The following is a 144179-nucleotide window of genomic DNA, read 5'->3' as shown; positions in this document are numbered from 1 at the left end:
AAACTTATATTTAAACCTCTGGCAGTTTACCTTTTCACCATTTTAGGTCATTCATTGCATTTGAGCCGATTAAATCTGAAGAAAAACTGAGGTGTTCTAAATTGTTTGACTGGTAGTGAATGTCACAGAAAGCCAGAAAATATCCTAACACTATTGTGTACAATGCAGTGACCAACACTAAGCAAATCCTCAAAAGAACAAACTGACACAATGCTACTATATGGTGACCAAATTATGCAGAAGCATAAAGACAATGTGTTGTGGTGGCTAAAACACTGGAGTTTAAGCCTCAAGGCCCACCATCAACTTACTTTATGACTGTTACCAAGTCATTTAAGGGCCATGTCAGATTTAACTACTTTTCTGGCCAATTTCAATTGCAATCTTCTTTTATATAATCTTACGAGTTGGAGGAAGTCTGCGGTGTGCTCCTGTAAAGGCCAGTCATCCAGTCTGACATACCCAGCATCTCACTCCAACAGGTCCGCAGCATACCCTGACTTTTTAGTAGTAGGGGTGGGCTCAATGTGCATTAGAGCTGGCAACCAACACATGCTCACCTGGAAGTACAATGATAGAATGTAGCAACAAGAAAAAATGGGACATAGGTGCTATGGAGTTAATACCTAGAAAAGACACTTTGCTGTGGTTTACATATGTGAACACAAATGAAAGAAGGAAACAAGTAAAAAGAGGGCTGAAAATGTTGGTAAACTCCAAGGATGCCATTGGCTTTTGGACTTGAGAGAAAAACACAAGGCTGCTCCCAGAAAGAAACAGCAACGCAACTGATAAATTTAACATGCCCCTCGTCGTACGATCACTGAACTCCCACTAACCTGATCCACCTGCCCTCTGTACTGTATGCATCTGCTGGATTATGTGTGATTGTAATGTATGTCACCTTTTTCTTGCACCTATCTAATTTAATGTATTTATTTATAGATCATCACAACCATGGCACAAGAATGTCATTATACTCTTGTGATAATAAAGCTCTCTAATCTCTTTAATTTTTAGTCATATAAGTCAACATGGTTTGCCAACGAGATCGGCAATTAAAGCCAGCAGATCTGACAAACCCCATGACTAGAAGTCATGTAACGTGACATTGGCTTAACCTGTCTGTGCTCCAACCACCAAAAAAAAAACAATACTGTAGTCTGCCCTTGGATATTCTTGTCAGCCAAATACAAAGTAACACTACTGTGCAGTAGTGAAGAAGTCAAAACTAATCCAACCAAGCACTATAATAAAAAGACTTACTTGTTCAGGATTATTATAAAGATACAGAAAGATACAACTAGCAAGAGGATACCAGACGTGACGTTTAAATTTCAATGTTTTTATAAATAGTGTCCTGTCACAAAGCACTTGTTATAACAAGCATAAAGTGTCTCTCTTTTTTTTTTTTTGTACAATAAAATGCAAAGTCTGCGACCATCACTAGTTTACACCAATTTTACAGAATCCCCACACATCAAGGAGAGCAAGTCAGGTTGTTTATCAACTCCGAATTAGATCTGCAAGTGTGAATGTGTGAAGTTGCACTGCCACAGACACGATGACCTGGGTGCTTCCTGCCTTGACACTAATGATGTCAGGATAACCTCTGGCTTCTTGTGACACAGTACACAACTTGGAGATGTCTAAACTGCTGGGGTTATACCTTATGTGAAATAAGATCAGTACTTCTTATATCAAAGTTTTCAATTGTAATCCTAAAGCCTGAAACAGAATGACAGCTTTTACAGTAAATCCGATTCAAATTATTTGGTTTTATTGCTATGTCAATTTAGTTTATGTTACAATGCCGTAATACTCTGAGAATGTACTGTATGCGCATATCTATTTGATATCCTACAAATACACTCACAGCGTACCCTACAATGCTTATCAATCACAGACACATTGTCATGACATGAAGCAAGACAACTGAATGCTTTTATACATTTAGTTAGAAATTAAAGAGACTTATTGAAAAGAGTTGGCTTAGATTTCATTAGTATTTAACGGATTCCAAATGACAGCAAAAGGCTGCACTACGACAATACACAAACAGTGCTTCGAAGTGATTACCTTCCGGGACTACACAGTCATTGTGTGATAGTCCAGAATCATGACATCCCAGATTAAATACCTGCAAACACAGTCATTGTGTGATAACAACATCCCAGATTAAATACCTGCAAACTCAAAACAAGAAAAGGAGATTTTAAAAGAATTGTTCTTTCCAAAAATGTCCATTTCTTTCTGTGGATGTTGCTTCCTTTTCTCACAGATTCATTTTACTCTGCACACCCAATTTACTACAGCAGTATGAACCCAAAGGTCAGGCAGATTTGGATTCACAGTAATCCCCAACTCTCTAGCCGCTCTCTGTATGAGTGAACACCCTACAGAGCCTCACTGGTTAATGAAGCATGTACTGTGTATTCGTATCCGACATACTGGTAGCATGCTGCCTTTTGCCTTATCGCATTTAACTAAGCCACCTACCATTATACAGTGGGAAATGAAAATCCTACTTTGCTTAAAACAAAAAAAACTAACTATGAAGAGCTACCTAAAATGATTTTAAAAATTGTCAGATATATTTCTTGTCCTTATTTAAACATGATGAACACCAGCTGACCATTGGGATACCTCAGTATACTATAGTGTTCACCATCGTTCAGTATAATAATTGCCACCAGTGTGCATTATAAATACAGCTTAGTGTCATCGGATTTTCAATGAAATTTATCACAGATGCAAGTCTGGTAGTTATGCAGATATGGAAGTGCATATAAAACCCCATTACTGTTCTTTTCGACTAAATTTCAACTTAATTTTAATCTAGTGACTTGTGTTGTTTAAAATATGAAAGAAGTCATTTTGAGGAGGATTAACAGGCTGTAGACATCACCAACACCTTCACACTACAGACTCTCTTACCATTTTCAATCATTTTGTGCTTTCATGCACACGTGTCCCCAAACGTTGTAGCAAGCACAGCAGGCAGAGTCACAGGCAAAGCTGAAATCACATTTTGCAGCTTCTAGTGGTTGGTCATATTAAATGTGTTGATTGCTGTTGCAGATCTTGTCACTGAACCATGTCAATTTGCAAAAATGAAAATGTTACATTTAGCAACTGCATAACGACCTTCACTCCCCTTTTTCTGACAGCCAATAATGTGCTGCCTGATGGAGCCTGTTCTGTATCACGGTTGAAGAAGCTCACAATAATTTAGAAATATGAAACTGTGTCTTACGACCATTCAACTTGTGACCATTACTGCGTCTAACAGGCAAACGACAGTTTTAGCCATGCTAGCTCCATGTGTCATGACTTATTCATCTCAATCTCAGTTTATTACCTGCAGCAGTTTCAACTACATTCTATTTGTCTTATAATTACAAGAAAAAGGGCAATTGAGGTCGACACAAAAATGAAGGCGATCAAGTAGTATAAGGGAGGAAAAAAAAAGCGAATTCAATTGCAAGTGACTAAGTTATCTCATTGTAACTGGTATTTACCGCACACTCTGTACTACTGCACTCTGGCTTTGAGGCTCTGAACCCAGTTAACCTGTGAAGCTTCTGGGTTGTGATTCATGATGCGTTGTGTAAACCGCCATGAGGGGGGTAATTAAACCACACTGAACTCCTTTATCTGTTAATGTTTATTATTAACAGGCTTAAGTGTTAAAACAGAAAACATATTGGTGCTTAAACTCTGCCAGTACAATTCCTCCTCTCACAGTTAACACTGGGAGAGGCTCACACTGACGACGTAACACAACACTGACAAAGAAAGGACTTGTGAAGCTGTTAAAAGTTTAACGAAACAAAATAATAAAGTAAAAAAAAAATTACAAAAAATTGGTTAAGAATGGGTGGCACGGTGGTGCAGTGGTAGCGCTGCTGCCTCGCAGTTAGGAGACCTGGGTTCGCTTCCTGGGTCCTCCCTGCGTGGAGTTTGCATGGGTTTTCCTCCCATAGTCCAAAGACATGCAGGTTAGGTGGATTGGCCATTCTAAATTGGCCTTGGTGTGTGTGTCCTGCGGTGGGTTGGCACACTGCCCAGGATTGGTTCCTGCCTTGTGCCCTGTGTTGGCTGGGATTGGCTCCAGCAGACCCCCGTGACCCTGTGTTCGGATTCAGCGGGTTGGAAAATGGATGGATGGATGGTTAAGAATGATGGATAAAAAAGACTGAAAATAAATAACATAACTTAAGGCACTTATTATACAGTACTATACACAGGTCAGGTTTGAGCACACATACCAAGCCATCTTAGGTCAAATAAAGACCGGTCTGTCAGGACCAAATGCAGTCATAAGACGATGACTAACTGTTATGCGGTCACACAATCGGATATCCCCAGAGATTTCAAGATGTGTAAATGGACATACTCAGGCAATGACAACAACTGTAGTCATCAAATTTGACATCCCCTACGACTAATAGATGTGTGATGAGATATCAGCTTAAGGTATAGCACTATATGTCAGACTGACATAATTATATACAGAAGTACATTCTCATACGACTTTTAATTAGCTTTCTGTTGGAAAAAAAAAATAAATGAATAACAAAAAGACCAAGACAAACTGTTCAAAGCCTTTCCTTTAAGAAACGTCTGGTGAAGAAATGACATTCACACTTTTTTTTCCATCCTGCCACAGCACCACAAAAACGGATGAAAACACACTATGCTTCCACTCCAGCTCTGGCCAGCCTTACCTGTCATTTCTTAATTATACTGCGCAGTTATACCTCTGCTTCCTCCTGTTAGGATATGCTTGGGCATAACACGAGACAATTTAGGGCAGGAACATTTTGGTGGTGAGTCACAAAAGATGATATCAACTCCGGAAGAACTCTCAAGTTGAGGTCTTGGGTGTGCGTTTAAACCGAGAATGAATTTTGAAACTTCTGAGACAAATTAAGTGTATCAACTGTTAGAATCTTAACAGTGTTGTACGTGCGAGCACCGATTCTTGCGGCTAGGGCTCAGCAACTGAGCACGGCGGCACCGAGTTCGTTCCCAGGTGGTACACAAACCGAGAATATGGGATGACTGAATGAGAATGTGCGCATGCACTAAATCATGGGTGGACGCTAAAGTTTTAAAGAAAGAAAAGCGGTCGGCGTTGAAACGGACAAATAAGAATGGCAGTCGAATTTTTAGGAGTAGCACAAGGCTGCTCATTCGATATTTACTTGGAAAGACGTTTAAGCATCAGTAGATAATTAGTATCATTCTCACTATATTATAATCGGCCCTGCCATTAAAAGTAAGATTGTCATAATAATTGAATAGAACTGATCACTCACACTGGATGATATTGGAGAAGTTCAAACAGTCTAATTTAATTAATGGAGATCTGCATCCAGTTGCTTAATGTTTAAAAATTAAGGCGCGTTCTGATGGCAATGAGAGCTTTCGGATACGCCCTACCTGAGATGCTGCCTGCTCGATCTGTACACGTTAACTACATAATTTGTTCACCCTTTTGTGAAAAAGACAAGAAGCGCTTCCTGTTGCGCGGCTTCATTTCGGCGCTCGGCCTCTGAGGCACCACGCTACATGTAATAGCAGGCCCGCAGACCCCTTCCGGCCTCACCTCGGAAAGCGCTCTCCAGCAGCTCCCACTCAGAAACCAGCAGCGACGAATCCCAGTAACTCCTGGGCGCTTCTCCCAGTTCCGAAAGTACTGGCTGGTTACTGAAGCCCGGTTGCCAGGGCTGCAATCCCAGCGTGTCCTCCATTCCGCTCACACCGAAGAGCGGCTCGGCGACTCTCAAGGGCGGCCGCGTGTACATTCCCGTTTCGTACGAGGCTGCGTCCAGCTGCATCTTCAAACTTTTGTCCATTTTTCCTTCAGCAGACATTCCTCGCTTGGCTTTAAAATGGCAGATCGAGCACTGACATATGTGACACTCGACATTCCGCGCTGGAAATGAACAAAATCTCGTGAGCGCCTGACGCGAGACCCGGCGCCACCGCCGACTGCAACCACGAACCCTGACTCATAGCCCCGCCCCTTCGTCGACGGTGAGCTGGCGTGTGACACGAGCGCGTCACGTCACTCGTGATCACAACTAAGTGGAAGGCAGCAAACCCGGGCAGAGGGGCAAATGTGCTTTTGTAAGGTGATATTTGTTTCATGCTTTCAAGCTTTTGTGTTTTAGCTGCATATATGATCATTTATAAAAGAGCCTGATTTTATGATACACGAAAGGAGCAATTTATTAGTTAATAAAGGGAGAAAACGAGAGATGTTAGGAGTCGTAAAGTTACAAAGTTTAACATACAATTTAGAAATATAAAGGAACTCTGTGTGAGAGAGAGAAATTGAGAGAAGCGGGCCTATAATTTTAGATTCTTTTTCTTCCGGTTGTTCCTGTTAGGGGTTGCCACAGCGGATCATTTTTTGCCAGTCAACCAAATGACATGATTCTGATATGTGGGGGGAAATCTGTATTTCCCACAGAGGGTCCGTACACTTATAAAAAGCATAGGCAAAGAGATATGGAAAAGTCCTTCCCACATCTAAAACATTTACAACCACGCGTGCAGGCGTTGGCTCAGCTGGAATTCCAACCCTTCACATCGGAGCTGGGAGATGTCAGTATGAACGTCTTTGCATGTATGATACCCTCTATCTTCAAAGATTTATTTGGGTGCACTTTAATTATTGGTAACTCTAAATTATATCTTCCGTTTAAGATTACAGAACTGGACTAAACATTCTTCAGTGTTAATTTAGATTAGATAAACTTTATTAATCTCAAGGGGGAATTCACATGCAAACAGCAACAGAAACATAAAAAAAAATAGGATACAGACTCACAGGACAGATAATACAGACAATCAACCAATCGTGATAAGTAAGTAAATAAAAAGTCTACATATGGAATAATAGTTCCATATTTACACTTTGAATGTGTGTTACTGAAATACTACAAATTTGGCTCTGATGTGTAAATGTTGCTCTAGTCTCAGCCTCCTGAATGAAAACACCAATTGCAGAGAAAAGTATTCTTATGAAATGCATTTATTTTTATTAACTTACTTGACACTTTACTTATCTTATATTAACTCCTAGGAGTTTATATAATACTAGCAGTTTTTCTCTTCATATATGTGGGTCTGTTAAAATGAAAGAAATACCACGTATCAAATTTCAGCATCAGCTTCATTACAAATAAAAATTCCACTTACTGATTGTGCCTATAACTCAAATCAAATTAAATTTTATTTGTCACATTCAATTATACACAGTACAATATGTAGTGATATGCTTAGTTGCTGAACTTCAAGACTTTGCATTAGAATAGTACAAAAAATACTCTGAAAATATCAATAAATATCACAATGCAATATTGCACAACTATATTTAAGACAGTTGGCAATAGGGCATCATGTATGTGCAGATGATGCCCATATTTAGGATGTGGATAGATTGTGAACAGAAGTTCCTTTCCCAATCTCTGTGCACTGGTCTTCAGGTAGCGGTACTGTTTCCCAGAATGCAACACAGAGAACAGGCCATTGTTGGCATGGCTGGTGGCATTGATAATTTTTTAGTCCTGTTTGACATGGCTTGTTGTTGATGTCTGGAAGCTCGAGACTGCACACACAGTGATGTATTCAGCCAGCCGCACCACCCTCGGCAGAGCCTTACAGTCCTGCTGTGTGATTCATAGCTTTAGTCAGTCCCCATGATTCAAAGTTGTGTCACATCAGTAACGGACGCACATTTGCAAAAATCATGCCATTCGTTTCATCCAAAAACTGTTTTTTTTTTTTTCCAATTTAGATCTTACACACATTGAACTCCTTGACCATGTTTTTAACAGGTATTATGTAAATGTACTTTCACCAAGTAGGTCTGGAAGTCAAATAATCATAAACTTTCTGTAAGCAGGGTAAACAGTTTTCAAATGGGGCGCTCTCCTACCGCAGAAACTTTTTTCCTGAACCAGAGAGTTTTTAGAAACAATAGGAACTTGGGCCATTTATAGTTCCTGGTACTTTTTTTTAGTTTCTTATCCCACGGTATGTACTTTTTGTTCAACCATGAACTGTTGTGGGTGGAAATCAGCTGATGAATTGCTCTGTTTGGTTGACCACAAGCACTGAAGGCATCTTACAAATCTGTTAAGATGTTTGAATTTTGGAGATTTACCAGTGAAGATGGAGCACCACACCCTCCACTGATCAGTCCCTAGAGTTGCCTCCACCATGCACTGCATCAAAGCAATAATTTCCCGGGTTAAGTCACTTTGGTGAAAGTGAATTCCCGCAAGAGAAAATTTCAAGCCCAGCGAGACAAGACTTTATGCAAAGAGATTTGGAAAAGTCCTTCCCACGTCTAAAACATTTACAACCACACACACTGTTCAATCATTTCTCATTTGTGTGAATGCTATTGTCAGACACATTTTGTGTAGAGAGAAACGATATTCACTCACACACTCAGTTATACTTTGCATTGTCACGTTGTAATTCCAATACGGAATCAAAATTCAATCAATCAATATTGATGAAAAGGTAAAAGCGAAAAAGAGAATATATGGACATACAGTGGTGTGAAAAACTATTTGCCCCCTTCCTGATTTCTTATTCTTTTGCATGTTTGTCACACAAAATGTTTCTGATCATCAAACACATTTAACCATTAGTCAAATATAACACAAGTAAACACAAAATGCAGTTTTTAAATGATGGTTTTTATTATTTAGGGAGAAAAAAAATCCAAACCTACATGGCCCTGTGTGAAAAGTAATTGCCCCTTGTTAAAAATCACCTAACTGTGGTGTATCACACCTGAGTTCAATTTCCGTAGCCACCCCAGGCCTGATTACTGCCACACCTGTTTCAATCAAGAAACCACTTAAATAGGAGCTGCCTGACACAGAGAAGTAGACCAAAAGCACCTCAAAAGCTAGACATCATGCCAAGATCCAAAGAAATTCAGGAACAAATGAGAACAGAAGTAATTGAGATCTATCAGTCTGGTAAAGGTTATAAAGCCATTTCTAAAGCTTTGGGACTCCAGCAAACCACAGTGAGAGCCATTATCCACAAATGGCAAAAACATGGAACAGTGGTGAACCTTCCCAGGAGTGGCCGGCTGACCAAAATTACCCCAAGAGCACAGAGACGACTCATCCGAGAGGTCACAAAAGACCCCAGGACAACGTCTAAAGAACTGCAGGCCTCACTTGCCTCAATTAAGGTCAGTGTTCACGACTCCACCATAAGAAAGAGACTGGGCAAAACGGCCTGCATGGCAGATTTCCAAGACGCAAACCACTGTTAAGCAAAAGAACATTAGGGCTCATCTCAATTTTGCTAAGAAACATCTCAATGATTGCCAAGACTTTTGGGAAAATACCTTGTGGACTGATGAGACAAAAGTTGAACTTTTTGGAAGGCAAATGTCCCGTTACATCTGGCATAAAAGGAACACAGCATTTCAGAAAAAGAACATCATACCAACAGTAAAATATGGTGGTGGTAGTGTGATGGTCTGGGGTTGTTTTGCTGCTTCAGGACCTGGAAGGCTTGCTGTGATAGATGGAACCATGAATTCTACTGTCTACCAAAAATCCTGAAGGAGAATGTCCCGCCATCTGTTCGTCAACTCAAGCTGAAGCGATCTTGGGTGCTGCAACAGGACAATGACCCAAAACACACCAGCAAATCCACCTCTGAATGGCTGAAGAAAAACAAAATGAAGACTTTGGAGTGGCCTAGTCAAAGTCCTGACCTGAATCCAATTGAGATGCTATGGCATGACCTTATAAAGGCGGTTCATGCTAGAAAACCCTCAAATAAAGCTGAATTACAACAATTCTGCAAAGATGAGCGGGCCAAAATTCCTCCAGAGCGCTGTAAGAGACTCATTGCAAGTTATCGCAAACGCTTGATTGCAGTTATTGCTGCTAAGGGTGGCCCAACCAGTTATTAGGTTCAGGGGGCAATTACTTTTTCACACAGGGCCATGTAGGTTTGGATTTTTTTTCTCCCTAAATAATACAAACCATCATTTAAAAACTGCATTTTTTGTTTACTTGTGTTATATTTGACTAATGGTTAAATGTGTTTGATGATCAGAAACATTTTGTGTGACAAACATGCAAAAGAATAAGAAATCAGGAAGGGGGAAAATAGTTTTTCACACCACTGTAGGTGATATGACAGAAGTATATAGATATTGTTTGGCTTTAAACTTTAAGTCTTAAACTTGTAGATCATCTAATTTGTGTTGCCATTAGGGAAAAGAAGTTTTTTTTTTTTGTTGTTTGGTGAAAGTGAAATCCACATACGCGAGTGGAAGAGACACGAAGTTGCTGGTGCATAGCGCAGGCAGCGGGATTGGCAAGCGAAGCGAGCAGGGGGCAAAGCCCCCTAGTATATAATATGTAAAGGAGACTATGGTCATGGCCTTAACTGTAATGTCTCAGTTAGCATCTTGGACAAAAGGCTGACTTCAGCAAGGATGACAATTAAGCCATGATGAAAGAATTCTCAGCATGAATTGCTCCAGCAGATGATGCTGGAAGGTGTTTGAGAAAATAACCCTTAAGCATCAGGGACTCTTAGAAACACAAGGTTGTTCCAAGTGTGTTAAATAAGCAAGTATTATTCTGAGAAATGCAGCCGAGTTCAGTATATTCTTGAAAGGATGCCATAAGGTTACCAATATAACAAAGGTGCTTCATACTGACGTTTGTCTACCTGGTTAAAGTATGCAAATGCTTCTGTAGGAAGCAGCCACTGACCTTGAGTCCCAACAACAGGAATATCTATTTCTCCGCTAGTACAGTGAAACACCCGTTTAGCAAAGCAGGCTTAATGGTACAACGGTAAGTTTGTGTGTTTTGATCGCATTGTGCATTTTTATGAATCTCTGTTCACAAAATATCCCTTACATCCCATTTTCTTTGTACATTCTAGTCCACAGGTGTCAAACTCCAGGCCTGGAGGGCCGCAGTGGCTACAGGTTTTCTTTCTAACCCTTTTCCTAATCAGTGTCCAGTTTTCACTGCTAATTCTTCTTCTCCCTCTATTTTAATAGCCCTGTTTTTAAGGATTAAGTCCTCTGAATTGATTTGTTTCTTCATTAAATGACAGCCAAAAAGAAATGAGACATGAAACGAGCCAAGAGATGACCAGCTACATTGGGGCTTCAAACTCCAACCAGTTTTTTTAACGAGAAGCTGATTCTTGCTGTTAATTAAACCCGTTATTCAATTCCATGGCTTGTTGCTGCTCTCTTTTTGCCACAGCAGACCTTTCCAAAACTGTTGAGATTCTGTTTTTTTCTAAGAACTCCTAAAATGTTTTGGTAACCTGAGGGATCAACCTTACTGAGACCTTCATCTTTATTTTCATATTTTGTTTGATGGGTACAGGTGAGCTGGTCATGTCCTGCTTGTTTTATGTCTCATTACTGTCAGCTAAGGGGCCTGAGTCAAGCTAATTAAAGCTAAGGCTAAAGAAGTTAATTAGCATCAAAAACTGGTTACTAATTAAGAAGATGGTTAGAATGAAAACCTGCAGCCATTGTGGCCCTCCAGGACTGGAGTTCGACACCCCTGTAAATCTAGTCCATCGATCCCCCTTTCTTTGTGCATCTTGTTGCCTTTATTCATGATGCCTGGAGGCTTGGACATACACCTCACAGTTTTAATATTTATGTCGGCCACTTGCCTTTGCTCATCAGACATTTGAGGACACAACAGGTTTCCATTGCAACCCAATTACTTAATTAGAAACTAATCCTTACCAATCCTCAGACCTTATTTAATTTTATGGTTTGTTAGTCTGCAACGTTAGGTTCTTATATTGTAGATTGTATTTTCCTTTCCAAGGATATCATCCAAATGATTTGAAGCCTAAACCAGATAATATTCAGGCTGTCATATTTTTTTATTAAACCAAAGAGTTCATGATGAATGCACAAAGGTGTAATTGGAAACAAGTTAGATCGAGAACTGCTGGCTCCTCTGTCATTTGCATCTTATTACTAATAATAAACAATTAAAAACAGTTGAATTTGGCTGTTTAATACTGAAATAAGCAATTAAGGGTGGAGAACCTTAACAAGTGAGACCACTAAAATGAAGCATCAAAATGTCACTTGAACAATAAGTGCATCAACAGCAATAATTGAATTCTCTTCAAGAAACTGGGTTGGAACAAAAACCTGCAGCCACTACGGACCTCCAGGATAGATGTTGCCCACCCCTGTTCTGAGGTCGGCAGTATGGAGCCCGTCTCTCATTGTTCTGTCACTGGTGCAGACGTTGGTTCTGCTGACAGTTTCAGGAGCAGGACAGCTGGCCCATTTGGACCAGTCTGATGTGTCAGTTCTGCTCTGGTGTGGTCAATTGAGAGGGAGAAGACCTTGGACAGTCATCTGTCCTGCATGTCTACCGAAACCCTGCCTGCAGTCAGCACACAGTGGATCAACTTAATTTGCAGGGACATGACATGCCTAAATTCATCGTGCCAATGTCCAAGAATAATTCTTTGCTTCTGGTGCCATTCGAGGCATTATGGAACACACAGAAAAAGCCTGGCTTTTGCCTTGCATTGAAATTAGCTTTGAATTAAGGCCTAGTTAAAGGTGATCTGTTCAGCAGTCATGAGTGAAATGATTCACACACAACTGAACACAAACGTGAAACTTTGATTTTTTTTTTATCCTTTGGAAAGATTATTCGCAAAACAAATGTTTTGAAACTAGGAAAATTTGCTCCATTACCTCACAAAGTTTCATGTCATCTGCAAACTTTTTCTCAGAATGCAGAAGCATAAAGGAAATTTATTTTGGAATGGGAACACAGATAGAGATCACGTACCTATAAGCACTTAATCATTGCTGAAGTTCATTAACCTGGGTGTGGGGTCACTGATGAGTCTCCTGAATAATCCTGTCTTGGATCGGCTTAGACATCTCAGAGAAACTGAGTGCCAATAGTTCTACCTACCAGGTGAAATGTGCAGTTCAAAGTGAATGGCAAAGCAGATCAGAGCATGTTGAGCTTCATGGAAGGAGCCGTTAAATATCAGGGTGGCAGCAGCAGCAGCCAAGGAAGTAAACGGCGGTTTTGATTGCAGAATAACCTTAAGGATGCAATATTCCTTGCTTTCCACCTCAAACATCTTAACACATCCCACAAAACGTCTTCTGAATGACTTTCATATTTCACAATTGCAAAACTGAAAGTAAAACAAATTTTAAGGGCATTCTGCCATAAGGAACTCAAGTGTTTTAGCATGATGCCAATGATGTGACCATAATGGAGGAGATGGTGGCTCAACCTCAACCCCTCCACTCACTTTTTAAAGCTGCACAAGGATGGACACCCTTCCATGGCTTACCTGATTGCCGCTACCACCCTCCACCGCTCTCGTCTTTTCTGCTGATTGTTATATGTGGAGAAAAAATGAATTTGTATTTTTGCTTGTGTTAAATGTGATCATTGCTCATCAAAACTCCACTGCTGAATCTTGAGGATAATGAAGTAGCTTTTCTAATTAACTTATGAAAAAATGTCTGCATTTCAGAAGCTCATTTGATTTTTTTATTTTCAGAAATACATAATCATATTATGCTTAACTTAAATTCAATACATTAAACACAACTTTTGTTGTTATCAAAAAATATATGCAATGACAAATTTTGTATTTTGTCAATTACTGGTTTTTATTTATTATTCCTAAAATGCCCAATTTTCTTAGTATTAAATTCAGGCCTTCGTTAAAATAAGTTTTTAAAAAAATAAATAAAGACAATTTTGTGTTATCCTTTAAAAAAAATAGTGTAATAGCACTAGCAGCAGATATGATATCATTAATAAATGCAAGTTTGAAAACGAGCACCTCTATCAAGTTGCAGCAAAAGTACCAAACGTTGAAAAACATGGCTGGTGCCGAGCTGTTCCTCAAATATACTCATGATACACTACAGGACCTTAGAGTAATGAAGATTAAAAACCACTGCCATATGGGAATCACTGTTGATTCTCAAAAGAACCATCCATGTAGAAGTTCCAGAAAGAATACTTATTTAGATCTGTAACAGGTTTCACAAAAATCAATAAATAAATGTTTACAAACACACATACATGAAGGTTGAATTGAATTTAGTCTTATTAACTTTGACTTGATCGTATGGGAAAAAAATAAGGACGGGCAGCTCCCTGAACTGAATAAAGTAACTTTGATGGTGTAATGTTATATTACAGAATGTCCACTTATTTGTACTTAAAGTTATGGAACCAAAGTAATTATTTTGGAAATTAAAATATTGCATGCTATAACAAATAAAGTAACATTTGGTGATAGATTTGTAAAATATTAGTGGGTTCATGGTTTGAAACAGTACTGGCAAAGTTCAATCTATCAGTATCCTGGGCATGATATTACATATATTGTAAAGATTTATATTTTTTTCACATATTACGAACCTGATCAAAACCCAAATAATCAACTGAATGTAAAAATCACCCTTCACATAATTAAATGGCTCTTTGTCAAGCAATCAGTCCACCAGGAACCAGACAACCCAGTAAGGAACTATGTAAGGAGTATTATTTTTAGAGCCTGGATACAGGATGTGGTGGTTAGGGCTCTGAAGATTGTACTACAAAAATTGAAGTTGTGGGTTCAGATCTTGTTACTGACACGGTGTTAGCATACAGCCACTTCCCCTGTCTGTGCTCCAGCTGAAAAAAGAAAAGTAAAAGTCGCCTTGAATAAAGACATCAGGCAAGTATTAAGTAATGTCTGTTGAACTTGTGTTACTATATGGACTGCAGCCCACCTCACTTCTGAATTTATTAAAGCAAAATGTTATGTTTTATATATAACACACACATATATATACATATATATATATATATATATATATATATATATATATACTATATATATACACACACACACACACACACACACATATATATATATATATATATACACACACACACATATATATATATATACACACACACACACACATATATATATATATATATACACACACACACACATATATATACACACACACACACATATATATATATATCCCTCCTCTTGTGTTAGGGTCTGCACCGACCCGTTTTAAATTTTAAATGCATACAAGAATCACATAAATTTGTTTATTGCATCAAGGCTTTTTGACTTTGTCAGGAACCTCTATTTCAACAAAATAAAGCAAAAAAAAATATTTTTACTAAATTATAAAATGCTCTTTGTGTTGTTAGGGTCGTTTTCGACCCAGTTATGATAATACGATGATAAAGCAATAATTAGAGCCAAAACTGAAATCCTAAATGCACTGTCAGCTGACACACTGACAAGCAGCTCCTCTCCTAATCATGTTCTCATTTTGCGTGGCTTTCCAGTTTACCTGCACAAAAACAAAACAAACAAAGACGGCCATATCCAGACATGTGAGGTGAATTCACTCATTTGAGTGGCCAATTGACTTGCAGAGTGCACTTTTACAATTTGCAGCATGCAAAAATGAGAAGAAGATTTCCAGTGAGCCAAGTTCTGGATCATATTTTTGGTGAAAATGAAGGAGAGGACACAGAGCAGCATAGCGATTCAGATGAGCAGGTTTCTGAGGAGGAAGACAATGTGGAGTATCATCCAGAAGACACAGACACATCTGATGAGTCGGATGAGGAGGTCACTGGTGCTGAAGCTGCTCCTGCTGAAAGATTAAAGTCCAAAAATGGTAAGATCTTTTGGAGCTCAGTACCTCATGATGTACATGGCAGGGCAGCTGCTGCAAATGTCATCAAAATGACCCCTGGAATCACAAGGTTTGCTCTGACCAGAGTCATTGACATCAAGACATGTTTTGAGCTATTTATGCCATTGTCACTAAAAAGAATCATCATTACTATGACGAACCTTGAAGGAAAAAGTCCATGGCGACATGTGGAAAGACATTGATGAGGAATACCTGGATGCTTTCATTGGTGTTCTTCTTCTTGCTGGAGTGTACAGATCCTGCAATGAGGCCACTGATAGTCTATGGGACGCATCAACAGGCAGAAATATTTTCCGGGCAACAATGTCACTTCAGACATTTCAAATGATATCAAGAGTCCTCAGAAAGAGGTGTCAGGTCTGCCCAAGCAGTAAGGACAGAAAGACAAATGTATTGTATTTCAACTGCAAGAAATATCTCTGCAAAGAACACACAAAAAGTGTCACTTTTTGCCACACATGCCTCTAAACACACACATACACAAGCATGTTCTTGCACACAGAGGTTTTTACTCTGATTTAGCTTTGTAATAGTTTTGGAACTTGTAATTGATTTCTATTTGTTTGATTTTATTGATTGGTTTTTGTTTATTTGATCATGCAAATATATATTTTGTGTCATGACCTGTTCTGCTTTTCATTTTTTTCAGTTTATATTAAAGTTCTATTGTTAAAAAAATATTTTTTTGCCTTTTCTTGATGTAAATATCTATGGGTCGAAATTGACCCGTAACACCATAGATGTCACTTTAGTTATTAATATTAAAATGAAAAAATAAATAAAACAAATTTATTTAAGAGATGTGTTCTATACCCCTCAGTATTAGTCAGGTAACACAACAACCTTTTATTTATTAATATGATTCTCTTCAGGTTCATTTTACCATTTCTTAAAATTGAAATCAAGGGGTATACTGACAAAAAAAGGCCCAGAGGCCTACACCAAAAGTATTAAAACCAACCTTTTCATGGATAAGGAAGCCTAACAAGGTAACCAAGAGATGAGAAACAAATTGGATGATAGCTTATTGTTTTTAGTGTATTTTATAGCTGATTTAATACATGGGTCAAAACCGACCCATTAACATAAGAGATGATAACAGAAAGCTAAGGCATGTATATATATATATATATATATATATATATATATATATATATATATACACACACATAAAACAGCATATCTACAAATATATGGAACACACAAATACATATATTTGTAGATATGTTGTTTTATGTGTGTTTCTTAATATGACACTGGCCCACAGGCGGTGAACATCATCCCATTGAGTTCAACAATGCCCTTTTTGTATTGTTTAAATGACACACTGAGGGTCATGCAGTAGGTTGAATGTAACAATTGATGGCTAATGCAAAATATGTATTATCTTGATTGATGTAATTGGGATTGGAAAATTCATAACTGTAGGGTAATCGTAATTTTAAAGAGTTACCTTAAAGCCGTTACATTAATGGAAAGACAGAAAAGCACCTGGTTATGAAGAAACCAAATAATAAAACATCTTACCCGAGTCTGGACAGAAACGGGCACTTATTCATGCGGGTGGCATTCTTAACGTTCCGTCCTGATATTCCGTTATTTGAGGTCACCATCGGAGAAAACCGAAACGGCCATACTTTGCAGCAGCTTTAAAAAGACCAAATTGTGCTATTAATTATAAAAAATAAAAAAAAAACTGGACAATCTATTCGTTTTTTAAGAAACTGCGGCAAAGCTGAACTGTTTTTTTCTTATTGTTTAATTTAAAGGCGGCGTAATTTCCTACTCGTAATTATAGTTTTAGCGTATACTATCCGCGTTTGTAGATTTAACTAAAAATACCAAACCTGAAGGATCAGCATCCCCTTCCTCGTCACCTTTCATTTCACCTAATTCACTCATAACCTGCAAAGAAAACAGCACATTTGGTTAAAAAATATAAACCTTGCACTCTAGTACCATCAGTCATGTACACCTCAAACCCCCTTTCTGGATGTGTGCACAATTAATAAAGACGCCGTTAATTCATCAAACAATTTTATTCCACTTAGCAAGTAACGTGCTTTGAGGGGTGTGGGAGGAAAACCAGAACACTCCACAAAAAAAACATGGAGGCGGTTTTGAATTCATAAGCTGCGCTAACCACTGTGCCATCCTACATTGGTGTTTTCACTATTGCAAAACACCATTTCCTGCATAAGCAGCGAGTCGAAGTCAGTACCTCTGCAGCTTTTTGTCCCGGGATAAGCTGCAGTAGTCTATTCCTGTCCATTTTCCAAGCCTGGGTAAGAGTCAGTATATCGCGGTCGTGCTCCTCTTTCATTTTTTTTATTTTCTCCGTTGTTTCCACCTGAAAGCTGTCCAATCTCGTGGACAGCTCTTTAACTTTCTGCATCTCCTGTTCCAAAGCATCTTGAACCTCCTTTAGTTTGTGGTTATCGATTTTAGGCTTCGAACTGTTCCCAGCTTTACTGATAAAACTACCCATTTGGCCATTAAACAAAACGTAGCGGTACTATCGGATCATCCAACCTGCTAATAGTCCTTCCTTGTTTGTATCCAGGACGAGACTGGTGTGGAATGCACGGGGCTCTGCGATAAATCAGATAGGTCTAAAGGATGGGTGACGTCATAGCATACTGCTTCAGCAATTGGCTTGTATTACTTTGGGCTGCGTTTGTGAGGCGGCTTATTTAAAACCTCTCACTCGGTTACAACAACAACGACAAAGCCTACGCGGAATCCTACATGCAACGTTTTAAAATTGTACTCAGTGTTAAGAAATTAATTTAGTGCACACTAGCGCCTTTCTTCTCTAAACTCGTTCTTGTTTATCTAAATTGACTGGCATTAAGTAGGTTTGAAAATGCAGTATGTATGCGTTTAGCCTATTAAATGCACTGTATGTGTGCTGCAGGTACGTGAAGTGAGTTAAGACTTGGCGATTAACAGCCATGTTCTGTAGTTGTGTTGGACTGAACGCTTTAAAAGCGTAACTCCGGTTTCTTTCAAAACTACAAAAAAAAAATAGATTTCAGAAAGTTAACCACACTGATACAATTCATAAATACATTAAATACTACTTGCCAAACATTTCTAAAAAATATTTTTTCTGTAATTTTAGCAAAAGAAAAGTTGTCTTATTTCAGCCTTTTTTCTCTGGCAGACTTGCTTAATGAATTTTATGTGAAAGAGTAAGTACACCTTTTTTAAATAACATATGTGGGCATATCAATTTAAACAGTATCTATAGATAAAGGCGGTATAATACAACAAGTCTTCGTCTCAGGTCACTGGACAGCGTCCATGTCTTGCAACCATATAGCAAGAAAGGAAACACCAGGACTCTACAGACTTGGACCTTTGTCCTTTTGCTTAGATATCAGGAGCGCCACACACCCCTTTCCAGCGACCTCATGACCCCCCCATGCTCTCCCAATCCATCTACTGACTTCATAGGATGAGTCACCAGAGACATGAATGTCACTGTCGAGGTAAGTAAACCTCTCGACGAGGTCGACACTCTTTCCTCAGACAAACACACTGCTGATGGCCGTACCCAAAAGGTTGTTAAAGGCCTGGCTGTTGGTTTTTATCAGGACATTCGCAAGCCCAGACACTCAGACTCCTCACTCAGTGTCTCGAGCGCCCCGATCAGAGCCTCAATTGACTCCGTGAAGATCACAGCATCGTCAGCAAAGTCAACATCCGTGAATCTTTCTTCACCAACAGATGGCCCACAGCCACTGGACCCCACGACCTTGCCCAACACCCAGACCATACAGAGTAGGAGCAGAAAACACCCCTGACGAACCCCAGAATCAACTTGGAAAAACACAGAGGTTCTACCACCACTCTGCACAGCACTCACAGTACCAGCGTACAGGCTGGTCATGATATCCAGCAACCTCGAAGGGATCCTGCGAACCCTCAGGATGTCCCACAGGGCAGCTCGATCAACTGAGTCAAACACTTTGCGAAAAAAGACAAAGGCTACAAGGAAACTCTGCTGATATTCACATTTGCACTCCATGAGAACCCTCAGTGCCAGGATGTGGTCGATGGTAGACTTCTTAGGCGTAAAACCAGACTGTTTCAGTCACTGGTAAGTGAGAAAGTGATCACGGATCCTATTAAAGGATGACCCTAGCAAGGATCTTACCTGGCACCGAGAGCAGTGTTATCCCCTTGTAGTTGCTGTTATGTTATAGCCTGAGTTTATTCCCTGGCTTGTGTTTATTATCCTTTTTAGGCATTATTTGTTTATTATAATTATTTTTTAAATATATTCATTGTAATTATGCATTTTTTTTTTGTAATATTGTTTTATTTATTATTATTTAGTATCTATGGAGAATTCAGAAAGTATTTGGACCTCTTCACTTTCTGCACACTTTGTATTGTAAATTTAATTTTAAAAGAATTAATTTGCCATTTTTGCCTATTAATCTCCATTCAACCCATAATGACAAAGTGAAAGTGTGTTTTCAGAAAGGTTTGCACATTTATTAAAAATCAAAAACTGAAATCTCTCATTCATATAAGTATTCAGACCCTTAATTCAGTACTTTGTAGAAGTTCCTTTTGCAACAATTCCACCTCTGAATTGTGTAAATTATGCATCCCTGAGTTTCAGCAGTTTATCCCAGTCTTCCTAGCAGATCCTCTACAGCTTCATCAGATAAGACGGGAAGCATCTGTATACTGCCACCTTCAGGTCTCTCCTCAGATGTCCTATGAGGTTTAAGTTCTGGGCTTTGGCTGAGCTGTTTAACGACAGTCAGAGACTTGTCACAAAGCCACTCCACCATTGTCATGGTTGTATGTGTTTGGGTCACTGTCATGCTGAAAGATAAAACTGTTCCCTCAGTCTAAAGTTGAGTGCAGTTTGGATCAGGTTTTCTTCAAGGGCCTCTCTGTATTTGGCTGCATTCATCCTTCTCTCAGTTCTGACCAGTCTTCCAGTCTCTGATCCTGAGTAGCACCACTGTAGCATGATTCTGGCCCCACCATGCTTCACTGTAGGTATGGTACTAGGCAGCTGATAAGTAGTATGTGGTATTCACCAGCTGTAGTGCTTGGTGTTCTCCCCAAAGAGTTCAATTTTTGTCTAATCAGACCAGAGAATCTTTTTGCCCATGCTCCCAGTGTCCAAGCAGGGTGTCATATGTCTTTTATTCAAGAGTCACTTCCATTTTGCTACTGTCTAAAACAAACACCTGATAGACAGATAGAGTTCTGCTGAGATTGTTGTCCATCCGGCAGGTTCTGGCATCTCAGCAGAAGACTTTGGAAGCTCTTTTAGAGTGACCATTGTGTTCTTAGTCACCTCCCAGACTAAGGCCCTTCTTACCCATTATTCTGTTTAGCTGGATGGCTAACTCTAGGAAGAGTCCTGGTGGTTTCAAACTTCTTCCATTTCACAGGAAGCCCCTCCTGGGAACACTCATTATCTCCTTGCCCTGATCTTCACCTTAGAACAACTTGATCACAGAAGTCCACAAAGGGTTTGTTGGACATCATGGCTTGGTTTTTGCATTGACAAGTAGTGTGAATTTTTGCTCTGTATATCACAGGTACACATTTGCCTTTTAAAACAATGTCCATTCAATTCAGTTTGTCACAGATGAACTCCAACTGAGTTCTAGAAACTTCTAGAGGAAATTTAAAGCAAACAGGATGCACCTCGGTATAATTTGGAGTGACACAACAAAAGATCGGAATACTTAGGATTTTTAATAAATTTGCAAACCTTTCTGAAGACATATTTTCACTTTGTCATAATGGGTTACTGAGTGTAGGCTGATATACATAAATGGCCTAATTTATCCTTTTAAAATCAAATCTACAACAAAATAAAGTGTGCCGAAAGTGAAGGGGTGGGAATACATTCTGTATACTGTGTGTTTTATGTTATACTTTCTTGTGTTCCTTGTGTTATGTGGTTGGAACACCTCAAGAGGCGGGGTTATCCTGATGTCACCACTGAAGGACCACCCCCATCCCTTTATATTTTGAAGCTCAGAGATCCTTCAGTGGTTCATTGATTGTTGTTGGAGTGTTTACCGTCTATACTTGCATATAAGTCAGGTCTTGAAACCCAAAAAATCGATCATAAAATCAGACCCCGACTTACACACGCATTCAAAAATGCAACACTTAATTGTTTTTTTTACATCTTCTTGCCTCCTCCAATTTCGCATCAATTTCTCAGATGCATCGAATTTTGTCGCAGCTGAACAGTTATCAATTTCTGTTGCCACTTCAATGACTTTTAATTTAAAACCAGCTTCATATTTTCTTCTGATTGACCGCTCCATTGTAGATAAGAGATGCTCTTACAATGAATGTGTATGAGGGTGTGAGATACAGAAAACAGTGCAAACGTCACTTCGGAATAGTTCATTTATTACCGTGTAGTCACATAGGCATAATACATAGAAAAGAAAAAGGCTGTGGGCTCCGTGGTTACTCTCTCAGGTGGGCATTAGCATATTGTAATCTTTTGGACCAATAGCGTGAGTTTTCCGCATTCAACTTATATGACCGACATTATAAAATACCGAACTTATCCATGAGTATATACGGTAAGTATTGGTTTTCTTTGGTAATTTTGGTTTCTGTATTTCTAGCTGTTTTTAAGTGGATTGCAGATTTGGACTTGTTTTCTTTTGATTTGGTACTTTTGTCAGTCAGTCAGTCATTATCCAATCCACTATATCCTAACACAGGGTCATGGGGGTCTGCTAGAGCCAATCCCAGCCAGCACAGGGTGCAAGGCAGGAACAAATCCCAGGCAGGGCGACAGCCCACCGCAGGGTACTTTAATGATTTGTCAAATAAATACTTCTTTGTATTTAAATATTCGGTTTTGGTTTTGTCCTCCCCTGCCAGAGTTTTGTTTCTACAGTTCTTCTCCCTTGAAGGGCATTTTTTTCTAACCCTAATCCTAACCATAAACCTAACCCTAACCTGTTGTCTATTTTTAGGGCCTGGGGAGGTTTTAAACAATCAAAAAGTGAAAAATCAGGATAAATAATAATACAGGTCAAAAGAACTCACCCAAAACGCTGATTACCTCTACAAAAATAAAATTAATTGAAAGTGAATATTACTGTTACCCCAATTGCTAAAGCAAGCACTTTTTCTTGACTACTCCAAATGCTTTGCAGCTCAGAACATGCCAAAAAATCTGAAACAGTTTAAATATGGTGATTTTTTATGGCCAGCCTTTTCCATCGTGTCAGTCCTCACATAAGTCTCCCTGGAAAAACTAATCTCAGAAGACGTGGAGATGTCCACCATACGCCACTCTCTAATCAGATGAACTTACTCATTTCTTCACTTCATGTTCATGCACATGTGCATTCAGTCACACAACCGCATGTTGCTTTTTCATTCCTATAAGTAGTAATTGAATCAAAATAATGTCCTCATCTAGATGCAAGGGCATCGGAGGAGAACCTTCTGGGCTCATTAGGTGCATGCCATACCATCCTGGGATGAAAGGGGGTACGGTCGCTAACTGTGTAATCTGCCTTTTCCTTCACCCTCTGAAGGGAATTGACTCGTCCATCTTCTGGTCAGAGTGCTGTAAAGCCCAGGGTCCCCAAAAGAAGGTGCCTACTACTGTTCGACTGAGCTGAACGCAGGACAGAGCTCCCTCTTGACCAAGACAAAAAGTACTACTAGGCTGACCTTTGGCTATTGGGGCTGTTTTCTGTTGATATTCCCGACTCAATGACAACACATACGGTATGACAGAAACTCAACTAAATACTCTATTTCTTTCTTTTTTAGCAGTTTAAAATTGGTACATTTGAACCTCCAACTATTGACTCCATTAACAGAAATTAAGTAACATGGCTTGTAACGTGTATACTTTAATGGGACTTGGTATTCAGAGGAAAGGATCAGAACTGAGCTAAAGCAATCTTTCACACAGACCATCTTAAGTATTTCATGTCATTTGAAAAAGTGTCCATTCTGCATGGTGCTGGTCAGAAGTACAAGATGATGTGCCTTTTTGCTTTTACAGAGATTTTTGTCTTGGTAGAGTATTATTAAAACCCCTTAACGCGCACACGTACCGGTCCCGGGACATAACAGCGTTTTAAAAACGTTACAGTAATGTGTGCATGCCCATCTGCCATGCATCTCGACATACTACCCATCAAATGAAACTTCAAAGTCTCGTCTTACCGATGATATAAACCATTTTGACACACAACAACCACAGCACTGACACTAAAGCCTTTTTTACAGAGAAGTACATACTTTTAAGAGTTGACTTTCCCTACCTTTGAAGACCCCCTAAAAGTCAAACATCAATATTTCCGAGCAGTATTGATCCCATTCTGTCCGTAAGGCTCCAGCGAATATAATCCAGTAAAACGATTAGGTCCAAAACATACGATATATCCTCAAAGGGACAAAAATTCCAGAAAACGTTTCATAACTTGAGACTACCTACGTAATTTTTTTTCATTTCTATTGATCATATCAGTCGTAATTTGTTTCTGTCGGCGATAACCATGCTACCGCATGTAACACGGAAGTGTTAGCTTCTGATCGACACCTAAGTTGGCCAATTACGACGGGTCTGGGGTTGACTGGCACCTTGTATAGCCAATGAGTGTCACAGACAGCTGAACGATGACGTACAACTCCAAACCCTGGTAGAATCTACCAATTTGATTGGACACTGTGAGTGACACTCAAAACTTACAGCCAATGAGCAGCCGAGCATTTTGATATGTAACTTGCCATACTAACGTGTAAATAAACGATCGGAGCTGCGTGAAGGTGGCATTTGTGCCAGTCTGCAGAGTTGGTGCATGGTTGTTTATTGTGATTTCGCCAAGTTTTTTCGCATTTTAAATATGAATAAAAGTACCGATAAACGTAAATACACTCTCGATTAAATAATAGATGCATGTACGGCGTGAAAGTAATCAATCGCCCAGGAGACGTCTAATGGCAGAGAGCGACATGTGCCACGCCTTGTGCTTTCTGCTTGCTAGTGATTGCTGCCATCAAGTGGCACATGGAAAAACGCTGAGCTGTGTTGTAACAGTTTGTAAAAGAAATGTATATAGTTTGTGTGCATTTTATAAAAAAAGTAAAAAATAAAAATTATAAATATATTTTTGGCCCATAAGACTTGTATTGACTATTTTTACATAGAAATGTGTATTTTTTATTGTTTTTATTATTTTTATAACTAATAGAGTGACACTGTGTGTAGATATAGATTCCTTTAGGTGTAAGCTTTCAGTAGAGCCCTCATTGATATCTGTGGGTTGAAGCATTCAAAAGTTATTACACTTTTTCCATATGTTCCAAAATGTGGATAATGGTCCCTCTAAAAAGCCCCTGGGCATGCCCACATAAAAACTGGTGTAAAAATGTCATTTTTACAGGTATTCTTTTCAAATTTGAAATGTGAGTAGTCAACAAGTTATTCTGTTGGTACATAGTGTGTTTCTGTCCTCACCTACCTACTGCAGCTTTATTTTCCTTTATTTTCATAAAAAACTTAGGCGAGAACAAAAAATTCATTTTTTTTGTGAGTTCTAATGTGCATAACTTTTGATCAGTCACACCTACAGTGATTCTGACTACTAAGGGTGAAACTAGAGAATGTTACCTTTACAAAGAGACCAAACATGTGTTTATACTCCAGATAGTTCAATAACAGCAATGATTCTAATTTGGAGAGGTCGAATTACCTGCGATTTAGCAAAAATGACCCCGCTTGATAAGGGGTTGTGTAGCCTTTGTCAGAATGCCTCAAAACTCAGACTTACCACTGTTTATAAGGTATTGTACCATATAACTTCTTCCCACCGTCCCTTCTATATTTATAACCTCAGGTAATTAGGTGTAGTAAAAGACAAGCAGGAGTTAAGTTACAATTTAAATAATGTATTATTGATGATATTCATAAATAGCAATAACCAAAGTACATTTGAATATTGGCAACCATACAACCTGATAAATGGTGATATCTAATTTTAGGCGGTTAGTTACTTAAAATTTTGTCTTTAGTTAAGGCATCATTCTTAGTCAGCTTTCTTCTCAATATGGCTGCCGAACAGTGCTCTTCATCGTGTTTTCCTTTTCAGTTCATGGTTTCTGAGATCATCTTTCATCAGTTTGGTAAGGGGGATTAAAGCAAGCAAATTTATACATTGTCTGTCTGTTGTGGTACTTAAAGGCTTCTGATACAAGCCAATTCCAAACAGCCGTACTTCAGACCATTGGGGCACATAATACCTTCACAGCTGCCCCCAAAACTATTTGTGGAGCTGATGTTTACTAGCTAGGGCAGTCTGGCTTTCCTGTGGGGGTTGACTGAGAGAGTCCTGCAGAGAATCACTTGCCAAACTGGTTTTAGGCATTTCCCCCAACCCTGTCATAAAATTACAAAGAGACTCAGTCCTAAAAAGGGAGCGGGGTACTTAACCATACAAATAAAGACATGCAAAATATTTATCAACTTACATGCAAAATTTCACACCACAACACAGAGTGTGTATCTGTGTCTTGTATGATCCAGGTACTTGACGCAGGCGTATTCTAAGTACTAGTATTCTCCAAAGCTAATTTATTGTAGTAATATTCCATAGTACCAGAGTAAGATTTCAGTGCTCAGCTAACACTAAAACAATAATGGGACCTCAAATTATCATGGGATATTTCGCACACTGGTTTAGTGCTGATAATTTCATTTGGATACACAATTTTGAAATGTGCTAAGAATAGCAGAGTGACTAATGAAATCATGCAGACTCCACATGGAAAATTAACGAGCCAAGGTTCAAATGCAGTATTTCCAAGACGTAATCCTAAACACTTGGGTAAATAAGAAATAAAATGTAATTTTTTAACCGAAAACTTCTCCTTGTACTAGAAAGAAGGGGAGGGGCAAATAATTTTTGCCCCTAATGGTTACTATGCTTGAGTTTTTATTTTTCATCTAGCACAACACAGCAAAAAACTCATTAGGCACAGGACTGGTTTAAGTTTTCTTGCCTGGTGGTGCAGCCACAAATACTGAAGGGCTTCTCCCCCATTTTGTTTATGACCACACTGGTTGATATATCAGGGATAAAAGTGACTGGGGGATTCCCCTTGGAGTTTTGAGCACAAAATGAGACATATTAACAAAAGGTCCATCTTGGTGTTTCAAACATACAGATAGACGTATCAGAAATCGAGCGGTGGGTTGTCCCCTTTTGAGTTTCATGCCTCATGATATACATACAAATCACAGACCAATGTGAGTGGGGGGCACAAAAGAATTTTGAATTGGGGGGGGGGTGTGGCAGACCTGGCCTTGATTAGGCTCTCTGCTTGGCAGATTGGGACCTGAGTGTAGCCATGCAGCAAGTGACACCTCAGCACCACACTAGTTCAGTTGGAATGTGAGGTTTTTTATGGTGGTTGGAGTGCCAATTCTGCCACCAACCCCAAGGTTTTTCTGTGCAGGTTGGAGGGCCTATTTGCAAGGCTGGATGCAAATTAACGTCATACCCAGGATGGAGCAATTGCAGGTTAAGGGCACAACAGAGTAGAGTCACAGTAATGCAGTGCTGCGTAACCGGTGTGCCTTGAGCCGATACAGGTGTGACGCGGTCAAATAAGACAATTTTCTAACTAAATAATATTTCAACGGTCCTCCTTAGAAACACAATAACGAGAATACATGCAATGAAATATTCGCATAAATAGCCTTTTAAAGGTTTCATAATTTTATGTGTCATTTCTCTGAAATAATAAATCCCATCGCCTGGTGCCTGTCGCCTACGACGTAGACCCTACGTAGTCCAAAGACAACTGCGTAGTATGCTTTGATAGGCAGAGCACTCCGTGCCTTCACCTAGATTCAATTCAAGCCGTAAGTCGTGCTACGTTGCATTCACTTGTCTTGCGACAGTAGTTATCATTCATTACTATTAGTTGTGTTGCTGAATTGTGTATGGTTAACGTTCTTCGTGTGATTCATATTTAGTTTAAATATGGATACATTTTTACGTGGAAAAGATTCGTCTTCGCATACAGATGATGAAGAACCCAGCACAAGTGTTGCAAAAAAAAACACAAAGAAGATTGTGAAAAGGAAGTACAATGAAGACTACATTCGATATGGACTCTCGTGGTGTGGTGACGAAACGGCTCCAAAGCCACAATGCATCATTTGCGGTGATCAGCTATCAAACGAGGCAATGGCACCCAGTAAAGTATATCGCCATTTAAATTCAAACCATCCCAGTTACGCCAAAAAAGACAAACAATATTTTCAGAGGCGCTTAGAACAAAATCAAAAACAGAAGCAATTTATGAAATCGGCCGTTGCGGTTTCTGAAAAGGCCTTAGAAGCTAGCTACCATGTTGCAAAATTAATTGCACGTCAGAAAAGACCACATACTATCGGCGAAACACTTATTAAACCAGCATGCATGGAAATTGTTCGACTTATGCTTGGGCCCAATGAAGTTAAGGAAGTGAATAAAGTTTCGTTGTCTGCCGATACTGTTAAAAGACGTATTCACGACATGTCAAGCGATATTTTAGGAACACTGATTAGAAAACTGATATTGGCTGAAAAATTTGCGCTTCAAATTGACGAATCAACCGAAATTAAAAATAAAGCACAACTGATAGCTATTGTACGTTTCGTTGACGAGGACTTTATTAAAGAACATTATTTATTTTGTAAGGAGGTTCCAGAGCGAACTACCGGTGAACCGATGATTTCTTCAAAATATATAATATTCAATGGTAGTAAAAAAAGGTTTTGTCTCTTGTGTAAAACAAAAAAATCCGATAATACAAATTACACACTGCTGCATACATCAAGAAGCATTGATGGTCAAGAATTTGCCAGAGGAACTTTTGAACACGATGAATGAATGCATTAAAATCATAAACATAATTAGATCGAGAGCCCTAAATTCGCGAATCTTTGGAATACTCTGTGCAGAAATGGGAGCCGAATATGAATCCTTATTGTTTCATACTGAAGTTCGTTGGCTATCCTGAGGCAAAGTTTTGGATAGATTGTTTGAGCTTCGCTACGAGGTGTGTGACTTTTAGATCAAAATATGCCCGAACAATACCAGCGCCTCAATGATGATTACTGGATAGCCAAACTTGCATACATGGCTGATATATTCGAGCATCTGAATGAACTTAATAAAAAAATGCAAGGACGGAATGAGAATATATTGACGTGCTCCGATAAATTACAGTGGTTCAAAGAAAAAAAACTTGAACTTTGGCAGAAAGAGTTGCAAAAAGAATGTTTAGAAATGTACCAAAGGACCAACCATAGTACGATTGAAAAAAAACAATTGTGGATTTGGCCCAACATTTAAGTATGCTTCAGCAGAAATTTGATCACTATTTTTGTTCTATTAATACTGAACAATACGATTGGATTCGAAATCCTTTTGCAACCAATGCAATAAATTCTACGGAAGCACTGTCACTGCAAATTTGAGAGGAATTTATAGAATTAAGTAATGACGGGACGTTAAAACTTCATTTCGCCGAAGTTCCATTAGGTGTTTTCTGGATTTCCGTTAAGAAAGAATATCCTCGCATTTCTGACAAGGCCATCCTAACACTACTTCCATTTTCGACGACATATTCATATGAGCAAAGTTTTGCAACTCTTGTGTTAATTAAAAATGATAAGCGGTCATGCTTAAAAGATCTTGACCAAGAACTTTGGGTTGCGCTGTCAAATATTGAGACGAATATAAAACTTTTGTGTTAATTGAAACAAGGTATTACATTAACCAGTAATTATGTTATAATAATTATTAAGATTGCATAAAAGTAAATATAGTATAGTTTTTATGTATTGTCACACATGTGCGATTAGGAGGCAGTCAAAGAGCCTAAAGGTGAGAGAAACATCTCGAGATAGAGGGTTGTCACGTGGTACTTACCTGAATCTCTTTTGCCCAACAGAAAACTGGAAGAAAAATAACTCCTCCACTTCCGGATTCCAAAATGGCCGCGACGACGTCACTTCCGGTCCACCATGATGACGTCACTTCCGGCTCCATCAATTCACCTCACTTCCGTCCCATCCTGATGACGTTGTTTCCGGTTCCTGTTTTCAACGTCACTTACTGCCAACCATTTCCTATCCCATAATCCTTCCCTCTATAAAGTCGCCATTTTGACTCAGGAAAATGGTTCATTGTTTTATTTTGAGACTTTGAATCGTGCTTTTCTTTGATTGTCTGGACGACAACATATGGGGACAGTCCCCAAAACTTTATTTTGTTTGTGTAGAATTCTTTTAAAGAAGAATCCTCATCACAGTATGTATACTTATAATAAATGTATACTTATAATAAAAAATGAAAATTTATTGTAAAATATGTGTATTAAATTAATATCTATATCAGTGGCGTAGCTGGAGATCATGTTGCCCGGGGCGGTGAAAAATTTGACGCCCTAAAGCTGAAAAATAAATTGGAGTTCATGTTGTCCGGGGCGGAGAAAAATTTGACGCCCCAAAGCGCCTCCTCAAAGAACAAAAAAAAAAAAGAAACTACCGTAGTTTGGACGCCCCAAAATATCTGGCGCTCGGAGCGGACCGCCCAACCCAACCCCCCGCCCTAGCTACGCCACTGCTATATATTTTAGCTTTTGACGTGCCGCAGAATTCTAGGAAGAACTTTGGTGTGTCATAGGTGAGAAAAGGTTGCAGAGCACAGCAGTAATGGAAACTGTTGACTTTTTTAACATAGTTGAACAGGCAAATGTGAGATCTTTGTGCAGAACTGTATAGCTGCCATGATGGATGGGGACGACACTACCTAATCTGCAATACGTGTGCACAAAACTATGTGTAAATAATTTACAACATATACACACATGCATGATATCACTACCTGATCAGTACTCCAGTCAGGTTTGCTCCTCACATGCATTTGGGTATATTACCTGACCATAATTAGAATATTTTGTATAGATCCATACATTGTGTCTCCACTGCTGGATTAAGCATGTTATGCTCCCTTCTATGTAGCACAGATCAGGTAGTGAAAGGCACGGGCCTCACCCCAAGGACTGTACATAACAGTAATTTCTTACATCACTGGCTCTGTGGATATTAGCCAGTCAAAGTGATGGGAGGTCAGGTGACAAAGTGACACTTAATGGGACTCAAAGAGTATAAAGAGTGGCCTTGTGGTTAGCCACACTAATCGATCCATCACTGAAGAGACCATTGCACCATTAGAATGCACTCAAAGTTAAATTTTGTCTTTCCCCATTGACTTCAATGCATTTTGCTGACAGAGTACTGTATTTCAGTGTTTTCATCAAAGTTCAGGAGAAGCAAATTCAGCAGGGTTCGCTCATCATTAGTGACAAAGTGTGACCAGCAAAAAAAATAAATAAAATGAAATAAATAAGCAATAAAAACTACAAAACACACTTGGAATGTGAACTTTTTGATCTTTTATTGCAAATACTTTAGCATATTACAGTGTACCTTTTTGTGTAACTCATCTTAAAGTTTAAATGTTTAAAACTTGAGAATATTACCTAAATTGCATTTTTTTTTTTTGTTTTGCTTATAAGACTACAGTTCTAATTCTTCCTCGATGAGTGTGTTTACGAAGTGTCACAGAAATAACTAATGGTATTGTGACTGAATTTCCCATTTTCCTATGAAATATAATCCAAGGGAGTAAAACTAACAATAATTAAAAGCAGCTTGTAAAGTAAATGTTACATTTTACAAGACATCTATACTGTCATTCCATTCATTACCATTGAATTTAAGGAACTGATCATCTTGGCTTCAAACATCCATCCACCATTCCATCCATTGTCACTCACCTAATCCAAAAAGACTCCAGGCTGCCTCCAGATTTTTCCTATGACATTGCTATCCTCTCTCTAGACATCAACCCAATGGATGAATTTACACAAATGGCAGATGTTATAAGTTTGTCTTTTTTGGTGTCATTCATTTCACTTTCAATGCTGCTTCCTTTGAACCAAAGCTTTCAATGCATTAAAATGAAGGTTACTCTTAATCGCAATTAAGGTTAAGGAGTCCACCTCAGGTGATAGGGGTAAGCGGATACACAATAAGGCCAGTTTTCAATGGTTTTTTTTATTGCTTTCTATTTCTAAACTCTCTTGCATTTTTTCTCTACTGCTCCCACGTGTCTAACTAAGACTCCAGGACAATGGTGTGTGGTAAAGATACATGAAAAAGTATGTTTAGAAAATGAATGCATCATAAAAGCTCAAAAATGCAAAACTGATCATAACAACATTAATACCAGTGATGCTAAGGCGTACCACCTATTGCTAAGGCGTTCCACCTATTACCCAATCAGTGAAAAAAAAAAAATGCAACCCCTTATCTTATTTAAATGTTTGCCTCCATTCTCCTTCAGTTTATTTCTCCATTGTCCAGAATTCTGGTTTAACATAAGTAGATGAAATTCAGATAAACAAACCTTTTTGCAAATTCTGGGCAATTAGCGTGGATGAAAAATTAGACATAGGGGTCACATAGTCGTATAGGGCTAATATAGTTAATGCACTTAAAGTGTTTTGATATGCCTTCCATATTAAAAACATAGCATCCATCTTAGAAATATAAAAGGGTGTCGACTATGGCCAGCCATTCATCCTGGCCTATACCCCCAGGCCGCCAGAGGGAGCCCTCCCTGCGACATGGAGATGCCCCGAATTCTAGCAGGGCATCATGGACTATGTAGTTTTAGTACACAGCCCTGCTGGATAACATTGGGGCTGCCAGGGGACGCTGCAGGGAGGCTCAGAGATATTTATTTTCCTTATAGCCCGGAAGTACTTCCCAGCCGAGGGGACAGAGGAAATGACGTACTTCTGGGCTGAAAAAAAAGGAGTTTTCACCCAACTGGAAGTGTTACAAAGTCACATGGACTGAGGGACAGAAACACTTCTGGGTCAAGGACTTTAAAAAGGACTGTGGGAGATCCCAGGGTTGAGCAGAGTTGGGAGGAAGGGAACAACGTGTCTGGGAGAGGAGGATTATTGATTATTGTATTGTGATTTATATGAGTATTGTGGAGTGGAGGGTGCTTTGTGCACTTGATTATTATAATAAAGTCAATTATTGGACTTTTATCTGGTGTCTGGCATCTGGTCTGAGGGTTTAAGGGGACGACTGCGCCCCCTATCTGTCACAAGGGTTAAGAAATGTCAGAAACCTGTTTAAGCATATCAGGAAACCAGATAAAGGTCCAGTGAACAACACACATAAGAATGTATCAGGATAGGGCTGATGTGATACACCAAATGTGTGATTAAAAGATCAGCAGATGTCCCTCTTTGTATATTCACGTATTCTGTCAAATACACTATGAATGTGTGTGTGTGTACACACTACTAACTCACACTTTCACTTGCACATCATTGTTGGCTCATCTCCTTTATAATTGTACTATTCTGCAAACTTGTATGAAGTTTTTCATTTTAACTTATGCTATTTATATTATTTATACGTGATGCTGTGTTGTGTTGATAAGCAGCTCCAAATCTACCAAGTCAAATTCCTGTACACTAAGTACTGAAAAAATAAAATTGATTCTGATTCTGTAAACAACAAGACTGGAGAATTGTTATTATATACACAGAGATTTTAAAAGTGATAGTTGAATAATATTGATATGAGAAGACCAAGAGTGCGTAATAACAAACTTTTATTTCAATAAGTCATTTAGGTGTAAAGCAACGGACTAATCAGAGTAAATGTATGCATTAATCAGCACCGTTATGCAAATTCAGTTATTATTTTAACCGTTCTGATCATTCTGTAACAGACTGCTGTGATGAATGCTCCCTCTTCAAACATTTGTTGAAGAGAGAATAATTGGCTCAGTCAACGACTTTTCTCCTGCTTGATTACTAACTGAAAGAAGTTTTATCCGACTTGTCCTAGTAGAGGATATGTTTCTTTCTTAATTCATTTGTTTAATTTCTACCACGTTAGATGCAATGCTATAAATAAACACCACTTATGAAACCACTACCAAGACTTAAATTTATAAACAAATATGAAAAATAAAGACTGTTCATGATTGCTTGAGCTAATAAAAATGAACACATTATAAACAAATCACAGGAAGTTTCCAATAAACAATCAAAATATAATTTTTCTTATGTATCTGAAGGTGTTGAGTCAGGCAGGGTGCCAGTATAAGGCCTGGATAGACTTTTTAGCTTTATTCATTTATTTATTTTAGCAAAAGAAAATTAACTTATACTGGATACATACATTTTAATATACATCCCCCTTGGTTGAAATATTAATCCACTTTAATAAAAATGTCTGTGTATCTCTCTGGTTGCAATGCCTCTGCCATTCTAGATGGTGCATCACAAACATTTGTGGTAAATAATTTTATTATTACAAATGTTTGTGGGGTGCCATCTGTTGGACAAATGCAATGTGCTGGTCTCTGTTATGTTCTATTTGTCATGGAATTTGTGAAAGTAACGTTAATGTTTGTGATGCATCATTTTTTGGAATGACAGGGACAAAGCAACTGGCTGGACACACAGACACTTATCGTTTGTACGATACGGACCATCTACTGAAATGAGAAACGTTAACACTAAGGTCTACATTGATAACTTAAATTTCAACCCATCTTAGATGGGTAACAGCTAGTTAATTACCAGCGTTCAGAGCAATGTCACTAGTGTTAGTTATCAGTACAAGAGCTAACAAGTATTTGGAAAGCATGTATATGAGAAGCATTTCTCAACATGTTTTCATAAGTTTTAATTGTGCCCCCCCTAACAATTATTTTTAAAGGAGCCCACTAATACCAATTTGTTCGTTTTTAATTAATGATATATCATAGATGCATATTTTATTATACTTACGTAACTTTTATCGACATTTATCTAACTATTTTTCTAGTATCACAATGTAGTTTAAGTTAATTTGTTTTGGTTTCAATAAATGTATTTTTCATATTTTTGATTCCTGTTTTCTTTTTTTCACATATTCGGGCCCCCTTTTTGTTACTTCATGCCCCCCTAGGGGGGCCCACCCCACAGTTTGAGAACCACTGTATATAAATATGCAGATTTACTGCATAAATCTAGCTAACAAGTTTCAGAAAATAGGATTCACTTTACATTTTACCAATCACAACCAATCACGAACATCTCATATTACCTGGAGTCTTATCAACTAGTAAATCTAGTGACTTTACTAGTTGTGTAGGCATGCCTTGTTGAAGGGAAACATGAACAGAGCACGATAAGTGTGGACGGTGTCTCGCTAATCAACCCTTTTATCATTTATTAGAAAAAGGAAATGAATAGCACTGCTAAACATTCCTGATTTTAGCACTGAAAATCACAGGGATGACCCAATCACAGGTAAGAAAACCTGCCACTAGCTGTGCTAACTTTAGTGGTAGGATTTCACCAACGCTGCTGTTGTGTGTGCTGGAAAATCTACGACCACTCTGTCACCAAATGTTGAAGGATCAGCTACGTTCACAGATTTGTCCGATATTCACAAACTGCAAACTCAATCTGTATCTGCTTCCAACTTTTGTTACAGCCGATAAGGCGCACAGTTTTGTGGTTCATTGGTACAACAGCTATAATACATGGCTCTAATGTGGGACATATGTTGTTTTTTCTGGAGAAATATGCAGACATTTTAGTGATAACGTAATCAAGGACAGATTCACTCATACATTCAGAGCCTGGAAACACACGCATCATGCATGTTCATTGAACAAGAGTCTAATCCTAGCAACATGATACATACAAAATCCAGTCGCTAATGGGATTTCAGTCCTTTACACTCAACAACACATAATACTTTCATAAACAGAATTAACCTCAATGTGCTTTACAAGATGTCAATGAAATAGTTGCAAGAAAAGAGAAACCTTAGGCAAACACACAGCCATGTACACACTTAGCACCAGGGTAGTTTAGACTTGCAAATCCATCTGACTTCATTCCTGGTATAGTACAAAATCCCACGGGAATACAGAAGAGGGGTAATCCAGGGAATGGATTAATCTGAAGCACAAGTGATTTGAAGCAATGAAGAGGCAGGAATTAATTGTTGTACACATGTCAGATAGAGAGACAGAAATTTTAGCATAGTTGGCAGGATCATATAGATAGATAGATAGATAGATAGATAGATAGATAGATAGATAGATAGATAGATAGATAGATAGATAGATAGATAGATAGATAGATAGATAGATAGATAGATAGATAGATAGAGTGTCATGCGTGTACGGCTTGATCGAGGTATGTGATAACCCCCTGGGGTGGTAGGGGGCACTGTCATTAGCATTCTCATCCCCTCTCCCAGCACCACTGAGTAACCACCCAGTGAGGACACTTAGTCCCACCCCTTCCAGTTTGTGATTTAGAAGAAGCCCGAAAGGAGGCGTCATTTGCGTTATGAGCAACCCGCCAGACAGGACTTCAGTGAATGATCCTTATTTGACGGCCAAGAACCAGATATTGTGCTGTTGTGCCCAAGAGACTATTTACTGTATCGCCAAAACGTTGCGATTTTGTTTTGTACTTTAGTCATTAAACAGGACAAACCGGCAGGTGTCCCAACTTTTCCTTTGTGCTGCAATCAGTTATTCCTGCACTCAGCCACAATAGAAAGTTAGAACAGATACGATACTAGATCCATACATACATGTACACACAGCAGGTATCATTTTGTCACATGAATTAAAATTTTTTGTAGATCCTTAAATGGAGGATTGAAGTCAAGACAAATCAACAAAATTTCATCCATCCATCTTCCAACCCGTTGAATCCGAACACAGGGGTCTGCTGGAGCCAATCCCAGGGCACAAGGCAGGAACCAATCCTGGGCAGGGTGCCAACCCACCGCAGGACACACACAAACCAAGCATACACTAGGGCCAATTTAGAATCACCAATCCACCTAACCTGCATGTTTTTGGATTGTGGGAGGAAACCGAAGCGCCCGGAGGAAACCCACGCAGACACGGGGAGAACATGCAAACTCAGGGAGGACCTGGGAAGTGAACCCAGGTCTCCTAACTGTGAGGCAGCAGCGCTACCACTGCGCCACCATGCCGCCCCAACAAAAGTTCAATGTCTATAAATAAAGTATTCACCCCCTTAAAGTTGTTACATTTTATTGTTATTCAATATTGAATCACAGTGGATTTAGTTTGGCTTTTTTGACATTGGTCAACAGAAAAATACTCTTTAATATCAGAGTGAAAAGGTGTTTCTTCGAATTGGGCTAAATTGATTCCAAATGTAAAACACAACATAAATGATCCCATAAGAAGTCACCACTTCAAGTCAGCATTTATTAGGCCTGTATTCAGAGGTCCCTCTTTCTTTATCATCTTTGCTCGTATGACATTTTCTCCTTCCCATTCTTCTTATTTGCCAGGCTGTTTGTTTAAGCTGTGTCTGGTGTCATAGTGATCATACTGTACGTGAACAGCCTTTTTCAACTTCAGCCACAAGTTCTCAATTGGATTGAGATCTGGACTCAGACGTGGCCAATCCAGGATATTGAAATTGCTGTTTCAAAGCCATTTCGGTGGAGCTTTGGCTTTATGCTTCATGTGGTCATCTTGCTGGAGAATAAATCCTCTACCGAGGTAAAGGTTTCTGGCAGACTTCATTCAGTTTTCCCCCCGAATTTCCATCTGGTTTACCCTCTATGAACAAAAGCCTTCTTGTCTTGATCTCTACGTCAACCTCCTTTTCATGAAGTTCCATATTCTTTGGTCTTCATTGTGTAGGTTAGGCAACCATGTTGGCCGTTCCACACTGAGGCTCTTTTTATACTACAATCAATTGAAATCCCAGACAAGTGATCTCTATTTAACCAAGTTTGCGACCCCCTATAACCAGTTGCCTGCACGAGTAATTGTTCAAGTGTGTCATTTTATAGGGGTGAATACTTATGCCTTCAATTATATTGTGTTTTACATTTTAATTAATGTAGACCACTTTGCAGAGATCTGTTTCCACTTTTGCATTAAAGGGTATTTTTCTGTTGATTAAGGTTCAAAAAACTAAATGACATCCACTGTAATTCAATGATGTAGACAAATAAAATGTGAGAACTTCCTAGGAGGGTAAATACTTTTTATGGGTGCAGCATCAAACTCCTTGCTTTTTTCCCTTTTCAAATTCCCATCTGATCTATTCGGAAAAACCAATTACAAAATGCTTACACTTTATCGGTCTCATCTGGGTTGCCAAATCAAGGAGAAGTATCAAATATTTTCCATTTCCGACTGCTAATATCTTCACTGGATCTTGGGCTGAGAACTGAAAGGCAAATTGATTAATGTTTAGTTGAGTCTTGCTAACCTTCTCTTTATTACCTCTGCTTTCCACAGCATCAGCATGATCATCTGCTAAGTAGTCATCCAGGAATGCTTGAGAATGTCCTCTAGTGAAGGTCTATCACTGGGTGAGAGGGAGAGGAGGCACAGAATCAGATCCCGGCATTCTGACATACAAAGAGAAAAGAGGAGTCAACCCAACTCATTTTCTTGATGTTTTCATTGGAGTTTGGTCCTGCATCTTGGCTATCTTACCTATGGAGATATTACGAGAGAATGACACTTTCCCATTTATGGTCTCCTGTCTGTTATGAAAAGGCAAAGCAGCACAGACCAGACCATACAGCACAATGCCAAGAGACCAGGCTGTGGCAGGCACAGCTTGGTAGCGCTTCTTCGTGAACCACTCTGGAGGTGCGTATTTGCTCGTACCTATGAAAGCAAAAAGAAACAAACTCAGAAGCAATAAGGACACACGATGTTAAAAATGGTGAGAAACCTACTGAATCACTAAATTTGACTTGTGGCTTATTCCCCATCAAGGAAGAGCAGGATCTTGGTTTGCTTGAGTTTATGTGACAGCTATAGTACTAGGGTGTTGTACCGTGTTAGCCTTTATGAATGTAGAGAAGAGCCAAGCAAAATGACACCTTTTATTGGCTAACTAAAAAGATTACAATATGCAAGCTTTCGAGGCAACTCAGGCCCCTTCTTCAGGCAAGATGTGACAGCTATATAATCAAAGCATAATCATGGCGATGCCCAAAGCACCTCCTGTACAGGACTAATAAGGTCAAAATGCTCTAATATTTACACCATTCATTAGACTTACCCCTAAAACTAGAATAATCTCCTCCATGCACCTGAGCCCCACAGTCAAAATCAATTAGTTTTATTTGATGATTTGGAATCTGAATCAAAATATTGTTCATCTTCACGTCTCTGTGAAAGACCCCCCTGGAATGGCAATGCTGCACAGCTTCCACAATTTGTTGAAAGATATCCCGAGCAAGTGGCTCCTCCAGGTATTCCTCACGTTCAATGACAAAGTAATGTAACTCCATGCATGGCTCAGGCCGTTCGAGAATGAGGAGCACATCATAGGGGTCTGTGCACCAGTCCAGGAGCTGGATGACACCGGGGAAATTTGGGGGACTGCATACCATCTTCATCAGGGCAATTTCCAAGGGGATGGCCTGCCGTTCACCAGGCTGAGGTACAGTGATGGAAGGAAATAAACTGTTACTATTATTAGCTAGTGTGTTAATATGATATTACTAAGTGTTAATTAATATTACTTATTCTGAATATTACTTTTATTACGAGGGTCGTTCAAAAATTTTCTGCACTGGAAATGGTGAAGGTGGGAAGAGTAGTAATTGGTTGTGTCTGAGAGTGTCATGTGACAAGTTCTGTCTGGCATGCCGGCTGCCCTTGCAGTTTAAGAGTTGTCACTATGTGGTGAATATAAAACTGATAAACTTCAGCAAAGAGGAACAGCGTTCCGTCATATGCTTTTTGTGTGCAGAAGGTGTGCCGGGAGCACAAATTTATCTCCGCATGTGTGCTCAGTATGGGGATAAAGTTCAATCTCATAGAGTCGTCTATGAGTGGATTGAAATGCTCGAAAATAGCCGTACTAGTGTGACGGATGCAGAGCTCTCCAAACGTCCAGTTATAGCCATGTGATGATGATGTGAAAGCAGCGGTGCAGCAATGGCTACGCGCTCAACCAAAAACATTTTTTGCTGATGGCATTATAAAGTTGGTACGACACTGGGAAAATTGCATCGCAAAGAAAGGGAACTATGTAGAAAAGGGATGTCATTTGTTTTTGAAATTCTTAATAAGAGTAAAAAAAAAGTGTTGAAAATTTCTGAACATCTCTCGTATAATGTTACTTTTGTTGTTGTTAGTGATGAGCGAAACATCAGAATTTCATTTGGAAAACAGGTTTGTAAAACTGCCCTTAAAAAAATTTCTATGTGACGCAAAACTCACAAAAATTAGATTTTTGTGAAGGTTTTTAAAGGTTTTTGGGGTGGAAAGCAAGCAAAGCAAAGAATGTAGAGGTTATTGCATAGCTGAAACCGCAAACTCTTTCCTCAGCTTTCTCCAGCGCTACTCCTGTCTCTTACTGCTTTCTTCCATGCAGCTGCACACACCCTCATCTCCCTTCACACTGCCTACCTAGAGATTCATTCCGCCGATTTAGCCACACGAGACTCATTTGGGGTTGAAGGTAACGACATATCTGCACTCACTTTTCCTAAATCTTTCAGCCAATCCAAGTCAGGATCCTTCCAAAAGCATGCTGGTAACAATTTAGCCAGGCCAATGAATTTTAACAGTCGAGAAGCATGTCCAAAGTGTTTGGAGGTTACGTATTTTTCATCATTGAGAAAGCGGAGTGCGAGTGGGAGTTCAGTACATGTCTTAATGGCGCAAATTTTGTTTTGTGATGACAATTTGTTTTGCAAAATTTGCAAAATGCAACTAATTCTCACGCGAATCATTTCACTCATCACTAAGTATTACTTAAAACTTATTTTTATCAAAATCATTAATATTACATTTCTGTACAAAGGATATAAGATACTCTGATGCTTACATATTGAATCCACTCCATGACCGAGTCCCTACTCATGATTTTAATGGCTACCTAGAGTTTAAAAAAGCAAAGAACAAAATGTTAGTGTACCGGAGACATACTTTTGCCTTCTTCATTGCTTTTATCTGTTTTTCAAAATCAAGAAATCCAGTTCAGGATTGCAGAACCTAAAGCTTATCCTGAGAATTTTACAACATAGACCAGGAATCAAACCTGGGCAGGTCACGCTAGTTCACACACACTTTTGGCCCATGGAAGGAAAACCAAAATACCATGAAGAAGACCCAAGGAGAGAGTGGGAGAACATGCAAACTCACCAGTTACAGGGCTGGAATTCAAACCAAGGAGCTATGAGATAGCAGTGATAACTATAGTACCACCAAATCACTCTGAAAAGAGTCCTATGCAAATCTTATTGGGTGTTGTTGCATGCTGGGTACGTACCTAACCATCTGTGAATGCACAGTGGGACTTAAGGTACAACAAAATAAGTGGCCACAATGGAACCAGATGGGCACTTTATTGTTACTCCTGGTCTGTTACATTATCCCTAGTCTTTAACTCTTTCAGGGCTGATGTTGACTTATATAAAAGGAGGAGTTGGTGGGAAACCGATGTGTTATATTATTTGAAATTGGAAAAAATCAAATACTCAGTTAGAGGATCCGTACAGACTTTTTTCAAAACATGGCAGGATCTAATCAGTAATATTTTAAAATAAGTTCATGAAGCACAGAGAACTTATTAATTTAGGTATGTTTACAAGCCTTAAATTTTACGCCGTTTGGCTTGCTCTCTCTCTCAGGGGTGGGGATTGATCTGTTCTTAACTCAATTCTTCTTTTTGTAAAAACTTGATTGCTTTGTATGGATTGTAATAAAATTAATAAAAAAAAAAAAAAAAGGAGGAGTTGATAATAGTAATCAACTGTCAACTGTGACAAAACCAACCGTTATGTCTTAGTTGGAGTCTTGTTGCTAGAAAGTTAGCTTCGTTGGTTTTGACTGAGATTTCCTACACTCCCATGAGTAGCAAGGCACACAAACAATGGCAAAAATGGTCCTGACACCTGCCGAGAGATCCAAGTGGATGTGTAAAGCAGAACGCTCCGGAGATGACGTTTTGCCTGTTCTCTCTGAACTGGACTATGACTTGTCAGACTCCGATTTTGATACAAGCGATCAAAGATGATTGTGAGGTTCTGGCTTCAGCTGATTGGTCCCCAGCTATTTATGGTGCTGAACATGTTCAAGTAGCTGACACACCTATGGCACCGTTCGTCTGGGAGGACTGCCACTTAACAATGACAAGAGGTAGAAACCAGATTGCAATGCACTGCGACAGTGACCACTGCTGCTTCCCCAGTCACGTGAAAACAGCCTGGCAGCAAGCCTGCCGCACATTCTTGGCAAACTGGCAGCCACAGCATGCAAAAACAGATGTTTTATGTTGATGTTTGTGTGACGCCCCTACTTTTCAGAAACCTGTGTTTTTTGGAAAAAATATTCAGCCCTCAAAGAGTTAACTCAAAGCCTGAGATATTCCTTCATCTCTATACCCAACTTAATTTGACCGGGTTCACTGTTCCTCACAACTGGGTTTGTTTCTAGTTTAGGCCTCAGAAAAGACTTACCGGTAAATCGTCACATTTTCGCCGAGCTGCATATACTTCTACATGTCCGCCTTGAGACAGCAATGACTCCACAATGTAGCCATCTAGGAAGTGAGTCCAGTCTGAAAAGACAAGCACATGCAGTGAGCAATTTAGAAAAGAAGGTGAGATATGGAGAGAAACTCGGGAGTAGCAATGACACAGGAGAGGATTCTGCACCTTGAACTTCCTCGGGGTCGCAGAGCGATTGACTGTGATTGTTATATTCATCAGACTTGCCATCAGGGTGTCGATCTTCAGTTTGCTCCGTAGCTGTGTTAACTCCATCTGTAGAGGACAATTAGTTATGAGGCAATAACACTTTAATTGAGGTGTCTGTACATTTACAGTATTTCCTCTGGTAGCTTGTAATTTCAAGAGGTTTAGATCAATCTTCATAAAATATCAATGCAATTCATTCAGGTCCATTAATACTCAATGGTTATTGTGTCATAAAACTTCAAACACATCAGATCTGGTGCTAATTCTCCATTACACATGTTGTACGGCTTTCTATTATCTGTCCCTCAAAAATCTCTTTTCATTGTGGGGTTCAAATTAGGCCAGAGGCTGTCATGGTTTCAAATGAGAAGGGGAAACCCAACCAAGCAGAAGACACGACAATATCACACTATTCATAGTCAACAGTTTGACACTTTGAAATGGACTACTTGGTATTTCACTTACAGCTAAGCATGTTGGGGTCTGGCAAAACTTGGATGGGAGACCAACCAGGAAAGCCTAGGTTGCTGCTGAAAGCTAAGGGTACTAACTAGCTAAAGTCAAGCCTTTTGCTTTCTACGGATGATTTTCAAAAATGAATTCATGCTTTTGTCTCTTCTCAGCTTGACTACTGCGACTCATTATACACCGGAGTTAATCGGTCATCCCTTGCTCGTCTTCGAGTAGTCTCCAGAACGTTCCTAACAGGCACACGAAAGCTGAATCACATTAAACCAATTTTAGCTTCTCTTCACTGGATTAGTTTGTTTAAAAGTTTATGGTTTGTTTTTAAGTCTCTGAATTATTTAGCCCCCTCTTATCTTACGGACCTCTTACACGTGTACTCTCCCTCACAATCACTTACTGTAGGTCCTCTGACCAGAAGTTATTGGATGTGATGAGGTCTCGACTTCAGCTCACAGGGGGCCGTGCATTTGCAGTGGCTGCCCCTTTTCATGTTAGGTCAACACCAACTTCCGGCACTTTTAAAGCCAGTCAGAAAAACTTTTTAAACTTGGTTCACACTACTGTTTTTAATTTATTTGTATATGTTAGCGTATTTATTTACTGTATCTATGTATTTATTGGGGTATTCATTGGTGTATTTGTGAAACTGTACAGCTCTTTGGTCAGCTTTTGTTCTTTTAAACGTGCTCTATAAATCAAATTGACTTGACTTGATAGAGGATGTTTGTTGAGGTCAGCAGGTGGTGCTAACCCTGGGATCCACACACAAGACCACAATCTCCCATTGCAGTGATGGAAACATTGCGCTGAAATAAAATGGTGCTGCCCTTCAGATGAGCTGTAAAACTGAGGGCCCGAGTCTCATTGGTCATAAAAGATCCTTTTGAAAAGCAGTTGGGTGTACCCCAATGTTCTGGCAAATTGCCCTCTATGGCCTGGTCATTCTGGACCCCTCGTAATCTCCTGTCCTTAACTCATTCACTCCCTCTCTCACCCCATCACCACCTGCCGTTCCAGCACATGCCACATTGACAGGGCTTCCCACTGTCCATGTAAAGCACTTTGTGTTGTTTAGAAAGGTTCTATATAAATGTTATTAATTAATGAATTAATTCATTCTTATTATTAAACAAAAATCACATGCAAATTTGACACAATCAATGACCAAGAGGGGTATGGAACCCAAGTCCTTGAATCTATAAGTGTTTGCCACTATACTGTAATTGTGCCACTTTGCTTGCATTGATATACACTTTTATGTCAATGTAGGCAATATTTGAAGTGTCTAAAATTTGCTGTTTAGGCAACAACTCACCCAACGTAATATCCCAATTTATCCATCAATCTTTCAAACCTGCTAATCCAGAGCAGGGCAGGCCATTACAGATTTAACACACAAACACGCACACACATTAGGAGCAAGTTTAGCATTTTTGGAGGGGACCCGTGCCAATATAGGGAAAGCATGCAAACTCGTGATGATGGGTAATCTGAGTCTCCTTACTGCAAGGCAGCAGCAGCAGCAGCCTCGGCACCACAGCGCCACACGTTTTTTATTATTTAAATTTTTTTTTCTTCTGGGAAATTACAGAAAAGTAGTAGAATTAAAGTACAGCTGTTTTAACTATAAAACACATTCAGGTTTAATTAGTAAACTGGACTAATGCTGTACTTGGCTTTTTGGTGATTTATATTACAAAAGTAATAGAGAGAAATAAGTGAAAATTTTATCATCATCTTAACTAGTATAAATGTATTTAGCCTAAACTAACAAACTGTACCTTTGGCAGGTTTGGGATTACATGTCTTAGAATCTTCTTGAAATACTGGTGTATCTATTCTTCTCAGCTTCTCTGTCCGATGATTCTGAAAAAGTCAAATGTATTCATTATAATTTTGTGCTGAATTAGTTCCGCTTTCCTCACACATTTAAAGGGATTACTGGTATTTTAGTCTGTAATGCCGTGTTGGCCCAGTGTGATTGAGGCAATAGGCCTGCCAGGCCTCCCATCATGACCAAGTTTGAGTTGAGCTTCCAGGTTTATGATGGGATACACTTCTGGTCCCCCAAACAATTGAGAAAATATACATTTATATAGTGTAGCAAAATATAAAATTCTTACATTTAATCCATGTTGGTTGAGGGAGGAAACTGTAAATGAATATGCCAATAGCAAAGTGTTAAAAATAGCACAGAGTCCATTAAGTAAATAGAAGTAATTACTGCAGTTATTTCTACATTTTATCTACAGAAACACCAAGATTTATTGTTACAGAATTATCAGTCCATACATCAATAACACAGAGCAGTGGTTCTCAATCTGTGGGGCGGGCCTCCCTAGGGGGCACAAAACAAAAAGGGAAAAAAAAGAAAACAAGAATTGAAAATATGAAAAATACATCTATTGAAACCAAAACAAATTGACTTAAACTACATTCTGATACTAAAAAAATAAATATAGAGTTAGATAAATGTCGATAAAAGCTAAGCATGTATAATAAAATATGCATCTATGATATATCATTAATTAAAAAAGAACTAATTGGTATTAGTGGACTCCTATAAAAAAAAACTTAGGGGGGGTGCCATTAAAAATGTTATGAAAACTCAGGTCGCAAATACTTAAAGGTTGAGAAACGCTGACATAGAGCTTGTGAAATTCATTCTGTAGTTTTGAATCTAGTACCTCTATGTTCTTCCATCTGCGAAACAGCAGAAACAGCTCATCTCTCTCCCTGGACCAAGCCTGCTGCACTTTCTGGAGCTCGAGACTATGTTCTTCCCTCATCTTCTTCATTTGATCCACAGTTTCCTGGCGAAGCTGCTGCATCTGCATTTCAAGGAGACTCTTCATTTTCTGAATTTCCTCTTTCATTGCGACTTTCAAACGCCTTAGTTTCGGATATCGGCGAAGTGGTTTGTTCTTTTTGAAATTTCTAATTCCGTTCATGTAAGCGTTTATTTCCAAATCCAAATACTGAACGACTTTTTATAAATACATATAACCGAATTGCCGATACTAAAGTCCACTATCGATCCTTCCTTAATGGAAGCCCTGCCAAGACTGGCTCGAGTTTTATGATCCTCAAACATAAGTACCGCTAACTCCTGAGCCGTGACGTCACCTTCGAGACCAATGAGAGCTTAGAGACGGGATGTTTGTGCGGCTGTGCGCGCGCGCGTGCGTGTGCTGGGGTACCAGTCTCATAACAGGGCAGACTTTCATTTATTTACTCGTCGTGGAAATTAACAGTTTTTTATCTATTCGTGTACGTTTTTCGACCGTCTTCTTTAGAATTTTACAGATTTTCCATAGCGCATTTACAATGAGTTGATTCGTCTTGAAAATCGCTTTTTTTTGTTAATATACAAACAAAAGCCTCTGGATTTCTTCTCCATTTATTAAATTGCGTTTGCCACTTATTGCCATTTTTGTCTCTCTAAAATTTGGATATATATATTTTTTTTCAGTGAGACTGGCCGAGATTAGGGAAATTACCATTAATAATAATAACAACAACTATTATTATTATTATTATTATTATTATTATTATTATTGTTGTTGTTGTTGTTGTTGTTGTAATACCACGTAACCCTGCCTTGAATAAGCAGGTTAGGAAGAAGAATGGATGATTATTAATATTATACATGTTATCTTATTCAAGGCTGATATTATTTACTTGTTGTGTTTCCTTAATATGGACTTCAGAGGCACAACTCCCCTTCTACTTTTAACATTTTATAAAGTATGTGAAATAATTTTTGTAGTCTTCCAGGAGAGGGGCTACTTGCATTGGCCCTGCAGTGCTCTCAGGTTACCCCTTCATATGAATAATTCTTTTGGGAACCAAAAATTGTTCCCCTATGGCATCGCTCTGAAGAGCCACTTTAGTACATTTAATAAAGGTGGATAGTAAACTGAAATTTATCTATCTATGTACATTTAATAAAGGTGGATAGTAAACTGAAATTTATCTATCTATCTATCTATCTATCTATCTATCTATCTATCTATCTAATCCTGCCAACTATGCTAAAATATCTATCTATCTATCTATCTATTATATAGTATAGTTCTTTACCTGTCTTGCACCTTGTTTTTATATCACTGTATGCTGCAATATGGTGTATGGATAGTATGACAGGAAAGCCACATTCACTTGATTCACACCATTCTGTATTCATGGCTCATTTCTGCATACATCTGCTTGAATTGATTGGGCATCACAAGATTATTATATTTCAGATTTACTATCTTGTGTCATATAATCATTTTTGAAGACATATTAATCCTACTACTATACCAGGTTATTAAACCTTATATTAAAGGAATAGTTAAGCCTTCACTCTTTTTCTTCTTAATTTTAAATTACAGAATGTATTTCAAATAAATACAATTCATTCTGCTTTGGTCTGAATTTTGGACATAATGGAAAAATGTTAAAATGTTCTGGAATTGAAAAGATTCAACAACAATGTTTAAAAATGAGCAATATATTAGAAATAGAAAACACTTTTTCCACTACAGCATTCATACAACAGATGAAACAGAGTGGACCAGATGTCGAAACTTTTTTCATTCATGTGTGATTTGTGTTGTGCCTCGAATGCTAACATTACTTCATGAGTTCACTATAAATCTGCACCAGGACTGCTTGTTGACCTAATCCAAGTTTTAAAAATTCACAAAAGCATTAATAAAGTCAATCCAGAAGAATTCTTTTAACTAAACTGTGAATCGTGAATCTGTGAATCGTGCACTCAAGTGCATTTAGGAACGGAGACAGAAAGCACTTATTTATGCAAAGAGTTGTGGGAATCTGCAACAAACTGCCTGGGCATGGAGTTGGTGCAGAAGCCTTGAGAACCTTTAAGAAGTATCTGGATGAGATATTGGGGCATCTTAGCTGATAGCTAAACAAACGAGTCTGATGGACTCTCAATTTTTATGTTGTTCTTATCTCAAATTACTGACACCTTTCCAATCTTGTTAAAATGCACTCCCTTGCCAATGTCTCTATTCAGTATTAAATCCTGAGAAAAGGAGCACAAAGCACCAATCTAAGTGCCATGACTGGATCAGAGGGACCTCACAGGAGCTCACTAAGAGAAAAGTCCTGCAAATAACTCCAACCCCTACACTTAACATGTAGTTATGATGAAAAAGCATATTATCTGTGCACTTTTCAAAGACATGACTTAATTTATGTTTGTAATGGAGAACTACAGCTGTGTTTTATGTGTCAGGTCCTGTCAAAGATGATATTAAGAAACTGGAGTGCGGCTTTAGGAGACTTGTGACACATTTTTGGAGCAGCAGCAGGGTGAGCTTTCCTTGCCAATGACCACAACCTATAGACAACAGAAAGGAACACAAAACTAGCAGAACATCACCTGCTGATCAATTCCAAAAAGTTACAGTATTCTGAATGTAACATGGCACACTAAACTAATTTCCTCAATTAGATAACGAGGAAGTGAAATATGATGGTTATATCAATACATTCACATTCATATACTCATATTAAGTCTCTGGTGTTTATATTTGAGATGCTTAAGTAATTTTCAGCTCTATTATTTACTGATTATGGAGTCACCATGACTAGCATTTCTGCTTTACAGATCCTGCAGTGTGGATTATACACATTCTATCTGTTATCAGTCAGCACTCCCTCGACCCAAGAGACAAATTATATGTTGGGTTCATGAGCGAATTTAAATTAGCACTGTGTGGCTGAATGGGGCCTGTGATGGACTGACACCCTCTCTAGAAGCTGTTTTTTTCCTCGCACCCAAAACTTCTTGCTTAGGTTCTGGCCCTCTGCAAATTAGAATTCAATTGAGTGTACGGGACATTGGTATATTTATTATAATTAGGAGTGTCATCTGCGGTGGGTTGGCACCCTGCCCAGGATTGGTTCCTGCCTTGTGCCCTGTGTTGGCTGGGATTGACTCCGGCAGACCCCCGTGACACTGTATTCGGATTCAGTGGGTTAGAAAATGGATGGATGGGAGTGTCATAGTAGTTGCCTAAACTATCCAAAATTGTTGACTTACGATACCCTCACCTAACCATTGTGTGGAGTTTGCACATTCTTCGTGCCTTCAGGCAATATCCCCTACCCTAAACCTAACCATTGTGTGGAGTTTGCACATTCTTCCCATGTCTGTGTGAGGGTGTTACGCTAGGCTAGATTTCCTTCCAATAATGGTTAATTGGCAACTCTAAAATGCCTCTTTGCATTGACATGTGTGTTCTGCAATGGGCTGGTGTCCTATCTAGGGGTGCTTCCTTATTTACATCCAGGTTGGAGACACCAGTCAGGGAATGCTTGAGAATGTATAGCATTATGCAGGTAATCGTAATTGCAAATTGATTATTTGTTGGCATTTTTAATATTATTGTTAAAGGGTGAGTTCATACTTTATATAAAAATGAGAAAAATAAGAGGGGAGAGTTGGAGTTGGTGACTAACATACTGAACAGAGCAGTTCAGTTTTGACCATGGCCAGATCTATCATCAGAGTGACTCCGGTGCACACCCTGGGGTCCTGTTCGCAAAGTAGCCATAATGTGCACCAATAGTATAATCCGTCGTCCAGAACAGATCTCAACCCCATATTGATCCTGATGATTATCAACCAATCTAACAAGACTTAAATTAGAAGCTTTTAAATGGAACATAAGAGTCTTGATTGGTTGATATGGATGGAGAATGATTAGAGCAGGTGACCAATCGGTCACTTTTAGAAGATGGTACATTGGATGTTTTACTGCACCGCAACAGAAGAAAAATACAAAATGGTTGGTTATTCAAAATGGGAATCGAGTGGTGCAACAAATGAAAAAATTAAAACAGAGTGAATCAGTTTTTGATAAAAAATTATACCTGAACACTTTCAAAAACTAAACTGAAACCAGCAATTTTTATATATATACTTTGTCTTTTCACATGTTCTTTAGAGATCAGAGCACAGGGTCAGCCATTTTAAGGTACCTCTAGAGCAATTTTTAGGTTAAGGGTCTTACTCAACTTCCCTACTTGCAATAGTGGGATTTGAACCAGCATCCTTCCCGATACCGTAGAGCTACCACTCCACCCATAGACAAAGTGTTCCAGGACACAAACCCTGGGCTCTTTAACGCCGTTCAGCAGGACTAACTCTATGCCACTGTGCCATTCTAACTTTGAACAATTCATCACTTTGAACTTCCATTATCCAACCCGCTATATCCTAACTAAAGGGTCATGGGGGTCTGCTGCAGCCAATCCCAGCCAACACACGGCTCAAGGCAGGAAACAAACCCCGGGCAGGGTGCCAGTCCACCGCAGGGCACACAAACACACTAGGGACAGTTTAGGATCGTCAATGCACGTATCCTGCATGCCTTTGGGCTGTGGGAGGAAACCGGAGTACCCGGAGGTAACCCACGCAGACACAGGGAGAACATGCAGACTCCACACAGGGAGGACCTGGGTCTCCTAACTGCGAGGCAGCAGCGCTACCCACTGTGCCACTGTGCCGCCACTTTGAACTAATGGAAGTTAAGACTAATGAAACTGACCTTACAAGACAGTCAGGTCAGGAAAAAGCTAATTTCGCCACTTCTGGCAGCAATGTACAGTCCAATTCTGTGGTGCCCTCTAACACCGATGAAGACATGAACAAAAATTTAGAAGACTGCATGAAATAAGATGCACCAAGCAACACCAAACTCAAGCGTACAGTAGTTTATTTTATTTGGTGCAAAAATGCAAACCAAAACATTACGTTACATATCAACATTTTCCTCTAAGGGACATATGACTTTTGAAAATATTCAATGTATGTTTTTTAACTGGTGTATCTGGTAACTGGTGTATCTGACGTGAGTTTGTTACATTCGTTCAAGTAAATAAAATGGAATGTGAAGGTGTCGCAATGTAAAGTTTAGGGGTTTTATTCCTACTTCAATCCCTCTACCTGACTTATTATTGACATATGTGACGTCCATAGCGCCTGAGCATATGCATGTGCCTAGTGGGTGACTGATGTAAGGTGAACGGGGCCTTTTGAGCTTCAACACCTAGGGGCCCGTGGAGGTCTTCATCCAGGTTGTGGGAATTCTCTGTGTACTAAAACTTAACAAATAACCTGTGACTTAAAGTAACCTTCCTCATGGAGTGTCCCCTCTTTATCAGTGACTCATTTTGCTAATGTGGTCAAGAAATTAATAAAAAACCCATTTTGGGCTGGTAGAGGAGGTGGTAGTTCAGGTTCCCCAATAGCTCCCAACAACAGTACAGCCTAAACGTACAGGATCTACACCTTCATTGCACAACTTACCTTCTAATTTTTTGTTATTGCAAGTCATTTCATTTTGAAGCACTTATGTTGAACTTCATCCACAGCTACACGCTTCTTTTGTGACTATTTATATTTGGTTTGATTTTCAGGAAATTCCCTTCTTTTCCACATGGAGCTTTTCTGGGATTGAAATAACAACACATGATAAGATTATTCACCTTCATTTTCACAAACCAGAAAAAAAGCTACCTTTTAGAAGTCACCAGCTTGACAAAAAAGAATGATTTCTGCTCTCAAATCATCCAGGAATGTTTCGTAATGTCCTGTAGGGAAGGTCGGTCCTTGGGGCCATGTGACAAACAGCGCCTAATAAGATCACGGCATGCTGGCCCATAAAAAACAAGGAGTGGTGTGACATAATGGTCAGTTTTTTTAGCTAAGTTTATTGGTAATGGAGTAATCATTTCATTTTTTCCTCACTCACCTCTGGAGACTTTTCGAGGGAACGTGACTTTGCCTTTGATGGTTTCTTCTCTTGTCTCAAAGGGTAAGAACCCACAAACAAGAGCATAGAGGACCACACCAAGAGACCAGACAGTAGCAGGCACAGCAAGGTATCTTTGCTCAATAAAGCACTCAGGAGGAGCATATTCAAGTGTTCCTGGTGTAAAGAAGAGGGTTCCATATTTTTATTTGTATATAATAATTAAAAACTAAGAAAATCACTAATGTCAGTCAACCTTCGCTGCCAGTCTCATAAAAATAACAGTACACTAATGACACTTTACTGGGTTGTGTAGTTCCTCATAGAACAATTGCTTGAAAAAGAACCATTTAATTCAGGAAAGGGTTCTTTGCATATAAGTTGGTTCTTTATATTCTACACTAGCCATCCCCCATGGCTCCGCCCAAGTAGTAGTGAAATGGGACAGTGAGGAGGGTCCTGCCCGGCTCCCCACTCCTGATGTCACGCTTCCCCCTCCCCTCGGCCTGCAGCCTGTGTTTCGGTTTAGCGCAAATATATTGTTCCTGCAAGCAAACTATGATTCTTAGCATGATGACAGAAGTCACAAAATCATCCGGAATTTTCAAGCAAATTCTAGAAAAAAACCTGATCTCAGTCTGTTAAGTAGTTCTCTCGTTCGCTAGCTAAGTGGAGGTAAGGATCTCTCTAAGGCTGGAGCATGAGTGAGGAGGGTCCTGCCCCCTTCACTCGGCCTTCTGTGTCTCTCTTGGATTCGCTCAAATAAATCTGTACCGCAAGCGAATTATGATACTTAGTGCAATGAGAGAGGTCGCAAAATCAACTGGAATACTCAAGCAAGTTATAGAAGAAAACAAGATCTAAATCCATTAAGTAGTTCTCCCGTGAATAGTGGACAGACATGCATATGTACAGACAGACATTGGATTTTATACATATATATATATTAGGTAAACCTGTTCAACTGCTCATATGCTAAATTTATATTACTGTATTAGACATATAGATATTATTATTCATCCATCCATCCATCCATCCATTATCCAACCCACTATATCCTAACTACAGGATCACGGGGGTCTGCTGGAGCCAATCCCAACCAACACAGGGCGTAAGGCAGGAAACAAACCATGGGCAGGGCGCCAGCCCACCGCTGGATATTATTATTACTTTCTACAATTTTTTCCTAAAGCTGGATGTCCAGTACAAGAATTGCATGTTGTACTATCTGAGACAGCCTTGTGTTTGATATAGTTTATTTCTTTTATATTTATGTTTTATATTTTCCCTATTACAAATTTAGGCTTGTGTGTATGAAATTTGGCACATATTGTTAAATGTCCTCTCAGTAAAGGTTGTATTCTGACTTTTTGTATATACTAGGGGGCTTTGCTCCCTGCTTGCTTCACTCGCTATTTCTAATTCTATTTCATAGCATCCCCATATACATTAACACATATTTTTTTTAAGAAACTAGACTTAATCATAACCTAATTTTTTTTTTGGAATTAGAAACATCCACACAACCAAAGGCGATTCTACAACAACCTAAAGCAGAAGGTGGCACGGCACTACCTTACTTTCAATTTTATTAGTGGGTGGCAAGTATACGAGCTGTAAAAACCTGGTCATTGATACAAATTGATGAACACACAAAAGCTTGGTCCACAATAGAAATAAAAGCCTGCAGTACTTCTTGATATTCCTTTATTTATACCCCAGCAAACACAAATTATTGTCAATGTACTAACAACCCAATTGTCCTTCATTCACTGAGAATATGGAACCCATTGTAGGAAGCACTTCAAGATAGAGAAGCTTTTATCTGTTGCACCTCTACATGATAACCACCTTTATTCACCCTCTCATATTTACAGTTTTTAATGTTTGGAAAATGTATGGGATTCAATCATTTATAGAATTGTGTATAGATAATGTATTTGTATCCTTTGAACAATTACACTTCAAATTTAACTTCCCATCAACACAATTTGTCCACTACTTTCAAAAACGGTGCTAAACGGAATCTGCCAAATTTTCCTCACCTCCCACCTAGTTTTATACCAGACGAAATATCGACTGGTCTTGAAGACTTGGACAGCATTTCTATAACGTATAAAAACATTTGAAAGTCCCTTCCTTTCAAAGATCCCAAAGCACAGAGGGAAAAGGATTTCTATGTTAATTAACGTTATCAGATTTTAATTCTTACTTTGTCTTTTTTCTCTTTCTTCACCATGTAAAGCACTTCAAGCTACATTATTTGTATGAAAATGTTCTACATAAATAAATGTTGTTGTTGTTGTTCTAACCCAGCATTTCAGAAAAGGAGTGGAAGGCAGCTATTCACTCAAGCTCCATATGCACAAAGCATACAATTATTCAACTTAAACTCTTGTATCAACCACATCTCTCTCGTTTAAAATTGTCCAAAATGTTAATAGGGCAAAATCCAACCTGCAAACATTGCAATCGATCTCTAGCCTCACTGTTCCACATGTTTTGGGTGTTCACCAAATTTAACATCATTCTGGGTCAAAATCTTTAAATGCCTTTCAGATAGCCTTGGCATTCCAATCCCTCCTAATCTACTAACAGCTGTGTTTGGTGGGCTACCAGAGGGGCTTAATGTGGAGAAGGACAAATAAACTGTCCTTCTTTTATTTTTAAACCTGGCAGGATCTAATCAATAACATTTTAGAATAAGTGTTTATATTGGGGAAAAGGATTCTCTTCCCTCTTTTCTACTCTTACAGATTTTCTCTGACCATTGGCCTTCCTCTCTTTCTCTTGGTTGGGGGTTGAGTTTAGTTTTGTTATGCTTGACTTGATTGTATGGACTGTTACTTGTTTTAATGAAATTAATTAAGAAAATAATGAAACTAGCAACCAATTCATATGACTATAAATGGTATAGTTCTATGGTGAGGTGTGGTTCTGATTGTGTTTTATTTATCTTAGATCTTTACCCATAGCATATATGAAGATTGTATAACAGCACTGCTCTCCAGACTGCTCTCCAGTGTTTGTTATTTAATATTTAGCGGGGTGTTCTTTGTGACAGTGTAGTTCATTTCTTTAAGATGAAGGAAATTCCACATGGTGGTCAAGACTTACCCCTATAGCTGTTGTATTCGCCCTCCTGAAGTTGAGCGCCACAGCCAAAGTCAATGAGTTTGATTTGGCAAGTGTGGAGCTGGATCAGGATATTGTTCATCTTTACGTCTCTGTGGAATACACCTCTAGAGTGACAGTGCTTCACGGCTTCCACAATCTGACGGAAAATGTGCTGCACCAGGGGCTCCTCCAGGTATTCCTCGCTCTCAAAGACAAAATCGCGCAGATCCATACAGGGCTCGGGCCGCTCGAGGATCAGCAACACATCATAGGGATCCATACACCAGTCCAGGAGTTGAATCACAAGCGAAGATGATGGAGATCTGCCCGCCATTTTCATAAGTGCCACCTCCAGTGGGATCAACTGCTGCTCACCAGGCTGTGCCACAAAGTAACATTTTAGTGCAAAAACACATAAAGGTTTGAGTGGATTAAAGGGTTGTAATTACATACCATTTGGATCCAATCTGCAACTGAGTCTCTGGTCATGATTTTAATGGCCACCTAAATTATCAAAAAAAAAATGATGTCATTCCTGGGGACTGAGACAGGGACTATTTTAAATCATTTTCTTGCTGTACGAAGCATTAACGTTATACAGTCCTTACCGGAACACCATTTAGTTTCTTTCTCGCAGCATACACCTCTCCAAAGGCTCCTTTTCCTAGCAGCGACTCAACATCGTAATCTTCCAAGTAGGCTATCCAATCTGAAAAACAGAAGCTCTTATAGCATAAGAATTGATGCACTTGACATGCCACAGATAGCTGCTGAGTAAAACCGAGGAGGAAATCAGTGAATTGTGTTTCATTCGTTACCCTTGGCATCGTCAGACTCTGAAACTGATCGAGAGGATGTGCTGCATGCTCCAGAACGCGCTCCAGATGAGGAGAGATCATCACGCCGCCTATTGTTCCTGCTGGCTTCCTCTGGAATGCGAAAGAAATTACTTTGCTCACAAAACAAAATGATTAAGAACAGCGGCGTATCCAGTTATAATATTTCTTTATTCTATTTTCCTTTCCTCCGGGGTACATCTCATTATCATAGGAGCACAAATACTCCTTCAGTTCCCAGGCATGTTTGCTACCATGTGAATTTCCCCTTGGGATTAATAAAGTATCTATCTATCTATCTATCTATCTATCTATCTATCTATCTATCTATCTATCTATCCTGCCTACTACACTAAAATTCATATCTATCTATCTATCTATCTATCTATCTATCTATCTATCTATCTATCTATCTATCTATCTATCTGTCTTGCCTACTACACTAAAATTCATATCTATCTATCTATCTATCTATCTATCTATCTATCTATCTATCTATCTATCTATCTATCTATCTATCTATCTATCCTGCCTACTACACTAAAATTCATATCTATCTATCTATCTATCTATCTACCATACAAATAGTCCTCATTATTCTTGAGGAATTCCTAAAACTTCTTACTTGTAAAATTCTAACACTAATGTTTCAAATCGGTGACTTTGTGCTTTGTAAAAGCATCTAATAAACAGCATTTCTTTTCCGAAAGGCTGTATGACCCACTGAAATTTCAGACATAAATTACCTGAGTCGACATCAGAGCTGCTAGAGTCAAACTCCTCAAGATGTTTCAGTGTTGTGCCATGTCCTTCCTGAGGTCAGAAAACAAAAAAAAAAAAAAAACATGGTGGACGATCTTTATTTACATATTTTATATACACAAAAAAGGAGTTTGCATGTTCTCCCCGTGTCTGCGTGGGTTTCCTCCGGGCGCTCCGATTTCCTCCCACAATCCAAAGACATGCAGGTTAGGTGGATTGGCGGTTCTAAATTGGCCCTAGTGTGTGCTTGGTGTGTGGGTGTGTGTCCTGTGGTGGGTTGGCACCCTGCCCAGGATTGGTTCCTGCCTTGTGCCCTGTGTTGGCTGGGATTGGCTCCAGCAGACCCCCGTGACCCTGTATTCGGATTCAGCGGGTTAGAAAATGGATGGATGGATATACACAAAAAATATTTCAATCAAATAATTATATGGATATGATGCAGACTGGGTAAACATTCATTTTTAATCTTTTGGCAGATTATACATTAGTTTACTCTGTGATCTGACAAAGTGCTCTATTATTTTAAAGATATACATATTTGAATAGCATTATTTTAAAGATTAAAAATGAAAATTTAGTGCCTTGCCTAAAACTGTCCAAAATGTTTCCAGGGCAAGAAACAACCTGCGAATGCTGCAATCAAGGCCCAGCCTCACTGGGCCACATGTTTTTGGCCAGAAACAAATTAACATCATTTTGGACCAAAATTTTGCTAAACTGGAAGAATCCTAACTCTCCTCTTTTAAGTCAGTGGGAAAACGATGTTTTATACTATTTGAAATTGGAAAAAAATCAAATATTCAGTTAGAGGATCTGTACAGAATTTTTCAAAACCTGGCAGGAACTAATCAACAATATTTTAGAATAAGCTCTTAATGCACCGAGGAAGCAATTATCTCTGCATTTCTTTTTCTTCTCCATTCATCTCTATTGCCCTATCAATCTCATCAATTTAGGTATGTTTACAAGCCTTAAGTTTTACTCTGTTGGCCAAGCTCTCTCTCTCAGGGTTGGGGGGCGACTTGTTTTCAATCCTATTTTTTGTAAAAATTGATCTATTTGTATGGAATGATTACAATAAAATGTAAATAAAATTTAAAAATGAAAATTTGGTCAATTTAGGCTGAAGCCACCTGTCAACAAGGCTCGATAAGTATGACATATTACTTGCACACAGTTATTGTTAAAGTGGCAATGTGTAAGTTTAAGGTCTTAATTAAATGGTACCACATCTGATTATAGTGCAGAGCTCATATACTGTGGGGAAAATGGGAAATCTAAACCAAAAATTTCATATGAATATTCTACTGTGTGGTAACTCCAAGTTAGACAATTTGAAGATAATTATATTATCACAACACAGCAAGTCCTCACAGATCAATCAGAAATGGGACTTTTGTGGATGTGACACTGATCTTCTACCTCATTTCTCTATAAGAAAGGAAATTAGTGAGCAGTCAAGCAAAATGACTCCTTTAATTGGCTAACTAAAAAGATTACAATATGCAAGTTTTTGAGGCAACTCTGGCAACCTTGCGTATTATAATCTTTTTAGTTAGCCAATAAAAACTCTCATTTTGCTTGACTTCTCATTACGTCCATAATGGCTTAACACTCCTGAACGTAAATACAAAATAGATCAGTCAGAAATTGGATTTTTATGGCTGTGACACTAATCTTCTACCTCATTTTTCTATATAAATTGAACTAATAATCAAGGCAATCAGAAATTGGACATTTGTGGATGTGACACTAACCTCCCACCCATTATTTTATGTAAAATTAAAAACCAAGTCACTCAAAAGTGGGATTGTTTTGGTTGCATTGTATATGTGATACATGCTAAATGTCAGTCAGTCAGTCATTATCCATCCTACTACATCCTAACACAGGGTCACGGGGGTCTAAATGTGTTTTGTTTTTTTCACAAAAAATAAATCTCATCTTGTAGTTGCTTTCTATGCCAACTGAACAGCAAATGAATATTAAAGTCACACGTCTCTTGTAAATCTAACCAGAAACTGATACGAATTACAATTAAATAAACAATTAATTAAAAAAGTTGGAAGACAAACCGCCGCCAGTGGAAATTCTAAAAACTACCAGAGTAAGTAAATTCGGCCCAAGTGTCCAAGGCGTAGCTGTTAAATTTTTATCCACTTTTGTCTGAAGTCTCTACAAGTAAGTTTTTAGCACGCACACATTAAACCAGTAAAGTCCTATTTGTAAGTGACAAGTGAAACGAGGTATATAAGACAAAGACCAACACAATGTTTATAATCATTTCATCCAATCCAGATACCAAAAACGGTATATTTATTATGGCTCTAACCAATCATATTTCAAATCGCTTGAGGGGTACTTCTTAAATTTATAGTGTTTTTGCGCGCACACACACATATAGCGCACTACTTGTGTGCAACGAGTGGGGTGTAAGCTATTGCTAACACTTTGTAACCTGTTCTATCTAACTGTGAACCATATTGTTGTATTTTTGCAGAATCTTTCATAAAGCGTTAAGGAGATGTTAGGTCAGGATAATTCCTTGCCTCTCAGTGAACATATGCAGCCTCGTTTTTTGTGGAACGAAAGCGAATCTACATGCCAGGCTTGAACGTATTTTCCTGCCCAGTTTCATTCGCATGTCAGGTTGACTCCTTACCTTATCTTTCGCATCAGTCTTAATCTTTTTGATTTTTCTTGTTCTTGTCTTACGGTAACCACCCATTTTTCAACAACTAAATATTGTTAAAAATACAGATTGTTTAATTATTTTTTTATGTGGCTTTATTTAGCTATTGAGGTGCAGGTTGCAGCAATGCAAGCCTCCTAAAGCTCCTCTCTTGTCGGTATGCAGAACAAGACTGACTTAGAACATCAAGTGCACGGAGTTTAATAGACGCAATTAACGTTGCTAGGCAGTGACGTCACCGTCCACTGTTCCGTGAGGTTTCCCGCCTGCCTGTTCTTTCAGAAAGCTTAAGGTCCACAGCAGTGACCTCCAGTGATTGTTAGACATTACTGTACTTTTATTTTTTCCTTTGAAACAGATAGTTTAGTGATGAAAAACGTTTGGAACTACAAATACCGATCTACCTGTCTATTCATTTCAGTCCATTGTGTTATCTAAATAGCTCGCCTGTTAACGTGCCACTTTTCCTTTAACAGTGCCACGCACTCGGCCCGACCCGTTTACAATCGTTGTTGAACACAACGTCTTAATTGAATTTACATTTAGTTGCTTGGCAGGCGATTTTATCCAAAGCGTCTTACAAAGGAGGAGAACATAATCGAGTAACATTAGGCTAAGGCTGTTTTTTTTTTCAGAAAGCATAGTAGGATAGGTAACAAAAGTTGATTGGCACAAGTCAGTCAGTCAGTCATTATCCATCCATCCATTATCCAACCCGCTATACAGTATCCTACCTACAGGGTCACGGGGGTCTGCTGGAGCCAATCATAAGCCAACACAGGGCGCAAGGCAGGACACAAACTCAGGGCGGGGCGCCAGCCGACCGCAGTTTGGGACCAGTGAAAAGATGTATATAGCTAATAAATTTACGATTATAGATTAACAATCCTTAAAGCAATCAAACTTAATGTAACAACAAATCATCCAACAAAATGAAGGTTCTCAAAGGGTTTTTTTTTTTCCAATAAATTAGTCATTCAAAGTCAAAGCGAACTTTATTGACATCTAAACCGTACACAAGTACAGTATACAGATAGACGAAATTGCGAAGCTCAGGTTCTACAATGTAACAATATAAAGCGCAAATAAAAAAAAATAAATTAGAATTAAAATTAAAATTAAGATTTAAAATTAAAATAAAAACACAAACAAGACAAAGACATTGTGCAAAGACAAGACAAAGAAGTAGCAGCAATATTAACATGTAGTAAGCAATATGAACATTGATGCAGTGTATGGTATTATGCAATCTAGATACATAAATATAGTCAATAAATATGTAATATAATAAATAAATAACAGATGACACAGAAATTATCAGTGGATGATAATAGTGGTTTCCCACTGCGCCACCGTACCGCCCCAGAAGGACATCAGGAATGTCAAAATCCTTAACGGTCAGTATGAGATTTTCAGTTCTTTTCTCCATGCACACTCGTCTTTGCAGGAAAGTGGCTTGCATGTATAAAAGTTATGTTTTTAGAGGTGATTGAGGCTGTGTGGAAGAACCCAGGGGAAAGCATGGTGTTAAGGAGTCTGACAGCTTAGGGGTAAAAACTCTCTTGCAGCCTGGCAGATTGGGCTCTGATGCTGCAGTATCTACTCTTGGATGGCAGAAGTGTGAAAAGTCCATGTGAGGGGTGTAAGGGGTCTGCAGGACTTGCGGACACTGCGTTTGTAAAATATGTCCTGTAGTGAAGGGAGAGGCACCCCAATACGGCAGAGCACTTTAAAAAACTGCTAAAAACTCATTATTTTAACATGGCTTTCTCATGGCTTCATTTTAGTTTAAACCTAATACTCTGTATATGTATTTAATTATCAATATCATTCCTGGTGGCTCTGTAATCTGTACTAACCCTTCTTTCTCTTCTGTTCTTTTTCCGCTTTTCTGTGGTGGCGATCTGCACCCCCAACACCTGATCAAAGCACCGTGATGTGTGATATGGACGCTATATAGCGCCCGACCCGACACAGATGCACACTGAGGCACGTGTAAAACACTAAGAACTTTTATTTTTCTTCACCTGTTGGGCACGTTTTCCCTGTGAACCCCACAGGCAAAACACAGTCCCAAAAGCACTTTAAGGCAACATAAAACACTTTTCTGGCACCACACTCCTTCCGTCTAACTGCGTGCTCCACCTCCTGACTCTGGCCACTGAGTGGTGGTGGCTGACCCCTTTTATAGCCCACCCGGAAGTGTTCCAGGTGCTTGACCACCTGGTCCCATTTGCTCTTCCAGGTGGGGCTAAAGTTTTGTCCAGCCAGGCTGTGGAATCCACACAGCATCCCCTAGCAGCCACCCCAGCTCCCAACCAGGCTGTGGAGGACTCCATCTCCCATGGAGCCATGGAGCCCTGTGGGAGGTTGGGGAATCACTGTTGGCCAGGGAGGCTGCCACCAAGCATCCCGGAGGAGGTATTGAGCTGCCCATGGTTGCTCCCCCGGAACATATGCAGCATAGATGTCCTGGCCGGGCAAGGGACCTGGCCGCCCGTCACAAAGGTCAGAAGTCCACTTGACTGTCATCATCAAGTTCTTCCATGAGAACCCTGAATACAATGAGGACTGAGGTCATTTATGTTAGATAGAATACCTAGAGTTGGCTGGGTGGTCTCGTGGCCTAGGAACCCCTGCAGATTTTATTTTTTTTCTCCAGCCGTCTGTTGTTTCTTTGTTTTTTCTGTCCTCCCTGGCCATCGGACCTTACTTTTATTTTATGTTAATTAGTGTTCCCTAATTCTATTTCCTTATTTATTTTCTTTTTTCTCTTTCTTCATTATGTAAAGGACTTTGAGCTGCACTATTTGTATGAAAATATGCTATATAAATAAATTTTTTTGTTGTTGTTGTTGAAAAGAGTCTGGATTGAGACTTGGTACCACACAGAGACTGCATCACCAGGCGCTATTCCCTGGCACACCTGAGTGGGCGAGAAGGAGCAGAGCACCTCACCTATACACCCATCATCTCCGTATACACAGGTGCTGACCTACTGACTACTCTGTAGGCAAGCATCAGGGATCTGAAGTTAATATGTGGTGCTACAGGGAGCCAATGTAGTGACCTGAAGAGAGGAGTGACATATGGCCATCTTGGCTGGTTAAGTATAAGATGGGCCACTGCGTTTGGTACCACATGCAGCAGCTTGATAGCACATGAGGGTACTCCTGCCAGGAGTCAGGTGCAGTAGTCCAGATGGGACAAGATCAAACCCTGGACCAGAAGCTGTAGTGTATATTTCACCACATAAGGTCTTATCTTGCAGATGTTCTTCAGCCTGAACCAGCATGAATGAAAAACAGTAGAAATGTGGTCAGAAAATGATAGCTCAATCAACACCCCAAAGTTGCGTATTGACTTGGCAGGTGTTAGTGATGGTGAGCCAAGCTGTACAAAGATGGAGAGTCAAACAGACTAGCTGGCCAGGCTCACAAGAAGCACAGTTTTTGCCATGTTGAGAAGTAGATGGTGGTCCTTCATTTAGGTTGAGATACCAGTAAGACATGCAGGGTCTCTAATATCGTGTTGTGCTTAGGAAGGAACAACAGGTACAGCTACGAATCATCAGCATAGCACTGATAGAACTAATGGGAATGATGGAGCCCAGTGAGGTGGTGTACAGAGAGAAATGTTGAGGACCCAGCACTGATCCTTGGGGCAACCCCATGCATGTCTTGACAATTTGCCTTGCCAGAAAACACTATAGGATCTGCCCAAGATGTAGGACTCAAACTCTCTAAGAGCAGTCCCAATGATGCCAAGGTCAGACAGGGTAGCAAGAAGTATGTCATGGTTGACCATGTCAAAGGCAGAGGAGAGATCTACAGTAGAAGGATCGGGACCGATGGCATGTGGGCAGGTCTAGCAAAATCATAGATGGTTGTCAGTAGAGCTGTCTCAGTCGAGTGATACCTCTTGAAGCCAGACTGGCTAGCATCGAGCAATTCATTCTGTACAGTTAACTATATGGAAACTCCACGCAGAGATACAATAACATCATCCAATGTCATCTGAACCACTCAGCGTATTTTATTCTTTTCGTGAGTGATTTTATATATGTTATTATTTCTTTTCTTACACTCAGTGGGCAAATTCTTAGTCACCATATGCCAATACCAAGTAGGACCTCCTGTTGCTCTCCAAACAGCCTTAGTTCTTCACGACATGGATTCTACAAGATGTTGGAGACATTCCTTTGAGAGTCTGGTCCATGAAGATACGATCGCATCACACAGTTTCTGCAGATTCACCACATCCCAAATGTGATGTATTCATTGTCTTCAGATCTGGAAAACCAGTCTGTTTTGTGACATGGAGCTTATCATGCAGGAAGTACATGTAGAAGATGGTCACCAACAATACTCAAATAGGCTGAGACATTCAGCTGATGATTGATCAATATTAACATGTCTAACATGTGCAAGTAGACATTCTTCACATCATCACACCACCTGCATTGGCATTGACACAAAGCAGGTTATGTGCCTAGATTCTTGCTGATGGCACCAAATTGTGACTTTACCATGTGTGTGTTTCTCAGAAGAAAATAAGATCCATCAGACCAGGCTACTCTTTATCCACTCTTGAGCTGTCCAGTTTTGGTGAGCCTGTGCCCACTACAGCCTCAGCTTTCATTTATTGGCTGACAGGAGTGGAACCCAACATGGCCTTCTCCTATTGCAGCCAATCCACATCAAAGTGTGACATATTTGTGCAGTTGTACAGATTGGTGGGTTTTCAAGTTAATGAAGACTTTCAGCTTGAACCAGTCTGGCCATTCTCCTCTGACCTCTCTTATCAACAACAAGGTGTTTCAAATCAAAGAACCGCTTTTTGTTTTTCATACCATGTATGTACTAAACAGACATATTCTGTGTCACCTTCACCATCCTCTGCAGTGCTTTCCATTTCTGAACCAAGCAGGGGCTGTAGGATGTTATGCAGTCAGTGATGATGGTCTTCATTGTGCACCTGAAAATATAACTGAGAACAAACAGTTTGTCCTCAGACATCTAAGAAATGAATGTCCCAGTTGAGTCTTTTTGACAAAAGACACAATGTGCTGTGCCCCACTTCAGCTAACCATGGTCACTTCAAGAAATTGAAAGCAGCTCACCCTCTCCACAACACCCCCTCCAATATACAGTAGATGTCATTGTGGTTTGCCTTCTGCTTTCTTAAGTGTAGGACCAGTTCCTTCATTAAGAGTAAAATTGTGGCCCTGGCATTACTGAGTTAGCAGGTAGACTTGTTCTACACAATAGGTTTCATTACTGTTGTTGATCAAGGCCTATGATGGTCTTGTAATCTCAAGTTTAATGATGGTGTTGGAGCTTGAAGGTAAACATGGAATACAGAAGGGGGCTCATTACTCTATCTAACTTGTGAAGTAACTGTGTTGAGGGTCAGCATGGAAGATGAGATTCTGCCCATTCACATATGCTGATGACTGCTGGTTGGGAAATCCAAAATACAGTTACAGAGTCTACCCTGGCAACATTAGCCATAGGGTGCCAGTTTCACTCAATACAAATGATACTTGGAATGCACTGGCATTTATAAACTATCTCAAATGGTTTGACTTCACATTCACAGCTTTTTAACCCTAATTTATGTGACATAACTGTCTTGCATTTTATTTTCTTCACAACATCAGGTTGCTTCTAAGAGATAACATTTAATGTCCATGGATTTCCAAATATTAGTAATTCATTATTTGTGGTCCTTTATCCTTTAGTATATGACTCCTGTAGCCAGAAGAGGGAGCTCATGAATAATTCTGCAACTCATCTTGCAACTTGATTTACTCCTTCCCTTGCAACTGCTACAGATGAGCCCCACCACCATAATCACCTTATGCCACTCAAAATCATCCCACTTACAACCTTCTCCCCCACCAGTAACCCCATAACAAACAGACTGGGAAAAAAAGAGATCTCAGCAACAATCATTTCAAGTTGTGCTTTTATTTACTTTGCCCGGGGTACCCTGGTGACCACCTATATGCTTTGGTGCTTTCAGGGGTCTAGATTTCTCATTTAATTGTTTTCTTTGCCATGTCATTGTTATTACCTAAAGTACATGAGAGTGACACTTGATCTTTGTATTCGATTTTGGGTTTGTGTCCTCCAGTATCTTTTGAAATAAAGAGCTCACCTGCTTCACTGACTGAAACCCTAAGTTGCTGGCTGGTTGGTTGGTTTACTTTAGCTGACTTTTTTATTTACTTTATTCCTTACCTGTGATTACTTAACATGGTGTATTCTGGGGTCTTTTTAAATTAAAGAGCAAGTAATTGACTTAATGACTTTACAATCAAATAGATGTGATGGTTACATTTAATATACAAGAATGGGACTGGTGTCCATTATATGAACTTTGCACTTTCCAAGTCTCTACAGGGCACTTTGGTTTCCATCCTTATAGCCAAGAGGCAAACCTTGCTGATAGATTTAGAATATGTTTTACACATTTATTGGCAATAATTTCTGGCTTTCTTCTACCGTCTACTACTAAATCACCCTTTGTCTTAAACAATGAGTAAGTCATTCCACTTTATCCACTGGGCACAAGGCAGAAATCACCCACTCTTTTACTTACACTGGTGACAATTTAACATTATTTGTTAACCTGACCTTTCACATCTTCAGAGCTGTGGAAGGAAAACCTACACACACATGGAGAATGCATACAAACTCACACACACGCAATACGTTGGCCTAGCTAAATACTGTACTGCCATGCCACCTTCATGATGGATAGTTGCTTAACTATAATAATGTGCATGGATAATAGGATAATAAAATCATTCGATTTGACTTAAAAAGTAGGATAACAAATGTACAAGAGTACTAGCACAGCGAAATGCCCATTTAGCATTTTGTATTTAGGAACCTCTGTTCACCAGATACTGTATACGAGCTCTCACGTCTCCCTTTGTTTGTGCACCTTGTTGCCTTTGGTCAATGGACATTCCAGTCCTCTTGTGGATGCCAGAAGGCATTACGTTGAATATTTTGTCATTTTTTTATGTATGGAGAGCAATTTATTAGGAACGCCTATATACCTGCTCATCCATGCCTTTATCTAATCAGCCAAGCATGTACTTACAGTATAAAAACGTTGGAATAACAATTACAAGTGAGAACTTAATTATAGTGTTACACTGTATTACATAGTAAGTATAAGGTAATAACACCTAGCTGCTCTGTAATTATACAGGTAATTACATGGTAAAAGCAGCGTAATTAGAGACACATAATCTAAAGTGATAGATAGATAGATAGATAGATAGATAGATAGATAGATAGATAGATAGATAGATAGATAGATAGATAGATAGATAGATAGATAGATAGATAGAGAACCAGGGGTTGGCTCTGTGGATTAATGCCTTCTGTCTTCCTAGCGCTGCAGAACAGAAGACTGTCACACGTTAATTATGTTTCTGTTTTCTGCCTTTCCTGGACCCTCCCTTTCATGCTGAGTCACCACATAACCCGGGACCGGCCATCTTGCTTCAGGTCTACTCTGAGTTCCCATCTAAAAAAACGTAATCCGCAACTTGATGCATGCTTTAATTGTTTTCAACTCTTGAGGGTCACAAAGATGGTGTCCCAATTCTTTAATGTGGTTGTGTCTCTCATTTTACTAATATATATATATATATATATATATATATATATATATATATACATACACACACAGTATATACATATATATATATATATATATATATATATATATATATATAGTAAAATGAGACCTGGCTCACTAGTAAAAAATACGAAGAGGAAATACATCTTGAGCAGAATACCTTTTAAGAAGAGCAACTAAACGTTGTTGTCTATAATGGTATTAAAGTGCTTCAATTTTGTTTGTTTTCTCATAATGACTATTTTATTTAATGTTTAAAATGACTACTTGATTTGTATCATTCAATTTGCATTTTTTTTTTTTGGTTTTGGCTTTCTTAAGCACCTTGGAACATTATATTATATTGAATACACTTTGATCAGTTTATTGAAGGGTCAGCAGTTAGCGCCTTTGCCTCAGACCTCAATTTGAATCTTGGTTTGGAGTTTTCACCTTTTCTCTATGTTTGAACAGGCGCTGTGGTTTATCCTGAAGTAACCAAAAGAGCCGTGTGATTGGTTTAATGGTCACAGCTCAAATTAGCCTGAATAATTGCAATGCTCGTGGGTGTAATGTTGCCCTATCCAGGATGGTTCCAGCCTTGGACTTAAGGCTTCCAAGATAGGCTCAGTGTGATACATTTCATTTGATACATGAGGTTTTGCAAAAATGAACGAATTGATTAAATTTAAATAATTATGGCTACCTAGACATTTCATCATTAATTACCTCCTAACTTCAGGAATCCGGACTTCTATTTCCAACCTCATTGATGTCTTTGTGTGAATTTTCTATATGGTCCATGCTTGACAGGCAGACACATTGTTAAATAGTACATCTAAACCTATTTGAAAAGAGTAATTGATCCCCTAGTAGCAAGCAGCGTCCCTTCCAGAGTTAGTTGGCGCTTGTGCTCTCCAAACCTGAAATGAAAAAGTGGAGTTTGAGTTACTACATGCTAGTTCTTTAGAACTGATGAATTTGTTAAGTGTTTGGAAGAAGTAAATAGTCATTAAACTCACAAATGCACTCAAAGACAAAGACTTGTATGGAGCATGTTGGAGATGATCATGTCCTATCTGACTGTTCAATTTTATTAAACTGACACCACCAATGTCCACAGTATGCCCATAGATTCATTGAAAGGACAACATCATGTAAATATCAAATGAAAAAAAGAATTCTGAAGACATGAAATCACAAAAACAAATATGAGTCCTATTAGGTTTACCGAGTAGCAGGATATATCCGCTATTTGTTTTGACCTGTGAGTTTTCAAAGCAACATGAAGCAACCACCAGAAATCCAAAGAGACCAAATAGCTGGTGCTTAAATTGCAGATGCATTGGTCACAAAAAACTGAAAAATGACTTCATGTATCAAGATATATAGAGATAAAAATAACAAGAGCATTATTCACGACATGAACAAACTGCATCAGCAAAGTGAAATGGTGGTTGCAAGTTGAAGTTCACTAACATAGACAGCCGGATGCTTTACAGGACACTTTGATAAAAGTATAACCTGAAAAATTCTATGAGTCCTTCCGAGACCCTCTCTCAAGACAAACTCAACAATCGAAGCATCACAAAGCTGAGATCTATGGCACAGCTAAAGTTCTGTAGCCACTTGTATCCGAATCCAGCACATGGAGATTTGTGACTTTTATAACACGGACTTCTAAGTAATGGAAGAAGTAATATGGCCAGATGACTCATCTGTCATCCTGCTTCCTACATGCTGATGAGCAGCAATACATTTGCAAATCATGAGGTGCCGGAGCCCATAGTGAATCCTTGTGTGTGGAATGGGGGTACATCGAATAACGACATTTTGGGAACTGGTGTGTGGCTCTGCTAATGCTCAATTCCATCGTTGGTCTAATAAATACATGAAATCAGTACTGTTTACATGTGTGTTTCCACAAATAAATAATTATTTCATTTGAATATCTTGAAATCTTAAATAGTTCCTCTGTCCACACTGTGTGCAGCACACTGATATTGGTCCTGAAGTATCATTTGGTGGTCCTGGATCACAGACGTCTGAAAACTACAGATCTTGCCAATTCCAGCACAAATAAAAGAGTTGCTGACAGGTTTATAATTAGAGAAAACCTAAGGATGCCATTCAATTCAAGTATATATATGTTGCCAGCTGCTAAACATGATGAAGGAACAGTAATGGTATGGACAATCACTTCCTGGAACCCATAGACAATTCCTCCTGCAGGGTGGTATAATAGCCAAAGAGCATGAGGGCATTTTACATGACAAGATGGAACAAACATTGATCCCTCACAATGACCCCTCTTCCACAATACCCCATTCACACTGTAAACTGATTCCAGACTTGTTTAATTAACACCAGGATGGAATCAAATGCAAATAATAGTATCATCAATCACCAGATCTGAACATCATCAAACCGTTCAAGCTGAGTTAATTTCCACCTCCTTTGTCTGTCAAAGACCTGGAGGCTTTTCTTCTTGGAGAATGAGTGAATGACAGCAGTGCAAAGAGAACTGAAGCTGGCAAGAAGAAGAAGGCAAAGGTTGGCCCTAGTCTTCATTAAGTGAGACCACATACACTCCAGAAGAGGTCATTCACCTGAGGCTAAGCATGTTCAGTCCCGACTAACACTTGGATAGGAAACCATCTAGAAAAGAGTTTAAGTTGTTCCTGGAAGACGTGTTGGTGAGGTCAGCAGGGGCCATCTACCCTGTGGTTTGAATGTGGATTCCAATGCCCCAGTGCAGTGATGGGGACACTGTGCTGTAAAAATGATGCCATCCTTCAGTCGAGATGTAAAACCAAGGTACTGACTCTCTGTGGTCATTAAAGATCCCTTTGCAACCTACGTAAAAAGCAGGATGTATCCCAAAGTCCAGGCTGATATGTCCTCCATGGCCTATTCGTTCTGGCCCTCAATCATCCCCTGTCTCTAATTGTCTATCCTTCTCACCACTTCACCACCTAATAGCTCATCACATTGTCCATGCCTAAGGGACACATTAGTGGTAGTTGAAGTGCCTCCACACTCACTATATAAAGTGCTTTGAGTACAGAGAAAAGAACTATATGAATGTAAAGAATTATGATCATTATTAATTCCTTGATATTAACAGACTATTAGGTGTTTCTATTGTGGCCTTTTGAGGGCATCAATGAGTCCTAAATCCCAGGCACACCTGCACCAACAAAAACACAGCTTTTACAGGTTTCCTCCCAAACCACAATTGCAATTATCTTCTTTCTTCCTTTCTTTTTCCTCCACTTGTCCCGGGTGAGTCCACTCCCCCTGGAACAGTGGAGCCCACCTTTAAAACCTAGACCTGGGAATACCTGGAAACCTGGACCTGAAAGCAACGCTGGGTCAGGTCAAACTTCCACCCTGACAGTGCAGCCTTCCCAGAAAAGTCCCCTATAGCAGCACCCGAGGACCCCAACAGAACTACAACTCCAATGCAGCCCTGAGGGTATCTAAAAAGGAACCACACCTGAGGGATGCTGCCACCTATTGTATGGAGGGAATACATGCCTCCGAGAGTCAGTCTCCCACTATCCTTCCACTAGAAAGGCATCTCGGACTGGAAATTTATTACAAACCAACCCAACTAGGATGCCCATTTGTTCACACCCTCCTTTAAACTATCATTTTGTCCAACTAAACGTGGAGTCCTGCCACGTGCAAAAGTTTGTTGACGACACTGCTATTGTGGGCTGCATCAGGAGTGGTCAGGAGTAGGAGTATAGGAAACTACTCAAGGACTTTGTTAAATAGTGCGACTCAAACCACTTACACCTGAACACCAGCAAGACCAAGGAGCTGGTGGTGTATTTTAAGAGACCCAGGCCCCTCATGGACCCGGTGATCATCAGAGGTGACTGTGCAGAGTGTGCAGATCTATAAATACCTGGGAGTGCAGCTGGATGATAAATTGGACTGGACTGCCAATACTGATGATCTGTGCAAGAGAGGACAGAGCTGACTATACTTCCTTAGAAGGCTGGCGTCCTTAAACATCTGCAATAAGATGTTACAGATGTTCTATCAGACAGTTGTGGCGAGCGCCCTCTTCTACGCAGTGGCATGCTGGGGAGGGAGCATAAAGAAGAGGGACGCCTCACGCCTGGACAAACTGGTGAGGAAGGCAGGCTCTATTGTAGACATGGAGCTGGACAGTTTGACAACCATGGCAGAGCGACGGGTGCTGAGCTGGCTCCTGTCAATCATGGAGAATCCACTGCATCCACTGAACAGTGTCATCTACAGACAGAGGAGCAGCTTCAGCGACAGACTGCTGTCACCGTCCTGCTCCACTGACAGACTGAGGAGATCGTTCATCCCACACACTATGCGACTCTTCAATTCCACCTGGGGGGGTAAGCATTAACATTATACAAAGTTATTGTCTGTTTTACCTGCGTTTTTATCTCTAATTTAATATTATTTTTAATCAGTATGCTGCTGTTGGAATATGTGAATTTCCCCTTCGGATTAATAAAGTATCTATTTATCCATCTATCTAACTCCTACTTCTATTAATCTTGGATGCTGTTGAAGATTTATTATCAAAAGATTTAACATCAACGAACATGGGCCTAAATATGGAGAGCTGTGCATGATCCATTGTGCACACTCTTGAGCATTTTTGACTGAACAAATATGTATGATTTCATATTAAAACCAATAAAACACACAGATTGCTGTCTTCCCAGAAACACACTCTATTAGTACTAACTGACTCAATAATATTGTTTCATTATGTATTGTACTCTTAAGAACAAAATTGAAAATGGCAGCAGTATGGTTATACTTCCTCAAAAACAAACAAAATTAACTTCCTTTATTTTTAAATAATTCCACAGATGGAAGAGAAGCTTTGCTGAGACCAGTTCGGACACATTGTGAGGAAGAGGAGGGCGGCAAGGTAGCCAGACTGTGAGTTAAAAGTTAAAAGCGTACTTGTGGGCCAGGGTCTGCCTATTGCTACATTTGATGAATATTTTTAATGGCTACTCAAAGAAGTCAGTCAGTCATTTTCTAACCCGCTTAGTCCTTAACAGGGTCACGGAGATCTGATAGAGCCAATCCCAGCTAGCATAGGGTGTAAGGTAGGAACAAACCTGGAACAGGGTGCCAGTCCATCTCAGGGTGAACACACACACACTAACAAGCCCCACCACACACTGTTGGCAATTAATAATCACAAATTCACCTAACATGCTTGTCTTTGTTCTGAGGGAAGAAACCAGAGGACCCGGACAAAACCCAAGCAGACACAAAGAGAACATGCAAACTTGACGCGTGGAGGACCCAGGAACCAAACCCTGGTCTCCTTACCATGAGGCAGCAACACTACCACTGCGCAACCATGCCAAAATGGAGAAGCCGCACGTTAGTGTTTTGTTCAGTTCACATACACAACATGAAAATACAATACAAGATAGAAGACCCTAACCTTCTGCATGACGATGACTTTTAGCAAAACTGACCCTCCAAAAGCTGACTCTCTTTTTCTCTTGGTTTTTGACGATTCACTTATTAACAAATTAAAGCTGAAAATGGCAGTTACATCAGTTCATCCAAGAATGGTTCAGGATGTTCCTCAGCGTGGGGCGATCCTTGGGACGATGAGAAAGGCATTGCAAGAGCAGATCCAGACATTCTGAACCATCCAGAGAAAGGGTGAGTCAGGTCACCAAAGAATGATGGCATTTGCTTGTTATCTTTTTAAAACTGTTTCCTATCTCCTACCTGGGGATATTACACAGGGAAATCTAAGTTTCCCTTTGATGGTCTCTTCTTTTGTTCCAAAGGGCAAAATTCCAAAGATGAGTGCATACAGCACCACACCAAGTGACCACACTGTTGCGGGCACAGCTTGGAAGCGTTGTTTCACAAACCACTCTGGTGGAGCATACTTTAGTGTCCCTGGAATTAAAGAAAGAGGTCATTTTTTTTGCAGTCCAACAGGAGAAATATTTAACTCTCTTGACCTACCTCTATAGCTGGTATATTCACCCTCCCGAAGGTGAGATCCACAACCAAAATTAATTAGTTTGATCTGACAGGAGTGGCTCTGGATCAAAACATTGCTCATCTTTAGATCTCTGTGGTAGACTCCCCTTTCCTGACAATGCTGAATGGCTTCCACAATCTGTTGAAAGATGCACCGGACGAGCGACTCGTCCAAGTATCTGGGATTGTTGAAGACAAATTTGTCCAGATCCACACAGTGCTCAGGAAGATCGAAGATTAGAAATACATTGTAGCTGCTGACACACCAGTTGAGAAGTTGGATGACACCCGGGGAAGTTGGAGCTTTTGCAATGTGGTTCATGAGCACAATTTCAAGCGGGACCGGACGCATTTCTCCAGGCTGAAACATACGGAGGGTGACAGAGCTTGGTAAAAAAAAAATAAATGTGCAGTCTGTCTGATTTTTGATGACCTGCAGATTGGATTTATTTGTACTTACAAGACAAATCCACTCAGAAACGGAATCCTTGTTCATGACTTTGATGGCGACCTATAAGGAAATTTATTTCTTGAGTAAAGCATGGAGATCCATAGGGTAATACTTTTGAAGAGAAGAACAGGACAATATTAAGCAGTTGGTATCATTTGATATTTCTCTCTACAGACTTTAAGGAAATATTTTACCACCCTGGCCTATAGCAGGGCCCACTTCCATATACACAAAATTATACCACCTACATCTAGAGGGCTTCAAAAGAGTGAAATCTTACCGGTAAGCCATCTATGATACGCCTGGCAGTGTAAAACCCTCCAAAGGATCCCGTAACTAGCAGAGACTGCAGTTCATATTCGTACATTAAGGATAACCAGTCTGAAAAGGAAAAACTAGGAGATGTTCTGTGGCAGCTTTTAATGTTTGTGATAAATGCAACAACAAAACTAATTAGCAAGTTGGAACGAAGACAACTATTGTGTGACATTTACCTGTATTGTCTTCAGGACTAGTGGGATACTTGCGGTTGCTGCATTCTTCATCTTCCATAGGGGAAAGTCTAACCTGCGTATGTCTAACCTGCGTATTGTTCCTCATGATTACGTCTGTGGAGAAAAGAAACCAATGTCCAGTTTATAAATAAAACTCTTCACTCGTTTGTTAAGAATTAAAAACTGGAAACAAGGAGACTTCGGTTGAACTGTTTGGACAATGCTAGCTCCGTTAATTTTAGTGCTGGGCATTCTGCTGATCCATGTAAGAATCTGTGCCATAGTGAAATGGGGTATACCTTCTGGAACAGCAGGATCACAAGTCACAAAGTCTTCGTCTTCCTTTTCTACTGCTTTTTGTCCCTCCCATCTGTGGTGGTCCTTTAACAGAAAAACAAAGTTGCAGCTCAGATACATACATCCACCATCAAACCCTTGAGTCAGTTAATCATGCAATCAATGTTAATAGCTGCGTTTCACAAATTATCAATTATGAGAATTGTTCTTCTAAATGATTACCCTGCAGAATAAAGAACTGAATTCAATAACCACTCAGGTAAATTAATTTTAATCGGGGACACAACTGTGCTGGCAGTGCAGTGCAGTGTTTTGGACTTCAAACCCTGAGACCGTCGGTTCAAAGAAAGCTATCAACAATGAGTGACAATGAGCAACTCACTTCACCTTTCCAATTGTAAAAAACAAAAGAAATGTAACCAATCATATCTCAGGTGTGTGTTGTCTTGGATGCAGGCATCAGCCTGTTCCTCTCATTTGTCACTTTTTTGTATAATCTGGATGGAATATTGGGAAAGTTATTAGCTAAACAAGCAGACTTGGAGGACTGAATGGTCGCCTCTGTTTTGTCAGATTCCTTATATGTTTGTTTCTTACGTTACATTTAATATTGTTTTTAGCGTCTGTAATGGCATACTCTGTTAAACAAGAATAATTGTTTACTGCGGTGGGCTGGCGCCCTCTGCCCGGGTTTTTTTTTCCTGCCTTGTGCCCTGTGTTGGCTGGGAATGGCTCCAGCAGACCCCCGTGACCCTGTAGTTGGGATATAGCGGGTTGGATAATGGATGGATGGATGGAATAATTGTTTATCTTTCGCTAATCATGAACAACTGCAAATTACGCTGATAACTACATCACCCGCAACCTTGTTTTCTTAACAGTTTTCATGCTGATGAGTGCGATCTTTCCAGATTGTCGTTACAATTAGAAACCTCACTGTCGAGTGCCATCTGAAAAGAAAACAAAATCGTCTTATTTGAGGGTGCGGAGTATTAACTTCGAGTTCAGAACAGCGCGATCTCCGCGGTGACAAATTTTCTGAACTTTCTAAGAGGAGGCTCGGTGCTTATCTATGAAGTGTATGCTGAGGTCTGCTGTGATTGGTCTTCTGAATTGTATTTATTTATTTTTGGAAGACAATAACAAGTGACGTTCAAAATGTGTTTTCACTTATTTTAACTCGATTTATTAAGAATTTCAAAAACAACTGGCATCCCTTTTCTTTTGTCACCTTCCTTTGCCATGCAATTTTCCCAACGTCGTACCAACTTTTTAATGCCCAATTACTACTCCTCCCGCCTTCACCATCTCTAACGAAAATACGAAAGTGCGGAAACGTTTTGAACGTCTCTCGTACAATCAAGTCGAAGTTACACAACAAATGACATCAAAGACAAACTAGAAAGTAAAAATGAAAAAGAAAGTAAAAAAGAAGAAGAAGCAGAATCAAAAAGAGACAGAATTTAACTAAACATAATTGAACCCTCACCCGAGAGAAAAAGTGGAGTGCCAACAGCATGGACAGAAGTTTTAGAATAATAATAATAATAATAATAATATAATAATAATAATTCATCCATTCATTATCCAACCATATCCTAACTACAGGGTCACGGGGGTCTGCTGGAGCCAATCCCAGGCAACACAGGGCGTAAGGCAGGAAAGAAAACCCCGAGCGGGGCGCACACACCCACACACTATGGACAATCGCCAATACACCAAACCTGCATGTCTTTGGACTGTGGGAGGAAACTGGAGCACCCCGAGGAAACCCACGCAGACACGGGGAGAACATGCAAACTCCACCCAGGGAGGACCCGGAAAGAGAACACTAATAATAATAATAATAATAATAATGTCCTTTTCCCCCTGCTTATTGTAAAATGGTCGACTTTATCTAATCCTCTTTATTGACTAATAGCTGACGCTGTAACATCGATTGTTTGTTTATTTTAATTTTACCTTCTGAAATAAAACCTCCGAAGGCATGTCCCTTGCCTCCCAAGGATCTGTCCTATACCTTCTATACTTCCTTAACCTCTTCCTTCTATAACCGCCCATGTTTGATGCTACTGAGTATTTCACCGATTGTCATCGAACCGTGCAAACGTTGACAACCTGCAAAATGACCTTACTGGTCAGAATGCAGGACAACACTACAGCACGACACGTTCATATTCTGGTTTAAATCAAAGGAAAGTGACGTCATACGGAAATGCACTCAAATCTCCACGGCTGCGGATGACACCACAGGGTTGTAATGAAGTGGCCAAAGTAAAGTTTGGCAGATTTTGGTTTACTGACTAACTTAAACTTAGAAGCTGATTATTAAGATGATTATTATTTTTTTTCTCGCCCTAATAGTGGGGGAGAATCAACGCTCCGTTCCTAAATCGATGTTTAAACCATCGCTATAGTGCCTTTATTTTAAAGAGGGAAAAAATGTATATATAGCTCTGGTCATTTGGGGTTTCTGTTTTTTTCGGGATTTTTGTAAATCATCGTCAGTTTGTGGGGATTGAGATGGCCCATCGCACTTGAGGTTTGCATTGTTTTTATGCAACTTAAATATATCACGTGTGTGTTTAACTTCTAAAAGGTTAAAAAGGTTCCAAAGTGGTTCTTCAGAGCGATATGGTGGAAAAGAAGGTTAACACTGGGGAAAAAAATCCACCCACACAAACACTAAATCCGTATCAGGTTCTGTTAGCAGATCATAAGAAAGTTGTAAAATACTGCAGTGAGTTTCAGATTTTAAAATGACTCTTGTTGCAGACAGCAACACGGGCTAGGTTCAGGTTTTCTTAATTTGTAGCCTACTGTACATTAAAGAGCTCTGTTTTAGACGCTGTGACCGCTAGGGAGCGTTACAGACCCTCAAATCCCAGACACAAACACTCTTGATTCCCGTCCAGTTACAAAGAATGCTTAATTTATTGAGAAAACTACCTCTGAATAAACTTCTCCACAATCACCACAATCCTTCTCTATCCTTTTCTCCTGTCAGGTGAGCTTTGTCCTTCTACTGCCCACTCCAGGTGGAGGGCACACTTTTAGTAATACAAAACCATTGTATATAGAAAGCACTTCCGGGACAAACGGGGGATCATTCTTTCAACAGCTCTGTCTAATGGCACCTATGTAACCTAACAGGGCAGTCTTATGGAAATCACAACTGCCACCCTGCAGGAATCCAGTTGGGACTTGCTAAAAATGCTGCTGCTGCCAAGTGTACGGAGAAATGACATGAGCATGGAAGGCAACCTCCCACTAATCTCTCTTGGCTTCCTCACAGCTAATGCCAACTATGCCAGTCCAGCCTTTATACTTTCTTTCCATTATACTGGCCTCTTGATCGCGTAAGGAAATTCCGACCACCACAAAGCACCTCTTTCTCTCAGCATGTTGGGCATCTCATGCCAGTCTCTCAGCCAGGCAAGAACACAGATTGCAGCTGGGAGGCCAGTCTGTCCATAACACCACAAATTAGGAACCTTTTCAACGCCCAAAGAAACAACTTTAGCTGCAAAAAATCTTTCAAAGAGTGGAATGGTGCTTTGTGAAGTAATGGTTCTACAGGAAACCACACAACCCAGTAAAGTGCCATTAAAGAACCATTATTTCAAGATTGCACCTAAATTGCCTAAATGATTTATTTTTTGCTAGTTTAGATAGATAGATAGATAGATAGATAGATAGATAGATAGATAGATAGGATGTACTTTACAATATTACAGCAAAGCAGATCCACAAATACATCAAAATCGCCAATGTTAAATTACCAATTCAAACTTTTAGGGTTACTTTATTGTGTCCATTCTTAGATCATCCACGCATGCCTTAGAATATCTTCCAGGGAGGGTCGCTCTCGAGGGCATTTTGACAAGCAATGCAGAATCAGTTTTCGGCATTCTATATAAAAAAGGCAGAGACATGTCAGAGGGGGAGATGTTTAATCAAACGTTCTGGTTTGCTTCTGCTTTCCTTGTCTACGCACCTCTGGTGATATTTTTCGGGAATGCGATATTTCCCTTGACGGTATCCTTGCATGTTTCGAAGGGAAAGACTCCAAAGACCAGAGCATAGAGCACCACACCCAGAGCCCAGACTGTGGCGGGTGCGGCCTCATAACGCTTCTTGGTAAACCACTCCGGAGGCGCGTACTTCAGCGCACCTGAATAGGAGAAAAACGATTTAGCAGTAATACTTTTCATGCCTTCCAATGGGCTAGCACGTGGAAGGTCATTAATTTACCTCTGAAAGTTGTATATTCCCCCTCCCGCAGCTGAGATGCGCCTTCAAAGTTCATGAGTTTGATTTGGCAGGTGTGGATCTGGATTAAAATGTTATTCATCTTCACATCCCTATGGAAGACGCCCCTGGAAAGACAGTGATGGAGCGCCTCCACAATCTGCTGAAAAATACGCCAAGCGTGCGGCTCTTCCAGGTCTTTTTCATACTTAAATACGAAGTCGTGTAGTTCTATGAAAGGGCTCGGGGCGCTCGAGGACTAAAAACACATTATAAGAGCTGATACACCAATCAAGAAGCTGAATTATTCCCGGGGACGCCGGCGGTCTCCCGATTATTTTCATTAAAGCGATCTCAAGCGGAATTACTTGGTGCTCTCCAGGCTGCGCCGCAGAAAAAAAACGAAGAAATGTTGGTATAAGGAGCAATGAAAATGCAGGTAATTGGAGCTACATAATGTATACTTACCATCTGAACCCACTCCGCAACCGAATCCTTACTTATCACTTTGAGGGACACCTGCGTCAGGAAAGAAAACGAAAAACTCAGTCTGCTTAATGGATGAATAATAACTTAATACCAACGCGCGGTGCCGTTATTCTTAAGAATGACACGTACTTGACGATTGGTACAAGGAAATGGGAGTGAAAATCACGTCTGCCACTCCCGAGCGCGGAGTGTATCCAAAATGGTTCATTTCAATGCGAGGCTGGATACATGGGTACCAGAGTGATGAAGGATGGGTTCAATATAACGCAACAGGTTATCAACACGCAAGGAAGACCTGCAGAAGCACTTGAACTGCACGTGCTCATCATGTAGGCTCCCTTCTCATGGGAATATTACATTCACCCTTCCTTAACCGCATTTTGCATGGTTAAAGACACTCCCGCCTTCTCCTTTTCTTCCTATTTATCAGTATGCTGCTGCTGGAGTATGTGCATTTCCCCTATCTATTATAGTCAGAAATATAGACATAGATCTTCCGCCATCATCAGAGTTTTGCATCATCTCCTATGACAGTGGTTCTCAAACTGTTGGGCGGGCCCCCCTAGGGGGGCGCGAAGTAAGAAAAAGGGGGCGCGAAGATGTGAAAAAAAGAAAACAAGAATCGAAAATATGAAAAATACATCTATTGAAACGAAAACAAATTAACTTAAACTACATTCTGATACTAGAAAAATATAGAGTTAGATAAATGTCGATAAAAATTAAGTAGGTGTAATAAAATATGCATCTATGATATATCATTAATTTAAAAAAGAACAAATTGGTATTAGTGGGCTCCTTTCAAAAAAATAACCTTAGTGGTCGAGATTAAAACTGTTATGAAAGGTTGAGAAACGCTGCTACAGGGGAAAATTTTGGTTCCCAAACGAACCTTTATGAATTTATAACTGTAGCAGGTTTCAAAAATAGCCGTGAATAAACAATAGCAGATTTGAAAAACGCTGTCCTATGACATTGTTGGCTCTCCGGCAATAATCAATACTGTCACATACGGAGAAGAATAATATCATCGCGCCGATCGAACGAGCCTCAAAGAAATGAGTTTTGGTCACTCACTGCGCACGCGCTATGCGTTGAGGTTTGCGCGAAAGCTTCACGCGGAAAGCAGGCTTAAGCGCTTCAGAGTCGCGTTTACTATCAAAATCTTCGGATGCACTTTTGGCCTTTATAGTCTTTAGAAATAAAAGAAAAAACGAGCTGGGTATAAATGAGCAGAGCAAACGCTTCAGCTAAGGCAGGGGTGGTGAACTCCAGCCCTGGTGGTCCGCAGTGGCTACAGGTTTTCATTCTAACCCTTTTCCTAATCAGTGACCAGTTTTCAGTGCTAATTAACTTTTTCCCCATCACTTTAATAGCCCTGTTAGAAGAGTTCAGCCCTCTCAATTGATTCCTTTCTTCATTAAATGACAGCCAAACAGAAATGAGATGTGAAACGAGCTAATAGATGAGCAGCTAAACTGGAGCTTCAAACTCCAACCAATTTCACTCCAATCACTTTCTTAATGAGAAGCCAATTCATTGTTGTTAAATTAAACCCGTTATTTAATTCCACGGCTTGTTGCTGCTCTCATTCTGCCACAGCACACATTTCAAAAACTGTTGTTTTTCTTTTCTTTCTAAGAGCATGAGTGTCAAAATGTTTTGGTGACCTGAGAGATCAACTTTACCAAGACCATCACCTCCCTTTAATTTCAGATATTGTGTGATGGGCACAGGGGAGCTGGGCATGTGGTGTCTTGTTTTGTGTCTCATTATTGTTTGGTTGCTAATTAAAGAAAAAGAAACAACTATGGGGCCTGAAACAAGTTAATTAAACGAAGTAATCAGCAGCAAAAACGGGTCACTAATTAAGAAGATGGTAAGAATGAAAACCTGCAGCCACTGCGGCACTTGATGCCTGGAGTTTGCCGCCCCTGCGCTAGGGGACAACCGTGTAAATTTGGGAACATATAACGTGAAAGCGTTTAAAGTTTAGGCAAAATAACCACATTATATCATTGGATGCGAGTTCCGACAAACTTGAATAAAATATGGAGAAAAAATACACACATGTTTACATGCATACATACATTCATACATAGACAGACAAAATTACTTGTAAGTCATCTATTAGTCGTCTAGCTGCGTACACGCCTCCAAAAGATCCGGTGATCAGTAAGGACTCGACCTCATAGTCATCCATGAAAACTATCCAGTCTGGAAAAGAGGCAGGTAAACCAACGAATGCTGTTTACAATAGAAAAACAATTTAAAAAAATACATACTAAGTTTTTATTGCGAATTCAGTTCCATACCTGGGACCTCATACGGTTGCAAGGGCATTTGACAGGAGGTGCTGCATTCTCCGTATCCGGTCTCTTGCGCAGCCGGCTCCTCGTATGATTCCTTGTTCCGAAAATTTCCTCCTTGAAAGAAATGAACTCATGAAAAATGGTTGTCACTACATAACAGAGTCGGGTTTAGAGGCTGATGTTTCGGTTAGAAACGTTGAACATGATGTGTGCTCCTCCCCTTGGCGTTTCAAACTGCGCGATCGAAGAGCAGCGGGGTTCCTATTGATGTATCGTGAACGAGTCTATATGCGTTGGGTGGGCTAGGAAACTTTTGGGGTAGCCCCTCCCTTGATCAAGCCTTGCTCAAGAAGCACTTCGAGAGAGGACGGTCTAGCTATTTCCTTACTTGGGAGCTTTGTAGTATTTTGTAATACATCTTTGCTTTTTAATGGTGAACAAAACCATCTTATTTTATATATGTTTTTTTTTGTAGCAAGTAAGATGCTAAAATATTTTACAAGTGTCAAAATAGAATTGTTCTGCACATGTGCATAAAGTTGGAGTAAAGTGAGTGACAAGCCAGCATTCTTAAACGTCACCTTTTTGGGTTATGTGGTACCTTGCAGACCCATTTCATTATAGTTTTTTTGACAGTGAAAAGATTCCTAATATGTCAACACAACAAATATATTGAATTTACAGTAGGCAACCAGGATACTGGGAGATGACTTAACCCACGCTGTTGTCTTTTTAAAATCACGAAAACACTGCATTTCACAAATCTGTTATTGTTTATTTTGTATTTTGTATTTATTTTGTATTTTTGAAACCTGTTACAGTTGTAAATTCATAAATGTTCGTTTGGGAACCAAAATGTTCCCCTGCAGCGTTTCTCAACCTTTAAGTATTTGAGTTTTCATAACAGTTTTAATCGCGCCCCCCTAAGGTTTTTTTTGAAAGAAGCCCACTAATACCAATTTGTTATTTTTAAATTAATGATATATCGTAGACGCATATTTTATTATACCTACTTAACTTTAATCGACATTTATCTGACTCTATATTTAATTTTTCTAGTATCAGAACGTAGTTTAAGTTAATTTGTCTTGCTTTCAATAGATGTATTTTTTCATATTTTCGATACAGTACTTGTTTTCTTTTTTTTCACATCTTCGCACCCCCCTTTTTGTTACTTCGCGCCACCCCAAGGGAGGCCCACCCCACAGTTTGAGAGCCACTGCCCTATAGCATCGCGTTGAAGACCCACTTTGCCGTCTTGATTTTTTAGGTGTGTAGACTGGATTGAGCAAGTTCAGTTCATAAGGGGATAATACAACTTGGAGCTGTAAACATTTGATCATAAAAGCTTTTCTTCAACAAAATGTAAATTATTGTCTTATTATGAAAACATTGCATCCCGTTTTAGAAGGTTTTCCAGACAAACACTAGAGAATACCAGTTGATTAAAACTAGCAGTTAAAATCTGTTACATTAACTAAAACGGGTGTTTCAGAGTAATTACCGGAGAAGACACCTGAGCTGCAAGGAACAAGTTGTTCATCGAGTCTCCCTGCTCCGTTATGCATCTCCTTAATTCTCTGCTGGAACTAAGAAGGAAAACATGTCGTTAGTCTTATATGATATGAAACACCAAAGATAAGATGGAATGGTAATTAATGCTGACATTTACTGCATGAATAAAAATTAATAGCTAAGTGCACAACCGCAACTAATGATCTAAAGATTGTCTTGCTAAATTTCCTTAATAATTTGATATACTCTTCTAAAGATCTGTTGTTCTAATTTTTAATCTGCGCCATTAGTAAATGGGGTAGCTTTCATCTCCAGACCCTGAGGAAGACACCTTACATCAGAGGTGTCGAACTCCAGTGCTGGTGGGCCGTAGTGGCTGCAAGTTTTCATTTTAACTCTTTTCCTAATCAGTGAACAGTTTTCACTGCTAATTAAGTTCTTTACACTTCATTTTAATAGACCTGTTTTTAAGGATTAAGTCCTCTGAAATTATTCCGTTCTTCATTAAATGACAGCTAAATAGAAATGAGACATGAAACGAGCCAATCGATGACAGGCTAAACTGGGATTTCAAACTCCAACCAATCTTTTAATGAGAAGCTGATTCTTGCTGTTAATTAAACATATTATTTAATTCTATGGCTTTTTGCTGCTCTCATTCTGCTATACAGTAGACATTTCCAAAACTGTTCATTTTCTGCTTTTTTTTTTTTGCAAAGAACACAGTCAAAATGTTTTGGTGACCTGAGAGATCAAACTTACTGAGCCTTTCACCTTTCTTTATTGTCAGATATTGTGTGATGGGCACTGGTGAGCTGGTCATGTGGCGGCTCGTTTTATGTCTCGTTGTTTGTTTGCTAATTAAGGACAAAGAAAAAACTAAGCAGCCTGAGTCAAGTTAATTAAAACTAAAATAAGCAAAATAAGTTCATTAGTAGCAAAAGCTGGTCACTAATGAAGAAGATGGTTAGAATGAAAACCTGCAGCCAATGTGGCCCACCAAGAATGGAGTTTGACACCCGTGCCTTAGATAGATAGATAGATAGATAGATAGATAGATATGAATTTTAGTTTAGTAGGCAGGATAGATAGATAGATAGATAGATAGATAGATAGATAGATAGATAGATAGATTTTAGTGTAGTAGGCAGAATAGAATTTTAGTGTAGTAGGGCAGATAGATAGATAGATAGATAGATAGATATGAAATAGGATAGATATATAATAGATAGATATATAGACTATAATAGATAGATATATAGACTTGACTTGATAGATAGATAGATAGATAGATAGATTTTCTTACAAGTCATCAATTAGTTGTATATTTGAATGCACTAAGCAGCTTCGGTGTTTTCATTCTATCAAAATAAGAGGTGAATTGGGTAAAATGGAGAAGAGAAGGATGAACTATTCATTGTGGTAAAAATATAAAATGACGCGAGAGCGCTAAAAGTTTAGACAAAACTAGTCACATTAAATATGTTCTGTTGCATGTGGGTTACAATAGCAATGATGATGATGATGAGGTTAGGAGCACACACTAATACAGTGCATTGCTGCACCCAACCACAAGAAAAACCAACTCAGGATCCAGATTCGGACCCGAGTGCAGCCATACCTCAGCACCACACTAGTTCAGATGGAATGGAAATAGCAAAGAAAATAAATAAATAAATATACATACAGTTTATCAATACTTACACGAACACACGTTTTCTGGACCAACACATATATACTGTAATTGCCACGCATCGTCTGTTTCTAATAAACACGTTTTCTCAAAAAAATAGATTTGTAAATTTTGAGACTGTTCTGACAAAAAACATGCAGAAGAAATTTTCATATTTCTTTCCTTCTTTTTGTAAATACGTTTTAAATTTTTACATTTGACATTGGTCAGTTTTACATTTCGTAGTTTAGGCAAAGTAAATAAAATTGGAGCAGTCTTTTATACTTCTATAGACTGCCGCTCATAACTGAACATGTTATACATTTCTTTGCTATTCACATACATGATAACAAATAATAACACTCGCTACATCAAATTTTGAATCAGCTTAATTTAAATTAGGGTGGTTTGATCCCAAAGGCAGAAAAAAAGTTCAGTCCATCACAACGACATAATTAAAATAAGTCTTTGTCGACGTTGAAGTAAACCGAAGCATGTTGAAGACTCTTAAAGGAAAACCACTGACGGGCGAGCGCCCCCAGAACGAGGCCACACCATTTAAGCGTTAACATAAAATCGGGCGATTTAAAGAGCTGTCATAAAGTTAAGGAAACAGCAAAATGTGTACAAAAATAATCATACCTGGTTCGATTCTGGCCATGCTCCCGATGATGCCGAGAAATGACCTGACTCCCCGCGGCCCTGAAATAAAAGATGCGTGTTTAAAAACGGGGCGATAAGAGCAACTGTTAAGTAACAGCATGTGTAACACGTTATGTGTAGTACACTCTTTAAACTGAAGGCACCAGAATGCCAACTCAGAACACTGCCATTGTATAACCAGTTTCTAATAGAAACACCCACAAAGGCTCCATAACATAACAGGTTCCGTAAAGCCATGAATATGATAACAGATTTGTGATTTTCAAAGGACTCTTGCTGTATACAATAACAAAAGACTTCGTTCATATTTCCTTGCTCTTTCAATCTTCTTATATAATACGCTACCGTGGCTTTCCGTTTGTCTATCCAGGATTTTAAATCACCTGTAGCTCACAAACAGTTTCACTTATTGACCTGAAATTTGGTACACATATACTACGGGACCTCTACTGTCCGCTTTCGGGGTGATGAGTTTTCTTCCTCTTTTTATCTTTATTTTATTTTATTGTGGAATCAACTATCTGCAGCAGGACAGGGTGCCATTCTCATCCCTACCACTTTTGCCGTTACTTCCTCTTCATATCTTAAATAATTTTTTAGGCAGATTGAATACTTAAGTGCCAGCTTAAATGAAAAATTAAGAAAAACGTACTAAATAACTGCAACACAAAAACTGATTTAATCAGTTTTAACTTGAAAAGATGCCAAAGGAAGAAGAGAAGAAGCGGGCCGCTGGTGTGGAGAAAAGAAGAGCTGCTCAGGAAACAGCAAGCGCATCAACCTCTGAGCAAATGAATGATAAACGTACAGAGAAAGAAGAGGAAAACTAGAAGTCAAGTGTATTCACTGCACGTCATCTTGCAGTACGCCGTTACTGCAGGATACCATAATCTGTAAACATTAAATATTTCTGTTTTGTCCAGGAACGTTTCAAAGCACAGAAAGCCAATTTCATAAACAAAAGAACTCGTCCTGGAATTATTTTTTTTTTTTTATCAAGCAACTGCTATATGAGGACCCTTACAACCCAGTAAAGTGCAATTTTAGAACCGTTATTTGTAAGAGTGAATAATGTAACTATTTACCTTCCTTATATTGTGAACTTGTCATCTGGAAAGAAAGGTTTAAGTAACAAAACTGAACAGCAAGGTTTTCAAAAATTAAATAAAATAAAATGCTTGAGAATTTCCTCATCCCTGTCAAGTAACAATTCCTATTTTAAATGGCCGAAGCTCTCAATGAGTTCATTTTACAGCCCCTTTGAAACTTCACGGGTAATTTAACTGTGTGCTGTTTGCTGAGATGACAGTAAAGTAAAATATAGTGCAAGGTTTTGAAATGACACACTTAAATTGATATTATGCCTAGAAACACAGCAAACATTTATATTTTATATATGTTTTCATCACGGTACAACTATTTAGCTTTTTAACCGAATTAGTGGCCAAAAATATAAACCTCAGTTTTGGGGATTTTCTTATACCTTATATACAATTTTGAGTTAGTATTTCAGTATAATAAATATTACCAGCATGATAATGAACTAAAAGTTAGTAAATCTGAGAAATAGTAAAATCGGAAAAGCTTAGTTAAACAGGAATTTCTACATATCAGTCATGATGGGTACCCGTAGATTGCCTGAAGAAGGGGCCTGAGTTGCCTCGAAAGATTGCATATTGTAATCTTTTTAGTCATTTTGCTAGGCTTTTCTCTACACACTATTTATTTAAAAGACATCTCAGTCCAACGCTCATTGAATGGCGACAGATTCCCAATATATTACTTGCAGTTACTTACCTGAATAACATTTGGAGCGGTCACGAAAATGTATTCGAGGAAGGCGGATAAACCCGAATTCGTCACCACCAGATCCAACCCACAACTCTTCGCCCCCAAACCCCCACTCAGGTATATATGTACATCAAAGACGACCTCCAAAATCACAAACATGAGCCGATTATGTTAATTGGCGACTACATCTGGCGGGTACGGGGAACAGGACCCCCATTTACGGCCGGTGCGTGCCTTGTGCCCGAGTTTGCCAGGATTTGCTTATGTCCCCGCGCTCACGAAATGGACAAGGCACGGTTGGAAAGCAACTTCACTGAGGCCTTATAACGATTTATGAATGCTTATTTATTGTATGATGACTTGAGCAAAATTATATATTTATGGATAAGTTTAGTCTTCAATAACTGTAAACAGCCGATAATCCGTACAGTCGCTTTGGATAAGTCTGTTTATGTAAGCGTTGTCAAAAGAGAAACAGAAATCGCGTTACTATTATAACCCACAGGCGAATTTTCGTTGGTTCCCCTTTATCTCTGCTTTCTGGCGGCGTCCTCTCACATTTATCCTCTAGTTTTACCTTCTGCATGTCTACCCCCTCCATCGAGACCCGCTGGCCCGTTTGTTGTCGGGTCGCGATGATATTTTCTCCAAGTTCCAAGTTTGTTAGATATGTAAGGCTCTCGGTGATATTTCCTAATCGGTATCTAAGCCAAGACTGATTTGGAATGTCCCAAGTTCTGAAAGAAATCAATCAATGAACGTTCTGCTCGGTGACGTCACAGTCATGCAGCTAGCAGTGATTAGTCCGCTCACACTGAATGAGTGCAAGTATAAGTCAAGTATAAGTGGGGTGTTTCTGCTTGGATATGCTGAGGGGCTCGCGCACCTGCAAGAAAGTTTGTTTGCTGCACTGGTAGAGAATGAGGCAGAACTGTTGCTTAGCCTGGCGAAAGGGTATAACACAGCCCTTAAGGGTGGCATCGATGCAAATAACAGCCTAGAGAATCAATTACTACTCAACCAATACCCTTGTGTCTAAAGGATTAGGAAAAGCACGGGAAAACCCCCGGAAGACGAGCAGAACGGAGAGCGCCAAGGCCGCTGTTTGAACTCCTTTCACCTGGCGTGGCGGTGCTATACATTGACGGTGCTCAAGAGGGTTTGAGTAGTGGACACATTTTTTATATTATTATTATTATTATTATTATTATTATTATTATTATTATTTTAATGCATCTCATAAACAACAAGAACTTTACTGAATAGGATTGAAGGGGAGCGATGTGCATTTTTCGGTTCTCATTCCTTTCAAAATGTCACTTTCCTTCTGAGCAACAGAAAAAACTCAAAAGGAAAGTGTCATCGTGAAGTCTAAGGTCCTGAATTCTATACTTTAAAAAATTACGTTCCGCCCTTATTAAAATGACTGTCAATCAAACCATAAATACGGTTTGATTGACAGGAAGGGGAAGATAATAGGCGGGGCTAAAGACAAAGTCGACTCATTTAAGTGTGTTTCAGAAGAGTGAAGTCATTTGTTACCACACATTGAAGATGAAAGGCAGTCGTGCAGCATCCTGCTCCTGGATATTGTACTTGATGGGTGAGTAACCTCACGGGTCTGTTACATGTTCCATAAAGGGACGATTCCATAGTGTAACGAAGTATAGCAACGTCAACTTGTCGCACAAAATATAAATATAAATCTTTCATGAGATGTTAAACATTTAATCGAAGGTATAGGTTTTCTGAAATCGACTTTCAGGCGATGTCGAAAAGATGCTGACGTTCCAGAATACAAGCGAATGGGCCACTCCGTAGTAGGACACGACTGCGCATACACCCGTCCGCTACAAACCGTTTAGAGTCGCCGTTTTACCTAACATGGATGAAAGCACAAGTGTCTATGGTGGAGTATGCTGACTAATAATAAAATTGCTAAAATTGTTCTTCAGAATGATGCCAAAGGGGAACTATTTCTGGTTCTGGTTGCTCTCATAAGGAACCTTTATTTATTTAGATCTGCAACAGGCCATAAACAGATGAGAACAGATTTGTGCAATAACAATTTTAAAAGAACTGTTACTGTACACAGTAACGCGAAGTTCAGGCCATTTTCTTTATGTGTCATTATCCTCCTATACGCTCTTAAAAATCACGGTTCTGGGGTGGTTCTCCAGAGCAGTGTTACATGGGAACCGTTTTTGGTTACCAACCGATCCATCCATATGAAGGTTACAGAAAAAAAACATTTTGTACTTATTTACACTCGTTATACGCTCCATACGGTACCTACATGGTAACATCCATCAATCCATTATCCAACCTGCTATATCCTAACTACAGGGTCACGGGTGTCTGCTGGAGCCAATCCAAGCCAACACAGGGCACAAGGCAGGAAACAAACCCTGGGAAGGGCGCCACCGCAGGGCACATACACACACCAAGTACACACTATGTACAATTTAGAATCGCCAAAGCACCTAACCCGCATTTCGTTGGGCTGTGGGAGGAAACCGGAGCACCCGAAGGGAACCCACGCAGATACAGGGAGTTCACGCAGGGAGGACCCACTGCGCCACCGTGCCGCCCTGGATGGTAACAGATTCGTGAAATACCAACGGGTCATTATTTTAAAAAGACTTGCTTCAAACAATCACACGGGCTAAGTTCAGGTTTTCTTCACCTGTTATGTCCTACAAGGAAGCTAACCATACATTGAAGATTATTTTTTTTCCTACGTATTAGAAAGTTATCAAAAGTAGAAAGAACCAACTTTCTATGCAAAAACCCTTCCCAGAATGAAATGTTGCTCTATCAAGAAATAATTTTACGAGAAACCGCATAACCCAATGAAGTCATAAAATGCCCTTAAAGAACCAGCATTTGTAAGGTCGTAGTTGCAACAGCTCCGTTATACAACCGCGGCCCTCAGAATTTTCGAAGCCCCCCTCAGGCGCTGGCCCTTCCACTCGATGACGTTCTCTTCGTGTCGGTGCGCGTTTCCTTGGCGTACACCCCAGTTTTTCTTCCATTTCCCATTGACGCGAGTCCTAAATTGATGTCTTGTGTCTACTCCTGAAAATCTGAATCGGATTAAGTATGTATGACAAGATTATTTCGAAGTTGTCTCAGTGGCGGAGCTCGAGTTCATGCTGCTCGGGGCGGGGGTTCAATTTGCCGCCCTCCAACATACTGTATCTGAATATGATAACCTTTTTAATAGAAAATTAAAATCACGTATATAGGGAAACATTAAGATACCGTTTGCATATTCGTATACAGAGAAGCAGCAATAATTTTTCACATATAATTATTTATAAGCATCAAGTATAGACGCACTGACAAGCCCTGTTCTAATTATTAGTTTAATATAATTACGCTGCGAAAACCAGAACCGGTGTAGTGTACAAGTGATAGGTGGGGATGAGCAAGAACGCTTTCGGATTGATAACGAAACGAAAATATAAATTGTAAATTAATCGTTTATCTTCCTAGAAATTATTATCGGTGTAATATTTACGTTTATTTTTTTTGCCTCATAAATTTCAACTGCTGTGTCTGATGCCGTCACAGAAGGACAGTCTGGAAATTATTTTTTAAGCATTTGTGGATACAAATCAAAGGATTGTACTTTTTGTCATTCATGAGTGATATTTTTCCGAACCCTGCAGCTTACATACGAATTGTACTGAGCCTTTTGGCCAAATAATGCCGCCCACAAAAATATTCGGACTGCCCTCTCTGTCAGCCCCTATAGCTACGCCACTGCGTTGTCTGCATACGCTTCATATTCCTTCACTTGCATCTATCGCTTAGTTTTGAACATTTTTTTCATTTTTTTATTGCAAATATTACCGAAGTTTTTCAAACGATATGCTTACCTTTCGTCTAATCACAAATGCATGCGATCAGTGCCAGCACTTGCACGTCTCGTTTTAATTCGGTATAATTAAGCGAAAAAGCGATTAAAATGAACGGTGCATATTCAACGATGTTAAATTTATCGTTTGCCCACACAGTCTACATTCGGGTATTTTTGAATTTCCTTTGTAAGCGTTGGCGTCTGCGTAGCACATTTTATATAAATTTAATTCTCACACGTTATCTGTGTTAAGTGCCACCGTCTATTTGAAAGAGAAAACCCGTCATTAACAGTAGTTCACGAAACCTCCAAATGAAAGAGTTGCATTGTTGATATTTTTTTCCAGTGAAAATTATAATTTACGTTTTAGTTCAAATTAACTTTAACGTGTGCAGAGAAATATATGATCACTGTTTTTTTTTTATAATACTGTATAACAATTTGAACGTTTTGAATAACAGTAATGTTTGTGAATGTAGTCAAATGATTTTCTTTCTTTCTTTCTTTCTTTCTTTCTTTCTTTCTTTCTTTCTTTCTTTCTTTCTTGCAGCGGTTTCTTTCGCCCTGGAAGTCACGGAGTCCCCCGCCTCGCAGTCCGTTCTGATCGGTCAGACAGCGCAGTTTTCGTGCACACTCTCCAGAGGCAAAGCTCGTGTTTTCTACTGGAGAAGAATCCCGCTGTTTCCTAACGGCACTTGGGGACATGAAGAGGACGTGATCGGTGGCATCCAGCAGCAATCTAACTCGTCCAGTGTCCTGGTTATTAAAAACGTGTCCGTTTCTGATGCGGGGAAGTACATCTGTACCGCTTTCCCATCTTGCCCTGGAAATAGTCAGTTAGTTGTAGGGCGGGGAGCAGAATTATCCGTTAAAGGTAATGTCATTTTGCATACTTTTTTTAGTTGTTTTTCTGCTGGTGGTGTCCCACTCATGGGTTGGTTCCTACTTGGTGCTCTAATAATAATGCTGCCTCTGCAATGGCACTTTACTTGGTTATGTTGTTCCATAGAACCATTCCTTGATGCAGAACCGTTTCATTCTGAGAAAAAAATGTTTGCCTATGAAGTTGGTTATTGTCTATAGATGATCCAAAAGAGAGGCAGAGTATTCCCTGTAACAGTCAGGAGACTGGCATGGGATGCCCAGGACCATCAATGTATGGGTGCAATGGGCACTAGCCGGGGGCATATGGGCCCATGATGTTTCTGATGCTTATATTTGCTGTCAAAACAGGTGCCCCAGCACACTAGTTTGCCCCGGGGCCTATGATGCTGTTAAGTAGGCCCTAAGGATGCCCACGTGGTGTGACAGAACTCTCTTACCCAATAAGGAGGCCAGTGTAATGGAAGGAAAGTATAAAGGGTGGAATGGAATGATTGGCATTACCTTTCCTGGTCAGAATACCAAAAGAAGTGATAATTTTCTAATATACAGAAAAAAACTGGAATCTGTAATTTCTGGTATGTGACCTTAGCCACCTGTGTAATCATAGGTAGTAAGAGTCCTTTTAAAATCACAAACTCAATGGTATTTCATAAATCTCTCATCTATTTATGGAGCCTGCTGTAGATCTAAATCAGACATTCTTAACCTTTTTTGAGTCACGGACCCCCCTTTAAGAATTTGATGAAAGTTATGGACCCCCTTCCCCAGAAATATTCATACAAACACAACTTTGCATGCAATGAGTACAATGTACTTTATTTATCGAGATTTGATTGTCCAAAGACATGCAGGTTAAGAGCATTGGCGATCCTAATGTCCTTGGTGTGCGTGTGTGTGTGTATGTGCCCTGTGGTGGGCTCGCGCCCTGCCCGGGGTTTGTTTCCTGCCTTACGCCCTGTGTTGGCTGGGATTGGCTCCAGCAGACCCCCGTGACCCTGTAGTTAGGATGTAGCAGGTTGGGTAATGGATGGATGATTGCCTTATACATATATGGCATACACTAATTATTATTAAACTTTAAAGTAAACATTCTGAAAAAAAAAACACTCCTTTTAATGCAAAAAGTAATGGACACTCATAATTATGAAATACAATCCTCTTGTGCAAATTAAAACAGATCTACTACTACTGTTTTCTACTACCATTACTGCTACTACATCTACATCTACTCTAAATCAACAGTACCGGGCTCTATGGTGAATATAAATATTAATTTTAATTTGACCCTCACTGACCCCCCAATAAATGCAGTAATCCCTCCTCGATCACGGGGGTTGCGTTCCAGAACCCCCGCGATTGATGAAAATCCGCGAAGTAGAAACCATATGTTTGTATGGTTATTTTTATATATTTTAAGCCCTTATAAACTCTCCCACACTGTTAACATTATTAGAGCCCCCTAGACATGAAATAACACCCTTTAGTCAAAAGTTTAAACTGTACTCCATGACAAGACAGAGATGACAGTTCTTTCTCACAATTAACAGAATGCAAACATATCTTATCTTCAAAGGAGTGCCGTCAGAAGCAGAGAATGTCAGAGAGAGCGATCGCTAAGAAAAGCAAACAATCAAAAAATGAATACGTGCTTTTAAGTATGCCGAAGCACCGCGATAAAGTGACATTTTGTAGAGGAGCGTCCGTGTCCTCTGTGCAAACAGCCCCTCCGTCAGGCAGAGAGAGTGAGAGAGACAGAGAAAAGCAAACAATCAAGCACCGCGCAGGAAGCACATCGTATATCATTGAGGAGTTTTAGTTAATATGTAATACATGCTCTGATTGGGTAGCTTCTAAGCCATCCGCCAATAGCGTCCCTTGTATGAAATCAGCTGGGCAAACAAACTGAGGAAGCATGTACCATAAATTAAAAGACCCATTGTACGCAGAAATCTGCGAACCAGCGAAAAGTCCGTGATATATATTTAGATATGCTTACATTTAAAATCCGCGACGGAGTGAAGCCACGAAAGTCGAAGCACGATATAGAGAGGGATCCCTGTAAAAGGTTTCTTTTGGAAACTTCATGTGAATGGATCTTATGGGCACCAAAAATATTTCCCCTATGACAACTGCTGTAAAGAATCACTCTTGACGCCTTGACTTTTTAGGAGTGTGCCCAGTACTCTTAGAGTAGCCTCCAGCCTGCTGTATCGTTAAAATACAAACTTTAAGAAATGAATTAAAGGTTACTGCATAAGAGTTAATTGGTAAAAGTCGCTTTTAAGGGGCACCTAAAATCCAAAAGCAGATAGCAAACAGCGAGTGATCCCACACCCATTCTGGTATCAGTTTGTTTCTAAAAGTGTCCTCCACGACTGAAATGGTGACGTTACACTGCCTAGGTTGACACTTTGGACATCACTCTTAAAAATAAAGATTACAAGGTGGTTCTTCAGTGTGATGCCAAAAGGAAAACTATTTTTAGGTTCCTAAAAGAAGCATCCCCATAAAGGTTCCAGAAAGAACCTTCAGATCCATGACAAGGTCCATAAATGATAATGGATTTGTAAAATATCAAATGGGCTCATGATTTTAAAAGGAGAGCAACACAGGCTACTTTCAGGTTCCAGGTAGCCCACAACACATTAAAGATTTCGGTTTTGTCCACATATTAGGGAGCCCAAAGAATCTGTTTCACATCCAAAGGACCCTCCATGGCTCTTTATCAAGTGATGTTTCTATGAGGAAGCACACAACCCAGTAAAATGCCAGTACAGATCCAGTATTGCCAAGAGTGCAGAGCACCAGCTATTTTGATCTTGGACTAGCAGTGCTTGGGAGATCTCAATGTTTAGGGAGACTGTAAAGTTTGAATAATTTTTAAGTCTCTGAGGTATCTAATTTATTTATTTGTTTGTTTGTTTGTCTGTCTGTCTGTTTGTTTATCACTTCCTTATTTTTTTTACTTTAATTACATCTTGCCTGAAGAAGGGGCCTGAGTTGCCTCGAAGGCTTGCATATTGTAATCTTTTTAGTTAGCCAATAAAAAGGGTCATTTTGCTTGGGTTTTCTCTACAAGATTAATTAAAAAAGCATGACTGTTCCCCAAAGAAACTGATAATATAATACAGCATGTAGTTGTCACAAAATGTAGAAGACACAAGCATCTCAAAGTAATTCCTACTTATCACGCACTTTGACTGATTCTGAAGCAGATAGAAATACTCTAACAATAACATAATTAGACATTTTGAGATGTCACTGTTAATTTTGTCAATGATAAAGCATCGGAGTGAGATAAAGAAACAAATTAGTTGTCTCTCAGTAGCAAGAGGAACAATATGAATTTCATCCTGGTTATGGAACAGTAAACCAGCTCTTCTCATTGCTGGAGGGTGCATTAGAGTATAGTAACCCCAGTTTACATTTGTTTTCTAGATTTGGGAAAAGCATAAAACCACCGTGTCACTCCACATGTGTTATGGGAGTTGCTGCAGGATATTATTAGCTAACAGGGCTGTTTCTACATACTACTCCTTCACTTTATGAATACAGTGAGAGCTATTGTATGTCTGAATACTTGGTGTCAGCTCACCACTCCTGTTTGTAGCTTTCTATTAAGTTATATCTGAGGATGAGGGGGTGTCCAGTTGGGGTGATATTGTTGCCTTACTCAGATGATGTTGTCCTCTTTGCCTCATCTGACTGTGACCTTTGGCATGCACTTGAGTGATCTGTTGGTAAGTGTGAAGTGACAGGGATAATGAAAGGCACCTCCAAGTCTAAGGTCATAGTTTTCTCTCAGAAAAGAGTAGATTGCTCTCTCCAGGTCAGGGAGGGAACAACTGCCCTTACTGGAGGAGTTCAAGAATCTTGGGAATCTTGTTCATGAGCAATGGAGGAAGACAACATGAGATCGACAAGCTGTTCTGCGGATATTCTACCGGTCCATGGTGGTGAAGCTTGAGCAGAGTCTAAAGACAAAGCTCTTGAATTAGTCAATTGACATCCCTGTCCTCACCTATGGTCATGAGCTGTGGGTAAAGACCAAGAGAATGAGATCGCGAGTACAAGCGACACACATGAGGTTTCTTCGCAAGATAGCTGGGCTGACACTCCATGATAAGGTGAGAACCTCAGCAATTTGGGAGAACCTCAGAGTAGAGATGCTGGTCCTGCTCATTGGGAGGAGCCAGTTGAGATAATTTTGGCATGTCATAAAAATATACACAAGCCAAGGTGTCTCGCACTAGAGCTGCTCCAGGTAGCTCCCACTGAGTGGAGACTCTGCAGCAGATCCAGGACACTCTGGAGGGATTGGATTGATTATATCCCTCTCAGATGGCTTGGGAATGTCTGGGAACTTCTCTGGGATAGCTGAAATCTGTAGCCAGGGACAGGTTAATCATGGCTGATTTATTATGCCTGACTGTCACTAGGAAAAGAGAATAAGAAAATGAGATGAAATCTCTATATGTAACAAAGGAACATGTGATTTGTGAAGCATCAGAGATGGGTGGATATGTTCTGTCATTCTTTGATTCATTTTCATAGCCTACGTACCTAATTTACAGTCTAGGGGGAGCCTGTCCAGGAATCATTGAGCACAATGCAGGGAATAACCTTGAGTTAGGTGCCAATCAGTCATAGGAGGGTTCATGGAAATCGAAATTTTCAAGCAATTTTACTCATTTAAAATAATAATCGTAGATGCAAAATGTTACAAGGAAAGCCTAGAATTGAGAAGTCAATTATTGGCTAACTAAAAAAATTACAATATGCAAGCTTTCAATGCAACTCATGCCCCTTCTTCAGGCAATCTCCGGAGTTGCCTCGAAAGCTTGCATATTGTAATCTTTTTAGTTAACTAATAACAGGTGTCAGTTTGCTTGACTTCTTACTTCATACATAATGGCTAACACGGTGCAACACCCTCGTAAATAAGGAAAGACTAGAAAACCTTGATACCACACCACTAACTAATCAAAAAGTTCTGCATTTTTCTGTAACAAATCATCATTCTCTCCATGTGTATTATACTCACAGTAATAGAAGAAAGGCAAGAAACTCTAAACAGATGTGACAACAAAGTTTTGTTTTATAAGATTTGTGATTTTATTTTCATAAAAAAAATGATAACAGCACCTTTATCAAATAATAATAAGTTTTTGGCCTTCTCTGCACTGTCTTGTATTGTCTCAGCCATCCCGAAGCTGGAGATTCTCTCGGATTCAACACCTAACAAGCTTGATCACCTTACCCTGACTTGCAGGGCTATGGATTTCTACCCCCCTAACGTCACTCTCCTCTGGGACCACTCTCTCCCTGGGGTGCCTCACACCGCACAACAAGAAAGCCCCACATCCCCGAACAACGGGAAGTTCAGCAGCAGCTCTGTCCTGCACGTGAACACCTCGCTGTGGAGGCCGGAGAAAGAAATCGGATGCCTGGTGAATCACAGCTCGGTGACACAGCTGCTGAAAAAATACATTAAGAGACCAGGTGAGGATATTTGTTTCCTGTTGAACAATGGAATTGTGCTACCATGTCCATCTCCTTGTAATCCAAAAAAAAAGGAAAATGGAATAATAACATTCAAAGGGCGGTCTCTAGTTTTTCATTTGTTCTGCCAATTCCTGCATTGACGTGATTGTGTTTTTTGCTCTGTAGGCCACATTTCACTACTTCTTCTTCTTGTGGCTACTCCCGTTAGGGTTCGCCACAGCAGATCATCTTCTTCCATATCTTTCTGTCCTCTGTACCTTGTTCTGTCACACCCATCACCTGCATGTCCTCTCTTACCACATCCATAAACCTTCCTTTAGGCCTTCCTCTTTTCCTCTTGCCTGTCAGCTCTGTCCTTAGCATCCTTCTCCCAATATACTCGGCATCTCTCCTCTTCACATGTCCAAACCAGTGCAACCCATTAGTGAAATGTGGCCTATGTGTGTAGGCCACATTTCACTAATGGGTTGTTACTCGGTCTTCTATTGGGGATGTGATATAACTTTTATTAAATTCAATTCTCTTGTTTTGATTTTGTTACAGTGGCTCTCAAAGTAAATCTCACCTCAGAAGTATCCTTCGCCAGCCCCGACTTCCTCACCCTAACTTGCTCAGCGGTTGGATTCTACCCCTCGAATGTCACCCTGTCCTGGGATCATTCACTCCCCACTAATCTCTCATACAAACACCAGGAGATGCCCACACTCCTACAAGATGGTACCTACAGCAGCAGCTCCAGCTTGCAAGTAAATAGCTCAGTTTGGATCCCGGGCACGGAGATCGGCTGTGAGGTGAATCACAGCTCTCTGATACAACCACTGAGGGAAACAATCAGGAGAGGAGGTGAGGCGGAGAACGTGTGCCAGCAATGAAAACTGACATTATGTTAACTTAAGAGGGGAAATTTAAAAAGAGGAATCTGATAATCAAAGGGCTGCCATTTTATTTTATTCTTTTTGATGGGTGTGAACACCAAAGACAGGAAGACAACGTGGAAGGCTAAAAAAACAATAAAAAATCTACTCAAATGAGTCAAAACAAATGTGCTTTCTTCAAAATAAGCAAAGTAAACAAGATGAAAGAAAGGTCATTTGTTCAACATTTCTAAATGCATATTTAAAAAATCAGTACAGAAAGGTCCATATGGTATTTCTATGTACATTTCACTTTAGTGATACCGCAGGAACTCACTTATCGGAAGATTTTACAATACGATACCATAGATTGTACATCAAATCAAGTATGTTAACTTATATACTTGCAATATTTGATATTTTCACAAATAAATGTAGACTAAAACGAGCAGGAAATTGAATCAATTAAACATCTTAAATGATAATTTAATTTGAAACAAAACACTATGGGTCAAATTAAATGAAGAAGCTGCATAGATAGACAGACTGCGATGAGGGTGGTTTAATGTCGCCGAATACGTCAACCTTTACAGATCTACTGTGGTGTGTTTGTGTGCTCATTTCTTTCAATTCATTATCCTTCTGTCGTGTGCTCTGGTAGGGCAAGAAAGCAGTCAACTATCTTAACTTATAGATTTCTTTGGGTGTGTGTGTGCCTCTGTGTGTCTTCATGTGTGTATGCACCCATCCATCCATCCATCCATTATCCAACCTGCTATATCCTAACTAAAGGGTCACGGGGGTCTGCTGGAGCCAATCCCAGCCAACACAGAGTGCAAGGCAAGAAACAAACCCTGGGCAGGGCACCAGCCTACCGCAGTGTGTATGCATGTATATTTAAATAAATTATGTATCTCAAAAACTACTCCTACAAAAATGTAGCAAATCAATAGGCCTGGACCAATAACTACATGAAACACTGGAAAAATCCTGATTAAATGAAACAATTTCTTTGGCAGTTGTTATTGGATAAAGAGCAAAGAGGAGGATATGGCGATAAGAACCTGGACCAACCTGGACATAAAACAATAAGCATGGAGCCTGTAACAAGACCAACACAATGTAACTTGTTTGAAAAAGATAGGTCCATTGTTTCAGGTTCATGTTTTTCAGAAATTCTCGTTGTACATACTGTGAACTGGGGCCCGGACACAGGCAGACGGACATCATAGTTCCACCACACACCGTTTATTTACAATAATATGTACAAATTTGTGCTCACGTGCACCCCCAGTGCCTCCAGCACCGTTCCCCCAAATGTCCAGGCCTCACAGTCTCTGTGCCTCTCTTTTGGCCGCCTCCCGTCCTCTCTCCAGTTCTGTCCTCTTCCACCCGACATCCACTGCTAACTGGAGGGAGACGGCCCCTTATATGAGAACCCGGATGGGCTCCAGCTGCTTCCCGGCAATCAGTCATAGCCATACTCCAGTGTGGCGGAAGTGCCGGCTGCGCACCCGGAAGCCATCCGGGTGTCCCATGTCGTCTTCCCCCCAGCACTTCCTGGTGTGGTGGAAGTGCTGGGCTCCAGGGATATGCAGGCATTGGCCACGGGTCCCTACAGGGCTGGGCTTCCAAGCCCTTTACCTGCGGCCCCCTACATAACCAGGATGGACGCCCCCTCACGGTCTGGAGGAGGCACAAGCCCTCCTCCTGTCCTCCTGGGCGTCCCAGCCGGGGCCACATGGGATATTCCGGCACCGGGGCGCCACCTGGCGGTGGCCACGGGTCCCCACAGGGCTGGGCTTCCAAGCCCTGTACCCGAGGACCCCTACATAACCAGGACGGACGCCCCCTCGCGGTCTGGGGGAGGCACAAGCCCTCCTCCGGTCCTCCTGGGTGGAGCCCGGCTGGGGACCACAATACTATAGGTCTCAGTATTCAGGGCTTATTTTAAGTGTTTCTGCCTTTGCTAGAATGCAATTACCCAGATACTCCACACAATGCAAGAAAAAATGTTTTCCAACAAAACTGTTGAATTTCAATTTTCCACAGAGACAGACGCACACCTACAGATGCCATGCTAAAATGAATGTTTCTCAACATTTTCAATAACTAAAATTAACTATTAGTTGTATTATTTACATCTTTATTTATTCTACGCCTACTAAACAACATTGCCTAAAATCAAGTTCAACATATACAACAAATTGTTTCATAATCAAACTAGAAAAAAAAAAAATCAGAAATTAAAAAAAAAAAAAGAAAAAGACCAAACCTAACAAAAACAGAATTAAGCTTGTTAGCTATTTTTTTATCCCGCACCAAGGTTTCATAAAGATGTGACTTACCTGCTGGGAGGTTAACTTTCTCGGATTATATTTCCCTGACAATAAGGTGGCACAGTTGTGGTATCACACTAGTGTGTGGTGGTACAATTGCTGGATGTCAGTTGCCAGCTCAGTCACTGCCACCGCTGTGTATTATGGGGATGGCATGCAGGTTAGCGGTTGGTGCTACTGAATCACATCTCCAGGACCAGAGTGCGAATTCCCCGTGTCAGTCTCTGTTTGTGCAGAGTTGTTTTTCTAAGTCTTTTCAAGATAAACATATATTAAATACATAAAATAGGAAATATACAAAAGTATATTAGCAAATGTTTCATTTATGTTTTGTATAACTGCAGCACAATTGGGTTACATTTTTTAATACTTTGGAAACAGGAAGTGATCTGACTAGAACTTAGGAAATTTGACAAATGAGAGACCATTCAGTCCATCAACTCTTTGCGTAAGAAGTGCTTTCTGGCTTTAGTCCTAAAGTCACTTCCTCGTCATTTTTACTGGTGTCCTCCTGTATGTGATTCACCATTAACTCTTTGAGGGCTGAATATTTTTTCCAAGCACACAAAGCAATGGTTTCGCACATAAAACATAAAACATCTATTGCTACGTGCTATGGCTGCTGTTGCTGGATATTCGGCATCACTGGCGAAAGTGGCTGCACAGGAGCACCTCACTGGGCAGCAGGAATGCACGGTGGACCGGCTGCCTGGGTGTCTGCAAACAGCAGTTGGGTAGCGGTGGCAATATGGTTTATACCTCTTGTCATCATAAGTGATGGTCCTCCCAGGCGAATGCTACTGTAGGCGTATCAGCTACATGAACGTGTTCAGCACCATAATCAGCTGGGAACTGATCAGCCGATGCTGGTACCTCATTTTCGCTTGTGATCTCCATCTCCAGATCATTTGCATCAAATTCCAAGTCCGACAAGTCAGAGTCCAATTCAGCGATAGTATGTAAAACATTCAAGGAGTGTTTTAATTTGCACATTCGCTTTAGTCTCTCACCAGATATTGATGCTATTTTAGAGGTTGTTTGCTCTTCGCTACTCATGTGTGCACAGAGAATCAAGGTTAAATCAACAAAGCTACTTAACTTTAACTAGCAAAGAGAGTCGAATGAAAATGTAAGGGCGAGTTTTGTCACAGTTTACAGCCGATTACCGTTCTCTACCCCTGAATTTCGACAAAAGTCGACATCAGCCCTGAAAGAGTTAAGCTGAAAACATGTTGCTAGACCTATTTTTTCAAGCCTTTGAGGATTTTAAATATCTGGATGAGGTCCTTACACAGTCTCATGTCCTGAAGTCCTGGGAACATAAACCCATAAGTCCTTTTCAGACATTGCTTCCTGTATGGCAGGGTCTCCCATTTCGCAATTATAACTGAGTTTCCTTTTGCCCACGGTGTAGCACTTCACACTTTCTACATTATGGTTTAACTCCCAACATTCTTTGACAAAATGCCTAAATGAAAATGATGTTCTCTTCTTTAGTGATCATGCTGACTGTACAATGGACAAGCGATTTCAGAAATCTGACTTGCAGTGCTGTGGGATTCTACCCTCCTAGTGTATCTCTGACATGGCACCACTCCCTTCTGGGGATACCCAACACTACCGAGCTAGAAGACCCCAAACTCCTCCAGGATGGCACTTACAGCAGAAGCACAACTATGCAGTTTAATGCGTCTCTGTGGAGTCCGGGTATTGAGATTGGGTGTGAGGCAAACCACAGCTCTCTGATACAGCCATTGAGGAAGAACCTGACGAGTGAAGAGCAGCAATCGGCCAAATGTGAGTGGCGAGCTACAAAAAATAACAGGTTCATGACAAATGAAAAAAATATATATATATATATTACTGTGTCACCTGGCTTAAGCCTACATTTAATTATTTCATTGGCTTATTCTATATATACAAATTAAACAATGTTTAATTAGTTATTTTAATTTAGGCTAGGTGAAAATTGCAGCCTATACATTTAAATACTGAAATCAGCCAAAATTAGATTACTAAAACGGTAAAGTCATAGTATTGAATTATTTTAGGTCTGAATACTGCTCTTAAATTCAAATAATATTTAAGGTGATAAAAAAGACCACCATGCCAGCTAACACTTTTTATAAACTACATTTTACAGGAGCGTCTTTTCAAATCACATTATCTAGTATGCTTCTCTTCTTCCCCTGCTGGTTTATTTTGAAAAGGCTCAACGGTCAAACTTTTTTTTTTTTTAATAAATTAGCTTTAATTCTATTTATTCTTATGGTTTTTGTGATGCATCTTCCATGGAGACTCACCATCACAGTTTTCTTTATGTATTAAACGTGTAAGAATTGAGAAACCCCAAGTTCCATTTCACTTTATGGTCAGTTGCGTTCACTATTGAAAAGCTGGCCATACTTTTTGTGAAGGTACCAAAACGATGTGATATATATACGAGGGACGTTCAAAAACCTTCGCCACTTTTATATTTTCGTTGGAAAAGGTGGAAGCGAGACAAGTAGTAATTGGGCATTAAAAAGCTGGTATGATGATTGGGAAAATTGTATCGCAAACGAAGGCAACTATATAGAAAAGTGATAGAATTTGTTTTTGAAATTCTTAATAAATAGAGTTAAAAAAAGTGCATACACTTTTGAATGTCCCCGTATATATATATATATATATATATATATATATATATATATATATATATATATATATATATATATATATATATGAATATGCATGACTGTACTGTATATGAATACAAGTGTGCTAGGGGCTGGCACCCTGTGCTGGGTTTGCTCCTGGCATGTTCCCTATGCAACCTGGGATAGACTCCAACACCCCCTATGACCCTGGTCTGGATTAAGTAGGTTAGAAAATGACATGACAAAATGAATACAAGTGTTTTCCTTTCTAAAAATTCCAAAAAATAAAAATCATCATATGGGAAAAAATCAGTTATACAGCAACAGCAGCAATGTTTTGGCCTTTTAGTGCTGCTTGACTCCTAGGGTTTGCCTGGCCGTTGTCTGTTGGAGGTCTGCATATTCTCCTCGTGTATGTATAGGTTTCCTCCGGGTACCACAGTTTTTTCTCCAACATTTTCAAAGACACGCACGTTATTTTAATTGGAGATCCTAAATTGTCTGTGTGTGTGGGTGTTTTCCATAGTGGGTCCTGTGATGTACTTCATAGAGGTTTGCATCCTGAATTCTGGATTCATTTTTGAAGATCAAGTTTTTGAACAATCATGTTATTAATTTGTCCCTTAGACTGGCACCAATAAATGAAAGTAAATGTATACATTTAAACAGTAAAATCGCACATAGAACTGTAATAGCAGGGCACCAGAAAAAAACATGAAGCCAAACCTTAGAATACACCCATTGAATCGATTGTGTCCATATTGATAAAGTGTACGTCCATGAGATCTTCACAAAATTATGACGTTATCGTTTTGTAAAACTCCACTCACTATAAAGTAGACTGCCTTCTCTTTCACCTCATTCCTCTTTTACATTCCTATATATATAAAATCTGACGTCTGTCTGTCTGTATGTCTGTCTGCTTTTCAGGAGAGAACTACTTACCGAATATAGATTGAGTTTATTTCTATAATTTGCTTGAACGTTCCAGTTGATTTTGCGACATCTCTCATCACTCTAAGAATCATTGTTCACTTGCAGGAGAGATATATTTGCGGTAATCCGAGACAAAGGCTGCGGGCCGAGGGGAGGGGGAAGCGTGACGTCTGGGGTGGCGCCCTCCTCACTGTCCTGTTTTACTACTAGACGGTTAGTATGGAACAAACGTTCACACTGAGAGTCATGGTTAGAAACAGCAAGCTCCAAGAATACTAAAGCTACAATTAAACCTTGACAGCGATGCACACAATAGATGCATGATTTTTGAGTGCGTTCAAGTAAAATGCAAATTCACCAGTTTTTCTTGTCGTCACATCTCCCTGTCCACACGAAACTGCTCAGCTTCCGATGGACTCATTTTGTTGACATTTTATTCCTGAAGGAGAATTGTCAAGAAAATTTCATTTTTGTTGCAATATTTTAAATAGGCACTTTGGAATTTGTGATGTCAGATTTTCAAAATGGTTGATTTTGAAAAATTAAAACATCCTCTACAAGCTCAATTACAGAATAATTTACGTTTTTTAAATGAACCACGAAAGAGCAGTTAATTAACTTGCATATTTTCCTGTTTTATATGTCAGACAGCCACACAAAACAAATCCCCAATACGAGATATGGAACCAGAAATAGAGGCAGGAATTCTGCAGTACATCAGCTGCTTGTGCGGCTGGGTGAACTTCGATGGTGATTTAACTTTTCCTTTGGGTACAGACGTTTTATATTAATAAAAATATGAACTTCAATTAGCCAGAAACTCTCTACAACCAATGACTAACAATAGGACATCAGTCGATTCAATTTTGACATCATGAGTTAGTAGCTGGTGTCCAATGAAAGATACTTCAGCCACCATATGAGCTACTTATGATATCCTGTGTAACAAAGGCGCTATATAGGCGCCTGACCCGACACAGAAAGACACGGAGGCACGTATAAAAAGTACAAATACTTTTATTTTTCTTCAGCTGTGGGACACGTCTTCCCCGTGCCACACAGCCCAAACATGGTCCCGAAGCACCAACACTAAATCACAACACAACACACTCTTCTTCCTCTACCACCACTCCTCCACAAGCGTAGTCCTCCTCCCGACCCTGGCTCCTCAAGTGGTGGTGGCTGGCCCTTTTTATAACCCACCCGGAAGTGTTCCAGGTGCTTGACCACCTGGTGGGGCTGAAGATTCGTCCAGCCAGGCTGCTGAGTCCATGCAGCTCCCCCTAGCAGCCATCTGAGCCCCCAACCAGGCTGTGGAGGACTCCATCTCCTATGGAGCCCTGTGGGTGGTTGGGGAATCACTGTCAGCCATTGAGGCTGCCACCAAGCATTCAGGGGGAGGTATTGGAGTGCCCATGGTAGCTCCCCCGGAAAATAAGCAGCAGGAGCGTCCCTGCCGGGCATGGGACCCGGCTGTCCTTCACACCTGCATGAATTTGTAAATTTCTTTTAAAAGTGTGCATGTAATACACAGTTGTGTCAGTTGGAGGGTGACACCATCAGATGGGGTGACACTAAATTGTGTAGTGATTTGGGCTGAAATCACCTCTGCTCAATGAAATGATCCAGCGTCCATGGACTGAAATTACCAAGGAAGACCCTCCCACATTGACAAAACAATTGAGTGTCAAGGGGGCTGAAATCACCAAGATTGACCCCACTCCTGTACCCTTGCTGAAACAGTGTAGTGTTCACAGACTGAAATCACCAAGAGTGACCACATGATGAAACGACTGAGTGTCAAGGTGGCTGAAATCACCAAGAGTGACCACACGACGCCCTGATGAAACAACTGAGTGCCCGCGACTTCACGTTTTTTGATGAAATGATAGTATGGCATGATTGTACAAAAGCTAATTTAAACTTCAAGGATATAGAACTTTACTTGGGTTTGAGAATGTTATATGATGTTTTTTTATACTGCAGCGTCCTCCATAATCTGTTCTCTGACAGCCTTCAAGCAGTCCGTGGTTTTGAGAATCAAAGTTTGATCAAACTCTTTTGCAGAATATATGCCAGTACTCTAGAAGAAGAGACTACATCTGAATAATAAACATCTGTTTCAATAAGTCTTTTCTTGAAATCAAAAAACAAAACAAAACCTATCTTCAAACATTTAGGATGTTTCGCCCATGCTGAAAGGTTAAGGTTAGGCCTGGGTAGGTCACTCAAGTTTTACTCTACTGTTCTTGTTATGCTTGTGGACAGAAATCACCCAAATAACCATTTGTAGAAGCACTGGGTGAATTTTGCAGGAATGGTCAAATTAAATCAATTAAATTATACAAAAGTTTTTGTAATATTTATACGCATGTTATGATATTCTGTTTTTTTTTTTTTCTTGTTGGACTTCATTTTTCTTTTTGATTTGCTCTGACGAAGTTTAACTGCATTCCCATCCCGTTTTGCTTTGTTTGCTCAACAAGTTTTGGATACATTATGTTCTGGACACATTTTGGATGCTTCATGTGACCATGGTTGTCATGCTGAAGTGATACTATAAATATTTCATTATCCATCATACTGCAATGGATACACAATGTCTTGAGAATTTCACTAGCTTTACTTCCAAATAGGCCCCGGCGTCAGGTTTGGTTTTTGGTTTTGATGTCCTTTTTTGATTTCGACATTCATTTCTTATTTTGAAGTTCTCACTTCTGATTCCCTGGATTTTTCTGACTTCTTATTTTTTAGCCCTTGTCTGTCGTGACTATGTCCTTGACTACATATCTCATCTCCTAGTCTATTTGCACTACTCAAAATTAGCCTCGAACATTTACACTTCCCGTAAGTGATTAATGACGTCGAGTGTACAGAAAAAAAAACAAAAATAATCTGATATAAACCTTTTAATGTCATTTTATGATAGTGCCCTGTATTACCCTGCACTGTATTTGTTTCCTGACCTGACCTGGGCAGGTTGCTGCTTTGTGCCAATGGCTACACTGGTTTCCATCAACACTATATTGCAAACAGAGTTAATAAATATTAATGAGTCTGGTTATCTGAAACTTTATACAGCTTTTCATATTCTCTGTGCTGGAGAGCCTGTAATTTACTGTATTTTACAATAACTGAGCCACTAAGCCCCAAACCTCAGGCACAACATCACCCAATACAATTCCAGGTTCAAATAAAGGGCATTTGTCAACAGAAAATGAACTAACAAATGCAGCAATCTGTTTTTACTTATAATTTTGATCATAGCAAAATATCACACTCGGAGAAAAATGATCAAAATACACTTTCTATATACCCATTATAATTTAGTATAACATTCTCAAACCCTTTAATTTCAATTCAGGGTCAAAGGGGGCTGAGCTCAAGGCAAGAATCCACCCAAGCCTCTCTCATCTCTATTCAAACAATCTACAGTTACCCTACACAATAAAGTGCGATGTGCTTTTCATTTAACGTACTTTACAGTTAAATGAACTGCAGGCAATGATTCACCAAACTGCGTGTTGTGGCTCTCTGCATTGTCTTAATGTATTTAAAATTGAATGTACTGGTGCCATATTAGGAAAACGTAATCAGTCTCACAACAGATAAAGATCAAAGGCAGCAGTCGCCTCCTTAGTGTATATAAAAGAACCCGGAAAGAGGCAGCTATAGGTAAATAAATGATTTATCCTGTCCACTGATGATAAAATAACAGGTGATGAGAAAATAGCAGGAAGAGCTTATGTGTCTCTCATAAATTGAGATGTATGAAAAGCAACTTATAATATTTCATTACGTATCGCAGAAACATGGGCTCATCCTCCAGAGTACTTGAATATATTCTCAAAATGCTTGAAGATAGCAATTCCTAAAATCATCTGCCTGAAGGCTACAGGAAGGGGATGAACTGCTGGTGGCAACCAATTTTGACAGCCTGGTCCATGATATTGCGGTACATGGCTCTATTAAGATACTTTTTGAGTGTCTGTTATGCAGAAAAGCTGAAATCCATTAAAAATCATTTCCTATTGCTGTATTTTCAGATGTCCCCAAATTAAATGGATTCTACCAGAGCAGCCAGTGGTTCCTGCGTATATGTCTGCTGTTTTTGGGTTTGATGTTACTGATTTTACCAATAATTGTGGTTCACTTTAGAACTAACATGAGGATGAGTTGAGTATTTTTCTTTATATATGTATATTTCTGTCTGTTTGAAGGGGCTTAACAGCAAGGCTTTGAGAAATATATGAAAAAAATATATCAAATACATAAATATATATTTTATTGGACTCTCATTTGAGTTAGACTGGCAAAAAATTAGACACTTTCACTGAATTTAACTATTCAACATTTTACCAAAAATTAAATCTTGATGGACAATCATGCATAGCCACATTTTAGAATATGTGACTGTGTTTATTTGTTTAGTTACTCAAATATTGGGGCATTAATTTACATTGTAAAGTAAAAGGTGTTCTGTTTTTATGTCATTAGAAATTTCAGACATGGCCAAATGTATTGGTACCCTTCCACTATTTACATTCAAAACGTTTCCACACTTTTCAAAAACAAATTGCATCACTTTTCTACATAGTCACTTTCATTTGCAAGGCAATTCTCCTAGTGCCATACCAACTTATTAATGCCCAATTATTACTCCTCCTGCCTTCACCGTTTCCAACGGAAATATGAAGATGCGGAAACTTTTTGAATGCCCCTCGTGTATATATATATATATATATATATATATATATATATATATATAATCATATATATATATATGATTATTTAATGACTGTGCATCATTATTTTTCTTTATTTTAGGATCTGTCCAGCAAGAACCCTCAAAGGAAGCAGTCGAACTTGAGACCCAAAGGAGGAACCCTCAAAGGAGGAACTTGAGACCCAAAAAAAGGAGGCCAGTCCGAGCGTAAGGAACGAGAATTTCAACATTTACGATACATTGATTTAGGACAAAATAAATATTTACAAGACTCTTTGCTGTCCTGCCCTAGTTGTCAGTGAAAATGTCGAGCACTTATGAAAGGATTGTGGTTCAGATTTTCACAGATTAGCTAATTCAGGACAGAACACCAGGCTTTCAGTTTTTCTGCCATCTTTACACATTGTATTGCAACATTTAGCATATAAACTGAACTACTAGGATGCGGGGATGAAGTGTAAAAACCTCTGTTTCAGACATAGTATCTGTATGAAAGCACACACTTAACCAATGATTAATAAAGCTTCATTCTTTTTAAATTGCATCTCACCTTATTTGGAATAACAGTGTTAATGGATAATGATAAGCAAAATTATGAAAATACTTAATGACACATATTGGCTTAAATAAAATTGAGCTTAGTGCCCTGGAAAAAACAGGTTGGAAAAATGAGATTTATTAAAGTGTCTTTCTGTGAACATTTTAGGCATTAATGCACTGCTGAAGCTCAATTCTGCAAAAAAACTCAAATAAACTGAATATATTTTCCTTTTATATATATATATTGTGGAGGACTGCCGGCTTCGCGCTCCAGCCCTCACCCCCAGGCCGCCAGGTGGAGCTCTCCCGACAGCAGGATCGTGCCCCGAGTTCCAGCAGGGCATCATGGACTTTGTAGAGTTTATACACAGCCCTGCTGGATACCTTGGGGGCCACCGGGAGTTGCTGTAGGGGAGCTCGTGGGCTCTTGTGTGCCCTGTAACCCGGGAGTACATCACGGTCACGTAACAGGAAGGATCCCGGGTTGAAGAAAAGGACTGTTTACCCTGACCCACAAGGAATAAGGGACTGTGGTCTGATTGGACAAGAACACCTCCGGGTCAGGGGCTATAAAAGGATTATGGGCCAGTCCAGACACTGAGCTGAGCTGGGAGGTAGGAGGGCGAAGTGTCTGGGCGAGGAGGAAAGAGTATTATTGTGGTATTTATTAAGTATATGAGTAGTGTGGAGGGTGCTTTGTACACGTTAGTGTTAACTAGTAAAAAGTCTTGGACTTTTATCCAGTTTCTAGCGTGGTACCTGAGGGTTCAAGGGAGCACTAGCGCCCCCTACTGCCACACCGACGTAGTGGGTGGTGTTTTGCACCTCCGTGCATTGACCGCGACCTTCCTAGGGTTGTCTGCCCACACAAATTTTGTTTTAAATGCAGGTCCCTTGCCAACAGACGGCCAGAGAATCCTGCCGACTACGCCAGTGTGGCAGTAGGGGGCACTAGTGCTCCCTTGAACCCTCAGGTACCACGCTAGACACTGGATAAAAGTCCAAGACTTTTTATTAGTTAACACTAACGTGCACAAAGCACCCTCCACACTACTCATATACTTAATAAATACCAAAATAATACTCTTTCCTCCTCGCCCAGACACTTCACCCTCCTACCTCCCAGCTCAGCCCAGTGTCTGGACTGGCCCATAATCCTTTTATAGCCCCTGACCCGGAGGTGTTCCTGTCCAATCACACCACAGTCCCTTATTCCTTCCGGTCAGGGTAAACAGTCCTTTCTTCAACCCGGAGCTCGTTGTTCCTTCCTGTCACGTGACCGTGACGTACTCCCGGGTTACAGGGCACACAAGAGCCCACAAGCCCCCCTACAGTGACTCCCGGTGGCCCCCAAGGTATCCAGCAGGGCTGTGTATAAACACTACATAGTCCGAGGCCCTGCTGGAACTCGGGGCACGATCCTGCTGTCGGGAGAGCTCCTCCTGGCGGCCTGGGGTGAGGGCCGAGCACGGCCAGCAGTCCTCTACAATATATATATATATATATATATATATATATATATATATATATATATATATATATACATATACTTTGTATATATATATATATATATATATATATTATGAATTTTAAACCAAATTTTGACATTGCTTGCCTTTTATGGTGGCACAATGGTTAAGATTTGTCCCTGTTTGTTTCCAAGCCAGAGTTCCTCCAGGGTAGAGGTTGAACCTTTTTTCCAATGAGATTGGTCATTTATGCCTATTACTCTGTTCTTGATACTGTGGCTAGCAAACAATGATCAGTGTCACAAATAGACGAAGTTCACTGTTGGAAATGCATTGTGGAAAATTGGCGTTGTTTACAATACTGCCTCAAAGCCATAATGGAAGCAAAATGACAACAATAGCAACAACTAAGGACACAAATAATGTTACACTTACCCTTTGTATAAATGAATCATAAACTGTACAATGCATCTCTCCCAGAGAGACCAAGTTTGGACTTCCACAGGATGAATGCAGTCCGCTTCCCTCAAAGGAAAAAAATAGAAACACTGATTTAATTCTACATGGTCTGGTAAGCTCACTAATTCATAATATGTATACATTGGAAAAGGGACAGAAGGACAACAGCAAAGTAATGGAGGGTGAAGAAGTTAAACTTTGTTTAATATTTATTTAAAGATCTTCTATAACAAGCCAAATTTCCCCTGGGGATAAATTTTGTTTGTTCTTTGTTCTATCTATCTATCTATCTATCTATCTATCTATCTATCTATCTATCTATCTATCTATCTATCTATCTATCTATCTATCTATCTATCTATCTATCTATCTATCTATCTATCTATATCTTAATACTGGTATGGCAGCTGGTTAAACACTGAAGAAAACAGAGAAGATGATGAATCTGCTTGGCCCGATATCTCTTCTTCAATGATAGTCGATGAAATGATACCCTTTTCATAGGGCATTCTGGTTGTATGGCATTGGATCTGAAAGATGTTCTTCTTCAGATGGGTGAATGACAGTGTCGCATACAAAATGAACTGCTATGTCCCCATAAGAGGTACGCCCAGCTCATGTGTTTGACAATGTATATGTACAGTACATGCTTGTAAATAAGTTCTTTTAAAGAACCTCTGCACAGAGCACACCATATATTACATTAGGAAGTTTTTCTTTACACAAAGAACGATAGACATTTGGAATAAGCTACCAAGTAGTGTGGTAGATAGTAAGACGTACGGGACTTTCAAAACTCGACTTGATATTTTCTTGGAAGAAATAAGTGGACAGGACTGGCGAGCTTTGTTGAGCTGAATGGCCTGTTCTCGTCTAGAGTGTTCTAATGTTCAAATGTTTTCTTCTGCATATTGGTAATAGGGCTTTATTGTGTCCTACAAAAACAACAATATTTTTCTTGTAGAGCCCAAAATCATGCAAGAAGTGCTGCAATGGACTCTTAATAGGCCCTGTTTTTTGACAGCCCCCCGAGCTTTGTCTCCTTAAGAAGACAAGTAAAAACTTCCAAAAAAAGACCCTTGTAGGGAAAACAAAATTGCAAGAAATGGAAAAAAAACCAGAAGAAATCTTGGTAAAGGCAACTCAAAGAGAGAGAGAGAGAGAGACCCTCTTTCAGGTAGGCTGGGTGTGCAGTTTGTGTTCAAAATGTGGCAAATACAATACGCAAAACAATACAAATAATCCTCTTCACAAAGCCAGATCGCCAATCTATCATGGCTACCTCAAGAATTACAATACAATAACAGAAACTACAAGGCAAAATGCAAGAATTGATTACACGTTTCACTAAATAAAGAACTATCACACATGAGGATACATACACAGTCGGAGTCCTGAAGACCTCGGCCAACAAGCCGTCTCCCCACTCTTGGCCATTCTAGAGCTGAGTCAGTGTCGGGCTGGCCAATCTGATGAAAGGACCCTTCGATCCTATGATTCCAGTGCTCCTTTAAAATCCTCAGAATCCACCACTAAATTCTGTACTTACTTACTTTTCTACAAATGTCCATCTGATACAAATTTCTGAACCAACACATACAAAAGCTAGTGAAATAAAGAGTTTTGATTGCGTGTTTCAAATATGAGTGTAAGGTGGCAGAATTAGCCTCTGATTACAAAATTAACTTGACAGAAACAAGAAACAGAAACCACTGTGACCCTCCAGGAGCTGCGTCAGAGGCCTCTACCTCTCCCAGGCCAATCACTTTGAAACTGTGGCAGGAAATGAAAAGCCGAGGCAAATGTATGATGTTAGAATAAAGTCTGCGCTCAGTAGTGTGGTCACTTTGCAGGTGCAATGGTTTTACAGAAATGCTATTTGCCTCCAGGAAGCTGGGCTTTAATCATTTTGGGTAAGTACAGATGAAATAATTCGATATTTGCATAATGTGGCCACATCAGCCGCACTTAACGGAATAATAATACTACTATTATATGTTAAATGATATATTTAAAGGTACCTAAAATAAAATACACAATTTAATAGCAGCGATGGCCCTTACATTTTTTTACATACCATATTTTGTAACAGTGTTGTATTTTTTTTTCTGAGCTCTTCACTTCTGAAGATCTATTACGAACACTTGTTCTGTAACGCTTGTTCCCAAACAGTCCCCCAGACTGATGTTTTGCTCAATTATGTTGGCCTCTTTTTGTAAATGTGGTTGAGAGGTCATTTATTTCCCACCCCAGTTTAACCAGAAGGCAAAGCTTTCTTTAAATTTTGTCACTGGTATCTATGACCTGGAACGTCATCCACTTGAGATTTTACACTCTAAAGCCACGGGGTTCTCACATAGCCCATAACATATGAACACACCATTAACATACATTCATTTTTTTTTAATGGATAAACATCACCTAAAACATAATTAGACCTCATGAGCTTCTAACATGTAGTAGAATTAGAATTTCGATACTCACAAAAAATGTTTTTCTTCACAGATGTCTCCCTCACCTCAGCGGTTCACCTTCTCCTCACTCCTCCTTCTGCAGCTGTTCTGGCTGGACAGACAGTTCAGTTCTCTTGCACTTTGAAAGAAGGGCATTGTGAAAATGTAATTTTTTTTTGGCGGCAGACACACCTGTTTCCAAATGGCTCTGAATCCTCGAAAAGTGATATTACAGAAGGAGGACGGTTTTCAATAAGCAATAGGCCACTCGGAAGCTCTCTAACCATTAAACCTGTGAAGCCCAGAGACTGCGGCAACTTCACTTGTTCAGCTCTCTGTGTGAAGATAAAAAAAGTTTCGTTATGGGCGACGTCACATCTGGAGGTGAAAGGTAATCAAGTTTGTCTTTTTTTTTTGCTTTCATAAAGTTAGTTTCTCTGGGTCCCGTAGGTAGATGAATGGCGGCTAGGCAGAGTACAGGATGGAGAAACTGATGGTAAAGGAATCAAGGCAGGCAGAATCTGCGTTCAGGGCAGAGAAAAGGTGAAATGAACAGAACAGGAGATTGAGTTGATGCAAACCAGAAGCATAAATGACCCAAAATGAGCACCTGAAACAACTAAAGGGCAAAAATGTTCATAATTAGCATGACACAAGGAGGAATGTGACGTTGCAAAATATACTGAAAATAAAATTCATCCATCCATTTGCAAGCATCTGTGGTGGGCTGGCGCCCTGCCGAGGGTTTGTTTCCTGCCTTGTGCCCTGTGTTGGCTGGGACTGGCTCCAGCAGACCCCTGTGACCCAGTAGTTAGGATATAGCAGGTTGGATAATGGATGGATGGACGGATTTGCAAACATAACGTTTTTATTGCAAGGTTGCAGAGAGGTGAATCTTATACTAGTTGTATCGAATACAAGGCAACCATGGATACAACACAAGCCCATTGCAGAACACACTTGTGCACATGCAGACCATCCAACTCCAAGTAATGCAATGCATGTCTTTGTCTAACATATAATGACACAACACTGCAAAAACATAATAGACTAGCATGGCGGTTGAGTGGCAGTGTTCCTGCCTTACACCTTTTACATCCTAGCTTCAAATCCCATGTTGTCCTAATCTGTGTGAAGTTTGTTCATTGTCCTTCTGCTTCCCTTTTCTCGGATACTTTCATGAATTGCCGTGGACTCACACCACAAAGCACCTCAGTTTGAAGATTTGAACTGTGGTGAGCATCAAACCTGCGATCTCTGCACTCAGAGGTGAGCGCTTGGCAGCATGAGCTACATGGAGAGCTCCATTAGTCAGCCGTGCAGAGCGGGTCTCTGATTGCTGTGGGTGGTGTGCACTTTTCTAGTGACATCTCTTTGTGTCAGCCCCAGCCTTTTTTGCACAACCTCACTGCTACATTCCACCCATCCACAGTGCAGATCTCATCCCTATCGCCAATCGAATGGCTGTGGACTCAACGCCGCAAAGCATCTCAGCTCAAAGATTTGCACTGTGATGAACTGTCCGTAATGAGCTGCAAACTTGTGATCACTGGCTCATAAGCAATCTCTTACAGAATGAGCTAAATGGAGAGCTCCGTCAGTCAGCCACGCAGATTACACTGATTGGCTCACCGTTTGAATACGGCTGCTGTGAAATGGGCTGGTGCAGAATCCACAAATGTAATCTGACATCGTTAAAAAAAAAGTGCTCCATCATTGGCTTTAGTTTCCTTACTTTGCGTTCATTTTGTTGTTATTAATTCTTTTGTATGTATGTTACTTAATATATTTTTGTTATATTTATTGCATTGTTTTTTTAATATGTATTCTCTTGTACTTTAAATAATTTTGCGTTTTTCATTTTTGTTTTCTTTTTATGTTAATTCTCTTAGTTATTTTCCTTGTTTTTTTATGTTGAGCCCTGTGGGGTCAGGGCCACCTGACCTTGCTAGCTGTGCTTGTGGTTGATATAAGGCCTTGGGTGTCTCAGACCTGTGCTGAGGAATTATTTCCTTCTCATATTGTTCACTTTCCCCACAATTCTCTGGGAAGTTTCTAGTAAGTGTTGTGGAAAGTTTGCACTCACTTTTGGCTTTTGAGTTTAACATTTTAAGGATCTTTGGTTTTGTTTGCTTCTAGGTAGCCACTTTTGTTTTTACGTCTTTGCATTTTACCTTTGTGGATTTTTTTGTTAGTAAACTTTACGTTGGCATACTCTGAAGCTTATGGAGAGATTTATTATAGAGAGCAAAGAGGAGTGAATTGCAGCAGTCCAGACAAGAAGTAACAAGACTGTGAATGAGGATGGTAGTGGTATGGGGAGTGAGGGAGAGGCGGATGCGATAAAATATTACGTAGGTGGAAGTAAGCAGACCGGGTGACGTTATTAATGTGAGATTGGAAGGACAGAGTACTGTACGAGGATGACACCCAGGTGATGGGGAAACAAAGGGGTTATCAATAACAAGTGAAAGATTATCGGCTTTGGATCATGTTGATTTTGTATCAATGAGGAGGACCTCAGTTTTGTCACTGTTTAATTTAAGAAAATTTGAAGAAAACCGGGATTTAATTTCAGCAATGCTGTCAATGAGCGAAGATGGTGGAAAAGAATATGAAGGTTTACTAGCAAGGTAGAGCTGGGTGTCATCAGCATAGCAGTGAAAATTAATGTTATATTTAGGGAAGATATTTGCAAGGGGAAGAAGGTAAATAATAAAAAGAAGGGGCAAACAAAAAATGCTTCATTTATTTACTTTCACACACATGACATTGTATAATATTTCCAGGGTAGGCTCCAGCTCCTTATAACCTTGCAGTGAAACATTCAAGTTTGAAATTTGAATGAATAAATACTTAACGTTCTGATAAAAGGAGTTTTATATTTGTCATTCTTCTGTCACAGCGGTCCCCAAACTGATACTCATTTCCCAAGCAGCAAATGAGGACCCCAATGTGCTGAACCTGACATGTGCTGCTGTGGGTTTCTACCCTCCTAATGTTTCAATCTCCTGGCATCATTCTCTCCCTGTGTCACCTCACCCCATTCAGCAGGGTGACCCCACACTCCTACAGGGTGACACCTACAGCAGCAAATCTATACTGCAGGTTAGTGCCGCCCTCTGGACCTTCGGGGAAGAGATTGGATGTGAGGTGGGCCACAGCTCTTTAAAACAGCCAATGAAAGAAAGCATCAGGAAAGGAGGTGAGGGGTATCACCTGAATTAATTTTTTTAAGTGTTATCCATATAGCGCAAACATAAGACATAATTATTGTGTGTAAATTTCTTTTACTTCAGTCATGGTGCTGCTATCAAGTGCTCCAGATGTAAATGGTGTTATTACCCTGACATGCGTTGCTGTTGGTTTCCACCCTCCTGACATAACCCTGATCTGGGACCACTCTCTTGTGGGGATGATCCACACCACTCAGCAGGGAGCCTCTCCACCCCACCAGGACAGTATCTACACAAGCAGTTCCACTTTACAGGTCAGCACCTCCCAATGGAGCCAAGGAGAGGAGATCACTTGTGTTGGGAACCATAGCTCTTTGTCCCAGCCATTGAGGGAGAGAATCAGGAGAGAAGGTGAGGAATTTATGGATCCCAGCAGAATGCAGTGTAGATATTTCAATTTAAACACATATTCATTATTATTAGAATAATCAATCTAAAGCTTTTCATCAGCATTTTAATTTAAAAATGGAAATTGAGTAAAATAAGAACAAAAGATGACATACAATGGAGTGGGGCAGCACAAAGTACTGCATTTAATGTCAATGACCTACACTCTTACAAATAATGGCTCCAAAATTGAATTTACCTGGGCTGTTGGGTTTCTCATGGACAATTGACTGACAAAGAACACTTTAAATATGAGAAGGGTCTTTTGGGCTTTGAAAAGGTTCTTTATATTTGATCAAAATAGAATTTTTTAATGTACAATGGGCTACCTAGCAGGATACTAACAGATCAAGAAGGCTTGAACTTGGATGCAACAGGAGTCCTAAATCAGGAACCCAGGGGGATTTCATAAATCTTGTTATCATAGCTACTTATGAAACCTGTTATGGGTCTGTATACTGCAGATAAACTTTTATATTGATGGGGACCAAAGAACCTTTTCTCCAAAGAACCACAATGGCTGCATCATTTTTAAGGGTACAGAAAGAATAAACACAGGCAATGACAACAATGGTGCAGGTCGTTCCTGGTCTGGTTCTCAAAAGACGACAACATTGTTTTCTAACAGGTTTTTAAAGGTAGCATACTGATTTCATCTTGTGACATTAGCCATGAAGAAGTCAAACCACCTCATATATAAATATAAACAACTCATGGGGTCATTGGGAAATATTTATATCAGGGGGCTTCACCCCTACTCGCTTCGCTCGCCCACTCCCCATACCCCCCAGGAGGGCACACTTCATGCTCGCTGCTTTGTGTCTCTGCCACTCCTGTTAAGAAAGTGGGGGCTAAACGTATGCTAAGGAGATGCGGATGGATCAACTGCTGGCTTGCAGCTACTGCTACCGAGCTGCGTGATCTGCATGTCGCACTGCGCATCAATCATTTAAAAGTCTGTACAGCAGCTGTCCTTATGTCTCACTTCCTTGTCTCGCGGGACGTTAAAAGTGTCTCTGTGAATTTTTTTGTAAGTAGGGCGTGAAGTCTTGCGGGACTTCAAAGTATCTTTCCGAGATGAACATGTCTCAACCCAAGTTTATTTATATATATATATATATATATATATATATATATATATATATATATATATATATATATATATATATACTAGCTGACACCCGCCACTTCACCAGCTAAAATGTTGTCACACTAAGTTTACAAAATAAAATGTATAACAAAAAAGAAAGCAATACTTTTTCCTGATGTCTTATTTCAAATAAAAAAAGATAATTTTTATATCAGTTTCATACTAAGAACTCACATCTTCTTGGATTACTTCACAAAAAAACTGCAGCCTCAATTATCACTAATTTTAAATAGATAATAGAAATCTGCTTATCAATGTGAGCTAAATAAAACTTTTTATTAAAACACATCTTTATTTATTATCATCTGCTTTTATCTCTCTATTACAAAAAAAATCTTAGAAGGAGATGAGACGTGATTGTCTCAGAGACACTTTCACGTCCCGCGAGACGAGTCTTCGTGTCAAGCAATATAACATCGCCTGGGGCCGGAAACCCAGCGAGACAAGAGCTTATGCAAAGAGATTTGGAAAAATCCTGTGTGATTATGTCAGACACATTCCTTGTAGAAAGTAGAAACAACATTCACTCACGGGCAGTTATACATTGCATTGTCATGATGTAATTCCAAACACAGAATCAAAATTCAATGTGATATTGACAGAAAGGTACACGTGAAAAGAGATCGAATATATGGTCATAGGTGATATGACTGAAGTGCCACACGAGATGCAGATCACATGGCATGGCAGCAGCAGCAAGCCAGCAGCTGATCGAGCAAAGAAGAAGTAAAGAAAAAACAGTATTTGTTTCCCATTGTATCACCGTTTAACAGGGAGTGTCGGAGGAGCAGCCACATCTCCTTGGGGTGCATTCAGCCTCCCTCTTCACAACGCGAGCAGCAGAGACGTAAAGTGGTTGGCAAGTAGCACAGGTGGAGGGTGGGAAAGTTGGGGGGGAATTTGAGTGAAGCAAGCAGGGGGCGAAGCCCCTAGTATCTCATATAAAGCATTCATGAGACACATCTCTCATAATAACTCAACACTGGTAATATTAATTAATATGCTATTTGTTAAATCTTTATCTTTTTAAGTTGAATTTCTTTAAAATACTTATTTTTAACAAAAATAAATAAATAATCACATAGTATATTTTTAATATTTGAAAATATATCAGGTCTCATATTTCTGGTTAAAAGCACTAAATCACATATTTGATTGCAAGTTTTCCATATTGGCCCTTTTATACTTTTAATATGAAGATTAATCTGTTTAATTGAATTTTTTATATCAAATTTCATCAATAATTGTTTAATGAAGTTGCTTCTTATATTTTCTTCAAAAATTAATTACTTTATTATGTCTGATGATCAAATTTGTAAAAAGCATACTTTTCCCTTTTCACCCCCTCAGAGGCAGAATTTGGAAAAATCCTTTCTTAGTGGGTGCCTACGTCACAAAAGGAACGTATCCTCCAAATTTCATGTTTCTAGGACCAGTGGTTGAGGCTGGGCATTGATATGTCACCCAGTCAGTCGCCTTACAGTTTTATATATATACTGTTTTTTTTTATCCCCCTTAGGGTCTATCAGCTTCAGCAGACTTAAGTGGTGTCATCTGAAGATGGGACTCTTATCTGTGGGGCTGGTGCTGATGATATTGTCTGTGACTGCGGCCCACATGAAGATAACAAAGAGAAGGAATCTGGATGCTTAATGTTTCGCCCTAACTTGTCCTTCCTTAAATGTGCAAGTTGAATACTTCAACCTGATAACAAAGTTGCATATCCATTGTTGGCCATTAGAGGGCATCAGAACTTTTAAATGGAAGTAAGGCAAAAGAACACCTTGTACAGTAAATGCATTAAAGAACAATAAATGATTTTTTAATAAATTCGAAAACCTTTGTGAAAACAGGCTTTCACTTTGTCATTATGTGTCACTGAGTGTAGATTGATGGGCAAACAATAAACTGTGCAAATACTGAAGGGGTCTGAATACTTTCTGAATCCACTGTACATGCAAATATTTTTTATTCCTCTGAGCAGCAAAACAAAAACCAGCTACTACCTTATTGTATGTAAGCCATCAGTTAGAGAGTCAGAGCAAGCCTGGTAATCAAAGAACAAGAGTACTTTAAACTGTAAATTGCAGGAGTTTGCATCAAATTAGGAAACTGGAACAAGATTAAGAATTATTGAACTGGATTCAATCCTACATTTTCTGAGCCAGTACTCAGGTATGAACAATCAGGTATAAAGTTGAGAACAAATAGGGAGCAAGATAATTGCACCACGGAACTGTAGTTGGTTTGTGTTAAAAAAGAAAACATTTAGAAAATGTATACTTTTTGTCTGTTACTCAGCCTAAAACAGGGGATAGGAAGTAGATCTTTTTTATTGATTTACCTCACAGTTTGGAGCACCATGCTAACAGAGCGCGCGCACACACACACACACACACACACACACATTTATATATTCAAGGCTTTGAATCTTGGAACACTTATAGCCACAGCTCCATTCCACCACAGTGTGCTAAGAGTGTCTCTGGGGGTCTTTTCTTCCCACTGATATCAGGCAGTTTAGTGCGTTCACCTTATGTACTCATTAAATGTATTTATTTATTTCAATGTTTGTTGATTGATTGATTGATTGATTGGCTGTATAAACAGTCCTGTGAGTCTGTATTCTTATTTTATTATGTTTCTGCTGCTGTCTGCATTTGAATTTCCCCATGGGATTAATAAAGTTTATTTAATCTAATCTTTATCCAATATAATTTTGCTGACAGTTAGGAAGTCTGAATCATTAAGACTAAGATTTATCCAATTTTGTAACTGGGCATAAAATGAAAATTTTGTGCAATTAAATTATTTTGCAGCATTACATTGACCAGAGAGGGCAGCATGGTGGCACAGTGGTAGCGCTGCTGCTTTGCAGTTAGGAGACCCGGGTTCGCTTCCCAGGTCCTTACTTGAGTGGAGTTTGCATGTTCTCCGGGTGCTCCGGTTACTAAAATGTAAGTCTATCTATCTTATCCTGCCTACTATACTAAAATCTATCTATCTATCTATCTATCTATCTATCTATCTATCTATCTTATCCTGCCTACTATACTAAAATCTATCTATCTATCTATCTATCTATCTATCTATCTATCTATCTATCTATCTATCTATCTATCTATCTATCATTGGTGATCTTCAATTGTCCCTAGTGTGTGCTTGGTGTGTTTTCTCTGTGGTGGGCTGGTGCCCTGCCCGGGGTTTGTTTCCTGCCTTGTGCCCTATGTTGGCTGAGATTGGCTCCAGCAGACCCCTGTGACCCTGTAGTTAGGATATAGGGGATTGAATAATGGATGGATGGACATTGACCAGAACTGCCCTCTTGTTAATCTGATGACAATTATATTTTTATAGTCTACCATGTCTCAGAGATATATACTCTGAAGTGCTATTAAAGTAAAAATTTACCAGACCAGACCATTGTCTATGCTAACTTAATCCTGAGCAGGGACACAGGGAGCTGAGCCAATCCCTGCTAGCATCAGGTGCATTGTGGGCACAGTCCCTGGAATGGGAGTCAGTCCATCACAACGTGAACACACACACACACACACACACTCTCACATAAGCCAATTTAGTATTGCCAATCCATCTAACCTGCATGTCTATGGACTTTGGGAGGAAACCAGAGCACCCAAAGCACATGCAGACACGGGGAGAACATGCAAACTCCACGCAGGGAACCTGAGACATGAAACCTTGTGGCTAGCACTGAGCCTTCATGCTGCCCTAGAGTAAAGTTAGCAATATAAAAAAATATACTGTGTATATATATTATTATTATTTTTACTAAACTATGAAGAGCAGCGCCCACTTCCAGGGAGAATCAACCGATTTCTTCAATTCCATTGTACGTCTACAAATGCTTACACTGATTGGTGGTCTGTAGTTCTTTTTTTTTTGTTCAATCTTTTCATTTCCTTTTAAACTTCAAACCACCTGGCTCATTGTCTTTTTCTTTTTTTTAAGAAGAGCCACAGCATATAACTCTGCTTCTGTAGCAACATAAAAACACATAAGGACTGCAAATTATTCTTTAATTTACTATCCAAACCTGTTGTGTACATTCATTTTCTGAATGTGCTTAATTCCATTTAGGGTTGCCAGAGTCTATTTTGTCAGCAAGAGAGATTTGTGCAGAGGACACAAGTCCATCAAAGGTCATTAAACACTCACGCAGGGCCAGTTTGGAGTTGTCAGTCAATGTCACCTACCATGTCTCTGGGAAATGGAAAAAAGTTGGAACATTTGGAGAAAATACGGCAAGCAAAAATACACAAGGATTTGAACTCAAGCCTATAGAGTTGTGAAGGTCATGTAATAGTAAACTAAAAATTTAAATTCACATGTAAAATAGTTATCAGAAGTTCTGCTTATATATATTATATATCTGACCTAACCTATAATAATACAGTCTTAAGGCCTCAAACTGCTCTGCATCGTGTTTGCAGTCATCAAAATGAAAGGAATGCATTCTTCCAAGTTAAAGGTAAATTAAATTTTACTCTGAACTCCTTGCTACTTAATTTTTACTTCAGTGGATCCACATTTATTTAAATGCACGCAGGCGATCACTCAACATTCGTCTGAGCTGTCAGAAATCTAACCACATGAAAGTGTTAGCAGAAGAATGGGGCTGACCAGGCCATGCTGAGCTCTCAAACTACATGATAACCTGTGTTATCGATAAACCACAGGCTAAAAAACAAGAAGCTGCACCATTTCGTCTAAGAAGGGGCTCCGTTATATTTATTTGGTATAAAAAGGCAGAAAGTGTTTAAAATATGCTTAGAAAAGACCATCTGCACCACACAGTTATTTTAATTTCGGTTGTTATGGCGCACCACCTTGCAGAGGGTTTCAGGGCTACAAGGGTCATAAGACTTGCAAACAACAGGGGATGGGACTGATAGGGTCCATAATTTACAAAAGAAACCCACAAATGTGACAAGACAGAGAGTCAAAATGGTAGGGGACGCGGCACCTTATTAGTGCAGTTGTCACGTTATAACAGACCATCAAAAGACAAGAGGAACCCCTTAAGATGAACAGAGGGGGAGAAAACTATTCCTGCATCCTGCATATTAAGGACATCAGATGGATGGAGAACACCCAAAAGTTCATTAAAGAACAATAAAAAAAAGTAGCTGAGGTTTGAAGAAATAGCTGGGGTCACCAAACAGAGCTGAGGTACAGTGGTCCAGGATTGTAAAGGACATGGCTGACTCCTCAGATGATTCAAGGACTTCCTCATAAGTAACCTTTGAGTAGATATGAGGACCACTTGTGGCCATCAAACGACTAAAATGGAGGAAAAGTAGCGCAGTGTGGAGATTAGAAGGTGAGTCGGAGAGTGGATTTTTGCATCCAAACACAATGATGACAAACCGAATGGTTGACCCAATTGTTGTGCTTTTAATTAGTTTTAATTTGACATTTTGTATTCATCCTGCAATCATTCTTATCTGCTGTGTTTGTTAGCTTTACTAAACTATCCATCCATTATCCCACCTGCTATATCCTAACTACAGGGTCACGGGGGTCTGCTGGAGCCAATCCCAGCCAGCAGAGGGTGCAAGGCAGGAAACAAACCAACCATGGGCAGGGTGCCAGCCCAGCGCAGGGCATTTACTAAACTAGTATTTTGATATTTGTGAGTATACTGGCACTTCATGATCTGAATTAATATAGCATTCAAGAGAGAAAGACTCAGGGAGATAAAACACAAAAAAAACAAACCAATGTTAACATTAGTACTGCGGTCTTAAACGTCAGTGTCAAGCTCAAGGCATTTAGAAAGGAAGGAAGCGAAAGGTTTGACCAGTTTAAAAAAAAAATATGCATTTCATCCGTTAACAGACGACAGCACAATGGCTTTAAAAAGAAGCCTTTCTCCTCAAGGAAAATGTATTTTATTCTTTATATGTAAGTGCAAATTATACAAATTCTTCATTATACAAGTATGCATGTTCTGTGCTTATCTGTCACCTGTACATTTAAAAAGATATTTGGTTTGCAGTGCTCTTTGAATAATTGTTAAATGTTAGTCCTGACAGATTCAGCCAAAGTATTGGGAATCAGCAGCAAATTAATACAATTACATACATTAAAGGAAAAGTAAATGTTGACCCTCACTATGAATACTTTAATTAAGCACATTATAATTTAAACAAAACAGCATAAGCTGAATTAGAAGACAAGCTCATAATCATCTCTATGCTTACTTTATGCATTTTTAGAAATAAAACTAATTTAACATTTTGTTTTCTTCTATAGATGTTATATAGCGCAGCTTTTAACAATTTGATCGGTTTTGTATTTCTTAAATCAGTTTGTTTCCCATTTTAAAGATTATTTTTCATTGTACACATATTCTGCTGAATGTATTGTAGATGAATAAGAGTTCAGGACGCAGGAAATCCTTGCTGAAATTTTAATGCAGAAGCAAAAATCATTTTAGTTCCACATGTGTGTGTTTCTGTGTTTCTGTGTGTGTGAAAAGTTAAAAACGAGTAAAAATCAGAGCTGACCTTATAAAAACTGGAGCCGAGGAGCTCACACAGACTCACACGCTGCTATTCCTCACCTTGCTTTGCATTTTATTCTATCATTACTTGCCTTTTATTCTCAATTGACTATGTAGATAAATGTACTTCTGTTCAAACTGCTTATTACACTGAGAATGTGGACTGGTTTGGATCATCAAGGGTTCATTTATATTGGTTTTAATGGGGAGGGTGTGAATTTCCATTTTATGACTTGAAGCGAACTGGCAATTTTTAAATTTCTTATGTACGGTGGAAAGAGCTGGTCTAAACTTTATTGTTAAATTTTATACTCATACTGTTAAAGTGGAACATATTCCTTACAAACTGTCCCCAAAGTTTCCGCCCGCATAGTAGTAAAAATAGGACAAACTTTAAAAATCAATAAATAAACAGGTATTGTTAGCTAAGTGGAGGTAAGGTACACTCCAAAACGCAGGGGTACACCGACTCGAACGGAGGCTGGCGCGTAAGTGAGGAGGGCCCTGCTCAGATCCCCACTCCTGACTCTTTGGCCCACAGCCTGTGTCTCGGATTAGCGCAAATATGTCACTCCTACAAGCAAACTTTGATTCTTAGTGCAATGAGAGAAGTCGCAAAATCAACCAGAATTGTTAAGCAAACTATAGAAAAAAACCCGATCAAAATCCGTTAAGTGGTTCTCTCGTTCGCTAGTTAAGCGGAGGTAAGGTACATGCCCTGAGGCTGGCGCGTGAGTGAGGAGGGCCCTGCCCATCTCCCTTCGACCCGCTGCGTCTCTCTCGGATTTGCACAAATAAATCGGTACCGCAAGCAAACTGTGATTCTTAGCGCGATGAGAGAAGTCGCAAAATCAACCGGAATGTTCAAGCAAATTATAGAAAAAACCCAACGTAAATCTGTTAAGTAGATCTCTCATGAAAAGTGGACAGACACTCAGACAGACATTGGATTTTATATAAATAGAGATAGTTACAAGTCAACTTTCTAATCAGCCGACAGATGGCGTTACAGTAAATGCACATACTGTACATAGAAGATCGCAAGATTGTTACAGTCTGCTTTATATATAAGATTGTTTTGTTTTTTTGACCCACAGGTTTCACCCTGAGCTCTGCAGTTCACCTCTTCATTGTTCCTCCATCTCTAACTGCTCTGGTTGGCCAGATGGTTCAGTTCAATTGTATATTGGAAGATGGACAAAGCTGCCCAACTCCCCAATTAATCTGGCGCCACAGACATTCATTTCCAAATGGCACTGAAGGAAATGAAAGAGATATTAGGATTGAAAATCACTACTCTATTTTAAATAATCTGTCGGCTAGCATTCTGAAAATTACAGCGGTGAAGCCCTCTGATGCTGGACACTTCATCTGTTCTGGGATTTGTATTGGAAAAGGACTTGTGAAATTGCAAAATGAGTCCTACCTCACTGTCAAAGGTATTTAACTTTTTTTAAAACCTTATTAGAATTCTGCCTTCAAAGAACCTCCAAGAAAAACAAAATATAAGTAAGTAACTTAAAGAAGGCTCCTATTATTCGCCTCGCCTCTGTCAGTGCGCCCCAGGGCAGCTGTGGCTACAAAGTAGCTTATCGTCACCAGCGTGTGAATGTGTGTGTGAATGGGTGAATGACTGTTGTGTTGTGAAGCGCCTAGGGGGGTTCTTGAACTCTAGTAGGCGCTATATCAAATACAGGCCATTTACCATTTACCATTTATTCTGTTACCACTATATGTAGTTGTCATTTTTGACAGACCACACCACTCACATCACGGACCTGACAATTTCTGTCTGCAGTATACAGGCAATTGTAAAAGTGAATCAGAAAACTTCTCCAATTTTCTAACAAGAAATCAATATTTTCAACAATGGAAATTAATTTTATGATAGCTTGTGAAATCCTACTCCTCCTTGAACCGTCACCTTATCGTGGTGGAGGGGTTTGCGTGTCCCAATGATCCTAGGAGCTATGTTGTCCGGGGCTTTATGCCTGGTAGAACCACCAAGGCAAACTGGTCCTAGGTGAGGATGAGACAAAGAGCGTTCAATAAACCTCCAATGAAAATAAAACTGGACAACGTTTTCCCTTGCCGGACGCTGGTCACGGGCCCCCTCTGGAGCCAGGCCTGGAGGTGGGGCTCGATGGCGCGCCTGGTGGCGGGCCTGCACCCATGGGGCTCGGCGGGCACAGCCCGAAGAGGTAACGTGGGTCCTCCTCCCCATGGGCTCACCACCTATGGGAGGGGCCAAGGAGGTTGGGTGCAGTGTGAGTTGGGTGGTGGCGAGGCGGGACCTTGGCGGTCTGATCCTCGGCTACAGAAACTGGCTCTTGGGGCGTGGAATGTCACCTCTCTGAAGGGAAGGAGCCTGAGCTAGTGCGAGGTCAGAGGTTCGGCTAGATATAGTCGGACTCACCTCGACGCACAGCTTGGACTCTGGAACCAATCTCCTTGAGAGGGGCTGGACTCTCTACCACTCTGGAGTTGCCCCGGTGAGAGGCGCCGAGCAGGTGTGGGCATACTTATTGCCCCGACTGGAGCCTGTGCATTGGGGTTTACCCGGTGGGCGAGAGGGTGGCCTCCCTCCGCCGGGTGGGGAAGGGTCCTGACTGTTGTTTGTGCGTATGCAAACAGCAGTTTGGAGTATCCACCCTTTTGGAGTCTCTGGAGGGTTGCTAGAGGGCATACCTTCTGGGGATTCCCTCGTTTTGCTGGGAGACTTCAATGCTCACGTGGGCAATGACAGTGAGACCTGGAAGGGCGTGATTGGGAGGAATGGCCCCGATCTGAACCCGGCGGTGTTTTGTTATTGGACTTCTGTGCTCGTCGGATTGTCCATAACGAACACCATGTTCAAGCATAAGGGTGTTCATATGTGCACTTGGCACCAGGACACCCTAGGCCTCAGGTCGATGATCGACTTTGTGGTCGTGTCGTGGACTTGCGGCCATATGTCTTGGACACTCGGGTGAAGAGAGGGGCGGAGCTGTCAACTGATCACCACCTGGTGGTGAGTTGGCCGATGGTGGGGAAGATGCGGTCAGACCTGGTAGGCCCAAGCGTGTTGTGAGGGTCTGCTGGGAGCGGCTGGCAGAGTCCCCTGTCAGAAGTAGCTTCAACTCCCACCTCCGGCAGAACTTCAACCCGCCCCGAGGGAGGTGGGGACATTGAGTCGAATGGGCCATGTTCCGTGCCTCTATTGTTGAGGCGGCTGACGGAGCTGTGGCCGCAAGGTGGTGGTGCCTGTCGTGGCGGCAATCCCGAACCCGTTGGTGGACACCGGTGAGGATGCCGTCAAGCTGAAGAAGGAGTCCTATAGGACTTTTTGTCCTGTGGGTCTCTGGAGGCAGCTGATAGGTACCGGCAGGCCAAGCGAACGCGGCTTCGTTGTTGCTGAGGCAAAACTTCGGGCATGGGAGGAGTTTGGAGGCCATGGAGAGCGACTTTGGACGGCTTCGAGGAGATTCTGGTCCACCGTCCGGCGTCTCAGGAGGGAAGCAGTGCAGTGTCAACACCGTATATGGTGGGGATGGTGCGCTGCTGACCTCACTTCGGGCGTTGTGGGTCGGTGGGAGGAGTACTTCAAGACCTCCTCAATCCCACTAACATGCCTTCCAATGAGGAAGCAGAGCCTGGGGACTCTGAGGTGGGCTCTCCCATCTCTGGGACTGAAGTCACCGAGGTGGTCAAAAACTCCTTGGTGGCAGGGCCCGGGGTGGATGAGATACGCCGGAGTTCCTTAAGGCTCTGGATGTTGTAGGACTGTCTTGGTTGACACGTCTCTGCAACATCGCATGGACATCGGGACAGTGCCTCTGGATTGGCAGACCGGGGTGGTGGTCCCCTCTTTAAAAGGGGACGGAGGGTGTGTTCCAACTATAGAGGGATCACACTCCTCAGCCTCCCTGGAAAAGTCTATTCGGGGTTCTGGAGAGGAGGGTCCGTCGGATAGTGAACCTCGGATTCAGGAGGAACAGTGTGGTTTTAGTCCTGGTCGGAACAGTGGACCAGCTCTTCACCCTTAGCAGAGTCCTGGAGGGTGCATGGGAGTTTGCCCGACCGGTCTACATGTGTTTTGTGGACTTGGAAAAGGCATTCGACCGTGTCCCTCGGGAATCCTGTGGGGGTGCTCGGGAGTATGGGGTACGGACCCCTGATAAGAGCTGTTGGTCTCTGTACAACCGGTGTCAGAGCTTGGTCCGCATTGCCGGCAGTAAGTCGAGCCCGTTTCCAGTGAGAGTTGGACTCCGCCAGGGCTGCCCTTTGTCACCAATTCTGTTCATAACTTTTATGGACAGAATTTCTAGGCGCAGCCAGGGTGTTGAAGGGGTCGGTTTGGTGGACTCAGGATTGGGTCACTGCTTTTGCAGATGATGTTGTCCTGTTTGCTTCATCAGGCCGTGATCTTCAGCTCTCTCTGGATCGGTTCGCAGCTGAGTGTGAAGCGGCTGGGATGAGAATCAGCACCTCCAAATCCGAGAGCATGGTCCTCAGCCGGAAAAGGGTGGAGTGCCCTCTCAGGGTTGGGGGAGAGATCCTGCCCCAAGTGGAGGAGTTCAAGTATCTCGGGGTCTTGTTCACGAGTGAGGGAAGAATGGAGCGTGAGATCGACAGGCGGATCGGTGCGGCATCCGCAGTGATGCGGGCTCTGCATCGGTCTGTCGTGGTGAAAAGGAGCTGAGCCGTAAGGCAAAGCTCTCAATTTACCAGTCGATCTACCTCCTACCCTCACCTATGGTCATGAGCTATGGGTAGTGACCGAAAGAACGAGATCGCGAATACAAGCGGCTGAAATGAGTTTCCTCCGCAGGGTGTCTGGGCTTTACCTTAAAGATAGGGTGAGAAGCTCAGTCATCCGGGAGGGCTCAGAGTAGAGCCGCTGCTCCTCCGCATCGAGAGGAGTCAGATGAGGTGGCTCGGGCATCTGATCAGGATGCCTCCTGGACGCCTCCCTGGTGAGGTGTTCCGGGCACGTCCAAACGGGAGGAGGCCCCGGGGAAGACCCAGGACACGCTGGAGGGACTATATCTCCCGGCTGGCCTGGGAACGCCTTTGGGATTCTCCCGGAAGAGCTGGAAGAAGTGGCCGGAGAGAGGGAAGTCTGGGCTTCTCTGCTTAAGCTGCTGCCCCCGCGACCCGACCTCGGATAAGCGGAAGAGAATGGATGGATGGATGGTGAAATCCTAGGTATTACATTTACTGTCATATGTGATGAAACTGAGTCCTAATTTCCAACTCTGTAATGACTATGGTGCTTATGGACACATCAGTGTCACTAGCATCTACTAGTCTGCAGAACTAAAACAAAAACATATATCACAACCTATACTGACCAAAAACAACAGAACTGACTAAAAAAGTTTAATCAAACTGAATTTCCTTAATCAACTAATCAACCACCAAATTGCACGCCAACATGCGGCAACTCTCTGCGTGGTTTTTGAGTGGGCTAATCACACCGGCATATTCGGTGGAAGAAGGTTTCACCAAACATCAGGAAACATTTTCCTCTGTGCGGGAGTATTTAACATAAAAATCTGAGAAAATACACACAGGAAGATTTGACTGCTCAATAGTTGATCTTTGACGGCTGAGGAGACTTAACAGAGATTATCATTTATGTTTCATTTAACAATCACCTTTGTCACAGATGGTTCTCCAAAAATTCCTTAGGAGAAATAGCTTTAGACAAAAAGAAGCTATGAGATACAGGTGAAGTACAAGGAGTCCAAAATGAACATTTGGTTTGAAAAGCGTGTTATATTTTGTGAAATCTCTTTCTAGTCTTACTTGAATCTCGTTCAAGACTTCATATCTTTTACTTATTATTGGACTGATGCCTTTCTCAAGGTGTGACTTACAACATCTCAGATATGATTGATTCCATTTCTTTGTTCTTCCAATTGGAGCACAGGCAGATGAAGTGACTTGCTTTTGGTGTCAGTAGTGGGATTTGAAGTCCAAAGTCATAACCACTACAAAACGCTGTCCACCTTTTCTTCTAGAACTAATCTGATTGAATTAAAACACAGTAATGTAAATTAGGGCAACTGATAATATTATTCACGAGTAAGGGCTACAGTTTTGCAATCCTAGTAAAGTGTTTAATTACCACAGACAACTGTGCATACATTTTACCAGATATGACTCATCACACATTGCAAATAGTTTCCAAGTGTAAAAAAATGTCAACACACCACTTGGACAATCTGAGCCTATTTTACGACTTTGCCAAGATCTCTGCTGAAGCTCAATATGAGACACTTAGGAGAATATGGAGGCATTTTGTCTCTGGAGAGCAATCGGAGAAGCTCAAGACAGAAGAACATGTCTCCATTTTATTTGGTTCTGATCTCATTGTTGTCATGGAGAAACCAAAAAAATATTAAGGAGATCTCTTTTTTGACTTTTCATTCCTATGTACACTACAGATTTTAGTTACAACACAGAGGGCCGCCATCTGCAGAAATTCTCTGATGACTCTGCAATAGTTGGTAGTATCAGATATGGAGAAGAGACGAAATACAGGAAGGTAGTGGACAGTTTTGTTGACTGGTGTGAGCTGAATCAACTGCAGATCAACACCACTAAAACTAAAGAACTGGTAGTTGATTTAAGAAGATTGTGATCTCCAGCCACTCCCCTGTCTATTAAGGGTATGGAAGTGGAGATAGTTGAGGAGTACAAGTATCTAGGAACTCGCTGGCCATATATAAGAAGGGTCAAATTAGGCTGTATTTCCTATGCAAAGTCAGATCTTTTAGTGTCAGCAGCACTATGTTGTGGATCTTCTATGACAGTGTGGTTGCCAGTGGCTTTTTCTAGGGAAGCAGCATGAAAGTGGCAGACATCAGGATACTAAACAAATTAATTCAGAAGGCTTCCTCTGTGGTAGGGGAGACACTGGACAGCTTGGAAACTGTGGCAGATCAGACAGAGAATGTTGTCTAGGCTTCGGCCTATTATTGAAACTGCTAATCAGCCACTTCATGGTGTTGTGGTTGGACAGAGGAGCGTTTTCAGCAGTAGACTGACTAGCATCAAGTGCTCCACTGAACGTCACAGAAACTCCTTCCTCCCCACAGCCATCAGACTCTAGAACTCCTTTTCTGGTCACTCACCCATACTTTAAGCTATTACCCTCTTTCTTTATTGGATATCCAGGTACATTTTTCAAGTACTTGAAATGTGCAACATGCTATCTGTTCTTGTGCAATAAATTGTCTTCTCTTCACATGAGAATAACCTTATTTGTTCTCAGAATGTGCAATATTAACACAAGGTGCAACACTCTGTACTTTAGTTTGATACTTACATTTATTATACTTTATTATATTTACAGGATTACTTTTATACGTGCTCTTAGTGTAACATGTACCTTGTCTGTTGTTAAGGTGTAACATAAGTAATTTCTTTCGGTTAATTTCTTTCGGATTCTGATTCTGATATTTGTTGTGTAAAAAAAACAGATCCAAAACAGCACTAGCTCAATGCATGAGCACCTGAGGAGTAAGCACTACTGGAAGTATAATACAAGACAATAATGCCATACGTAACCCACTTACAGTAGCTTTTCTACACGAGTTCTTTTAGTGTTGTGAAGCTGGTTAACTTAAGAAGTGCATGTTAGTGACTAGCATTGTAGTGAAGGTTAGAGCAAAGGTATTCAGAAAGAACAGATAAATTGTCTGCTAAATGCACTTGTTAGTTGTTACCATTGTTATTTGCGAGTTGACTGAAATAAAATTATGTTTCAGTGCTTACATTGCTAAAAATAACAGGCCAATGTGCTGAATGTAATTGCATTTTCACCCTGTGTTCACATATTTCTGCCAAGGCTTTTTAACTTCGGACCTGAAAGAAAACCACAAATCATGGAATCACCAAACTTAAGAAAATATTCACCCAGTTTTTCTTTGTAGCAAATAAACAAATCATGGATATAACACAAAACAATTCCTGTATAATGGCTGGATATTCTGACTTCATCAAACATACCTTAAACAATTCAAGCCATCATATGTAAAAGCCTAAGGAAGAGCAACAAAGTACTAATTGCGATTTTTTTTTAGTTGATGCCATACTTTTTTTTTTCAAAACATTGAATAATTACATTATTTTTTGTTTCTCTATTCGATTTGTAAAAAGAAAAACATGCCATTTATTAAAATCATTTAATTTCATATGTTTGAGGTATATTTCATGACGCCGGAATCTCCAGCTATTAAACAAGAATTGTTTTGAGCTATATCTGTGATTTGTTTATTTGCTAAGATGTTGAAATGCGGAGTAAATATCCTCTTAAGGTGGTGAATCCATCATTTTTTCTAGGGGGTTGTAGTTTTCCTTCAGGTCCACAAGGTGACAGTTAAAAAGTTACAAGTTGCCAATCATGACATATGAACAAAGGGTGAGAATGCCACTCTGCCATAAATAAAGCTAGCAAGTGCATTCAGCAGACTAGCCTATGGTATTTAAAATTATTTCACATATTTTTGGGTGTAGCATGCTTAATCAGCAATACATCATTTTTATTAAAACTAGGGGGCTCAGCCCCCTGCTTGCTTTGCTTGCCAACACCCGTGTGGGCTCTACCTGCTATCCATTTTGCGGCTCTATTGGGGAGTGGATATACAATTTTAAACAGTGTAGAAAAAAGACAGACATCTCAGCAAGGTTTTCCGGCCCCGTATACTGTAAAAAAGTGAGTCCAAGTAGATTTGTACACAACAGTCTCATCTAACAGAGACTGCCAAAATGGCGGAGTGGGGAAGCATTTATGGTGAGGGACCGGAAGTAGACAGAGAGGAATGCTGGGAAGGAACCGAGAAGGATGCTGGGATTGATGATGTCATCAGAGGTCGACAGAGGGAAGGCGGAAGTGGTGGTGCGTGATCAGGTAGACGTGGCAGATTCATGGCGGTGGTGCGTCTTTCTTTCTGCAGGAATAAAGAGAGAGAGGTTAGTACCCCGCCATTCCCTTCTGGCATGCGGCTTCACGCTACAGTTTGGGTCCTTACGCGGCCCCCTAATCGCACGTGAGTGACAACAGGTTGTTATTTTCATGGAAATTGTTACATATGCAAAATAGAACTAACTATTTTACATTACAGCGAGTAATTAACCATAGTAAAAAATAGTAAAACATTAATAAATTGAAAGTAAATAATATTTCATGTTGCGTTAGAGGTATTCATTACGTTATACGTTTTTGTTCTGTTTGGGTTTGAAATTAACAAGCAAATACTTTTTAAACTTACACTTTTACTGTAAAACTTCAGTAAAAACAATATTTGGAATTCACTTTTCGTCAATATCGCTTTGAATTTTGATTCTGTGTTTGGAGTTACATCGTGACAATGCAACGTATAACTACCCGTGAGTGAATATCATTTCTCTCTCTCTAATAAATACACTGACTTTTTCAAATGTTTGTCTCATGATTTGTTAATTGCATAGCAAAAGCTATTCTAACAGGAAACTGCAATTGTTTTAATACGAATGGCATATGAAGATCTCCTTTGGTGTGTAATGTTATCCTCTGTAGATGTACTACATTACCTTTCTTTTCACCTGTTAAAATTATACATGTCAGAATTATTCGACCAATTTTGAATACACCTAATCTTGTCCTATTGCATAGCCTATCACTCATATATAAATTACACAATAACATTACGATACGTCCTTCTTTCAACAGTAATTCGTCTGGTGGAAGACCAGATGGTGTTAACGGTTGTAGATATTCTTTGGGATATTGTAAGTTGATGTTTTCATCTTCCACATGAGCACCACCAACTGTTTCAGCAGACTCTATTGTTATGCATTTAACCAATTTGCTGTGTAACCTATCAACAATTTCGCGTTAATTCATTTGACTTCATCATTTCTCAGTGCTAGGATTGCCCGTGTACTCATTTCTTCTGTTGATAAACCTTCAGGATGAAATTCTTGATTAAGATTTGAACATAATACATCTTCTTTAATTGGGAACTTAAACTGAGTAAAAGTAAAAGAGCACAGGAACTGTGTCTGACAAAAGCATTCACACGAATGAGAGATGAGAGAAGCGTTGGTGTGGGCAGTGAACTGTAAATGGTTGAGAGGAGGGCGGGAGTTGAAAAAATCTCTTGGAAATAGTCTTGTCTCATCTCGAGATTTTCTTTTATAATAGAGAAAGCTCTTTTTAATTTAATTTAATTTATCTATTGGTTAACATTATTGCACAGTCCCACGGCTGACTCAGGGCACATTTCACTACATGCTGTACTTGCATAACCGTATATGTGACAAATAAAGAATCTTGAATCTCGAATCTATTTGTTGTTAATATCACAATTTTAGTTCAGCATTCTAATGTTGTCCAGTTGTTTATTTGTCACAGCTCTTCCCAAACTGCAGCTCCTTTCTCAGATATCAGATAGCACCCCCAGCATCCTGAATGTAACTTGCACTGCTATGGGCTTCTACCCTCCAAGGATAATTCTGTCCTGGAAGCACACCATCCCTGAGATGACACGCACTTTCCAGCAGGAAGCCCCGACATTAAACCATGATGGCACATACAGGACCAGCTCAACCCTACAGATCAGTGACTCTCTTTGGAGCTCAGGTGAAGAGATTGTGTGTGAAGTAAATCACAACTCTCTGACACAACCACTAAGGGAAAGCATCAGGAGAGAAGGTGAGGCAACTGGATGCGATCTAAAGGCTTGAATAGCTCTGTCATGTCACTTAAACACTAAACTCTTACGACAATTCAAAGTTGAGTTGAAATCTTGTCTTGAATATTCATGGCATTGAGACTTTCTCTAAATTGTTTTTCTTTTCTTTTAGGTCTTCTACCAGATTCATTTCTCTTAGGTAGGCTGAAAATGTGCTACCTGAAGACGGGCCTACTCTCTACAGGAGTGCTGCTGATGGTCTTGGCAGTGATTGCAGTTCATGTGAGGACTTCAAAGTTCAAACACTCAGGTATTGAACTGTACACCGTGATGTGTCTTTATTAGCCTATTATCTCTTAGTCATCAAATAAGGAAGAGTTACTATAGAAAATATGATGATGTAAATAAAATGTTTAATTTACTCAGAAGAGGTTTTATTTTTCTATATCTAATTAATTGTTAATTAACTTATAATATATTAATTTTTTCCTTTGTCACTCATAATGGCAGCATCAGATGGCAGCTCCAAAGCAATCCTGTATAAGGCATTACTACAAGATAGGGCATGCTTTCTCAGAAACAACCACTTGAAACTTGCCAAGCAACTTAAGTTAAATGTCTTAAAACAGTTGGAAGAACTTACAATAACTGAATAAAATGCATTCGGCCATAAGAGGCTTGTGTAAACTGAAATGATGCCTATGCTAAGATTTTACCCCAGGGCTCTTGGGATGAGAGGCATTAGCACTAATTACTGTGCTATCTTGCCATAGATTATTAAAAATTTAATTATTTAAAGTAAGCCCAATTCAAATTTAGCATACAAATATATCTATCAATACATACATTTTCAAACTCATTTGATAATTCAGTTATATAGTTTGGGAGCCACAACCTGTATAAGCAACAATAAGAGCAATGCATGAACCAGCACTGGATAAGGGAGCAGGACACATTCACAAACACACAGGTAAAATGTGCTAAATCTACACAGGAGTCTGCACCATGGAGTGTGCTACCTTCCTGTTTAAGGCAATCACAGTATAGGCTAAATATTAGACAAAATAACATTCAACTGAAACACAAATCCCGAACACAGAAAAATCTATCTATCTATCTATCTATCTATCTATCTATCTATCTATCTATCTATCTATCTATCTATCTATCTATCTATCTATCTGTCTGTCTGTCTGTCTGTCTGTCTGTCTGTCTGTCTGTCTGTCTGTCTCCCAAGAGGCTGGTCCACCTGGTCATCAATGTTAAGGGACTGTCATCAGCCTGAAAACCCACAGTTCATGTATGTGCCAGTGGATTTAATGTGTTTGTGGTGTAGTGAATTTTCTTCAGTTTATAATGTGTGTTTTTTTTTGTTTTTTTTTTGTTTTTTCTGGATGTTTTTGAACCTTTGCCCTGTTTTTTTTTTTTTTGTTTTGGTTTTTTTTCACTTCATCTTCTGGATTATGTTATTTGGACTTTGTTTGCCCCCAGTGTGTCTCTTTCAAAAGCATTTCCTTCTGTGCCTTTGTGCCCCTCACTGCTTATTTTTCTTCATTAGAGCTCTTTGTTAAAATACACCTTTAAATTTATAAAGATTCTTCACTGCTCTGTTTTGCAACTGGCCAGGGTTTCATGGTATTTTCCCCTCTAGTCTGCAGTTTTGGGATTTTTTTGGGAGTTTCCTACTTGGGAACTCTTTAGTTTATAACATTTATATACTGTATATTTAATTACTATGTCAGTATTTGTCATTTTAGAGTGTGGTCTTCAAGATTTGAATTTGAAAGAAGAGGAGGAATAAGAGTCAAGAGAAATCTTAATCATCAAATCAGAACAAAGGACATATAATATCAATTTAAAGTAAACTGGAGTGGTTAAACACAGCATGAAAGAAATTGTGACTCAATAAAGAAATTAAGCAAAAAAAAAAACAATTCCCAGTGTCTGTATTTAGCTGGAGTAGCCACCTGTTTCTCTTCTTATGTAAGAATCATTAATACAGGTGCCGGTCATAAAATTAGAATATCATGACAAAGTTGATTTATTTCAGTAATTCCATTCAAAAAGTGAAACTTGTATATTAGATTCATTCATTACACAAAGACTGATGTATTTCAAATGTTTATTTCTTTTAATTTTGATGATTATAACTGACGACTAATGAAAGTCCCAAATTCAGTATCTCAGAAAATTAGAATTTTGTGAAAAGGTTCAATATTGAAGACACCTGGTGCCACACTCTAATCAGCTAATTAACCCAAAACACCTGCAAAAGCCTTTAAATGGTCTCTCAGTCGAGTTCTGTAGGCTACATAATCATGAAGAAGACTGTTGACTTGACAGTTGTCCAAAAGACGACCATTGACACCTTGCACAAGGAGAACAAGACACAAAAGGTCATTGCTAAAGAGGCTGGCTGTTCACAGAGCTCTGTGTCCAAGCACATTAATAGAGAGGCGAAGGGAAGGACAAGATGTGGTAGAAAAAAGTGTACAAGCATTAAGGATAACCGCACCCTGGAGAGGATTGTGAAACAAAACCCATTCAAAACTGTGGGGGAGATTCACAAAGAGTGGACTGCAGCTGGAGTCAGTGCTTCAAGAACCACCACGCACAGACGTATGCAAGACATGGGCTTCAGCTGTCACATTCCTTGTGTCATGCCACTCTTGAACAAGAGACAGCGTCAGAAGCATCTCGCCTGGGCTAAAGACAAACAGGACTGGACTGCTGCTGAGTGGTCCAAAGTATTGTTCTCTGATGAAAGTAAATTTTGCATTTCCTTTGGAAATCAAGGTCCCAGAGTCTGGAGGAAGAGAGGAGAGGCACAGCCACGTTGCTTGAGGTCCAGTGTAAAGTTTCCACTGTCAGTGATGGTTTGGGGTGCCATGTCATCTGCTGGTGTTGGTCAATTGTGTTTTCTGAGGTCCAAGGTCAATGCTGCTGTCTACCAGGAAGTTTTAGAGCACTTCATGCTTCCTTCTGCTGACGAACTTTATGGAGATGCAGATTTCATTTTCCAACAGGACCTGGCACCTACACATAGTGCCAAAGCTACCAGTGCCTGGTTTAAGGACCATGGTATCCCTGTTCTTGATTGGCCAGCAAACTCGCCTGATCTTAACCCCATAGAAAGTCTGTGCGGTATTGTGAAGAGGAAGATGCAATACGCCAGACCCAACAATTCAGAAGAGCTGAAGGCCACTATCAGAGCAACATGGGCTCTCCTAACACCTGAGCAGTGCCACAGACTGATCGACTCCATGCCACGCCACATTGCTGCAGTAATCCAGGCCAAAGGAGCCCCAACTAAATATTGAGTGCTGTACATGCTCATACTTTTCATGTTCATACCTTTCAGTTGGCCAACATTTCTTAAAATCTTTTTTTGCATTGGTCTTAATTGATATTCTAATTTTCCGAGATACTGAATTTGGGTCTTTCATTAGTTGTCAGTTATAATCATCAAAATTAAAAGAAATAAACATCTGAAATACATCAGTCTGTGTGTAATGAATGAATCTAATATACAAGTTTCACTTTTTGAATGGAATTACTGAAATAAATCAACTTTGTCATGATATTCTAATTTTATGACCAGCACCTGTATGTCTGCATGTTGCAAAGGCCCTGAGTAGTTTTCACTTCTTGCAGCAGTCGGCCTCTTAAGGACGTCTACATTAGCATTAATGTGATTTACCTTCTGGTTTGGATTTTGGTAGTTTGCTTTACCTCCAAGTTTGCATTCAGAATGTTATAATATCTTTTATACTTACTGTAGGTCCCTTACTCTGTTATTTAGCTTAGAGTAGTTTGATTATCACATTTATTTTCTGTGTTTATTTGGAAGTATTCCAAGCATAGTTTTGTTCACTTTTATTATTGAAATTTGTTTGGTTCTTAATATCGTGTAGATATTTAGCAGTTTGTTAGCTGTCAGTATTTTTCTTTTATTTTCCCTCATTACCTGTTAATTGTTTATTTTGTTTGTTTCATTATATGAATTAGTGAATTGGCTATTATTTGATTATTTATTGATTTTTCTTGTCTATTTAGTTCAATAAAGATCAATTGTTTCATGTATCTTTCTTTGTTTTGTTATTCAGTTTAGGCAATTAAATTGGATATTGTTGGCTTTATGGTTTAGGATATCAGTGAAAATTTTCTAATACTTGAAAAATTTTAAATTGTAAATAAACTATTATCACCTGCACAAGTTTTTTAGTGCAAATTCAAAAGTAGCTTTTCTCTGAGAAGACAATTGAAAATGTCCAACCTATCAGTGCAGCATATATGAAGTATATTCAAACATGGCAGGCTAAGCACACTTATCATGGCTATCATTTTCGAGTTAGAAAAGCTTTAAGTAGTGCACCATTAAACAGCTCTGAAGCAATCTCAGCTGCTGTTTTAGATGTAAGGCACTCACAATTACGCAGTCCAAGTTGGTAAAATCACGAATGCAGTAAGCACAAGACAGAGAAACAATTAAGTCATTCCACTGACATTAAAGTTTTCTTATAATGGAAAAGGTCACCGATTGCCAGTCCTAATACCAATCCAGACTCTCCACATCACTCCAACCTGTACACATGACAATAATGACCCTATAACTCCTGTACATATAGCCCACAAGGAATTACTTTGTCTCTTAAGTTCTACACAGCTAAAGATTCTAATCTAAGCTGGTAAAGTCTTCACCATTGTTATGATGTTCTTCCCAAATGAAATCCACACTGGATGGTGAGTGTGCCAAACTCTTTGCTTGTATACCCAGCAGAGGTACTCTTGACTCAGGCCCTTCCCAGGGGAGACCGGCTCGCTTCAGGGGAGCAGGCCTTTAAACAGGGAAAATGGCCACGACAACAATTAAATCTTAAAATTGTAGCAAATGTCTCAAACAGAGAAAGGGTAACCAGCAAGACTGGCTATATAAATGGGACAGATAAAGAATCTTTATTAAATTTAAAAAGATGCAATTCAGAAATGCTCTGTAAACCGTAAATGCTCAAAAGTATCGCATAAGGCACAAATGGATATTCCTGAAGGCAAGCCGAGAGCAAACAACGTCTCAAAACAGAGTCCAATAAATGTGGTCAAAAACAGAAATCCAATAGTCAAGAAAGCAACAATACAATGAAGTGGATAGAACTGGTAAGCTTTGTTGGGATGAATGGCCTGTTCTCTTCTTAATGTTCTAATGTACAAAGCACAAGAGAACCCAACAAGCATAAAAAACAATGAACCACATTATACAGTGGGTCTCCTCAGCCTTTAAAGGGCTATGGGGAATTCAAACATAAAGACAGATTGGTGGTCCCACCTCTTGGGGAACCACCCACAAAGAACAAGGGACCTGAAAGAACGTTTGGCTACATTTAGAAAAATAAGTTTAAGTTAAAGTTTAAACTTTATTGTCATGTGCTCATTAAGGAAACACGTTTCCCTCTCGAATGAAATTCTTTCTTTGCTGTCGACACCAAATGACAAAACCAACGTATAAAGATAAACATAAATAATAAGTAGCAGATAGATAATAAGTAACAGAGGCAGCGTAAAGTATAAGAACAGAATAGAAGTATAAAGTGTAATTGTGCAGGTAGGTGTGTGATGGAGAAGTCAAATACAGTTGTGTGAGGTCGATAAAATGAGGTGGCCCACGGTTATAAACTCCAGTCAGCTATTTAATGGCCTTGGGAAAAAAAGAGTTCTTTAGCCTGGAAGTCCTGCATTTCATACGTCTATACCTCCTGCCTGAGGGTAGAAGTGTGAACAGTTCGTGTTGGGGGTGAGTGGGGTCCCTGAGGATCGAGGCAGTTCTCCTGCTGACTCTGCAGTTGTAGATGCTCTGCAGAGAGGGCAGTGGGGTCCTGGTGATCTTCTCAGCAGTCTTTACCATTCTCTGCAGGCGTTTGCGGTTCATAGCAGTAGTGTTGCCATACCACACGGTGATGCAGCTGGTCAAGATGCTATCAATGGTCAATAACTACACAATAATGAAAAATTATACACATTACATAAAAATATGATAAACATATATGCCATGTAGCCCTAACATTAAAACCACTGACAGGTGAAGAGGAACACCTTGATTATCTCTGTGCAATGGCACCTGTCAAGGGATGTGATATATTAGGCAGCAAGTGAACAGTCATTACTTGAAGGTGATGTATTGGAAGCAGAAAAAAATGGCATGTGTAAGGAGATAAGCAACTCTAACAAGTGCCAAACTGTGAAGGCTAAATGACTGAAGCATCACCAAATTAGCAGGTCTTGTAAGGTGTTATTAGTATGAAGTGGTGGGTATCTACCAAAAGTGCTCCAAGGAAGGAAAACCAGTGACATTTTTGGATTATTAATTCCCAACGGAAAATTGTGGTACTGTGGTTTCACATGACCTCTGGGGATCTGAGCCCAGGATCGGCTATTGTACCGCGCTCTTGAGGCAATTTTCAGGTTATGGACCTTGTGTAAGGATCCAACATAGTTTGCCCCCTTCTGGCAGTAATGGAACCTAAGCAGGCAACCTTCCAGATACCAGTGCAGATTCTTAGCCTCAGAGTTACCACTCTGTTCTATGGGTGCCCAAGGTCCATTGATGCACTTCAGGAGTGAAGGCTAGTCTGTCTTGTTCAGTCCCACAGAAGAGCTACCGTAGCACAATTTGCTAAAAAAAACTTAATGCTGGCTATAAGAATAAAGGTGTCAGAACACAGAGTGCATCACAGGTAGCAGACCAGTCAAAGTGCCTGTGCTGATCCGTGTCCATCATTGAAGCGCTTATAATGGACACATGGGGGTTAGAAGTGAACTCTGGAGCAATGGAAGGAGATGACCTAGTCAGATAAATCACATTTTCTTTCAGATCATGTGAATAGCTGGATGCATGTGTTTCTTTTTCCTGGCAGCAGGATGCACCATGGGAAGAATGCAAGCCGACAGAGACAATGTGATGATCTGGGCAATGTTCCGCTGGTAACCCTTTGGTCCTTTGTTGTAAATTTTCTGTCATTCATTTTCTTCATACTTCAAAGAGGCCAAGGCAACCAAGGACGGATACCACCTGGTCCTTCACCAGGATGACTTGTTTCTTAATATTTCGTTTCAGTTATAACCAGGGGTTGAAGTGGTCCCATCACTTCTCCATGTAATGTTAGTATATCTCTGCATGAAAAACTCCAAGGGGGATCATTCACTCCACCCTTCACTCCACTGTCTGGCCAAAAGGCCAAAAGTTCTGAGAATGACGCAAGTGTTGGTTTTCACAAAGCTTCAGTATTTTTAAATTTTCTTGTCAGATGTTTCTACGGTATACTGAAGTAGAATTACACGCATTTCAGAAGTTTCAGAGGCTTTTATTGATAATTACATGAAGTTTTTGCGCATAGTCCATATTTGCACTGTTGGTCCTTCTTTCTTTTTCAAGACCTCTGAAATCCGCCCTGGCAGGCTGTCTCTCAATCAACGTCTGGGCCAAATCCTGAATGATGGCAGCCCATTTTTACTTAATCAATGCTTGGGGTTTGTCAGAATTGGTGGGGTTTTGTTTGTTCACCCGCCTCTTTAGGATTGACCACAAGTTCTCACTGGGATTAAGGTCTGGGCAGATTCCTGGCCATGGACCCCAACTATTACTGTTTTGTTCACTGAGCCACTTAGTTATCACTTTTACCTTATGGCCCGGTACTCCATCATGTTGGAAAAGGTATTGTTGGTCACCAAACTGTTCTTGGATGGTTGGAAGAAGTTGTTCTCAGAGGATGTTTTGGTCCCATTCTTTATTCATGGCTGTGTTTTTAGGCAAAATTGTGAGTGAGCCCACTGCCTTGGCTGAGAAGCAACCCCACACATGAATGGTCTCAGGAAGCTTTACTGTTGGCATGACACAGGACTGATGGTAGCACCACTCACCTTTTCTCTTTTCTGGATGCCCCAAACAATCAGAAAGGGGATTCATCAGAGAAAATGACCCAGCAGTCCAATCCCAGAATATCAGTCTGTCCCTGATGTTTTTCTTGGTTTCTTTGCTGACATACACCAGGCCATCTTCCAAAAGTCTTTGCCTCACTGTGTGTGCAGATGACCTCACACCTGCCTGCTGCCATTCCTGAGCAAGGTCTTCCCTGATGGTGCCCAAGCTAAATCAACTTTAGGTGATGGTCCTGGAACTTGCTGGACCTTATTGGGCACCCTGAAGCTTTCTTCACTTCTCTATTCTAACTCAATCAGCAAGACAGAGTGATCTCCAGCCTTGTCCTCGTCAACACTCTCATCCATTTTAACGAGAGGATCACTGAAATGATGTCAGCAGGTCCTTTTGATGGCAGGGCTGAAGTTCAGTGGAAATGGTGTTTTTTTTGGGATTAAGTTCATTTTCATGGCAAAGAGGTTCTTTACAATGAATTGAAATTGATCTGATCACTCTTCAAAACATTCTGGATTAGATGCAAATTGCCATCATAAAAACAGGCAGCAAACTAAAATTAATATTGGTGTCATCCTCAAAACTTTTGCCCACGACTGCAAGTATATCCCAATGCTTGAAATTTCATGGGGGAAATCGGTTCTTTTAAGCAAACAGACTTGAACAGAGATGATGAGAATTTACGAGTATCCACTGATTATAACCAAA

The 144179-nt window shown here is 39.9% G+C and overlaps 5 protein-coding genes and 2 gene segments (V, D, J or C); 3 read left to right on the top strand and 4 right to left on the bottom strand.

Moving 5' to 3' along the window:
- LOC120536726 (zinc finger protein 3 homolog) overlaps nucleotides 1-6035 on the bottom strand; it is an 11201-nt gene extending 5166 nt beyond the window's left edge. Inside the window, exon 1 of the mRNA XM_039765190.1 lies at nucleotides 5615-6035. Coding sequence (XP_039621124.1) covers nucleotides 5615-5882 — 268 coding nt within the window. The 5' untranslated portion in view covers nucleotides 5883-6035. The remainder of the gene's footprint in view (nucleotides 1-5614) is intronic.
- Nucleotides 6036-51713: 45678 nt separating this feature from the next.
- LOC120536381 (serine/threonine-protein kinase pim-2-like) lies at nucleotides 51714-59347 on the bottom strand. The gene is made up of 8 exons (XM_039764705.1): nucleotides 59282-59347; nucleotides 56604-56670; nucleotides 55840-55950; nucleotides 55630-55730; nucleotides 55475-55525; nucleotides 55022-55400; nucleotides 51905-52081; nucleotides 51714-51805 (listed from the first exon to the last, which is right to left on the bottom strand). The coding sequence occupies exons 1-8, from the start codon at nucleotides 59345-59347 to the stop codon at nucleotides 51714-51716; spliced, it is 1044 nt and encodes a 347-aa protein (XP_039620639.1).
- Nucleotides 59348-67094: 7747 nt separating this feature from the next.
- Nucleotides 67095-76279, bottom strand: LOC120536380 (serine/threonine-protein kinase pim-2-like). Its single transcript, XM_039764704.1, has 9 exons — nucleotides 76181-76279; nucleotides 74221-74302; nucleotides 73922-74035; nucleotides 73708-73808; nucleotides 73437-73487; nucleotides 72959-73337; nucleotides 72713-72889; nucleotides 72417-72623; nucleotides 67095-67875 (listed from the first exon to the last, which is right to left on the bottom strand). Exons 1-8 carry the CDS (start codon nucleotides 76277-76279, stop codon nucleotides 72532-72534), a joined length of 1095 nt encoding a protein of 364 aa, XP_039620638.1. The 3' UTR covers nucleotides 67095-67875; nucleotides 72417-72531.
- Nucleotides 76280-78021: 1742 nt separating this feature from the next.
- On the bottom strand, nucleotides 78022-85118 carry LOC120536379 (serine/threonine-protein kinase pim-2-like). Its single transcript, XM_039764702.1, has 7 exons — nucleotides 85100-85118; nucleotides 81274-81384; nucleotides 81075-81175; nucleotides 78938-78988; nucleotides 78473-78728; nucleotides 78216-78392; nucleotides 78022-78130 (listed from the first exon to the last, which is right to left on the bottom strand). The coding sequence occupies exons 1-7, from the start codon at nucleotides 85116-85118 to the stop codon at nucleotides 78039-78041; spliced, it is 807 nt and encodes a 268-aa protein (XP_039620636.1). The 3' UTR covers nucleotides 78022-78038.
- Nucleotides 85119-88448: 3330 nt separating this feature from the next.
- Nucleotides 88449-108871, top strand: LOC120536378. The segment is given in 7 exon segments: nucleotides 88449-88514; nucleotides 91327-91650; nucleotides 96864-97163; nucleotides 97710-98009; nucleotides 101857-102156; nucleotides 107981-108109; nucleotides 108762-108871. Coding segments are annotated over 7 exon segments (1512 nt in total).
- A 3813-nt stretch (nucleotides 108872-112684) lies between these two features.
- LOC120536733 lies at nucleotides 112685-119856 on the top strand. The segment is given in 5 exon segments: nucleotides 112685-113041; nucleotides 113634-113972; nucleotides 116487-116786; nucleotides 116881-117168; nucleotides 119705-119856. Coding segments are annotated over 5 exon segments (1011 nt in total).
- Nucleotides 119857-124232: 4376 nt separating this feature from the next.
- On the top strand, nucleotides 124233-137546 carry LOC120536744 (tapasin-related protein-like). The gene is made up of 5 exons (XM_039765220.1): nucleotides 124233-124282; nucleotides 125981-126322; nucleotides 135268-135567; nucleotides 135720-135857; nucleotides 137305-137546. Exons 2-5 carry the CDS (start codon nucleotides 126049-126051, stop codon nucleotides 137346-137348), a joined length of 756 nt encoding a protein of 251 aa, XP_039621154.1. The 5' UTR covers nucleotides 124233-124282; nucleotides 125981-126048; the 3' UTR covers nucleotides 137349-137546.
- Nucleotides 137547-144179: the final 6633 nt, after the last annotated feature.

The sequence above is a fragment of the Polypterus senegalus genome, chromosome 10, assembly GCF_016835505.1.
Source record: "Polypterus senegalus isolate Bchr_013 chromosome 10, ASM1683550v1, whole genome shotgun sequence".
NCBI classification, from domain to species: Eukaryota; Metazoa; Chordata; class Cladistia; order Polypteriformes; family Polypteridae; genus Polypterus; species Polypterus senegalus.
This window is presented reverse-complemented; position numbering and strand designations above follow the sequence as displayed.

Coding starts and splice junctions, on each gene's coding strand:
- LOC120536381 (XM_039764705.1), bottom strand. CDS start 59,347: ATGGGTGGTTACCGTAAGACAAGAACAAGAAAAATCAAAAAGATTAAG. Junction 55,526..55,629: donor AGAAACTAAATGGTGTTCCG/GTAAGGACTGTA, acceptor TTGATAATTTAG/GTGGCCATTAAAATCATGAC. Junction 52,082..55,021: donor CGAATACAACAGCTATAGGG/GTAAGTCTTGAC, acceptor TCTTTACACCAG/GAACACTTGAATATGCTCCT.
- LOC120536380 (XM_039764704.1), bottom strand. CDS start 76,279: ATGGGCGGTTATAGAAGGAAGAGGTTAAGGAAGTATAGAAGGTATAGG. Junction 74,303..76,180: donor CGGAGGTTTTATTTCAGAAG/GTAAAATTAAAA, acceptor TTTCTGTTAAAG/GACCACCACAGATGGGAGGG. Junction 73,338..73,436: donor TTTCTGAGTGGATTTGTCTT/GTAAGTACAAAT, acceptor CGTATGTTTCAG/CCTGGAGAAATGCGTCCGGT.
- LOC120536379 (XM_039764702.1), bottom strand. Junction 81,176..81,273: donor GCAACCGTATGAGGTCCCAG/GTATGGAACTGA, acceptor CCTCTTTTCCAG/ACTGGATAGTTTTCATGGAT. Junction 78,131..78,215: donor CCCGAAAAATATCACCAGAG/GTGCGTAGACAA, acceptor TTTTTTATATAG/AATGCCGAAAACTGATTCTG.
- LOC120536744 (XM_039765220.1), top strand. CDS start 126,049: ATGGTTCAGTTCAATTGTATATTGGAAGATGGACAAAGCTGCCCAACT. Junction 126,323..135,267: donor GTCCTACCTCACTGTCAAAG/GTATTTAACTTT, acceptor TATTTGTCACAG/CTCTTCCCAAACTGCAGCTC. Junction 135,568..135,719: donor GGAAAGCATCAGGAGAGAAG/GTGAGGCAACTG, acceptor CTTTTCTTTTAG/GTCTTCTACCAGATTCATTT.